The sequence below is a fragment of the Haliotis cracherodii genome, unplaced genomic scaffold, assembly GCF_022045235.1.
Source record: "Haliotis cracherodii isolate W230 unplaced genomic scaffold, xgHalCrac1.p SCAF_7, whole genome shotgun sequence".
NCBI lineage: Eukaryota > Metazoa > Mollusca > Gastropoda > Lepetellida > Haliotidae > Haliotis > Haliotis cracherodii.
The window spans coordinates 52,293,268-52,419,383 of record NW_027266330.1 but is presented as its reverse complement, the minus strand read 5'-3'; the positions used below and the strand labels follow the sequence as shown (position 1 = coordinate 52,419,383).

General features: G+C 41.2%; 1 protein-coding gene across 1 annotated transcript; it reads right to left on the bottom strand.

Annotated features, from left to right (window-relative positions):
- Positions 1-17,805: 17,805 nt before the first annotated feature.
- LOC139447409 (protein Wnt-11b-2-like) lies at positions 17,806-120,676 on the bottom strand. The gene is made up of 5 exons (XM_071228742.1): positions 120,040-120,676; positions 81,607-81,839; positions 49,793-50,076; positions 22,028-22,320; positions 17,806-18,157 (listed from the first exon to the last, which is right to left on the bottom strand). The coding sequence occupies exons 1-5, from the start codon at positions 120,123-120,125 to the stop codon at positions 17,983-17,985; spliced, it is 1,071 nt and encodes a 356-aa protein (XP_071084843.1). The 5' UTR covers positions 120,126-120,676; the 3' UTR covers positions 17,806-17,982.
- Between the last annotated feature and the right edge of the window lie 5,440 nt (positions 120,677-126,116).

The window sequence follows — 126,116 nt, the reverse complement described above, 5'->3', positions numbered from 1 at the left end:
TTCAGGATCAAGGTATGGTTGTATCGGGGCACGGGTGGCCCAGTCGTCTAAGGCGCCGCGATTAACTGTGCAGAGTTGCGTCCCTTGGGCACGCCAGAAACCTATGACTGTGTGTTCGAATCCCGGTTCGCCCCGATTACGTTTCTAGGTTTGTCAGCCCCATACCCGTGCACGTGGATTTCACCGAAGTGGTAAACATCTGAGACCTGCATCACTTCGGGCTTTCCTCCCACATTAAGCTGACACGCTGCAATATAACTGGAATACTGTTAAAAGCCGCGTTAAACCCAACTCACTCACTCACTCTGGTTGTATCATTATAATGTGTTAACTGTGTTTACTGCGACGGTATTTGTGCATACCCTACATGTTTACTCACGTGCTATGTTTTGTTTTTGGTATTGATAGTTTACTGTGGGTACTTATTTTTGTCCCCTGAAGATCCGAGGTAGAATTGGTCTTCAGCAACCCACGCGTGCCGTAAAAGGTGACTATGCTTGTCGTAAAAGGCGACTAACGGTATCGGGTGGTCAGGCTCGCTGACTTGGTTGATGCATGTCATCGATCCAAATTGCGTGAATCGATGTTCATGATGTCACTCACTGGATTGCCTTGTCCAGACTCGATTATTTACAGACCGCCGTCATATAGCTGGAATATTGCTGATTGCGGCGTTCAACAACAAACAGCAAACAAACGTTACGTCATAATGGAAAGCTACGTAAAGACATACATGTACGTGTATGTAATTTGTAAAGGATAAAATTGGTAGTTACGCGCCTTTTTATTATACAATTTTGTTGTTGTTGTTGTTGTTTGTTTTATGTTGGTTCGTGTGCGTGTGCATGTAGGCAATTCCAATTAATTTGGTGATATATTTTATGTATTTTACGCAGCTGATCTGGAGCTCTGCAGGTCGATTGGTTTGTTTCAATAACCCAGGCACAGGTTCACCTACCTGAGGCAAGGGAGTTAACTCATTAATTCCATAGCCTCAGGAAGATGGAGTTTACCGTGACTGCACATTTATAAACCCACTCGTATTTAGCCCACAGGCTTAAAAGAGCTTTATTTTTCCGTTTTTTTAAGCCCGTGTTAATCTTTTTCAATTTGAAAATTATGAGCCAAGAACAGTTGAATATTGAAATGACAGCTTTCAAAGAAGTAACAGCAAACGTTAAAAGATGGTACTTGTTGTTACCCTGTCTGGCGCTCGGCATTAATTACAAGGACTGGTCGGGGTATTCATGTTAAACTGCGGCATGGTATCTCAGTGAGCTAGCACTATAAATCGGCATCAGTCCGGACTAGTACAAGCAGCCACACACACACACACACGCGTACATGCACGTCGTTATATAAGTGCAATCTTGGACGCGACGTTAAACCCAATTCCACCTCACTTCTATTTGTGAATATCGTTTCATTAGAACTTGGATATTCATTCTTCCTATCACGACTTGTCCCTTTTCGTTTATAAGCCATTGGCTTAAATCTTTATCACCAAAATAGGCAAAATCCACAATAAAAGACGTGCATTCCAGGTCCTGTTTTATCAAATACCTGTATGTATGTAAATGCTTCTACAAATTTGAATGATTCGTTTAAATTATTTACATTCAAGTTGTGGAGAACCATATGCCAGTTCTGGTAAGCACAATTCCAGCTGTATCGCGCCATTCTGTAAATAATCGAGTCAAGGCCTTACAAGCGAGTAAACCCGTGAAGATCCAGGGTAGAATAGGTCTTCAGCAACCCATGCTTGCCCTAAAAGGTGACTACGCTTGTAAGAGGCGACTAACGGGATCGCTGACTTGATTGATGCAGGTCAACGTATCCATATTGCGTAGATCGATCTCAATCACTGGATTGTCTGGTCCAGACTCGATTATTTACAGATCGCTGGAATATTGCTAAGTGCGGCGTTAAACAACAAACAATCAAACAAACAAACAAATAAACGAGTGATTGGTAACATTGTGAGCAATTTCCCCGACGGAATATACATATTTTACGTGCACTTCTAAAGATCTCCCGCGTGCTCTATTTGTAATGCCTTTCTGAAAAGGCCATGGAGTTACGTGTGATTGGAAATATACATGGATTGTGGTGTGGGTTTTGTCATTTTAAAAGAACTCGTTTCTGAAAAAAGCTGGAAAATATTTGTGCAGTGTCAGGGAACTAACAAACATTTACTTTTATTCAAAATTGTGTGGCGCGTGTAGCGTCTCACGTTTTCCTCACATACAACTAGACCTCCGTCATACAGCTGGACTAAATTGCTGAGTTGGTTGGTTGGTTTGTTGTTTAACGCCGCACTCAGCAATATTCCAGCTATATGACGGCGGTCTGTAAATAATCGAGTCTGGACCAGACAATCCAGTGATGGATATCATGAGCATCGATCCACGCAATTGGGATTGATGACATGCATCAACCAAGTCAGCGAGCCTGACCACCCGATCCCATTAGTTGCCTTTTACGACAAGCATAGTCACCTTTTGCGGCAAGCATGGGTTGTTGAAGACCTATTCTACCCCGGAATCTTCACGGGTCAAAATTGCTGAGTGCGGCGTTAAACAACAAACAAACAAATCACATACAACTCCGATGTTTGTGGCAGGCGTACAGTATCGATTTCTTGATGTAGGAAAATCACTACCAAAACGTATTGTTGTCAAAGGCTGAAGGAGCTTCTTATTGTCTGTAAATATGAAATAAAAAAAGTAAACAATGTTTACAAACAATATAAAAAAACCATGTTGTATTGGCGGTAGTCTTATACAGGTATTCTGTGGTGTGGTTGTAGTGCCAATTGTGTCCGATCTGTTCTTCAATACATATCAGTTGTGTACTAGACGGTAATAAGTGCTGCACTTGTGCCAAATCCCTTTGTCTTTTTGGACAATAAAATATGTTTAATAAATAATCAGTTGTGTGTCAGGTTTTCCCGTTCGTTCGTGAGAGTCGTTCGGTCGTTCAAGGGATCAGGTTTGGTGGTTGGTTTTACGTTGCTTTAAGCAATATCCCCGAGTGGGAAGCCAGAAATAGTTTTCACACAATTTGCGGGGAATCGAACCCAGGCCTTCGGCGTGACGAGCGAACGCTGTAACCACTAGACTACCCCACCGCCTCCTTCACTAGTCAGATGCATAGTGCCAAGTCATGTAACATTATTTCATGGGTCTTTTTCCGTTATGTCGTAAAGATACAATCGAAACTAACGTACTTTCTGAGCGTGTTCAGACGCAAAACAAAATACGGAATAAACATTTCAAACTAATCGTCGTTAAACCTTTTTCTAAATATATAGACATGTGCCACACATAAAAGAAACATGTCTTTGGATGTTTTTGAAAATGTTACTCTTGCCCAGAAAAAAAGCGTCGTAACAGTTCACGGGAAATAACTCCACCTGTCTTATTGCAAATCGAACTTGTTCGCACACACCAGACGTAGATCTGGACGTTGCATGCTCAGTGGTTACATACGTCATGAAGGGTGTGTGTGTGTGTGTGTGTGTGTGTGTGTGTGTGTGTGTGTGTGTGTGTGTGTGTGTGTGTGTGTGTGTGTGTGTGTGTGTGTGTGTGTGTGTGTGCGTGCGTGCCTGTATGTCTGTATGCATGCGTGTCTGTCGGTCTGTGTGTCTGCCTCTAAGTGTGTATGTGTGTGTCTGCGTCTGAAGAACGCACGCCATGAAGAATGTGTGTGTGTCTGTCTGTCTGACTGTGTGTATGTCTGCCTCTGTGTGCCTGACTGCCTGTGTGTGTGTATGTGTGTCTGCCTCTGTATGTGTCTGTCTGTGTGTCTGCCTCTATGTGTGTCTCTGTCTGAGTGTGTGTCTGTCTGTCTGCCTCTATATGCATGCCTGTCTGCCTCTGTGTGTCTGTCTCTCTGACTCCGAGTGTGTGTCTGTCTGACTGTGTGTGTGTCTGTGTCTGTGTCTGTCTGTCTGCCTGCCTCTGAGTGTGTGTGTGTGTCTGTCTGCGTGTGTGTGTGTGTGTCTGTCTGCCTCTGAGTGTGTGTCTGTCTGTGTGTGTGTGTGTCTGCCTCTGAGTGTGTGTGTATCTGTCTGCCTCTGAGTGTGTGTGTGTCTGTCTGACTGTGTGTCTGCCTGCGTGTGTCTGTCTTTCTGACTGTGTGTATGTATGTCTGCCTCTTTTTGTCTGTGTGTCTGACTGTGTGTGTGTTTGTTTGTCTGCCCCTGTGTATGTGTGTCTGCCTATGTGTGTAAGTGTGGGTCTGTGTCTGTCTGTCTGCCTCTGTGTGTCTGTCTGCCTCTGTATGTGTGTCTGTCTGTGTGTGTATCTGTCTGCCTCTGAGTTAGTGTGTCTTTATGTGTGTCTGTCTCTGTGTGTGAATGTCTGTCTATGTGTCTGTCTGTCTGCCTCCGACTGTGTGTCTGTCTGACTGTGTGTCTGTCTGTCTGTATGTGTGTCTGCCTCCGACTGTGTGTCTGTCTGTGTATGTGTGTCTGTCTGCCTCTGTCTGTCTGTGTTTGTGTCTGTCTGTCTGCCTGCCTCTGAGTGTGTGTGTGTCTGTCTGCGTGTGTGTGTGTCTGTCTGCCTCTGTCTGTCTGTGTTTGTGTCTGTCTGTCTGCCTGCCCCTGAGTGTGTGTGTGTGTGTCTGTCTGCGCGTGTGTGTGTGTGTGTCTTTCTGCCTCTGTCTGTCTGTGTTTGTGTCTGTCTGTCTGCCTGCCTCTTAATGTGTGTGTGTCTGTCTGCGCGCGTGTGTGTGTGTCTGTCTGCCTCTGTCTGTCTGTGTTTGTGTCTGTCTGTCTGCCTGCCTCTGAGTGTGTGTGTGTCTGTCTGCGTGTGTGTGTGTCTGTCTGCCTCTGTCTGTCTGTGTTTGTGTCTGTCTGTCTGCCTGCCTCTGAGTGTGTGTGTGTCTGTCTGCGTGTGTGTGTGTGTGTCTGCCTCTGTGTGTGTATCTGTCTACCTGTGTGTGTGTATCTGTCTGCCTCTGAGTGAGTGTGTGTCTGTTTGACTGTGTGTGTCTGCCTCTGTGTGCCTGACTGCCTGTGTGTGTGTGTATGTGTGTCTGCCTCTGTGTGTTTCTGTCTGAGTGTGTGTCTGTCTGTCTGCCTCTATATGTATGCCTGTCTGCCTCTGTGTGTCTGTCTCTCTGACTCCGAGTGTGTGTCTGTCTGACTGTGTGTGTGTCTGTGTCTGTGTCTGTCTGTCTGCCTGCCTCTGAGTGTGTGTGTGTGTCTGTCTGCGTGTGTGTGTGTCTGTCTGCCTCTGAGTTAGTGTGTCTGTCTGACTGTGTGTCTGTCTATCTGCCTCTGAGTGTGTCTGCGTTTGAAGAACAAACGTCTGTGTCTGCGTGTGTGTGTATGTCTGTCTGTCTATCTGCCTCTGTGTGTGTATGTGTGTGTGTCTGCCTCTGTGTGTGTATGTGTGTGTTTTTCTGTCTGCTTCTGTGTGTGTGTGATATTGTATGTGTGCCTGTCTGCCTGTCTTCCTCTGTGTGAATGTTTGTCTGTGTGTCTGTCCGTCTGCCTGTTTCCATCTGCCTCTGTGTGTGTGTCTGTTTATCTGTATGTGTATCTGTCTGTCTGTCTTTATGTGTGTCTGTCTCTGTGTGTGAGTGTCTGTCTATGTGTCTGTCTGTCTGCCTCCGACTGTGTGTCTGTCTGTCTGTCTGTGTGTCTGCCTCCGACTGTGTGTCTGTCTGTGTATGTGTGTCTGTCTGCCTCTGTCTGTCTGTGTTTGTGTCTGTCTGTCTGCCTGCCTCTGAGTGTGTGTGTGTCTGTCTGCGTGTGTGTGTGTCTGTCTGCCTCTGTCTGTCTGTGTTTGTGTCTGTCTGTCTGCCTGCCCCTGAGTGTGTGTGTGTGTGTCTGTCTGCGCGTGTGTGTGTGTGTGTCTTTCTGCCTCTGTCTGTCTGTGTTTGTGTCTGTCTGTCTGCCTGCCTCTGAGTGTGTGTGTCTGTCTGCGTGTGTGTGTGTGTCTGTCTGCCTCTGTCTGTCTGTGTTTGTGTCTGTCTGTCTGCCTGCCTCTGAGTGTGTGTGTGTGTGTCTGTCTGCGCGCGTGTGTGTGTGTCTGTCTGCCTCTGTCTGTCTGTGTTTGTGTCTGTCTGTCTGCCTGCCTCTGAGGGTGTGTGTGTCTGTCTGCGTGTGTGTGTGTCTGTCTGCCTCTGTCTGTCTGTGTTTGTGTCTGTCTGTCTGCCTGCCTCTGAGTGTGTGTGTGTCTGTCTGCGTGTGTGTGTGTGTGTCTGCCTCGGTGTGTGTATCTGTCTACCTGTGTGTGTGTATCTGTCTGCCTCTGAGTGAGTGTGTGTCTGTCTGACTGTGTGTGTCTGCCTCTGTGTGCCTGACTGCCTGTGTGTGTGTGTATGTGTGTCTGCCTCTGTGTGTTTCTGTCTGAGTGTGTGTCTGTCTGTCTGCCTCTATATGTATGCCTGTCTGCCTCTGTGTGTCTGTCTCTCTGACTCCGAGTGTGTGTCTGTCTGACTGTGTGTGTGTCTGTGTATGTGTCTGTCTGTCTGCCTGCCTCTGAGTGTGTGTGTGTGTCTGTCTGCGTGTGTGTGTGTCTGTCTGCCTCTGAGTGTGTGTCTGTCTGTGTGTGTGTGTGTCTGTCTCCGAGTGTGTGTGTATCTGTCTGCCTCTGAGTGTGTGTGTGTCTGTCTGACTGTGTGTCTGCCTGCGTGTGTCTGTCTTTCTGACTGTGTGTATGTATGTCTGCCTCTTTTTGTCTGTGTGTCTGACTGTGTGTGTGTCTGTTTGTCTGCCCCTGTGTATGTGTGTCTGCCTATGTGTGTAAGTGTGGGTCTGTGTCTGTCTGTCTGCCTCTGTGTGTCTGTCTGCCTCTGTATGTGTGTCTGTCTGTGTGAATCTGTCTGTCTGCCTCTGTGTGCGCCTGTCTGTGTGTGTATCTGTCTGCCTCTGAGTTAGTGTGTCTGTCTGACTGTGTGTCTGTCTATCTGCCTCTGAGTGTGTCTGCGTTTGAAGAACAAACGTCTGTGTCTGCGTGTGTGTGTCTGTCTGTCTGTCTATCTGCCTCTGTGTGTGTATGTGTGTGTGTCTGCCTCTGTGTGTGTATGTGTGTGTTTTTCTGTCTGCTTCTGTGTGTGTGTGATACTGTATGTGTGCCTGTCTGCCTGTCTTCCTCTGTGTGAATGTCTGTCTGTGTGTCTGTCCGTCTGCCTGTTTCCATCTGCCTCTGTGTGTGTGTCTGTTTATCTGTATGTGTATCTGTCTGTCTGTCTTTATGTGTGTCTGTCTCTGTGTGTGAGTGTCTGTCTATGTGTCTGTCTGTCTGCCTCCGACTGTGTGTCTGTCTGACTGTGTGTCTGTCTGTCTGTATGTGTGTCTGCCTCCGACTGTGTGTCTGTCTGTGTATGTGTGTCTGTCTGCCTCTATCTGTCTGTGTTTGTGTCTGTCTGTCTGCCTGCCTCTGAGTGTGTGTGTGTCTGTCTGCGTGTGTGTGTGTCTGTCTGCCTCTGTCTGTCTGTGTTTGTGTCTGTCTGTCTGCCTGCCCCTGAGTGTGTGTGTGTGTGTCTGTCTGCGCGTGTGTGTGTGTCTTTCTGCCTCTGTCTGTCTGTGTTTGTGTCTGTCTGTCTGCCTGCCTCTGAGTGTGTGTGTCTGTCTGCGTGTGTGTGTGTCTGTCTGCCTCTGTCTGTCTGTGTTTGTGTCTGTCTGTCTGCCTGCCTCTGAGTGTGTGTGTGTGTCTGTCTGCGCGCGTGTGTGTGTGTCTGTCTGCCTCTGTCTGTCTGTGTTTGTGTCTGTCTGTCTGCCTGCCTCTGAGGGTGTGTGTGTCTGTCTGCGTGTGTGTGTGTCTGTCTGCCTCTGTCTGTCTGTGTTTGTGTCTGTCTGTCTGCCTGCCTCTGAGTGTGTGTGTGTCTGTCTGCGTGTGTGTGTGTGTGTGTCTGCCTCGGTGTGTGTATCTGTCTACCTGTGTGTGTGTATCTGTCTGCCTCTGAGTGAGTGTGTGTCTGTCTGACTGTGTGTGCCTGCCTCTGTGTGCCTGTCTGCCTGCGTGTGTGTGTATGTGTGTCTGCCTCTGTGTGTTTCTGTCTGAGTGTGTGTCTGTCTGTCTGCCTCTATATGTATGCCTGTCTGCCTCTGTGTGTCTGTCTCTCTGACTCCGAGTGTGTGTCTGTCTGACTGTGTGTCTGTTTGCCTCTGTATGCGTCTGTCTGTCTGCCTCTGTGTGTGTATGTGTGTCTTCCTCTGTGTGTGTCTGTCTGTCTGCCTGTATGTGTGTATCTGTCTGCCTCTGAGTGTGTGTGTGTCTGTCTGACTGTGTGTGTCTGTCTGTCTGTCTTTGTGTGTGTCTGTCTGAGTGTGTGTGTCTGTCTGCCTCTGAGTGTGTGTGTGTCTGTCTGACTGTGTGTGTGTCTGTCTGCCTCTGTGTGTGTAACTGTCTGCCTCTGAGTGTGTCTGCGTCTGCGTCTGAAGAACACACGTCTGTGTCTGTCTGCGTGTGTGTGTCTGTCTGCGTGTGTGTGTCTGTCTGTGTGTCTGCCTCTGTGTGTGTATGTGTGTGTTTTTCTGTCTGCTTCTGTGTGCGTGTGACACTGTATGTGTGCCTGTCTGTCTGTCTTCCTCTGTGTGTCTGTCTGTCTGTCTGTCTGTCTGCCTCTGCGTGTGAGTCTGTCTGCCTCTGTGTGTGAGTATTGGTCTTCAGCAACCCATGCTTGGCGTAGGAGGCGACTAACGGGATCGGGTCGCCACGCTCGCTGGCTTAGTTGATACATGTCATCGTATCCCATTTGCGTAGATCAATGTTATTGATGGAGATCACTCGATTGTCTGGTCCAGACTCGAATATTTACAGACATCCGACATATAACTGGAATATTGTTGAGTGGGACGTTAAACAACAAACAAACATTCTCTGTGTACTAAGGATAATTAACAGATAAATTGATATAAGGATAATTAACAGATACATTGATATAAGGATAAATAACAGATACATTGACATAAGGGTAATTAACAGATAAACTGATATAAGGGTAAGTAACAGATAAATTGATGTAAGGGTAATTAACAGATAAATTGATATAAGAGTAATTAACAGATAAATTGATATAAGGGTAAGTAACAGATACATTGATATAAGGATAATTAACAGATAAATTGATATAAGGGTAATTAACAGATAAACTGATATAAGGATAATTAACAGAAAAATTGATATGAGGTTAATTAACAGATAAATTGATGTACATCATACAATTCGTGTTTTCAGTCTTTCAAATACTTGAATTAAATGGGTCAGATTGATATGTCCATGAACTAAATGCAACTTTGAGGGATGCGGTCGGGTAGCACAGTGGTTAAAGCGAGGTCGTCACGACGAATTGAAGTCCCAGGTTCTTCCTGTCATTTTCAAATGTCGCCAAGTCATATAACATTATTTCATGGGTCTTTTTCCGTAATGTCGTAAAGATACAATCCAAACTTACGTACTTTTCTGAGCGTGTTCAGACGCCAAAAATACGGAATAAATATTTCAAACTAATCGTCGTTAAACCTTTTTCACATATAGACATGTGCCACACATTAAAGAAACACGTCTTAGGATTTTCTGTTGCCCATTAAAAGCATCATAACAGTTCAAGGGAAATAACTCTACCTGTCTTATTGTAAATCGAACTTGTTCGCACACACCAGACGTAGATCTGGACGTTACATGCTCAGTGGTTACACACGTCATGAAGTGTGTGTGTGTGTGTGTGTGTGTGTGTGTGTGTGTGTGCGTGCGTGCGTGTGTGTCTGTCTGTCTGCGTCTAAAGAACACGTCATGAAAAATGTGTGTCTGTCTGTCTGTCTACCTCTGTGTGTGTGTCTGTCTGTCTGCCTCTGCGTGTGTGTGTGTGTGTGTCTGTGTGTGTGTGTGTGTGTCTGTGTGTGTGTGTCTGTCTGTCTTATGTGCCTGTCGGTCTTTGTGTCTGCCTGGGCGTGTGTGTCTGCTTCTAAAGAACACGTCATGAAAAATGTGTGTCTGTCTGTCTACCTCTGGGTGTGTGTGTCCCCCGTGAGGTTCCGGGTTAGAATTGGTCTTCAGCAACCAATGCTTGTCCCCCGAGAAGATCCGTGTTAGAATTGGTCATCGGCATCTAACTGGTGAGATCAGGCTCGATACTTTGTTGAAGCATGTCATTGTATCCCAATTTGCGTAGATCGATGTCGAAGGTGTCAATGACTGGATTGTCTAGTCCAGACTCATAGCCATCACATAGCTGGAACATTGCTGAGTGCAGCGTTAAACAACAAACAAACAAGCTCTGTGTACTAAGGGTAATTAACAGGTAGATTGCTGTACATCATACACAGTATGTTTGCAGTGCTTCAACGACTTTGAACAACCTCGGATTGTCATGCGATCGAGTTGGCTACGTGGTACTTTGAGGGTGGTGGTTTAGTAGTACAGTGGATAAAGCCACGCCGATGTCCCGGGTTCAGTTCTTCCTGTACCTTCCAGACCCCAGCTCATATAAAAAACAACGCAAAAAGTAACTACTAAACCTGCGCTTTAATTCCGTGAGATCTTGAAAGGTTATCAAAGCGTCGGTAAAATATTCCTAATTCTCATGTCATTCTCAGAGCCGTCTATTTTCGGACTTTTCATCATATGCGTGTCTTTCGTCAAAACACAATGGAAAAATGTAATGGGTGATTACGGTATAACGTCTACAGCATTGTCCCCAAATGAGGAGTCGAACCTTGGTTTCCGGTGTGACGAGGTAACGGTTGAACCACTGTATCACACAACCACCTACAGCGTTCTGTACCGAGTCTATCGTCAAGTACGCATCTCTTGTAGAGTTTAGGCCAAGAAACGTATTGTTGTAATTTGTCTTTCTTAAATAATTTTGCATAATTCACCAGCAATCTTCGTGGTTTGGAGGAAAACCGTATTTCTCTCCGGTATCAGAATACCGTATTCGCTGCGAATCATTAAGGTTCAGTACAGTGATTTGTCTGCCTGCACTTGACAAACCCCAAGGGCTTCAATCTCATTAAAATCAGATCTTAGTTTTCGCTACTGCTAACTAAAAATCTGAGGACATCCCATTACGGGTCATGTCACAACGACCTTTAGCGAACATTGACCGACCAATGAAATGACTGACAAGAAATCGACATAATCCAATTAGAAGGCAGCTTTCTCGAGCTTTACGGCACTAGTTTCAAACTGGCGACTACGCTTCGAAACATATTTTGACGTATTCTCGATTACAAAAGTTAAAACTGACCAAAACAACATTCAGGAATGACTTACAGATGGCCTAGATTGTATGGATATAATCATAAAACCCGTAACTGTCGTTCGGAATACCCTGTGTTAAATATTTCGAGGTTGCATGATTAGAAAACACATTCCGACTGTCACTTTCATGATCTGGTAAGCGACGGTCTGATTGGTTGGATGAAAGGTCGTTCTGACGTGACCCATAATGGGATGTCCTCAGATCTTTATTTAGCGGTAGCGAGAACTAAGATCTGATTTTCAGGGCTCCTCATACCACTGAAAACAATCACACGCACGCACACACAAACACACACACACACGAGGCCTACACAGATTTGACATGCATCGTGCAGTTTGTTCTTCCATTTTTGGGACAGCTGGTTAGAGTTACCTGTCCTTGATTAAAAATCTGGAAACTAGAAAGCCCGAAGTAGCGTGAGGTGAATGGAGCTGATCCCCCTCCCCTCCTTTGTTTATGCATATTCCTTTAAGCGGAGTATTTTCATCAGGTTTACTTATTTCTTGAATAGATTACATGTGAGTGAATCTGTCTGCATTATTCGAGTTCCATTTGGATAAATCCAGCACAGGTACATCTGTGGTTGTTTGGGGCGGTCGTGTAGCCTTATGGTAAAAGCGTTCGCTCGTCACGTCACGACCCGGGTTCGATTCCCGACATGGGTACAATGTGTGAAGCCCAATTCTGGTGTCCCCCGCCGTGATGTTGCTGGAATATTGCTAAAAGCGGCGTAAAACCATACTCACTCACTCACACACTCTCATCAGTGGTTGGCAGCATGAGCAACGACCCATGGCGTTGGGGTATAAAGTCACAATCCACGCTGTAACCACTCAATCCTCATTAGTGGGCTCTTACGGCAAGCACCCGGTACTGGGTACTCTACGGAATCCCCATGGGCCACAAGAACAAGACTTAAAACAGATATTTCTTATTTTATTATTTGTAGCAAAATGTACATACACGTTATTTGCAAAACAGTCACCATAGGTCTGACAAATTCAGTGAAGCGTCAAAACAATGTCTTGAAAATATATAACCGTCAATATACTTCATTGCTCAGAATTCAGTTTTTTCGAACAAAAACATTTTTTCAATTTAAATGCTAAAACCCTGTCTTGAACGTACACCTATGAAATAACATGATTAAAGCACGCACTGTAAACAGAGTGTGAGCTCAAACTCAAAACTTCCTACAATAGAATGAAACTAAATAATGGATAGTAGTAAATCCTATGATTGGTTTGAAAACATTTACAAAATAATAGACATACGTTACTATCAATGCAATCTTTCTTCAATACACATTTTTCAGGCGGGGGCTACCTACAACAGTATCACATTAATATATCTTGAAACAATGGTGTATAAATCCATAGTTTGACACAGCAACAGACAGTTTGATTACCAATTATACTACTCCACTTTGATATGAATAATCATATCTTTCCATAACATATAAAACTGATTCTCATAATATGTCAAGTGTATGTTTAAACAGAACGACATATCTGATTACCCCTAACAAAAGTTGAGTAGTACATCTGCATCTATTGCATCCGCTGTTTTTGTCAGTGCGGTACATCATCGCCATGGTACCTGCTAGACCTTTGTACACAATACACATCTGGTTGAAGTGATATACGAATACATGTATAGTCAACAAATGTGTCGCCTTGAAGAACTGTTTTGCTCTTGATGCCTAAGCATTAACGAATTTGAAAAGACAATTAAATTCAATTTAATAAAACATTAAAATAAATTTGATAAAACATTAAATCAATTTGATAAAACATTAAAACCATTTTGATCAAACATAAAAATCAATTTGGAAACAAAATTAAAATCAATTCGATAAAACATTAAAACCAATTAGATAAAACATTAAAATCAATTTGGAAACAAAATTAAAATCAATTTGGAAACAAAATTAAAATTAATTTGATAAAACATTAAAATCTATTTGAAAACCACATTGAAATCAATTTGATTATGAATACTTTTACAAATCACCTTAAAATGATATTTTCGATGCAGTATCACGATTCAAGATGTTTATTCACCTCTTTGCACAATTATCATTTGTGAGTCATAAGAAACGTACAATCTATCTAAAGATATTTTGATATTTTAAAAATTACCATAAATATTTGCTTAACTTTGATTTTTAACTTTAGCTGTGACAGTTTCTAACGTCTTCCTTGTATTATCTCAATCGGCACACCTCGGTACCAGGTTACAGAAAGAGCCGAGTCGATACGAATGCGTGTTACCTCATTTGCATGGCCACGGTGATGCTGAAAGTTCCACCCTGTGTGGTTATAAATAGAACATACACGACACATTATACATACATACGGTCAAAACACGTACAGATGTGGTAATCAAGATACCGTCTTACATAGAATGTTTAACACATAAAACTAAGGACCATTAGTCATTTATATCATACGGAATATATACATAATCTTAAAGAAGACGCACAAATATGACTTCTATTTTTGAAATATATTCTCCTTTGGTCTTAGATTGTTGTGTTATTATTGGCTAATATACGCCAAGGCAAGAGTACTTGGGATGATTTTAATTTATTCATTATTGAAAATGCATAATCACGAAGATGGAGCCTACTACGGAAGCCAAATGTTTTTGGGTTGTTTTTTTCTTGAAATTTCAAGATACATACCAAATAAAATTTTCAGGAAAATAACCTTGAAATATCAAGATAATAAGTTGAAATTACAAGTTAATATCTTGAAATTCTAGTTAGCATCTTGAAATTTCAAAATTGCATCTAGAAATTTCAAGGGGGAAAATGGCCCTAAATGGCTTCCGTAATCTAAGCTGCTAGTGGTTATCTACGGAAACCTTTTAGGGCCATTTGTTTTTAAAAAAAAATTTCGATAGTATCTTAAAATTTCAAGATACTAAGTTGAAATTTCAAGATATTTTCTTGAAATTTCAACTTAGTATCTTGAAATTTCAAGATAGTATCGAAAGAAAATAAAAAAACAAATGGCCCTAAAAGGCTTCCGTAGTTATTCGAAGGCGTTGTATTTGACACGGGTATCATAGTTGTGTTTGCAGTGTTTCGCAAACTGTTTTCAGCCAACTTACGTTTTGATAATATTTGTAATTTTTTTTGTCAAATCCAAGTTTCAAGTACATACAATTTTGGAAACACAAAACAGTTGTCGTGCAAGACCTCTGTAGCTTAATATATTAAGGTAAAAATAATATGCATTTAATTTTTTCTCTCCTTCAAACCGTTGACGAATGACAATAACCACATGTTCCAACCTGCTTTCACGGCAGATTATGCATGTTTCATTTATCTATAATGAATAACTGCATTCATAATTCTTTGATAACTCTTTTCACTACATAACAGAAAAAAATCTTCCAGATCAAAGAGAGGATGTGCTTCTTACACAATCACAGTATCATGAATAACAGCTACATCAGAAATGCATTTGCCTTCGAGTATATTAAAAACCGCTAGGCAATAGAGAGTATACATTTAAAAACTGGATTTGATAAAAAATACAAACGTGTATACTTCCTTTTGCCAGCAGTATATTTTTTCCTACAAAACCACGTTTAAAGGTAAATCATTAAATATTTACATAGGTGAGAGAGCTGTTTTGAAATATATTTAAGTTATTTTTTTTCAACAAAATATTTCATTTTTCATGCTAACTTCTTGCTCCAAAAATGAAATGTTCTTGTACGTTTCAAATACATGTTATAATAAAAGCACAGATAGTCATTGAGAGTGCGATGTTAAATGACATAATGTATTCTTTGTACGAAATGGTTCCTTGTTCACATTCGTGGGGAGTAACTTTGGCAGTGATAGCATAATCGATCAATGATTTTAAAGGATTTAATACAACACTATTCTATATGGTATAAGACATCATTATATCATGTATAATAATGCTATTGATAATAATAATAAACATAATGTCTTATGATGCATCTGTTGCTAACAAACCTACATCAAACGTTTTGTTCATAATTCGTAAATATAAAACTGAGCCATATTAGTACTGATTGTAAAAACGATTGATTTTTCAACAAGCACCCGTCGTATTTAAGATTTTTCTCACATGATTTGTTGTTGTTCAGCTTAATTAGGATAAAAAGGTCGAGTACAGTTAAACACATTAATTAAACCAATTATTACGCATCTTAGGATAGTAAGTGACACTAAATTATCGACATAAATATATTTTCTGAAATATCCGTTAGATCTTGTTATTCCATAGCAAGTGGTTCTGTTAAATTCTGTACAACTGAGGTAAATTTGCCTGAACTGTCACGGGTTCTATTTCAGTTTGTACATGAGGTAAAATATGCGAGATAACGCCTTTTCTGTGGGACACGTTTCACAAATACCATATTTGTCAACACAACACGCGCTTTCAATTTATATGGAAAAAGGTCAATTTGGAAGAAAATTCGAGAAAGCCATCGAGCGACAGCCAAAGACTGGAACACCTAAAATAACACGTGACATAAATACTTTACAACGGATTACCCGTCTTGCACAGGACAACGATGTTCTTACAATCACTACAGCATCTTCACTGACCTAGGGGTCGATCCGATGACGCTAAAAAAGCACAATAATGTAAGCCTCGTCTCAAGATTAAGCAGCGTTTGGAATGAGCACTCGATAGTTTCCTTTAAGGGAATAATTGTTTAAAATATAGCTACTAGATGAGCGATGGTCAATATTTTATTTCGGCGCAATACATTTGTATCCCGATAATAGATACTACTCAAAAGAAGTTAAAGATCGCGAGTCTTTCATATTTCAAGTAAATATGTCATACCATGACAGCGTAACTACAGCAATATTAACGAATCGGATGTTCCTTAACATCTTTTGAGTAGTATACTCTCATGATATTTTTCATCTTACAGCCAATATCACATTTTGCATCAAAGTCCCTTTCAGCGCATACCGATGTAACGTACAGTATGTGCAGTACATTCATCAGGATATAAATGCATTGCATTGCAAGATGTTTCACGATCCCAGAGCATTCAACTGTTCTTTAACCACCGTCACTGAGACAAACATACTTCTCCTCTGATGCTAAAATATATATGCAACCCGGTGTATAAAAGATATATAGTCTGGTAGTCGTGTATATTACAACAGCTTAAATGTTAATAAATGCATTTGGATACATATTCGATGTCTGCATTGCTGACCCGACGCTGGATCAACAATATGTCATGGTGGCCATATTGAACTTCAGATGTGAACAATGTTATTTCTTGAAAATACGACAGACATTTCATCACGGTAAGAGTCCTGTTAAAGTGTAAGACGGTTCGTGTACTTAAACATATGATCGTGATATATATGATTTGACAAAAATGCTCAGCAGAAAAAAGTGACTATTACACGCAATTTGATCACAGCGCTTATAGCTGATGAATTTGGTGATCGGATCGTTTTGTCAGCGGTACAAACGTTCAGTCTGAACCCACAGTACTGCCACAGCCATGCCACAACACTGTGCTCGCAAACTGGTTGTAACAGACCCTGAAATTTCATATACTTATGTTTGCATTGAATTCAGGTTGGGTGGCAAAGTTGCATTGGATGGTACTGTATTGCCGACGTATTTCACGCAGGAAAGCACATACAACCTGTCGCGTGTCTCCTGATATGCCATGCTAGTCTCTCCCAAGATGACCAAATCTTCTAAAACTTCTAATACATGACATGGTCGGTCCCTAATCAGAGTTCTAAAGTCACGCTTCAGACGCAGATGACATCAACATTTTCCTGACATGAAGTATATAAATTATCATTTCAAATCGGCATTCCATCACAATGTAAACATGTTAGAAATGTTTATACAGCGCGCAATATTGTATTTGATATAGATCAGTGTAATTTAGGGTTTGTTGTCAACTACCCTTCTGTCAACTGACATGACGGGTGTTATACGGGACGAGAACCAGTTGACACCCATTTGATCACCTGAAGATCCCGAGGTAACACACGTTTCCTCCTTATATATAGAACTAGTAATATACAATTAGAAACGCTTCAACCAATATACATTCATATAAACATCTTTGTTAACACACTATATATTTTGAAAAATGTACAAGTTCCTTTGATCGCCTGCTCAGAAAGCGCCGACGCAAATAAAAGTTTATTAGAGGTTTTTTTCCAAAATGGAATATCCTTCAAACGGCATCACTGATACATGTTAACGGGGAGGACGTGCCAAATGCGAACATTATACCACGCGTATCCATTTGCAAGGTATAGTTTATGCGAGTCGTGGTGTTGGCAGGTACACATGACGCATGACGCGTCCATGTTTGGCTTACGTCTTTGATAAGTTTGGTATCCACGATGCGATAGTTGAAGAGTCTCCGTTTCTTCCAGACACGAGCGTGTGGTACAGGGCGTGGTACACTCTCCTTGGATGCGTTTCAATAAGAAATGGAAAGATCTGGTATAGAACTCCACAGAATTCAAGGTACAATTAAAGTTGCACTATCAATAGTCAACACACAATATGCATATTTGGACATAGTAGCAACTCCATTGTAAATAGTCCGCCTCGCACTGAACACGAACTATGTGTGTTCCGTTACTTCCAGGACACTCACAGTTTGGAGGAAAGGTTCCAGGTCCTTGATACGAACAGTGTACTCATCCTTGTTTCCGGAAGGACTTGGAAGAGTCTTGTGAAAACAAAATTCTGGTTTTCACATTGGTCTCTACCTGCATCTGCTCAGTTCCAGAGTCTTGTGGCACGTTTTGCATTTGACATAGCAACACCAGTAGTACTTGCACTCACACCTCTCCACTACCTCCATGGTGAAGCTGTGGAAGCCACGCCCACAGCACATAGAGTCGCAGCCGCCGGATTCATAGCTCCTCTCGTCACAGAACCTGAAATACAAATAATTCAACATTAGTTTTGCCGTGAAATGTGAGGAGATTAAGCAATCATCTGATGGCGGTAGAATGAGGCTGGGGGCACAGTGTCCGTGGAGACGTACCTTGCAACAGACACCTTAGAGAATCCTAGGGAACTATGGCACAGAGAGTAATCTGTGTTTGGTGATTTAGATAATCTTGGAGTCAGATGCTACAGATAAACCAAGGGAAATATAGTACAAGATTTTATTGTTTGGTTTGTTGTGTAACGCCGCACTCAGCAATATTCCAGCTATATGACGGCGGTCTGTAAAAAATCGAGTTTGGACCAGACGATCCAGAGATTGACATCATGAGCATCAATCCACGCAATTGGGAAACAATGACATGCATCAACCAAGTCAGCGAGCCTGACCTCCCGATCTCGTTAGTCGCCTATTACGACAAGCGCAGTCGCCTTTTACGGCAAGCATGGGCCGCTAAAGACCTATTAAATCCCGGATCTTCACGGGTCTGGTATAAATGAGAGTCAGATGGTTAGGAGAATCTGCGGAACAGATGATATGGTGCAGAGACTACTAGGTTCAGATGGAACAAAGAATCCCAGGGTCATATTGTAGAGGGAATCCTAGGGAAATATGGTACATATAATCTTTGGGTCGGATGGTCCAGAGAATCCAACGGTCAGAAGGTGAAGAGACAAATGACTCACTCTAACAAATTCGATATTTTCCTCTCAGGAAGACAAGGAATTAAAACTATTTGAACTTGACCTGAAGCATGCTGCCCTAACTGAGACGAGACAACAACAGGCGGGGCGATAGTAGCTACCCCTGTGTGTTTCCTATCGACGTGTCAAGTACACATTAAACTGTCGGTAGTATCATGTTATAAGATACCAAAGGGCGGACCAACTCTTTGACAGCAAACAAGGAGTTAAAATATTTAGTAGATAATTCTTTCAGGCCGGAAATGCAACTTCATGTTTTCCAACCTTACTATGAAAATATTAGATAGTAGTTGCCACACCTAGGCTAGCTATGACAGATGTCAATTACATTCAAAATATTAGGACATATTGCATATCTACCAGATCGTAGACAACATAGAAGGCAGACCCTCAGTAAGAGCTGAAGGAGTACCTTGAAGTGGAAGCTCATTAAACAAAAATGGCGTTGACGCGATAGATTATTCGGATTCTGAAAGTACTGTATCTTATCTGGTATTGATAGTGTAATACGAAGGCACGAAGATCTCTTCCGTATCAAACATGACTGTCACTTTGGACATCCAGTCAGTTCGACTGAGGCTGAAGAACGCATCCTGTCAAGGAACATACACCACCTGCCTTCACTCAAACATTTCAACCAGGTATACTGCATCACTACCTCCATGCTGGACCCTTGAAGATCCGGCGTAGAATAGGACTTCAGCAATTGGGTGAGGTGAGGTGAAATGGGGTTTAACGTCGCGTCCAAGATTATTGCACTTATATAGCCAAGTGCATGTACGTGTGTGTGTGTGTGTGTGTGTGTGTGTGTGTGTGTGTGTGTGTGTGTGTGTGTGGCTGCTTGTAATAGTCCGGACTGATGCCGATTTATAGTGCTAGCTCACTGATCGAGATACCATGCCACAGTTTAACATGAATACCCCCCTCAGACACAGTATACTGACTCCGAGCCGACCAGTCCTTGTTTTAGCCCCTTAATGCCGAGCGCCAGACAGGGTAACAACAAGTACCATCTTTTAACGTCTTTTGGTATGATGCGGCCGGGGATCGAACCCTGGACCTTCCGCTCTCTGGGCGGACGCTCAACCAATTAGGATACGAGGACATGCATCGGCCAAGTCAGCGAGCCTGACCACCCACTCGAAAAAACAAATTGTCCCAGAATTGTTTTGAAAACAATAATTATTCAGACTTTTGATAAATCTTTTTGTCTGTCACGAAATATACATTGTTATATGCGGTTTTTTCAAAAACAAACAAAAAAACATTAAGGCTCAAAATATTAATTAAAAAGATATTTCTGGTTTTGCATCTGGACCTAGAAAAATATCCGGTCTCCATACAAAGTCCCTGTCGCCCCCGCAATGCATGCAATGGAAGTTGAGACACATGCCTCGTCATGTGTATTTCCTCGGAGGGATTCTGGGTTAGAATTGGCCCCAGCAACCTATTCTTGTCGTAGGAGGCGACTCAATAGATCGGGTGATCAGGCTCGCTTTCTTGGTTGATTGCGTGTCATCGTAAGAGCGTGGGACCTTATGATATCAGTTACTGCTTTATCTGGTCCAATCTTGATTATTTTGTTTCTCAAAAGAAAACGGAGGGGATTTACTGTATTTTTATGTGTAATAATTTCGTCTTCTCCAAGATTCTTCAGGTTGATTTGTGCACTAATTGGTTAGAAGATCTATAACATGTGCACATGGTGTCACTGCTGATTTTAAAAGGACCAACGTTGGTTGAAGTTCTGAGCAAGATGGACCAAACAGATTAGATATTCAGGCCCATTGTCAGTGCAAGGGGGCGGTTGGTTAGCCTTGTGGTTAAAGTGCTTGCCGGTCTCGCCGAAGGCCCGGGTTTCAGTTGCTACAAAGTCCATTTCTGGTGTCCCGGACGTGACTTTGCTGGAATATTGCTAAAAGAGTCGTAAAACCATATTTACTCACTGGAGTTCAGACAGCTAGCACTGCAAAAGTATTATGCTAAAATTATATTTAGGACCTCGATATTTCCAATCAAAATAGTACACCGGGTTTACTGGAGGTCGTAAAACAATAATCTTTTCATTGTTTTCCCATCGCGATGTAATAATAAAACCAATTAGAATACATTTGAACACACCGCTGTTTCGTAATAGTATTGAAAATACAGTTTCCAAGCAATAAAAGGAAGAAATTCTCTGAAGTGTTCTTTCGCCTTCGCCTTTATTTATTAGTACAAGGGAGGCCAGAGCGAATCTCCTCGTAGCATAAATGATCTACGATGACGCACATTTGCAGAAAATGAGTCTTGTTTCCGTCACTTCGACAATTTATGACTGGCTCTATCACATGTTTACGACACCGGCATATGTTGTGTCTGGCAAAGCAATAAGACTGCACACAGTCTAGAAGGTCTAAGGAATACATCGGTGCGCGCATTTCTCTTGTGCTGGAGCTGTTTATTGTATTAAAAGTTTGATAGTATTATAAATCGAACAGAGCGTGATTATGAATAGAATACATTACTCGATCATCACCATTGTAACCTCTTGAGGGAATAGCATAAAAAACTTGTGTTTTTATGCCACAATACCAGATTCGATATATAGGCAATATATGTGATACGGGGTGAATGACAAATTGAGAGAGAGAGAGAGAGAGAGAGAGAGAGAGAGAGAGAGAGAGAGAGAGAGAGAGAGAGAGAGAGAGAGAGAGAGAGAGAGAGAGAGATATCATATATTTGGTGTAGACAAGACTGCACATACAACGCTTTCACCATACGTTCTCCATGAGGCACGGCAAACACGCCGATGTCAAATATTCATAATAGGTATCACACATTATTTTAGGATAAATTTGTACACCCTGACGCATGAAAAGGAAGGTGGGGTTAAAAGGGGATTAGCGGCGCGTCCAAGATTATCGACTAAAACCGATTTTACAGAGCTAGTCCAGTGAGATACCTTGCCTCAATTTAACATGAATACCCCACGCAGACACAGTATACTAACTCCGAGCCGACCAGTCCTTGTTTTAACTCCTTAACGTCTCTAGGTATGACGCGATCGGGGATCGAATCCCGGACGTTCCGCTCTCGGGGCGGACGCTCTACCACTAGACCACGGAGGCGGTCCTGGAAAGGAAGGAAGAAAACAGAGAGGGGTCACTGACCTTCCGTGTGTCCCTATTGAGCCTGTCTTCTCATCCGGACTGCAATAGTCTGGAGACTTTGTATAATATATGAGTTGATCGTCCCGAATGTCTCTGATGTTTTTCCTTATAGGAACTAGCACTTTCATTTTCTTTTTTCTTTTCCTTCTGACTTCCACTGCAAGAGCATAACGGTCTTTCAAAGATGCCCCAATTGTCTCGAAATCTGGCAGTGCTTTCCAGCAAGTCTTTATAGAACACGACCCGGACACGCCATGACACTTGCAGGCCGTCGTCAGACTCTCCGTCACCACCTGGAACACAATACACGTATTACATACACCAGATCAAGTAGATCTACATAACCTATACTGGGAGACCTACATAACTACACTAGGTAGTCTACATAAACTACAGGCCCTTGATAGGTCTTCAGCAACCCATGCCCGTCGTAAAAGGCGACTATGCTTGTAATAGTTGGTTGTTTTGTTGTTTAACGCCGCACTCAGCTATATTCCAGCTATATGACGGCGGTCTGTAAATAATCGAGTCTGGACCAGGCAATCCAGTGATTAATATCATGATCATCGATCCACGCAATTGGGATGATGACATGCATCAACCAAGTCAGCGAGCCTGACCACCCGATCCCGTTAGTCTCCTTTTACGACAAGCATGCATGTAAGAGACGTCTTACGGGATCGGTTGGTCAGGCTTGCTGACTTGGTTGATGCATGTCATCGTATCCCAATTACGTGGATCAATGCTCATGATGTCAATCACTACACTGACTGGTCCAGACTCGATTATTTACAGACCGCCCTCATAAAGCTTGAATATCGTTCCGTGTGGCGTTAAGCAACAAACAAAACAAAACAAACATAAACTACACAAGGTAGTCAAATATAAACTACACTACGTAGACCTACATATACTACATCAGGTAGTCAAAAATATTTTATGGTTGTACATAACCATCTGACAACCATTCTTGACATACCTATGATAATCGTACATCACGCTAAGTATTGGAGACACATCGACGGCATTCCTACTAAAAGAGAACACATATATCTTCCTAACAATGACAGTGAACCTTTAAGGAAGGAATATTTGCTTCAAAGTTCTGACGCCAGATCTGAAATGAGTGCACGTCAGTTTCGTGGCAAACATCCCCCGCATCAAAGTTATCTCTGGTATAATCAAACGAGCTGAAAAAGCTCACAAAATATTTCTGTCTACTGTGCCTATCTTCGTGATGAGCGTTCTAACTGAAATCGCAAATTTCTTATCAGCCAATCGCACTTCTTGTTCCCATTCTCTGCGGAACACTTAAGTGTTTCCGCCATTTTGTCCGTGAGTAGACGAACATTTGTCGAACATAATTTATCGCTGAATTTCAAGACTCCTTGATACGACACAGGGCCATGACTGGCTTTGAAATCTTACGAAGTCAGAAAGAGACATAAGCAGTCAAGATAAAGGAGAGCTAATCAGGCAGTCAGAATGTGTTGAATTGTGTTGCCAAGATTTTAACAACTGTAGCATGCCAAAATGTTTAACAGACAAACCAAAACTGAATTGCAGGAGCTCGTATTCATAAACCATGAGGGCATTACGGGGTAGAATAGGTCTTCAGCAACCCATGCTTGCCGTAAAAGGCGACTATGTTTGTCATAAAAGGCGACTAACGGGATCGGGTGGTCAGGCTCGCTGACTTGGTTGATACATGTCATCGATCCCAATTGCGTGGATCGATGTTCATGATATCAATCATTGGATTGTATGGTCCAGACTCGATTATTTTACAGACCGCCGTTATATAGCTGGAATATTGCCGAGTGCGGCGTTAAACAACAAACCAACCAACCAACCAACCAACTTAAACACAATACGAGAGATACTAATATGAAGAATGTTGGCATTATATCTAAAATATTATTTTGTATCCACTACGGACGACTACACAAGTACACACACAGGATTGACTAATGGATAATTCAGACGAATGAAAGAGTGTATGTTGCTTGACGCCGCAGTCGTCAATATTCCCAAAAGATCAAGACAGCCTGTACGTAATCGACTCTGGACCATGCAAACCGGTGACTGAGAACAGATACACCTATCCACGCCATCGCGCCACGTCACTAAACCTGAACACGTGGTCGACCTTAGTGGAGAGGGTACAAGTGTGGTGGACTAGCATTGTGGCTAGAGTGGTCGCTAGTCGCGATGGAGGCCGGGGTTCGATTATCCACATAGATAAAATGTATTAACCTCACTTCTAGTGGGGGCGGTCGGGTAGCCTAGTGGTTAAAGCTTTCGCTCATCACACCGAAGGCGTTCGATTCCCCTCTTGGGCACAATGTGTGAAGCCCATTTCTGGTGTCCCCCGACGTGATATTGCTTTAATATTTCTAACAAAACAGCCTGAAACCATACTCACTCGACCTTAAAACCAAAGGGGCGGTCGCGTAGCCTAGTGGTTAAAGCGTTCGCTCGTTACACCGAAGACCCGGGTTCGATTCCCGACATGGGTACAATGTGTGAAGCCCATTTCTGGTGTCCCCCGCCGTGATATTGCTGATATATTGCTAAAAGCGGCGTAAAACCATACTCACTCACTCACTCACTACTCCAACAGCATTGTTTGTATGTTTGTTGTTTAACGCCTCACTCAACAATATTCCACTTATATGACGGCGATATATAACTAAATAGGGACCAGACAATCCTGTGATTGACATCACGCGCATAGACCCTCGCAATTGGGAAACGATGACATGCATCAACTAAGTCAGCGAGCCTGGCCAGTCGCCTCTTACGGCCAGCATGGGTTGTTGAAGACCAATTCTAACCAAATCCACACGGGGTCCAACAACTTTGACTGATTCGGGAGCGGGAGGGTGGCCTCCTGGGTGGCCAGGAGCCTGGTTCGATTCTCAACAAAGGTAAAATATGTGGCGCAATATTTCTTTGTCTCCCCCGTCGTGATTTGAATGGAATATTCCAAACAGAGCGTAAAATCCAACCCAGTCACTACGAACACACCTCAAATGGGTCCGTTTTTAGAGCCTCTACTACCATGCAAAGAGACGCCTCAGAACTTGTTTTATTACATAATTTATAAGCATCTTAAATAAAAACATCCGGAAGTAGAAACTACAGGTGTAGCGACGATACAGGTAGAGACGCGAGTCAACACCACAGTACATAGCAAACACGAGTGTGTACACGGAGGTGGGGCCATTGGAGCCTAATGAACTAGGCCACCGTAAATAATTCCCTTTTTCGTTTGATACGTTGATCGAATCTTGACAGATGTCCCTGAGGAGACGCTGTGATTTATGCGCATCTACTTGAGCGCGTGGTCAGTAGAGTATAGTCCCTTTGATATGACGCATATACGGCGTGCTATATATCAAGGGAGCGAGGAGCTAAATAGCTAGCAAAACAAGCATTGTTGATATTGTCGATCTTAATAAAGGCACCGGAGCTGAATAAAGGACTAACTGCACTTGCGTTCACGATCAACTTCAAAACGTAGGTAGGGAGAAATCGGATATTCTTTCAAGCCAATCTAACCTTATAAACCATTACCATACATCTGATAGACATGTTTAAAATTATTTATATATTTTTTAAGATTATTGTGAAAGTGCTTTGCCTTAAGAACTGTAGTTCACAAAGTTTATTTTCGGTTTCCTCCTTGGATGAATTACGGGCAGCCAGGCCTGCAAATTTGATGAAGTCCTCCACTTACTCAAATGATTCACGTATGTCGTTCTATAAAATACATTAAGTTTAAAAGAAAATCATTCCACCGCCACGTCCGAATTCAACCTAAACATTACCGACTTCCATAATCACACAGAGACATCGTCTCAGGTTTGACACAACGTACTTAGATATATCTCGCACAGCTCCTCTACAACATGTATTTATAATTCAATTAGATTCAAGCAGATATTTGAAAGTGAGAAGGTTGACTTTCCTGTAGAAAATGGATTGAATAAGTGTGTTGGGTTTTACGCAATCTCAGGATCATTCAGTCATATCACGGAATATATCATGTTATAATTCATTCAGATTCGGAAAAAAATATATTTAAAAAAAAATAATCTACCATGTAATGAAGCAAATATCTGAATGTGAAAATGTTGACTTTCATACAGAAAATAGATTAAGTGAGTGAGCTGGGTTTTAGGCAGTTTTAGTTTCATTTAGCTGGAGTGAGTGAGTTGGGTTTAACGCCGCTTTTAACAGTATAACAGTATTCCAGTTATATCGCGGCGTGTCAGCTTCATGTGGGAGGAAAGCCCGAAGTGATGCAGGTCTCAGACGTTTACCACTTCAGTGAAACCCACGAGCACGGGTATGGTGCTGACAAACCTAGAAACATAATCGGGGCGAACCGTGATTCGAACCCACAATCATAGGTTTCTGGCGTGTCCAAGGGACGCAACTCTGGACAGCGAATCGCGGCGCCTTAGACAACTGGGCCACCCGTGCCCCTATTTAGCTGGAGACGCCAAGAATAGAATTCACTCATTGCTGTTTTTAGGGAATGGAACCTGTTGACGTCGACATGAAGTCACCACTTTAACCACTGCGCTACCTAACCATCCCTACAGTGGATTATGCAAAGTTAGAGATTATATTATTCCATTAAATTTGGAAACAATCAATGTCTCATATTTTGAACTGGGGGGAGACAAGGTGAAACTTCACGTCCCCCGTAAAAGATTATTAGCATTAAAACATATTTTATGGTAACGTTAGATATCAAAATATTTAAAACATGGACGAATGTTTCAACCCTTAAATTGTTGTTACCCATCACATAGTGTGCTGTGATGAGACAAGTGACCAAAATCAAAGTATATTTGACTGCTTTAGAAAAGATACTGTTTCAAGGATCGACTTTCACATATAAAAAATGTTTTACTGCGTCAAAAGACAGTTTGTCTCACGCCAAAAAATGCGTCTCCTAACAAATAATTATGGCAAGGATATTGAGAAATAAGTCTTTGATAAAACTGTCCGAATGGTTAAAAACAAACGTTTTTATTCATTAAAGCGTTTGGTGTCACCAGGTAATATCCTAAGCCGTTCCTGAAAAGCGCCTTGGGGTTAAAACTGACATATTTATAAAGTAATCCTGTCTCCTTGAATGAACCCACCTCCCGTCGTACACACCTGTGGCGGCAAATCAACGAGATCAAAGAAATTCAGGTGGGGCATTGTTTCTCGCATGTATACTACCTGTCTACATTTTAGACACACGTTTGAAACAGACATGGAAATATAAAGCTTGGTGTCAGACACCGAACGATATCGATTAATTGCTGTAGAAAGAAAATGAATTTAATGTTGTCTTAGTCATTCTTTTAAGAAAAGAAAAAAGAAAAGACACAATACGTGTTTCTGCATGAGTTGCGAATGGGAGCGTTTCTCACCATAAAATACCCTTTGGATTGAGAGCAGAAAATAAACGTGGTTTGCACCGTTTGACCACTGATGAAAATACCTCAAGGATCATATAACATTGTTAGTGTTTCTCAGAAGCCAGCAAAAGCAAAATAGCCGTTCATCTTACACAATCGTCAGAAATACATTGGACTTTCTAATTTGTTGGTCAGATGGTCAAAGGTTAGAATAAAATCGCCACACTGATTTGCTTGCCATATCTGACATGGCGAATTGATCGTAAATCAGAAGATGTTGACGGGGAATGAGAGTGAACATACAGCGTTTAATTAACGTATAGTTAAGCGATTAGGTGATGTAGTGATTATCTTAAACGAACAATCAAGAAGGGGTATCATTAGTGGGTGGAAAATAATCAGTGCAAATTCTAACACCTCGTTCTACGTCGATTGGCTGTCATCACTATTTGATAGTGATTCATAAACACATGCTCATGATACAGTCGGAATCGGACAGTCGTAAGCAGATATTGCTTATGATTATGGAAAGGGATTTTGCTGTTTTATAATAATATGAAGAAGAAGAAGGAGGAGAAGAGAATGAGAAGAAGGAGAATAATAATAAGAAGAATAAGGAGGAGGAGAAGGAGAAGGAGGAGAAGAAGAGAAGAAGAAGGAGGAGAAGAAGAAGATGAAGAAGAAGAAATAAAATAATAATACTGGTAGGCTTTGGATACACCATCGTCCTCGTCAGACCCGCAGCCCCTAGACTGAGACAAGCATGGGGTACTGGGGGCCTAATTAAGTACCACACCCTAATTAAGGATCACTCTTTTGATATTTTTTTATTCATATATTTTTTTAAAAATTTATTTATTTGGTTAGTTTTCCCCTTTTGGGGGTGGGGTGGGGTGGGGTGGGGTGGGGTGGGGTGCTGTGGGATGGGGGTGTTGTTGTTACATTGCTGTCCAGCAATTTCCAGGATTGGCTATTTACAAATAATCCAAACAGAAAGTTTTATTCTATTCACATTTTCTTACATCGAGGCCAACAGGACAAGAATAATTTTTACAAGTAGTGTCAATGGGGCCTGGTATGTTTCAAATCAATAACTTCTAGTTACTTTCTAATAATAAAAAGTCTATCAACAGAAACAGCTGAACATAGAATTACGTTTGTATTTTGGGTATTCATAAGATGTACCAACTTTTGGTCATCTCGGTAATTCACCGAGAAATAACGTATATCTTTAGTTCTTTCTACAGCATATAAAGGACATTCAAACACGCTGTAAGTTTCGGCAATGGGGATAAACTACTATGCATGCATGTATGTCAATGTCCCTATCTTTGGTTAGCTGGTTGGTTTGTTGTTTAACGCCGCGCCCAGCAATATCCCAGCTATATGACGACGGTATGTTAATAATCGAGCCTGGACCAGACAATCCAGGGATTGATATTATGAGCATCGATCCCCGCAATTGGGATCGATGACATGTATCAACCAAGTCAGCGAGCCTGACCACCCGATCCCGTTAGTCGCCTTTTACGACAAGCATAGTCGCCTTTTACGGCAAACATGGGTTGCTCAAGACCTATCTTTGGATCTATAAATGTGAACATTGTGGTCGTTAAGACCACATCTAAAAACACACTCTTGCTCATTTTTTTTCTGGACTTTCCACAAAGTGATCGTTGCGCTGCGATGATCGTAACCCCCATACTTTAACATACACTTACGACCGTCGTAGTGTTAAGGTGATCGTAACTCTCATACTTAAACATAGACTTACGACTGTCATAGTGTTAAGATGATCGTAACTCCCATACTTTAACATAGACTTACGACAGTCGTAGTGCTACAATCGCTTTGTGGAACGGGGCCCTGGTATGTACAAACTTTGTTCGTTCGATGACAAAGTACGATTGTCCATAGAGTGTACAACTAACAGACAACACAGGAGTGAGTGAGTATGGTTTTACGCCGCTTTTAGCAATATTCCAGCAATATCACGGCGGGTGACACCAGAAATGGGCTTCACACATTGTACCCATGTCGGGATTCGAACCCGAGTCTTCGGCGTGACGAGTGAACGCTTTAACCACTAGGCTACCCGACCGCCCCACCAACACAGGAGCTACCGTCACCTCATTATCGGTTCACTGCCTCCAGCCCTCCAAGAATGGCTGCAGCCGTTTCCCTATTACTGTCTAATTGAACAGATACATTATTTGCACTATTCATTACCTCCGCTACATGCTACCCTATAATAACTATTGTCAATCACCGTTATCACCATTCGTAAGCGAGGCACAGAGGGGCTTCCGTCCTTACCATCAACCTATCCTTAGTGAACTCTTGGGGGCCCACCTTTATCTATGGAAGACCAGTAGCGACATATATGCCAAGGCGTTACTGGTAATTAAATGAATTTGGCTGCGTACATTACTTTAATTAATGAATTTTCCCTCATGTTAAGAGGGTGCTTAACTACACGAGAAGGTGAAAGTGGTGCTAAAGAGGCATTAGGCCACGAAAAATGGATGACCGTTGACATTCGTTGATCACTTTATCATAATTAGGGAGTACACATTTTATTTTTAATTATCCGATGATCAATAGGGACCAAACATTTGATATTCTATGAACTATTTGTTCACTGCGAATGCTGAATGGTGTCGAATGAGTTATTAATGGAGATATGCCACTGGACAAATGGGGATGGCGTAACAGTTACAGTTAATCGTATTATTATTTGGTTGGTTTGGTTGGTTTGTTGTTTAACGCCGCACTCAGCAATATTCCAGCTATATGACGTCGGTCTGTAAATAATCGAGTCTGGACCAGACAATCCAGTGATTAATATCATGAGCATCGATCCCCGCAATTGGGATCGATGACATGCATCAACCAAGTCAGCGAGCCTGACCACCCAATCCCGTTAGTCGCCTTTTACGACAAGCATGGTCACCTTTTACGGCAAGCATGGGTTGCTGAAGACCTATTCCACCCCGAATCTTCACGGGTCTAATCGTATCAAGAGACTAAACGGATTAATACTACTTGTCACGGTACCTCATGAATTAAGCAAGTATGTCAAGTATATCCTATAAAAAATACGGCAACACAATTCATAGAATTACGATTAAGGGTTAGTTTGACATTACCATAAAACTTGAAATAAACAAGCGTCGGCGGCAAGCACGTGATAAGCCTGGACCACCAACATAGCAAATAAAACAGAATAGCTCCGAGATATCTATCTCCAAGTTTAAAGGTCTCTAAGAGGGTCTTCGTGTCAGTTCAAGGCAGTAACCTTCTGACTTATCCCCCTCATCTCCGCTTCCGACAGGACCAATATTATCCCCCATGATAACACGGACGCGCTAGTGCCGGGATATCTAGCTACCCTCAAGGTGCTTGCTACTATGGCTAGAATGTACCAAAATCGTCGTACGAATTTATTAAGAAAACAAAATCAGTTCGGTGTGGACGATATAAAGTCAAATTGCAAAACAAACAAATATATTTAAGAATTTTTTTACAGGTGTAGTAAAGGCAAACTGTTGGAAAAACGAAAACTAAACCACATGTTTTATTAATTAAGTAAATTTTCTACACACCAAGAAAAATAATGTCAAATCATTCGGAAAACCCCCGACTAGAAATGTATATATCTAATTAAAATGTATATGGGGAAACAGACAGATTCCAGTCTAGACTGATATATCGACATTGCCCTTCAGTACACCATACACCTTTTCACAGGTGTGTGGGATGGACGCGGTAGCATTTATCTATTTCCGGCTGAATAAATACAATTGTATTTTACATTAATATTTATGGGAAAGGACTTTTAACATGAGCATCAACGATTGCCCCTAGGCCTAACATTGTGCGTCAAATAATAGTCTCGTGTGTATGATAGGATCTTACATTGCCAACAATTGCCGCCTCACACCACCTGAGCCGATCACAGTGGAAAAAAGACTCTGAGAGATGCCCTTTGCTATATCGTGGATGGTACAGGGTGGGTGTGCAGTCATTACACTCAATCTGTACTTTGAGTTCACATATGTCCCAAAGAAAAGGATTGCCTTAATAGTTTATCCATATTCTGTCCGGACAATCAACGGAGCTATCATAACACAAAGGCTGAAGCGATGAATCTCAATTTTGATTGATGGACAACACAACGAATGAACTATATCTTAGTAAGTAAGGATAAGAATTTAGGGATGACCAACATCTTTATTACAATTACGCTCGACATTTCGGTGTACACCGTTATCAAAGAAGTTATAACTTAGGAGACGGGCAATTTGATATTCGGGGTGGGGTGGGGGATGTTTTTTTCTGCTACAGCTGCAGAACCAGATATTTGTTGTTAATAAAAACAATGTAATTTTCGCGGAAGACCTTTTTCAACAGTCTGAAGCATAAGTATCATTTTTTAACATTTTCTGGGACAATATATTTTTGTCGAACCTGGGACTTCCAAGCCCCAAGAACACCAAGTTGATGGACTCTGTCCATCTCCGCCATGTCCTATGGGTAACTCATCGGCAAGACAACAGAAGGTCTGTGGGAGACTTCATACTCATATCCGTCGAATTAAAACTGACAGAGGAGAAGCTGTTTCTTCCCATGGCTTAATATCTACCTGTGTAGGTAAAGTGAACACGGTGACTGGGGGATACCCATCAGGGATGACGGATGATCTCCTCCCCCCTCATAGACACCTCATTACCCAGGATGATGGAAGGGGGCCCCTCCCCGCCCTGACACTCAGACGCTGGGGACGGGAGGGTGTTTGTAAGGCGTAAGGGTACAAATTACAAAGGGGAGATAATGTATTTATGTTATTAGGAATTTGTGGGTGGGGATCGGGATAGGGGTGGGTTATGAGGGTAGGTGCGGTGTTAACTGTAAGGAAATAGGAACCCATTTTCCTGTTTTACACAGATTTCGTATCGCTACGACTGTCGACGTGAGAGTTACGACAATCGCAGCGCTGCGATCGATTGATATATATTCTGGACCATGTTCAACAAAGCGATCGTATCGCTACTGCTATCGTAAGTCTATATTAAAGTATAAGCGTTCAATCGTCTTGGCGCTACGCTCGATTTGTGCAGCGGGGCCCCTGTTTGTAAAGGGTTATCAGCGTTACGACTATAGGCAGGACGTTGTTAAAATGAACTTTTCTAAACGGTACCCTGGTATCATGCAACCAAAGAGTTCAGCTTATCCGACACCGGAACAACAGAAATTATTTTCTTCTTCTTGGCAATGAAAGTTTGAAAAGGACGTAGTCTATCACGCAAAACAACCGAACTCTGTAATACACCTAATACCCATTCCTTTATAATCTAAAGGTGGGGTGGTCCAAACTGCCTAAACTAAAGAAACTTGCCAAGGAAATCACGGCGTTTCTTGGTACCGTCCGGGATTTTAAAGTACTGTGCTATTCAGAAGTTATTTTATTTTATTATCATCTGACTCGGTTGATCAAGACTGTTTTCACAGTTGGCACGAGACAATAGAATGTATAATCTTTTACAATTTGGTTACCAAAGGGGCGGGCAGGAATGTGTAATTATTTTCCCCACCCAGCACTTCCCTTGAAACACTGAATCGTAACTAATCAACTGATATGCGGGACAGCGATTTACAAGTAATCACGAATTCACTGCGTGGGTCGAGATGGCGTTTCATAACTGCACGCATTATCATAACAAAAAAAACTATTTCAATCTAATATATACTCGTTTCTATGCTGAAATATTGCACAAGCTTCATAGTTGAATTACAAAAGCCAGCATGAATAATTATTATCACAGGAAATCGTTTTATCACAAACAACGAAATAAAAACATAAATTGTGGCTGCAGGGAAACGCCAGTAGCCATCTTAACTACTTCTATGTGGAATATACATCGATTTATCACTCAGCCCAGCAGTCTCTACAAAAATCATTTTCTACCAATTTTCTTAGTAAATGACAACCGCTGTGTTATCCTTTCTTCTCGTGATTTGTTTAACTTCCAGGGGGCAAAAGTTGTCTCCCCTTAGTAGACAGATGGCGCCAAAAAGTTGCATTGTGCGATAAGATATGTAAAAATATTTTGATAAAACATATATCTGCCATAAAGCAGTTATTTCATGGACGACAATTCGCGTGAAGTCAGGACCACAAAAATAGAACACACTTGTGAGCCAGTATGAAAATGCCACCTGTCTTCCGTTGAACACTGTCCAACGAGGCGATCTTTGAGCATATCACAACCCCTAAGTCTGTGTTAAAGCATGGACGTTGTGACAGTCGCAGCAGTAAGATGGGTCTCCCGACGCTGACCCCATACGATCGTAACGCGAAGACTATCCGTAAGTTTATGTTAGAGAATGGGATCTACGACAGAAAGTTCAGAACGTTTTGAGCACTAAGACTAACCAATCGTGGATGTTATAAATGATTATTTGTTTGTTTGTGTGTTTGTTGTTTAACACCGCACTCAGCAATATTCAAGCTATATGACGGCGGTCTGTAATTAATCTAGTCTTATCCAGACAATCCAGTGATTGACATCATGAGCATGGATCCACGCAATTGGGATACGATGACATACATCATCAACCAAATCAGTGAGCCTGCCCACCCGATACCCTTAGTCGCCTCTTACGACAAGCATAGTCTCTTTTTACGGAAAGCATGGGATGCTGAAGACCTATTCTACCCCGGAATCTTCACGGGTTCGACAGTCGAGGTGCTAATATCGTTTTGACACGGCACCACAATCGATCTGTGAGCTGAATCTCTCCATTTGTCGATGTTAAGATCGTCTTGTGCAATGGATCCCTCGACACCTCGAATGCGAAACTAGCGCGAAGACTACACGTAAATTTATGTCAGAGAATAGGATGTACGACAGTCCTAGCGCTTCGATCGTATTCGAGAACGGGTCCACCGCTCTTCAATTCGATCTTAGTGCTAAGACTCTCCATAAATCTAATTATAAGTTAAATAATGGAAGTAACGACAGTAACCCACTCCCTGATCAGTCCCTAATTGTTGACTGCGGTTATCTTGAACTTCGACTAAAGCAATCTCAACTTCGATATAACCGAATCCATCAATGTTAATCCGGGCCGTAGCGTTCCAAGTAACATCAAAATGGGACCGCCACCGTGGTCTAGTGGTGGTGGTGGTGGTCTCCGGCCGGAGAGCGGAAGCTCCGGGGTTCGATCCCCGACCGCGTCATACCAAAAGACGTTAAAAGATGGTACTTGTTGTTACCCTGTCTGGTGCTCGACATTAAGGGGCTAAAACAAGGACTGGTCGGCTCGGAGTCAGTATACTGTGTCTGAGTGGGGTATTCATTTTAAACTGCGGCATGGTATCTCAGTGAGCTAGCACTATAAATCGGCATCACTCCGGACTAGTACAAGCAGCCACACAAACACACACACGTACATGCACGTCACTATATAAGTGGAATAATCTTGGACGCGACGTTAAACCCCATTTCACCTCACCTCACCTCAAAATGGACAAGTATCCAAATTAACGATGAATGTCTTTTGGTAAATGTTGACGTTCAAGGGTTGTTGCGTTAAAGGTAAGGCCGTCACAGACATGTTTTAAACAGCCATTAAATTTCCGGCGAAAAGAAAGCACATTTGAAAAAAAGTGACCAATAACTTACAAACGTTATCAAAACGTTACTAGACTGAAAACATTCTCCGAAATACCGCAAACTTGAGGTTAAATACACAACTATGATATCCGTATCAAATACATCACCATAGTAAAAAACATTGCTTGTTTGTTTCAGTTTAGCCACCATCAAATCAAACATGGTGTGTGTTTTCTTTTCCCCGGCAGTTTATATACTAAATTGGTTTGCAAATGTATAAAGCCTTACATAAAGTGCGATATCTGATAGTGCTGTGTCCAACCCATGATAATACATCACACGAAACAAACCTACCACACTTATAGCGAAACACGAGACCCTCACAGTAAACGAAATTTAAGAGACAAACAGGATGGTTGAGTCGTTTACACATCAAGCTAAGCACACCTATCGTTGCTGCCATACATTGTATGAGACAGTGGCATACGGCTACGACAATTGTATAAAGCTATCTAGTTACTGTAAAGCAGGGTGGATTTGGAAGGCCATATATTAAACAGGCGGGTGGCATAGGCTTCGTCCTGTATAGCTGGTTATCGTGTGTCTCCCAGATCCCGAGGAATAAATTGACCTGTGAAGATCAGGGTTGGAATTGATCTTTAGCTTTGTGTGTTTGTTTGTTGTTTAACGCAGCATTCAGCCATATTCCAGCTAAATGAGGGCGGTCTGTAAATAATCGAGTCTGGATTGTGTAGCTCAATGGATTGTCTGGTCCAGATTCGATTACTTACAGACCGCCGTCATATAGCTGGACTATTGCTGAGCGCGGCGTTAATCAAAACAACAACTAAAGAATGAATTAAAAACGAATTCAAGTTAAGTGTAGAAATATTTGGCAAGTATAGATTGCCTCAGCTCTTGTCTGCACTGTTCTGGTCTCCATTTGAATACTATTTGTTATTTTGAAGATATATATTCTTAAATAAGATAACTTTATTCCTGGGACTAAATGTTAAGTCTAAGGTGGTTACAGTGGTGGGTTGTATTGACACTCGACTTAACAGGGTTTTGGTGTAGCAGCATTTTGTGCCAATCTTGCTTCGGTATATCCGTAGTATGAAGTAACAGATAACAGAAAACGTGAAAAGATGCGCCTAGGGAAACCTGTTGTCCCATATTCAAACAATAACACCTTGACAACCAGATTGGTCTGTAAAGGTAAGCATTGTTTTTTGTTGTTGGTTTTTTTTAACGCAGCAGTCAGAAATAACCATATGACGGCGGCCTGTAAATGATACAGCCTGGTCCACGGAATCTAGTGACTGACATCATGAGCTACTTTCCACGTCTTTCGGATATGAATAAATAAACGCTACAAAACCCTTTCCATATCCATAAGAAAACTGCAGAAGGAAGAGACGATTGTACGGTTACCATGACTACAACCATCAGCATGTGTTTCTGAATCACTATCAAATAGTGATGATAGGTGTTCGCGAAGAGGTGAGTGTATCCTGCCCCACGGCACCCATCACAAACACATGCAAAGGCAAGTCAATTACTCACCTGACAAAACACAGGAACATGTACATGTCAATCAAGTCACAGAGCATTGCCAGTCGTCCCATGCATGGGAATCTATTCTAACCCTGAATCCCTATCCACGGGTGCGCGTTATTTCACACTGCAAAAGGCCCCATGCCCACCGCGTTGTCACCCAAAAATCAACAAACACCATTACATTGAGGGAGAGGGCATGAGGCGACTGTTATAATGTGTATGTATTCAGGAAAATGTGCAATAAGAAATACGAATGAATAAAGCGGTTTTATCAGTCCACAGCCACTCACGGTGTGGGAAGCCTGTCGCTTGACTGGTCTCTATCGCCCAGACAAGATACGCCTTTAACAGCCAGCTTGGGTTAATGCGACATTAAAATGTCAAGATATAGATGCTCCGAATGCTCGTGGGATCATTAAATCTCCCCGGCAATAGAGCCCCATATTAAAGGTTTTATCACGGGACTAACCACTCATGCTTGGATAGGGCTTCAGACTTCTCACCCTCACCGTCGGTTACCGCGGACGCCAAATACAGGCGAATAGTATCCTAGACGTCAGTAAGTCAAGCTTTTAGGATACCTCCTTGCAACAGACCAATATTACACAAATCCCAATCGCCCTTATTCGTTCATTTTTATAAAGCTTTCAGGATACGTCCTTGCAACAGACCAATATTACAAAAATCCCTAACTCCCTTATTCGTTCATTTTTATAAAGCCTCTGCTCAGTTCCTTGTGTGAGTTGAATTCATATAAGTTCTCTTTGGTTCTCTTTGAGGGGCGGCGAGGTAGCCTCGTGGTTAAAGCGTTCGCTCGTCACGGTGACGAACATGGTTCAATTCCCCACATGGGTACAATGTGTGAAGCCCAATTCCTGGGTCCTCCGCCTTGACATTGCTGGGATATTGATGAAGGCCGCGTAGAGTAAACGCCACTCCCTCACTTCTCTTTGAGGATACTATTGTGATTGATTGTGCTTAGTTTGACGCCGCTATGAACAGCATTTCGGTTATAGCAGAGAATTGCGGTGCCTTGGAATTAATAAGATCATCGTCGACTGTGCCTATATGTTCATTGGGTACTCGATAGGGTGACATGGCAATTGGGACTGTAAACCTAGCGCCTCATAAGGCATGAGGGTTGTATAATCAATCCTCTTGGAGCTCTGGGGGCACGGGAGGCCCAGTCGTCTGAGGCGCCGCGATTCGCTGTGCAGAGTTGCGTCCCTTGGGCACGCCAGAAACCTATGATTGTGGGTTTGAATCTCGGTTCGCCCCGATTATGTTTCTAGGTTTGTCAGCACCATACCCGTGCTCGTGGGTTTCACTGAAGTGGTAAACGTCTGAGACCTGCGTCACTTCGGGCTTTCCCCAACTCACTCACTCACTCACTCTTGGAGCCCTTATGAATTTCGCATCCATAACGATCCAGTTACAGGGTTAATACTAACGTAGCGCTATTATTATTATTATTATTATTATTATTATTATCATGATTGCCGCTGAAACATATGGAATGTCTAAACGAACTTAATCTGGAATGTTCAAATAAACCCCAGCCCATGAGATGTACGAGACGTCACGGTATCAAAAACAAACGAAATTAAGGATTAGAGATCTGTCAGCATGCTAGGAAACTCCTTTGAGCTCTCTAACGATGGTAATCAGAAAGCATGTAAGAGTTAATCCCCCTTTTAAAGAACTCTCCTGTTACATTCATGGAAGAGAAATAGTTACATGTTTATAAGGGATCGTCTCAAAAGAGATTTCAATTCCTTGTATACACATATATCTTATCAAAACAGTTACTTATACCCCGTTCACATGCACAACATTTACTCACGTGAGTAATTTAACACATGTGTAACTATATATGTAAATCTACTATGCTTTCACATGAAGAGCATCTTAGGTGTGTAAATAAAGTATGTAAATTGTGTGAGGCACACATATTCGTCAGTCTGTTCACGACTTTCAACACAAAACAGGTTGTTTTCTAATCAAAAGTTGAATTAGAATAGAGTTACTGCACCGAAAATTTTCGAGTGAAGCAACATGTGTTTGACTTAATTTGTACACAAAGTTTTGACTCCTTGAAACCAAAAGAAAACACCGTCCGCTCGACTCTGTATATACGCACAAAAGTTGGCAACTGTTGACAATTTGTTTGGTGTTGGCAAACGAACAGATATTAATTAGATCATCCTCTTACGTTGACATGAACGTTCACATTGCAACATATACACTCAGTGCAAATTTACATTTACATTTGCACCTGATCCAGACATGATGCAAATTTGCTCCTGGTGTAAATATACACACATGAGTAAACGCGTTCACATGACGAGTATACTTTCGTATGTATTTCTACACACGTATGCACGTGTATACAAACGTTTCGAGGCGCATGTGGACGGGGTATTAGAGAAGTAACACAATAACCACCACCCCACCCCTAGTCCGGACGATACCATCTCTTGAGAAATCATCTGGATTCACACATTTACGCATAGACGAATAATTTGCAATATTTCTTTGATCAGTGGGGATTTCGGGTAAGAATATCGGTTCCCAGGAGCCCATGCTGGTCGTAAGTGGCAACAAAAAAGGATCTGGCTGTCAGGCATGTCATCGTATTTCAATAGCGTGGATTGAAGCTCATTGTCTTAGTGACTGGATTATTACAGACCACCGTCACACAGTGAGTGAGTGAGTGAGTTGGGTTTAACGCCGCTTTTAACAGTATTCCAGTTATATCGCGGCGTGTCAGCTTAATGTGGGAGGAAAGCCCGAAGTGATGGAGGTCTCAGACGTTTACCACTTCGGTGAAACCCACGAGCACGGGTATGGTGCTGTCAAACCTAGAAACATAATCGGGGCGAACAGGGATTCGAACCCACAATCAGAGGTTTCTGACGTGCCCAAGGGACGTAACTCTGCACTGCGAATCGCGGCGTCTTAGACGGCTGGGCCACCCGTGCCCCCACCGTCATACAGCTGGAATATTGCTGAGTGCGGCGTGAAACAAACAAAACTATTTCAAAACCATAACAAAATGTAATGCCTCTTTTGGGGTTTCCTAATTAACACAGACTGGACTCACGGGGATTTTGGATTAACACAGTCCGCACTAATGGGGTTTCCGGATTAACATAATCCGTATTAACAGGGTTTCCGAATTAACACAGTCCGCACTAACGGGGATTCCGGATTAACTCAGTTCAGGTTAACAGGGTTCCCGGATTAACACAGTCCGTACTAACAGGGTTTCCAGATTAACACAGTCTGGTGTAACAGGTTTCCGCATTAACGCAGTCCGCACTAATTGTCCAGATTAACTCAGTCCGTACTAAAAGGGTTTCCAGATTAGAACAGTGCGGGCTAACGGGTTTTTTGGAATTAACACAGTCCAGATTAACGGGGTTGTGCTGCATTGGGTGTCCCATCCGTTCATTCATATCGCTATCTGCAAATATTACATCTCATTATATCAAAATGAAGTGATTGTAAATTATATAATTTAATACCCATTTATAAATAACAAATTCTGTTAACATTGACGAGGTCGCTGTTTTTTTTAATCAAAGTGAAGTTCACCTACAAGCAAGATGGCACGTACTTTGACAACGAAACATACCACCTGGTTGTAAATAATGAACAATTTCACTTTGGAGATGGCCCCTGAATCACCAGGAAAGAAAACGACTACGGGAAAGAATTACATCGCGGAATGCAGATCGAGTTTCACCTCCACGCACTGTATCAACACAAGCAAGAAAAATAAATTTGGTATTGTAAACAATGTGCTGACTTTTAGCCATCGCCACTTGATTTTGTTTGTGTAAATAGGCATTGGAGCATACGGACACGACATACTACCCACGTCGGGCATAGTGGTGTCAGGGGGACTATCTTAGCTATACATCTCAATACAAACACACATACTTGAGATGTAATAAAATTCTTCAAGGCTCATTAGCTATGAAAAAAATTATGTATTCTAATGCGATAGATTTTATTCATTTATCAGGATCTGTGAAAATGTATATAAGTTTCATTCTTTAACAATTCTGAAATGTATGATATTAATAATAATAACAAGACCAATTATGGCTAAGGGTCTGAGGTTACCGTCATGTGTGAATGGGGACAAATAAACAACCAATTCATTCATGTGAAAACATATAATTTATCCTTTTCGGACCCCCTGCGTTACGTGCTCTGAATAAATGAGATAATTTATTTTCATTTTATTTTTGCCACGAACAGATTATTTTTTTTACCTAAAAAGTGACAAGTGCTACGGCAGGCTGTAAAAAGTTTGGTGTTTGGTAAAGAAAGATTTACGTTCGTTCCGTGACACTAAAATATTTACTTAGGCCGAACTGGCAAGAGCAATTATCAGCAACACAAACATACACCCAAACCTCAATGATTTGTCAAACCGCTGACACGTGAGCTAATCCGCGAACATAATTTGTCCACCAACCAATTGTAGGCACATTCCCACCCATACCACAGCAATCATTAGAAACAGATATCGCAAAGTTCACTTCGTAACTCCACTGACAAAACGTCTTGAAAGTCCTTATTCCTCACACAGACCAAAACGGCGGGGAGCAGTTTATTCAACTGTCCACGCATTTATAGCAACATACACTTCAAGAAGTTTGTTTTCTGGATCTGCAATAAAATAATCAATTCCCAAAGTAACAAATATACAATAAATATTTATACAATGAGAGGAATTCATAAGAGTTGTTTGGATGAACTCTCGATAAACCGACAACCCAAGCTTGTGGATTGCAGGACTGCGTCCCACAAAGGGATCGTAGTATGGCAAGCCGTTTTCACATTTATTACGGAATTGCAGATTTCTTCAATTGTTTTAAAGATATCGGTATTTCATTTAGAGATATCAATAATGTTTTTAAGATATCAAAAAATAATTAATGATATCTTAAATTCATTTCTGATATCCATAATCAAATTACTGATATCTTAAAATGTTACGGTGATATCAACAAATTAGTTTGTGATATCTCTAAATGTATTTAAGATATCATTAAACAATTACCATCCTACTGTACAGAGATATATTAGAAATAAATTCAAGATATCTTAAATTCAATTCAAGATATCTTGAAATAAGTTATACATATCCACAAATAAATTACATATATCTTAAATTCAATTATAGATATCTTTAATTCAATTCAATATATCATTAATTCTGACTGTTACTGATATCAAAAATCCCAAAAATATATCATTAATTCTTTTGATATCTTTATATCAATTATTGATATCAGTTATCTAATTGAAGTAACAATATTAATGTAACGTCTTTAATAATGGTAACAAATTAAAGATATCAATTATTGATATCTGTATTTAGTTTCAATATATCAGGAATTGAATTATTGACATCATAACAAAACATGACATTTTGATATCTTTAAATCATATTTTGATACCAATAATCAAATTTAAGATATCAGCAATTCTTTTCAAGATATCAGTAATGCACTTCACCATATCCTTAATTCATTTCGTGATATCTTAAATTTTATTGCAGATATCTACAATTATCTGTATTTAAGATTTCTTCAATTCCATTCAAGATATCTTTAAAACAATTGAAGATATCTGTTATTCCGTAATAAATGTGAAAACGGCTTGCCATATCGTAGCACTACGACTGTTGTGCTGTTAAAGTATGGGAGTTACGATCGTCTTAGAGGTAAGATCGCTTTGTAGAATCGGGCCGAGATTTGCGCAAGAATCTTTTACATTGTAAAATCGGCTCTTTTTTTAGCAGAGATTTCACATGATTAACAGATTAACTTTGTCGCTTTTATTTACGATTTGTTGATCCATCGTTTTGTGATTGCACAGGGATCGATATCGATGACGAGTTAAAATAGCAATAGTTACCACTGATATCGCTCCAGAATCAAGTTTTTTGTTTGTTTGTTGTTTAACGCCGTTACTCAACAATTCCAGCTGTATGGAGGCGGTCTGTAAATAATCTAGTCTTGTCCAGACAATCAAGTGATTGACATCATAAGCATCGATCCACGCAATTGGAATCGATGACATGCATCAACCAAGTCAGCGAGCCTGACCACCCGATCCCGTTTGTCGCCTCTTACGACAAGATAAGTCGCCTTATTACGACAAGCATGGGTTGCTGAAGACCTATTCTCCCCGGAATCTTCATAGGTCCAGAATAAAGGTAGTTTTCATTGTCGGAAACAAGCTTCATGTAGCATTATCATTTGTAATTGAATCAGAAAATATCTGTAACTGTACATACATATCAGAATTAAAAAAATGCAAGTGAGTTCTTGACTGCTGTTTCCCGATTGGTTGAAAATAGAATGGGCGGGGCTAGTGGGTACTAAGTCACTGATTGGTATAGCAGTCTAAAGTTAGGGTGTTAATGATTAAATAAGTAGTAATATTTTTCACATTTCCCGCATCATAGACTGTTATCCGTACTTAAAACTGACATTGTAATAAAGAACAGAGATCAATGTGTGACAAGTTGTGTTTGTTGGTATTATAGGTGGAAAAAATATATGTGTTGAAAGACACCTTTGAGAAAAAATAACCCGAGACACTTTCCATTTTTTATGCAGCCTTTCTCTGTATATATAGTGATAAAAAACAGTTTATATTAAAAGGTGCGTTTGAAAAGAAATATTTTCAGAAGTAAGTGTGAATACTTTAGCCCTGATGCGAAGATAGATTGGACTCATTGCACGCACCTGTTTACTTTCCGCAGATTCATGTTGTTGTGTTTACTCGTGAGTATTTGGACTCGCATTCGAGAGATCGCAGTGTAAATACAATGTCGACATGCTTTCATTATCTGCTCTTAATGTCTAATACTGCGGTGTGGAATCTGAAGCTTTACACTTTAACATCGCTATCTCGTCTTGAAAATGCCTTCCTTAGTGTTTCTCTTTTGCTGGAGAAGTTATCTGAAGGGTGTCAAAAAGCGATGGACCCCCTCTCCGGTGCAATCATCACAGGTGACCTGGCGTGGGCTCAGGGGAAATAAACATAGCTCAATCACATTTCACTCTCATGGGGGCACTTTGTTGATTCCGAACTGTATCTGGTTAGAGTGCACTTAAAACGGAACGTGTTTTTACCTGTAACACACGTACGGGAATATTATTTTTGGATGTTGTCAAAGCAGTCTTTGCGTGAAGATGTTCTGCCTTTATGATAAGTTTATCTGTGGTTGTTTCCAAAACTAACACATCCACATTGATGAGAAGGGAGGTTAGCATCTCTGTGTATCAACAACCATCACTACAGACACAGAAGTAAATATAAGAAAGACATGAGAACACATAAAACGAGCGAAACTTTGAAGTGTACAAGCGTATCTCTGGACCCGTACAGAGCTCCAGAGAAGCTGCGTATCTGCGTAAAATACGCATCAGAAATGCAGAAATATGCAGTAAAATAAAATCCAAGCGGATCAAATACGCAACGAACATTACAGATGCGCTACAAAAATATCACTTGTGCGTATCATCAAAATATTGTGAAGTAACCCTGCGTATTCAATTAGCAAATCAGCAACTTATTTTTAAATTATAAACGGGCATTCCGTCAACCTTGCCAAACTCCACGATGACAGTTACATCATTTGCCATCACACTTTCTTGTGGAAGTATCGTGGTATCGTCCTATAAAGCTCTCGAACCCACACGACACCACTTTGTAGGGACTAGATGAATAGTGTTTTAAAATATTTAACTTAAATACCCACATGTGTAAAAACTAGTGGATAACAGAAATTTGAATATCCAAATAGAATTACTGATACCCAATGATTTTAAAATGCATGGGTAAAATACCCACAACACCAAAAGCTTATCTGGAGCTCTGGCCGTTAAACAAAGCGATTTTGGCGCAGAGATGAAGTGACACCTATACTTTAACATTGGCTTATGGTAGTGGTAGCGCAAATGCCGCTTTGTGGGACGGGACCCAGCACTAGGGTGGCCTTGTACAAAGAGGCCTTAGCGCTAAGGTGGTCTTAACTCCCATACATTAACACAGGCTTGGGGTTATACCCATACTCTCCATTGGCATACGACGGTGGTAACGCTACGACCGATTTGTCACGCGGGTCCAGAGCATTCTATGTTCTCAGGACCCAGTGCGTGTCACACGAACTCAATAAAATTATCACAGTCCCTTTCCACCAAGCTGTCGTACAAAAAGGGTTGTAGTCTAGTTGTGAAAACGTCGGCTCGTCACGAATAAGATTTGGGTTCGATTCCCCACAAACTACTTTTAGCAAGCGTAATATCGTTACGGAGTGAATCAAAATACTTTTAGCAAGCGTAATATCGTTACGGAGTGAATAAAAATACTTTTAGTAAGCGTAATATGGTTACGGAGTGAATCAAGCTACTTTTAGCAAGCGTAATATTGTTACGGAGTGAATCAAGCTCCTTTTAGCAAGCGTTATATCGTTACGGAGTGAGTCAAGCTACTTTTAGCAAGCGTAATATGGTTACGGAGTGAATCAAGCTATTTTTAGCAAGCGTAATATGGTTACGGAGTGAATCACTCTACTTTTAGCAAGCGTAATATGGTTACGGAGTGAATCAAGCTACTTTTAGCAAGCGTTATATGTTTACAGAGTGAATCTTATAGCACAGAAGGGTACACCAAACACTAGGCTTCATATATTGTACCCTGGCAGACTGAGATCGAACTCGTATCAGGATCATCGAACACTGCACCCACTGGGCTACCCGCCCTTCAAGTTATACCGAACTATCAAAAAGACCATGTAAAAAGATATCTTCATAGAAATATATTTGGTCATTCAAAACAATCTTTTGAGTATATATACACTTAAAAAATAAAATAAGTCAATTTCTTGCGGAGTCTAAAATCAAGGTTTGACACGGCCATCTGCACACTTAAGTCAATAGTAAACAGGGAAGCACTGATTTTTTTCTTCAAACCATAAAGTCATGTTTCACACACCATTGTCTACCCCCTGAAGACTAAAACCCCAGAAACTAGCCCGATCCAAAATATACTACCCAAAAACAGTTAAAGAACACCCGATTAGTTTATATGACTACAGATAACATAAAAAAAACAATCGGGTTTTCTTTAACGTTTATTCTGGGTCGGGCTAGTTTCACTTTAGACTTTGAGTATATTATTTTCGCTTTCTTGAACGTCGACAGAAACGAGCTGTATGTCAGTGTTTGTTTTCATCTCGTTCTAGACATACCATTCTTTGGTAAGCAAGGCGAGACGTCGTGTTGCTCACGAAAACCGATCCGTTATCTTCGGTGAACTTCGGGCAGTCAGTCGGCATGTCGGAAACTATACATCATACAGAGAGGGAAGCTATTCCCTTTCAAATGTAATAAAACGTGTCCTATTTGGGCGCTTATACACAGATATGGTTGAAAGACCGCTACATATCGCTTTGTACGGAAAAGGCACTGATCTAATCTCTTCGTCAGGCTCACAGATCACTGGGAAATGTGAAGCATAATTTTCTCGACGCCATCACCCGACTGTGGTCAGAATGGTTTGGGAGAACGTTAGGTCAACTTCTAATTATAGAATGACAGCCGACGTGTTAAATGGTGTGATTATTGCTGACTTATTATTCAAGTCAAGACCCGGTTTTACGGTACAATAAAGAGACCCGGATGATATTGTTGATATTATGTGTTGGTGCAGGGACCTTATTATTCAACAGTCTTAATCAGAACTAATGATGTAGTTAAAGATATTGAACGTCTTTCCCCCTGACCTCCAAATCAGGTTTTACATGCACGTGTAATTTTAAAAAGTACAAGTTTAGCTAAATTTAAGACCACCAGCAATGAGCTTAACTTATTGTAGCCATGTGGGGAATCGAACCCGGGCCTTCAGTGCGACGAGCGAGGGCATATACCATTTGGCTACAACATCACCTCTTTATTGTGTTTCTCAGACTCGAAGTCGAGGATATTAAACTTAAGCAAGTCAATGAAAAGAGTAAATTGGAAAAGTAGAAAAGCTTTTTTTTTTAGAAGTTTAGAATAGGCCTTACCACCCCGCTCAAAGAAAACCACAAAAACAGCATAACATCTAGTCCTGCACCATGACCGTGGAATATATTTATTTTATTAAAAACATAATCTAGAAATGCATACAAAAGCAAGTCTAGCCAGCTCAAGCTACCTCTATTCCACCTCTGAAATCAGCATAGGGATTTTTTAAAAATCAAAAAGGATATTGTGTAATATAAGATTTCAGAGACTAAATGTTAGTCTACATCGCATCCAAACACAGACATTTATCTTCGATCTAACATTTACCTTTGTCTGTTTCCTTATTCTACCCTTTCAAGCTTAATTCTACCCCATTTCATTCACGACCATGAACTACAGTTCGTAACGTGTTCCGACTTAACGCTGCCCCGCGAAGGTAACGTCAACTGACGCCTATTCCAGTCCACGTCAACCGTTACAAGGAACGCCAGTGCTGGGACTGAATTGCGTCGTTTAGCGGCAAAAACAAAGACCATATAACATAAGGTAAATTCGTTGAAGAGCTCTGTCGGCTTACAATACAAGTCCATGTCGTAACCTTCACCAATTTATCTGCCAAGCAACCCGTTCTCCGCGCGCGTTGAACGTAACCTTAACATTGATTAATCTTTCCACAAAAACAGAAGCGAAAGCGGTTCTCTATCCACATTAATCTTACGCGCGAAAGGCAGCAATTAATACCAGAGGCACGTGGCGAAGTGTACAACTGTACACAGGCGTTTACTGAGTGAAGCGATTTCCCAGTATTATTAATGGGTCTGAGACGGACAGCTTATAGCCCGTTTCCAGATTGTGTGGAAGTTCATTGAAGCAAAGAATGTCTGTGGTTTTGCGTGACAACCTTCCCTGTAGTTCATTCTGGGTGTTTATGCGCTGTCTGTTTGTTTTTCGCTGCACTCAGCAATACTCCGCCTACACGATTCGGCATGCAAATAATCAAGTATTGACCAGACAATCCAGTGATAGATATTATGGGCAACAATGCAGGCCGTCGTGCCATCAACAGACTTCTCAATGAGTGAGTGAGTGAGTTGGGTTTTGCACAGCTTTTAACAGTATTCATGTTATATCACGGCGACTCAGTTTTATGTGGGGGGTAAGCCCGAAGTGATGCAGGTCTCAGACGTTTACCACTTCGGTGAAACCCACGAGCACGGGTATGGTGCTGACAAACCTTGAAACATAAACGAAGCGAACCGGGATTCGTACCCACGATCATAGGTTTCTGGTGTGCCTAAGGGACGTAATTATAAATCTGCACAACGGTGCCTTAGACGACTGGCCCACCCGTGCCCCCAAGCCGCCAAATTTAGTAATATCACACTGTGTCAGTTTAAAGTTGGAGCAGTGAGATTATACAGCTTTACGCCGCTTTTTAGCAATACTCCAGCAATACCACGACCAGGGACTCCAGACATGGGCTTCACGCATTATACCCATGTGAAGGAATCGAACCCGGACCTTCGGAGTGATCAGCGAACGCTTCTACGACCAGATTAGCCCACTGCCCCTGCAGATCGTTAACCAGTTTGGTGGAAACAGATTGCCAGCAGACCAAGAAGCATAATCGAGACGATTCGCGGCCTCTCATCCGTTAGTCCGAGACTAGTAACAATTTAGGCGGACTAGTTCACAACCGCGTGATGTTAGAGAACTACCTACATGTTGTCGTTGCTCTAAATATATGATTATCTCGAAGATGAATATATGAAACGCAGCTACTCCGAAAAACTTGGCTGCCGCGAATTTTGCAAAGTCCTAGAACAATTATGATGTAACGGGGTTAAATGCGTTCACCTGGAACGGAAAGTTGAACTGGGAATACAGCCAATTGACGTACTAGCGTCATCACTATACAATATATATTTGCAATTGTAATTTAAAAAAAAAATAGTTTGACAATCTGTTTAAATATTCGAAAAGAAAAAGAAAAACAAGCCGTCTCAATTTTCCCCCGAGGATCTGTAGCTCACCTGCGTTTTATGGAACGTTTTCAATATTATCGAAAAACTGTCTGATTCACGATCAAAAATAGACATGTCTGAGTAGAATGTAACGCATGTGTTTACATAGCAGACATACCGTCTGTATGTTTACGCATTCATAAAGGAAACTGTCTAAGTTGCTCAACGTGTTCAACATAGTTGTCATGGTAATGATGGCAGCTTACTCCGGTTCGGAATTCTCATAGCAATTGTGATATTAACTTTGCTGAGACCCCCCACACAGATTTATAAACATTTTGGTTTTAAGGTCGAGTGAGTATGGTTTCAGTCTGTTTTGTTAGAAATATTAAAGCAATATCACGTCGGGGGACACCAGAAATGGGCTTCACACATTGTACCCATGTCGGGAATCGAACCCGGGTCTTCGGTGTAACGAGCGGACGCTTTAACCACTAAGCTACCCAACAACCCCACACTCTGGTTTTTGGGACGAGTGAGTGAGTATGGTTTTACGCCGCTTGAAACATACTAGGCGTTTCACACATTGTGCCAATATGGAACGTCGAACTTCGGCGTGACAAGACAACGTTTTGACCTTAAGACCTCCCCACCGCCTCTCTCGGGAAGATGAAAATTGCGGTTTTGATAGATTGTCACAGGCGAAAGTAATGTCAAAAGATGTGTTGGGTTAACTGTCTATACAGAAACAACATACTACAGTAAACTACGGTTATAACGAACTCAAAGGGACTACTAATTTTAGTTCGTCATAACCGTAGGTCGTTATAGCATTATATACAGCATAACTACAGCAAATATTCGGGACCAAAAACGTAAGTTCGTAATATCCATCAGTTCGTTATAAGCGTGTTCGTTATAACCGTAGTTTGCTGTCATTTAAATCAATACACATTGTGCACGATATAGTGAGTTTATTAATTAGCCAAAAACAGGAACAAGGATTGTTTTAATGTTGTGCAGTGTTCTGGTGAACTGATAAATGTCATATTCACATGTCATTAAAATTGGTTCGGAACTCACAAATGTAACAAGTTTTAAACCTTATCCAATGAAATGATCAATCAAAAACGCATGCGCACTGAAGTTTCCTTACCTTTCTTCCGGCTGCGAAATTATGTTTATTCATCATGGCTTTTTTCGAGGTCTTAATATTGCCTTTCTTAGATCTCAAACCAGAGTTCGTAAATGCCTCAGCAAAATGTAGTCCGAAATTGACGTCATCTCCACATCCGCCCCATTTGAACGATCCCGCTGTGTGACTGTTGGGCAAGGCCCCACAACTGCACTTGGTGGTCACCCCGATACTACACGCCCTCGCTATAGCGTGGACCAGAGCGGCGGAGGCTATGCCGTACACATAGGCCTGTTCTCTTGTACCTGGAACATAGGAGGCATCTTTTATTCGTCATGATAGTTATGGGGGAGGTTAAAGATCAAGTGGGGGTGAGTGGGTTGGGTTTAACGCCGCTTTGAACAGTATTCCAGCTACATCACGGCGAGTCAGTGTACTGTGGGTGTAAAGCCCAAAGCTTGCAATCTTAGTCGTTTACCACTTCGGTTAAATCTGCCTGCACGGGCATGGTGCTGACAAACCTGGAAACACACCATTGAGGAACCTGGTTAACAGTGGAAGAGAACGGTTGGTTGGTTGGTTGGTTTGTTGTTTAACGCCGCACTCAGCAATATTCCAGCTATATGACGGCGGTCTGTATATAATCGAGTCGAGACCAGACAATCCAGTGATTAATATCATGAGCATCGATCCACGCAATTGGGATCGATGACATGTATCAACCAAGTCAGCGAGCCTGACCATCCGATCCCGTTAGTCGCCTTTTACGACAAGCATAGTCACCTTTTACGGCAAGCATGGGTTGCAGAAGACCTATTCTACCCCGGAATCTTCTCCGGTCTCTTAAGAGAATGAATAAAGTCAGTTTAACACAGTTTTGAATAGTATACTACTCCCTTTTGATAGGGATATTTTAGCTCATATCTGATTATCCGTATCAAATGGTGAGTAGCATATTTCGGTACCATTAAGCCCCGGAGCGATTTTTGTCGCAGAAGTTTACCACTTAATGGAATTCACACGATGACATCGCACCAGAATTGTCAGTTATAAGCGTACTGGAGTCTGATCTGTGATAACCCTAACCCTAACGCTAACCCAAGTTCAGACATTCAGTCATGAAAAATGCTAATCTGGAATTCGCGGATCCTGGTACGGATCAAAATACTAACAGGCTTATTACATTAGTGTGTTCATCCTATCGATTATACGAAACACATATCTGAATTCGTGCATAATACAATATTCTGACACGTAGTTGGTAAAATTCACTCGTATCAAACCCTCCCCCGACCATAATACTTTCTCCTCCAGCTTCCATAAGCATAAAACGCCCCAGTTTGACATGTAACGGGTTTGGGTTGGAAACCAAATAAAGATTTAGTCAAACATTTATGGGGACCACCCAATGAAACCGAACCGGTGAAATTCATTTTATTTCCAATTTCACGTAAAACGTTGATAAAATCAGCGGGGAAGAGGATGTCCCGGCAATCACACGACGACATCGCACCAGGTTTGTCAGTTACTAGTATACTGGAGTCTGATCTGTGATAACCGTCTCTGTTCCTCTCGGTGATGTGTTTTCTTGACTTGGAATTATACAAAGGAAAAGACTGGCTGGAAATTGCTTTTCCACATAAACCATGTTTCTTTAAAGAATCTGCACACTATAACTTCAAGTGTGTTCCTGCGATTCTATTGAAGTGACGTTCGCGGGCTCTATGCATGTTGATACAAATGCAAGCATGGTATTCCAGTTTAGAAATAATGGTAACATTTCCTTGCGAATGGTGCTATTGTGATTCACATCTTGAACCATAACAATTTCTTTGAAGCCGGCTGTTCATAATTCCAAGATTATTTCCAAGGCATAAAGTTAAATACGTTGCGACAGAGCTATTGGAAAGATGGAAACGGGATTCCACGACCTTGGAAAGATTGTATGAAATTATTGCTCCTTGACAAAAACAGGAAAAACCGTTTGCTTGTGCGCAGTCAATTAGGAAAACAAATAAAGAGCAGGGTATCAAAACAACACAGAATTTTGTTAATGTTATCCACAGATGTTTTATGAATAAACTTGGCTGAGCATGCCAATATGTACAACAAATTTAGCTAGCGCAATTTATGACCCGTGTGGAGGAGAGCCCAAGCTTATTTACGCAGACATTTAATGGCAGCCAGATTTGAATCATACCAAATTTATTTGTGATGGGTGTCATATGTTATCAAGAAAATCACACTTCTGAAACCAGAAGTAATTGAGTTTGCTTACATTATCCTGCTTCAGGCGAACTGAAATGTTTGTTTTATCATGTTGATTATTGATAAAATGTGATTCCAGATTGCTCACCAGGACCAGAAACCATGGTGAGGCGTTCAGAACCTCTCTGCATCTTTCAAGTTTCAGTTTGGGTATATTTGAAAGTATCACGTTTCAATGAATCTAAGTGTTAAAAAATACTGACAAGCTATGTTATTGTTAAGTCCATGTACCTAATTGTTGTGACAATGATGGGATCTGACATATTTAAATGCATAATTTACTAACTTTACTCATTTCCTAAATGCGCCCTAACCCACAATTTCCGATTTTTCGTCTCAATGACCACACCCAATTCTTGCAAGGAGTTCGCAATTGTTGCAGGGACTGTAATAACGAGCTGAATCGTTGGGCAATTTATTATACTCCTTGAGAAAGTTATCAACAAAACCATCCCTCAAACCTAACAATAATCATCGTTTGTGTCAGCCACGCTGTTACAGTGGTCGACGTGGTCTCCCCGACCTGTCAGTATCGGAATGAGTGAAGACTGTGATTGACAATTAAAGATAATAAACGGTTTATCGACAGGAACGATCATAAAAGAATGAATGTCTCGATCCGAGATGATTAAGCGAAGCCGAGAAAAACCTTTCTTAACGTTGACGGAAGAATAGGCCTGTTGTAGCACCAGTGAAGCCGATTAGCGCTATGATGAATTCTAATAGCACGGTAGTTGAATGGAGTAAATAGCTAAAGAATTACCCCAAAGAGTGGGGTGAGGCGAATTATTTCGGAAGAATAGCGGTAGTTGGAGAGGCTCTCCTTGCGGTAGTCCTGTAATTACAGCGTTATTAATTCTTGATGCAGTGAATACAACACGGTCTCTACATCGCTGGGCGAATTATATGGCAGCTTACAAGGAGAAAATGATAGACCCATTGTTGGCATATAGAAACGATGGGGGAACAGACAGATGCTCATGAAATGAACTCTACTATTTTGCACATTCCAGAAAATTGGCCAAGTGTGACTGATTGGAGGGGAGGTTCAAATGAGATGCTTTCCATGACAAGAGATGCGGATATAGCTGATACAAATTGACATGCGTGACAAAGAATGGACCTTAATTTTCGCATTCACAAGCAGCCACGCCAAACACCTGCATTCGCACCTTACCACCAGTTTTTAATTGTTTACGAAATATAGTTGAGGGTGCAATAAGCCGTCATACATACATCTCGGAGTAGACCGCCTCTGTCAATAGAGGCTCAAAGAAACACCTTCGGAGAATAGGTGTCCTGTTTCCCCTGACTGTCGCAAGGAGAATGGGCAAGAGAGCGAAAGACGCCGCAGTCAACGTTATTTGAGCAACATCACGTCTACCTGTTAATAATTAAATCCGGCCAGGTACACCACAGATTTATAGCACGACGCACGCCGTCTGGGTAGGATGACATACTACCAAACTAGGTCACACATTGTATTCACTCAATCCTCGTTTTCACATTCGCTGCCTTGCAAGTTCCACTTGGAGGGAAATATGGTAAGGTGTGTGTGTGTGTGTGTGTGTGTGTGTGTGTGTGTGGTTACCCCACTCAGACGCAGAGTTAGTATTTGTTAGATCCTCAATATCATCTGATAAGGGAACCCGTTCCATTTCGGGTTACAAACAACGGTCTGTCTACTCCGCCAAACAACGGTCTGTCTACTCCGCCGAACGACGGTCTGTCTACTCCGCCAAACAACGGCCTATCTATCAGCCAAACAACAGTCTATCTACTCCGCCAAACGACGGTCTACCTACTCCGCCAAACAAGGGTCTTCCTACTCCGCCAAAAACCGGTCTATCTATCAGTCAAACAAGGGTCTACCTACTCCGCCAAACGACGGTCTATCTATCAACCAAACGAGGGTCTACCTACTCCGCCAAACGACGGTCTATCTATCAGCCAAACAAGGGTCTACCTACTCCGCCCAACAAGGGTCTACCTACTCAGCTCCCCATCGCTCGTTATTAAGGGCGTTTACAGGTATTTTGGTTGGTAGGACCACTGCTCGATCAATACCATCCCTTGGTTTGTCGTAAAAGGCGGCTAGTTTGAGTCAGGTAGAAATAATCGGCAACTTGATTCATATAGCTCATAATATCCACCGCTGGTGTGCCTGGCCCAGACTCAACCATTAAGAGGCAGCCGTGATATATTTATTTCAGCGAAACACAAACTGAGCATTTATATAACCCAAATATTCTACCTGCTAAATGTAGACTTGAATATTGGAATGCAAACAAACACAGAAAACAAGTGTCCTTTGTAATGACATGGCGCTGATGTCACCATGATGTGGACATGTGATGTCCTTTGGCGAATGCGAGCACATCACCAGAAATAAATTCTTCGTAGTCTACGAACAATTCCCTGTGCATTAAAGTATAGGTTTGGGGGGCAAATTGACAGCACTTGATAACTTACTTAAAACGTTATCCCCTGTTACGAAAGTTATGGTCCATAATGACGGTATTTACGAACACGTTATTACAGCCTCTGCAACAATATCCCGTCACACAAACGTTTACGGTAAAAAGTAGTCCGGAAAACAGAACCCAGGAGTGGCTACGTGTGACTTCTAAGCCACGCTTTGTGTGGCCTAATAGTTGATGAAATAGAGGTTGTTATTAAGCAGCGGTCTAGGGTCCTGCCTGTAAAGGCCAACTGTACATTACCCTGTTACACACTACCGTCAGTGGTGTGGATATCACTATTAGAGCTGCTGTTACGGAAAGGTACAATTTAGGCCGTGATGTATATTGTCTTGTCACGCTCAGTTGGAAAGTAGTTCCCGCGCGTCAGAATGGTGTTACACAGTGTACTCGAGTGAGTGAGATGAGGTTAACGCCGCTTTCAACAATATTTCAGTTATATCAGGGCGTGTCACCTAAATGCGAGCATAGATCGAAATGAAGCAGATGTTAGACGTATACCACTTTTGTGACCCCCATAGCATATATATATATATATATCAATAGTGCTGGCGAATTAAGAATGATTAATCAGACTTAATCTGATATTCGAACCAACGATCATAGGACTTGCAGGCTTTAGGAATGCAACCGCAATACCTGTTTGTTTTTTGTTTGTTTGTTGTTTTGTTTTGTTTTTGTTTTTGTTTTTGTTTTTTTGTTTGTTTGTTGGGGGCGGCTGTTATAACCCAGGATTTGACTGGCCACAAAATAGTCCTACAGGCATGATAATTACGAATGGATGCTAATATCATCATATCATCCACTGCGAGTCCCATTGTACCTCGGACCGCACACATTCATTATCGAGAGTTCCAGAGCTCGCAAAATCACTGCCGGGCAAAAGAAAGCATACACTTGAAAACTGAATTTGACCAAAACAGACGTCCGGCGTACTCAGTTGAGCATCGACCCGTGAAAATCCGGGGTAGAATAGGTCTTCAGCAACCCATGCATGCTTGCCGTAAAAGGCGACTATGCTTGTCGTAAAAGGTGACTATGCTTGTCGTAAGAGGCAACTAACGGCATCGGGTGATCAGGCTCGCTGACTTGGTTGATGATGCATGTCGTCGTATCCCTATTGCGTGGACCGAAGCTCATGATGTCAATCACTAGATTGTCTTGACCAGACTCGATTATTTACAGACCGCCGTAATATATGGAATATTGCTGAAGGCAGCGTTAAACAACAAACAAACAAACAAACGAGTAACACATCTAGGCTTGGGAATCGAACCCCGGAATTTGGTGCGTCGTGAAAACACCGCAACCAATAGGCTGCAGCCCACAAAGCGTATCTGATCAAAAGATCCCTTCAACATGCTTAAGACATAGCACTTTTCTCCACCTCGATTAAGCTGGATTTCCCGAACTCTGCTTAGGGCAGCATTTGATGTTAATCTTTGTGTCAGATAGGTAACATTCACACCTCTCGCACAATTCAACCTACTCTAGAGTACATTAATACATGTCTTAAGGTGCAGATACCAGCCCAGATTAACACCTGTCTGAATACACATCCCGTCTTTGTCATTGCTAAGCAGCTTACAGCCACACCACCACAGGCGGGTTACTTAATTGTCCGTGTTCGAGCTAAACACTCCCTGTGGGAAGGAGTACATTTGCGTACAAAAACACGCGAGCAAAGTGATTTGTCCACATTTAGTGTCAACCTATTTAACCAAACATACGAATATATTAATCCCGACCCACTACAGTGTTTTACCTTCGCTTTGTAGGCAACAGGGAAGACATTTTTTGTCACTGCTCGACTCTAAAATCATTATCGTTCCTTCTGCATGCTGACATCTCTTACAATGTTTGCAGACCCATGAAGATCCGGGGTGGAATGGGTCTTCAGGAACACATGCTTGCCGTAAAAGGAGACTATGCTTGTTGTGAGAGGCGTCTAACGGGATCGGGTGGTCAGGCTCGCTGACTTGGTTGATGCATGTCATCGAATCCAAATTGCGTGGATCGATGCTCATGATATTAATCACTGGATTGTCTGGTCCAGACTCGATTATTTACAGACCGCCGTCATGTAGCTGGAATATTGCTGAGTGTGGCGTTAAACAACATATAACCTAACCTTCAATGCTTGCGAAAGAAATAAGGGATGATAATAATAATAATCATCATCATAATAAAAATAATAATTGTAGAACAATTACTACTAATCACCATCATCATCATCATCGAACTCAATATCGTAAATCGTGTAGTAACTCTCAGTATACATTGTATATAGCTTTTGAAACAATTTTCTACATGATCTTGTTTAGAAATATCTATTTCATAAATTTGCTCGTTCTATTTACAAGATCAGGAGGTGTGTGTGTGTGTGTGTGTGTGGGGGGGGGGGGGGGGGGGGGGCATACCTGACATGTACAATCTTAGGCATACGTGACACACAGAATCATTCCGTACGTTTATAGGTGATCGGGAATATTAGAAGTAAACATCAAGAAACACTGTTTGATTATATATTTTCACGACATTTTCACGCTTACTTCACCCCTCCTGAAAACAAATTACATAAATAAAAAGCAACAACTAAAAAAACCTATCCGCGTTTGTATCACTGTTGTCGCGTTATACAAAGCCCTCATTTCTTTGCCAGTGTCTTCACAAGGACCATTGTGTTTTACTCTCACGCAACACACGCACACAAAACCCGCATTGTAAAGTATAACAACAGTTCCATATTCCAAAATCGCAACTTGCCACGGGTAACAATCTCAGTTCAACCCCAACCCATTACCGACAGACACTAAACCAACAAACACCCTATTTCCTCCCTCGAGCGGGGCGTTGAGCAGCCAGTAGTTAAACGGGTGTAGTGACCATGTAATCCTACTTAAAACAATGTGCGCTTTATTTTTATCTCCTCAATGGATCCTTGGACAAAGGGGGAAATCTGATGAGTGATCTCCCTTAAAAATCGGGCTCATTTAAACACAGAATGTCTTTTAAGAAGCGTCACCAAGTGCAGGTACATATGGCCTGTTGACTTTGAGGCGTGTTGTGACTTAAGTCAATCGTACATACGTAGGTATTTGGTGTGGATCTCTTTAGATACGAAAATATCGCATTGGTCATCAATGCTTCATACGGCGAGTGTTTGTTGTAGTATACCCTCCTTAGGGACATAATAGTCTGCCGCCTTGTCATTCGGGGGGTGGGGGGGGGGGGTGGGGTGGGGGGGGGGGGGGGGTGGGGTGAGAGAGAGAGAGAGAGAGAGAGAGAGAGAGAGAGAGAGAGAGAGAGAGAGTTTCCGGCAAGCATTGGTTGCTGAAGACCGGATCTTCACTGGCATCGGACGACGATGTAACATTAGCCGAATTCATCCGATTAGGTTTGTTTGTTTGTTGTTTAACACCACACTCAGCAATATTCCGAATTAACGAGGTTTCACTGTTTAAAAGCCCTAATCACACACATGTATATTGGAATCTATTACTCAGCATGATGTGAGTAGGTCTCACTAACTTCATCCCCTAGCGATACTGACATATCCAGTTTCATTTGTGTTATCCCTCCCTCCCTGCTTCCGTCAATGATTTACTGTATTCCTGTAGACAAAACACACAGATATGGTGTACGATGTTGATCCACACATCATAGCATGACAACGTTAAATAACCAAATTATCTTGTTTAACTTCGACCTTGATTCGGAACATTAAAAGGTTTGTTGTCGATGATATCAGCTTTTGATAGTACAGTAACGTATATGCTAGAGTATGGAATTAACTGATAAATAACTATAAGATATCTTGATAACAAACAGATATCACCCACCCTTTGCCAGATGCCCACGTTTATATCTCAGTCTTGGGCTAAACCGTGACAGAGCTGAAGATTGTGCGTCCCAGTAACTCCGACAAGCATTAAGATAAAATTTATCACCTTGGAATTTATGTCTGCCTTCTTCAGCGAGCTTAATTCATGGATTGAGAAAATTTAAATCAACGTTAACTACCGATGCGGGTGTCCCGATTAAGTTTAAGGCTGGAGGGAGTTATGTAATAAGGAAAACGTCTTTCATCGAGCCCTTGTTTGTTGCTTGTTTTATTTTCTTTCTATTAACTTCATCAAGATTGAATGCAGCAGTGAAAAACATCAAAGACTTTATGTCCCTGCGTTTGCAGGCGAGTCATATTCCATGTCACTGTAATAGTCATCACGGAGGTTTTACTGCCCGGTCTTGTAGGGAGGCGATATTATCAGCGTTTTTGTAATGGCGTTTTTCTACAGATTGCACCACAATCGTCTACAGACGTGCAAGGGGCTATGCAGAAGGGGTATATTAGTCGCAATCTAGCACAGGCTGGTAACGTTTTGTGCAGCACTGAACACTAAAAAGCGTCGTTAAACTAGTTCCAGTTATCGAAATGTGGTCTATTCGGTGAGGGTGGAACAACCTCAAAACGTTAGTGAATTGAAGGGAGTTGACGTCAGTGACGTCGAACTGACCCACATAGTGTCATCATGATGCTATCACAACGTTATAAGACCTGTGAAGTTTCGGTTGTTAGAATTGGTCTTCAACAGCCCGTGCATGCCTTAAGAGGCGACTAACGTGAACGGGTGGTCAGGCGCGCTGACTTGGTTGATGCATGTCATCGTATTCCAACTGCGTGAATCGACGCTCATGTTGTCAATCACCATATTGTCTGGTCCAGACACGATTATTTACAGACCACCGTCATATAGCACGAATATTGCTGATTGTGGCGTTAAACACCCAACAAATAAACACACATTACGTTATAAAGATAGTCATAGCGTCATAATGTCATCACTACGTTACAAAGATAGGCATAGCGTCATAATGTCATCACTACGTTATAAAGATAGTCATAGCGTCATAACGTCATCACTACGTTGTAAAGATAGTCATAGCGTCATAACGTCATCACTACGTTATAAAGATAGCCATAGTGTCATAATGTCATCACTACGTTATAAAAAGTCATAGCATCATGATGTCATCACTAAGTTATAAATATAGTCACAGCGTCATAACGTCATCACTACGTTATAAAGATAGTCACAGCGTCATAACGTCATCACTACGTTATAAAGATAGTCACAGCGTCATAATGTCATCGCTACGTCATAAAGATAGTCAAAGCGTCATAACGTCATCACTACGTTATAAAGACAGTCAAAGCGTCACAACGTCATCACTACGTTATAAAGATAGCCATAGTGTCATAATGTCATCACTACGTTATAAAGAGTCACAGCGTCATAACGTCATCATTACGTTATAAAGATAGTCAAAGCGTCATAACGTCATCACTACGTTATAAAGAGTCATAGCGTCATAATGTCATCACAACGCTATAAAAAGTCACAGCGTCATAACGTCATCATTACGTTATAAAGATAGTAATAGTGTCATAATGGCGTCGTTAGCCCCACAACCGTAAAGAGGCTCATTCAGTCTCCATTATCCGCCAAAATAGATTTCACTGAGCGTAAAAGGCAAAAGAGCGGTGAAAGTAATATGAATGGATCACTAAAATCAGCGATGACACCAGGTGTTCGCGAAAAGGGTAGGCATGAATTACCGGCAGCACCCGCCACTCACACAATACGCATAAAAAAGTATGTTTGTTGTCTGACAACACACAGCAGCAAAGTAACGTCTATATTTTAGAATACGTTGAACCCCAACGACAACCCAGCTTGGGGTTTGACCATTCCTTAACATTTACCTATATGATATGATTATTATGATTATTAGTGTTCGATATTAGTAGAATATAATAGATTAATAATCTTCTTTCTAGATGAACATGCATTTAACGTTGTGGATATGTGTTCTGAAACACGCATTATTCTTACATACTAATTAGCATAGGAATAATGTATTACCTTCATAAAGCATGTTTTATTTTCAGATATACATTTACCGACACTAAAACTGACAAGCTGCCATAATTAATCGTAAAAAATATATATTGGTAATATATACATGTCCCAACCCTCTGTATCCGTGTGCGTTTAGTTCCGCGCCTAATTTGATGCGCATGAAATGTTACAATTATTACACTTGTGCTTCAGAAACGATGAAACATAGTTTCACAAAAATTATCTTTAAGTGGATCTGTACACCCGAGGAGTGAAACACTGGTTTCTAACGAGCAGCCGCAGATTACAAAAACGTTTCTCTCGTAAAATACACTGTTTCACTAAAATAAATAATTAAAATAATCCCTTCCACAGAATACCAATTAGAGACCATATGGTTTAAGATCGCAGTTTGCAAACATGGCTGAGAGAGATAGAGAGGTGTTTTAAACTGGCGTTCGTCGAAACTCGTGATGTGTTAGAAGGAGAACTATAAGAGCCCGTTCTAAACAGGAATATATTTAAGAAACTGCAGGGCAATAGAAAATAAACTCCCATATTTGTTGGTGGCTTAAAATGAAACAAACAAGAAATGTTTGTTTTTTGATAGTTATGTACACTGTACCGGTATCATAGGCGATATTACATGCATCATATCAATGAATATCTTACAATAGGTGGTGGGGGTACGGGTGGCCCAGTCGTCTAAGGCGCCGTGATTCGCTGTGCAGAGTTGCGTCCCTTGGGCACGCCAGAAACCTATGATTGTGGGTTCGAATCCCGGTTCGCCCCGATTATGTTTCTAGGTTTGTCAGCACTATAGCCGTGCTCGTGGGTTTCACCGAAGTGGTAAACGTCTTGAATAGTGTTAAAAGCGGCGTTAAACCCAGCTCACTCACTCACTCACTCACTCACAACAGGTGGCGTGCCCATGACGCCGAAAGAAACATGGGGTCGCAATTTCGCAGTACACAGTAATAAGCAGAACACTTTCAAGCACACACACACACACACACACACACACACACACCAGCAGTATTAAGCACGAAAGAGTCAGGCGAAGATTGTGCGGGTTGAAACAAATCGGAAACGCAGACCTCTCTTCCTAACCTGTCCAGTTTGTCAGTCGTAAACATGGTACTAGGCATGATGAACTGGCAGCTCTGATTTCCTTCAACCAAATGACACGTTCATGTTCGTTAGTTCAAACTGTACCAAGCGTACCCGATAATTTTGTTTGTTTGTTGTTTAACGCAGCACTCAGCAATATTCCAGCTATATGACGGCGGTCTGTAAATAATCGAATCTAGACCAGACAATCCAGTGATTGACATCATGAGCACCAATCCACGCAATTAGGATACGACCTCATGCATCAACCAATCAACGAGCCTGACCACCTGATCCTGAAAACCCTCATCACACAGTCCATGGCTCACGTATGGTGGGTCTCCTACTTGTTCGTCTGGGTGTGGGACCTGATAATGTGTCACACAAACAGTATCCCTTATTGCCAAGTAACTGAAGCATGTTAGGAAAACGCCTTGCAACAATATATTTTGGGTTGCAGACAAGTTTCTTTTTACAAGAAGATCTGAAGCATAATTCATTATTATTGTAGCATAATTAATTTTTTTCCAAGGATTTTCAGGGATAATTTAATTTTTCGATAACACCCCCCCCCCCCCCCCCCAAAAAAAAACCAACAACAAAAAACAACTAAAAAATAAATAAACAAACCAACAACCCCCCCTCAAATTGTTTTTTTGGGGAAACATGTTTTTGTACATATATATTAATTTTCCATTGTCATAATTTACTCAATCACTTAATGCCAGTCATAATCATTCCACCTAATCCAAGACAAAACGCTTCAGAAGTTAGTTTATTCCAAACGTTTCCGTTCCACAAAGCGATCTCAGGGCTAAGACGATCGTAATTCACTGAGTATGCGGTCTTATTTAGTCTTGTTACGATCTGCCGCTCGTTCCACAAATCAACCTTAACTGAGAGAGTCGTAAGTTAAAATCAAAATGCTAAAGCGGCCCCAGACCAACTTAGAATCTCTAAAATTGATCTCAAATTGTACCATAACAACAGAGATCGCGACTTTTCAGTTCGATCTTGGCGCTACGGCTGTCTGAAGTATATATTAAAGGGTAGGAGTTCTGATCGTTTTAGCGCTAACATCGCTTTGTGGGACGGTACCTAGACGTAAGTCTCAGGTTATGAGTGAACCCCTATTAGCCAGATTCTATTGTAAACGCAAGTAAGAGGGAACGCGGTTTGTTACCAATCCACATCCTCTCGCATCATCACCGCCATTCCCTAAACTAAAAAAAATGCATGAGCGCTTCCGCATTGCTGCGATCTGACAGCAGCTGCTTCCGCATCTCGGGATACGAAAAGCTGCCGCGATAACACACGATAAGGGCAAGAAGAAGGTATTGTTTGAGTGGCAGTCAACAAAACAAGGTGAATCTGTCATCCGGGCATTCAGATCCCTCCTCAAAGGGACATTGTCGAATCCAGTACAAGAAATACAAACAGACATATGTAACTGAACCATCTGACGAAGGAACTGGCCTTGTGTTGGACTAGAACCGTATTGATATTATACGGCGTTACTTATTCACTTATCTCGTAAAAGACTACAAAGCATTTGCATGTTTCTGACGGACGCGGAGAACAGAGGGTCAAATGGCGCCTCAACCTCTGACGGGAAGACGTAATTGGGTAATGTTTGTCTCGCTGAAGCCGGAACGAAAACTTCTAAAGCATTCTTCGGAAGTCGATGCAAGTCATACATAAAACAAATCTCCTCCTGCAAAGTGTGTTCACAATAAGTTGCACAGATGATAGTATCTAGACAGAGGTTGTGTCATGCATCCCTCCTCGTATTGTACTGCTGGCAAACAAATTGCCATAATTTGTACCACATTCCGTCAAGGAAAACTTCAAAAGAAACCCGAATTAGGCCCACATGACCAGTTAGTTTATGATAAATAGGTGTTTTTCACGATCCTTCCGCTAGCGCACCTGCCGAAAGGGACTTGCTTGACACGTCGCTTTCCTTGTTTAGGAATGGATAATATAGTTTCACATTACTGCCGATGTGCACGTGGGTTATGAGACTAACCAGCTAAAAAATAGGTTAATTTTTAAAGGGCCTAAATATAAAAGCTCAATTAAATATTATAAAGGGCTTAAATTATAAAAGCATATGTACCATTTGAGTCGTCTGACAAATACCGTTTTAATGACCCCGTCAATATCACAGCATCACTTATACATACTGAGGTCCTGCATGAACTTCGTTTTTATGTATATAAGTAAAGTTCTTTGGCATTTTGTCTTTTTTAGGGCGGGTCATGGACATAATAGCACTAGGACATGGGGAGGGTTATCCCAAAATAAATGACCTGTCCCTAAATGGCAAAACGTACCTATTTCTACCTTCACGACTTTTCTCCAGAACCCAAAGGATTCAGGGACAGAACATGGTGCTGTTGTAGCGCTAAGCTTGTTTTCTACAACGGCACTGTATCTGAACCATATTAATTTCCCCTCCGCCCACCCCCATTGTAAAGCTAAGCCTAGATTTGCCCCAGGTCTGAATCTACCATCTCCGTGGGGCTCATTTTCATTTTCAATTTATACGTAGTTGTTTGTTTAAATCAAAATTATATATTTTCAAAGACCAAGTGTCAGGTTTCCTAGTCCCCTGCTTCTCCTGTGCTTATCGCCACGGCTTCTAATACCAGGATCGGGTTGTTCCCCGTCTGACCTGGATGACTGCGTTCTCGAGTCCTCTCGCTTTGGACATTTAATTTAAGAAATGCATTTTCGATCCTCATTCTACATGCCTGATCGATCATGGATCTTTTTCGCACTAGTATCATGTCTCATCAGTAGGGTATATACATGCTTAATTGTTTATCGTCTGCTTGTTGTTTAACGCCGCAATATGCCAGCTGTATCGGCGGTCTGTAAATAATCGAGTCTTGACCAGACAGCCCAGGGATTGACATCATGTGCATCGATTCACAGTAACATAGTTTGGCTATTGCTCAGTGCGACGTTAAATATGAACAACACTCCAACTCTGTCTGTCTGTCTATCTATTTATTAATTTGTTTGCATGCTGACGTAAATTGCTGATGTTCGTAAATAATCGAGCCTGGACCAGATAGTCCAGAGATTGACATCATGAGCATCGATCCACGCAGTTGGGATACGATGACATGCATCAACCAAGTCAACGAGCCCGACCACCCGATCCCGTTAGTCGCCTCTTACAATCATATAATTGTTTATCGACATATCGAATGTCAATAGATGAATAATAAATGAACGAACAGTAAACAAGCAGTAAACAACACTGTTAATGTCTACATGCATAATAACAAGAAAAAAGAAACGTGTATATATACATTTTGGGGGGTTTACATTTATACAAACTTTATATATACAAAGTGGGAGATGTAAATACAAAAAAAGCCAACACCAGAGAGTAACCAGTCTCGGCGATCCGCTGAAACAGATCCTACTGGGCGCAAAAGACAAAACAGCTGTGAGAATGATACGAATGGAACCCTGAAAACCAGCGACGACACCAGGCGGCCGCTAAAAAATCAGTTTTCAAGTAAACACAATTTAAAGTCTTGATATATACACGCGTTTCAAATAGATTGTAATGATAAAGTACTTCTGTACACATACGTTTTAAATAGAAAGCGATATGATCTCAACATATACACACGGTTGGGGCAGGACACGCTCGCTCCTTCATGAACATGTGGCATCGTCTCTATGTTAGAGTGATTCGTGGATATATATATGCTTATGGCAGTCAGAATCGTACAATGGACGATTAGTAGAGATTTATCCAGATTATGTCATTTGTCGCTTTTTGTGACTTTTCGGAACGTCTATGGCTAAACGGAAACTACAACCTATCAACGCTTCATTAATCAAGGATTGGTTGGTTGGTTGATTTGTTGTTTAATGCCGCACTCAGCAATATTCCAGCTATATGACGGCGGTCTGTAAATAATCGAGTCTGGACCAGACAATCCAGTGATTGACATCATGATCATCGATCCACGCAATTGGGATCGATGACATGCATCAACCAAGTCAGCGAGCCTGATCACCCGATCCCGTTAGTCGCCTTTTACGACAGTGATGACACCAGGTGTTCACGAATACCAACCACCGCAGCGATCGTAGCGCTACTGTCGTAAGTCTAGGTCGAAGTGTAGGCGTTACAGCAGCTACGACCACTTTGTGAATGAGGGCGTAATATAATTTGAATATTCATAGATTGCACCCTATAACACCCATATTGCGTACAGGTCCAGTTTCAACTTTCTTTTACTCGAAATCTAAAGAATATCGAGTTATCTTTCGTTCGAGACCAGAAAAGGGTTGCTATTATTCTGTTCTATCTATAAGGTTTCCACGGGCATTCTAAATATATAAATTTAGGTTTATCATAACAAGAATTATTTTTCATTCATCTCCCCGATCCCGTTAGTCGCCTTTTACGACAAGCATGGTCACCTTTTACGGCAAGCATGGGTTGCTGAAGACCTATTAGAATTGACCGCCACCGTGGTCACGTGATAGAGCGTGTGGCCGGAGAACGAAAGGTTTGGGCTTCGATTCCCGGTTGCGTCATACCAAAAGACTGGCGCTCGGCATTAAGGGGATGAAACAAGGGTTGGTCGCCTCGGAGTCAGTATACTGTTCCTGAGTGGGGTATTCATGTTACACTGCCTCAGCTGGCTAGAACTATATAATCGTCTTGTCTTGTACAAGCCGACACAAACACGCGCACGTACGCACGCACGCACACACACGTAATTGTCAACGCTAAACGTTCAACCCCATTTCGCTTTCACCTCATGCATGTCTTCAGCAGCCCGTGCTTGTCGAAAGACGCGACTGAGGGGATCTGGTGTTCAGACTCGCAGGTTGATGGATGTCCTCGTATCCCATTTGTGTAGATCGATGCTCACGAAGTTAATCACAACTAGATTATTTACAACTAGATTATTTACGCACCGCCGTCATATAGCTGGAAAATTGCTGAGAGCGGCGTGGAACAACAAACAAACAAATAATAATCGTTTCCTAAATTAAAGAACTTCTCTATGTTACGTCCCAGTTTCCTATATGAATATACCCTACAGGACTCGTGGTCCAAAACATGATACAAGTCGGTGAAGAGATTTATTGTCGACTTGGCACGCTTCGCTCAGACATGTGATACTGGTAACATTTCACATGGCTAACGTGGCTGTGATGGCCAACATGGGCAGTGTTTTATAGCCCACCAGAGATCATTACCAGGGCACATAGCCGACCAGGCTCGTAAGTGATGGAAGCAAGGGGAAACCACTCATAGACTAGCGCAGACTTCGTAATAACGGAAGCCGCACGTTCATGGCAACCTTGGATGCTCAAACATGAACAGAGGGTGTTTTATTCCACTTCGCCAAATGTAAATTGTTAAGATGCTTGTATCTCGTGGAAGAAAGGAACCAACCTCATTGGTGGTTAACATCGAGTACAAGGGAACATCTGTTATCGCTGTTCTGAATTATGTAAGGAAACACTTTTATAGAAAAAGGAAGATTACCAACACAATACAGGAAAGGAATAGGAACAAATGCAGAACCTTGCTGCAGAACTTAACTCGAACGAAGCCGACATTACAGACGTAGCCATCAGAAAGTACATCTCTATGATCATGCACATAAATATAACACGTCAACGCCACAGATTTGCCAGTCTCAATTTTCCGACGAAACAGATTCAATTTGGCGAAAAAGGCACAGTAGCGGTACTTTGATTGTTTTGGGAACTTGTATCGATAACCGGTGTTTTCCTTCAGCTACCGCTACAAAACCAGATATTTTCTTAATTTAAACTATGAGTTTGATTTTTTTAAAAAGAAAAAAAACAAACTTTGAAGAATGCAATTTTAGTGTCAGTTCTTTTACGGGTTTTATCAGCAGAAAATGCACGTACAGTGTCAACTATATGTTGGGTGTATTTTAGAGGTAATACCTTCTGAAAAATGAATTCGTTAATGTATTCTTAAAACGGCGTGAAAATGTTTTTCAAGGTACGGGAGTGTTGGTACAATCATACTGCACAGAGCTCACTGCAGTTAAAAGTAAGATGCCTGTTATTGCCGCGATACAGACTGGGTGGAGGGGATTCACAGCACCATCAACCAACCATCAACATTTATGGGTTTGCACCCCCGAGCCACACCTGTGGGTCATATAAATCTATCCAGAGGGTCTATTGCTGAATCATTAAGGTAGGGAACTCACAAAGGCTACACGGAGACAATGGATTCTGCTGGCGGTGATGGAGACGCCATAGTGGCACTGTTTCAGTGGGTCTTTGATTGAGAAAGGAACGTTTAGCCATGATATATCATTGGCAGTACTGGGGGTCTATGAGAATTATGGGAAGGTCGTTCTTCACGGAGATGATGATGATGATGATGAAGTACGGTAATAGAAGCATTGAGCGAGGTTAGAGGAGGTCGGCACTTTGATTACCGCATACCTGAAGCCGCTAACAGGCACACATGTTAACATTGACTGGGGCCAGGCAGATGTTTTATATCAGCCTTAGTTTCACTGGGCTCTACCATGAGGTATTATTTGGCGACATGAGCCCCGTGGGGATTCAAGGGCAGAATGTGGCCCAGAGTCCAGTGCTTGTAGTAAGTGCATGCTAGTTGCGGGACCGACTTATAGTTGCCAATACTCGAGTGAGTGTGTGAGTTTGTAAGTTGGGTTTAACGCTTCTTTTAACAGTAGTCCAGTTATATCACGGCGTGTCAGCTTAATGTGTGAGGAAAGCCCGAAGTGATGCATGTCTCAGACGTTTACCACTTCGGTGAACCCCACGAGCACGGGTATGTTGCTGACAAACCTAGAAACATAATCGGGGCGAACCGGGATTCAAACCCACAATCTTAGGTTTCTGGCGTGCCCAAGGGACGCAACTCTGCACAACGAATCGCGGCGTTTTAGACGACTGAGCCACCCGTGCCCCCAGTGAGTGTGTGAGGGAATGTTGTTATAGAAAATACAAAACGTCAAAGTCAGAGAATAACCAGTCTCGATTATCCTCCGAAACAATTTCCACTGAGCGTAAAAGGCAAAATAGAGGTGAACATTATATGAATGGATCACTGAACACTGAACATTCATTCGGGAAATATCGCGGCGGCAGCTTGTAAATTATCGGGACCGGGTCAGGCAACCCAGTGATTGATAGCATGAGCACAGTCCCAAGCCACCAGGGTACAATGAACCCTATTCAGCCCGAAAACCAGGTATTCAGGCAAACCATTTGTTTGACAGCATGAGCACAGTTAAAAGCCGTCTGGGTACAATGGGTCACATCCAGCCTGGTCGCAGAGCGTGACAACCAGGAATCCGGTTAAGTCGTCTTTCACTACAGACATGAGGTACATAACTTTTTATGAAGTACATTAAGACGATGCTGATTATAGCGTTAAAGGAACCTGCGGGAAACCACTGGGTAGCTATGCTTTAGACAACTAGTTCCTTTCGAGGTCGGGCGGTCGGGTAGTCTGGTGGTTAAAGCGTTCGCTCGTCACGCCGAAGACCCGGGTTCGATTCCCGACATGGGTACAATGTGTGAAGCCAATTTCTGGTGTCCCCCGTCGTGATATTGCTGGAATATTGCTAAAAGCGGCGTAAAACCATACTCACTCACTCACTCACTCCTTTCGAGGTTTTGCAAGAACTGCGTGAAAATATCTCAACGCGACGTACCTATCACACGAAAACTATATTTTCTTACACGAAGCATGAATTAAAAATAACATAAATACACCAGTTATCAAGAATCCAATATGAACATCGTGAAAAATGAGTGAGCAAGGGAGGGTAGAGACGGACATATATGAAGTCGTTGATTAGAAAACTGAAATCTGGAAGTTATCATGTATTGTGACCAGCTGTATAATGATGAACTGGTCAGCTGTTGATTTGCAATGTCACGCTATCATTTGACCGCTCGACAATATTTTCCAACTGACTGAAACCCACTTTTGATACCTGTCTGATTGAGACCCACTTAAAACAACTCACTGACTGAAACCCTCTATTGATAAATGTCTTACTGAAACTCCACTATTGATAACATACTGAATTAAACCCCACTATTGATAACTGTCTGAATTAAAACCCCACTATTGATAACTGTCTGATTGAAACCCCACTATTAATAACTGTCTGACTGAAACCCCCACTGTCTCACTGAAACTCCACAATTGATAACTGTCTGAATTAAACCCCACTATTGATAACTGTCTGATTAAAAACCCACTATTGATAAGTGTCTGAATAAAACCCCACTATTCATAATTCTCTGAATTAAACCCCACTATTGATAACTGTCCGATTGAAACCTCACTATTGATAACTATCCGATTGAAACCCCACTTTAGATAACTGTCTGACCGAAACTCCAATATTGATAACCGTCTGAATTAAACCCACTATTTAAAACCGTCTGATTGAAACCCTGTGTGGTTAAATGTCTGAGTATGAAAGTCAAAAGCAAGTAACTGTGCATGTTGTTTTCACATAAAACACAGCGTTCGTATAATTTCCTTGCAGGTAACTGTCCAAATGAGGTCAAAGAACGATTGTTCCGGGCTGAAAGTTTTGATACCCCCATCTTCGGTTACCGACCATTGTACTGGAAGCTCTTAACACTGGGTTACTGTTTGGATAAAACCGATATTTAACAATAAAACATACATGGGGTACTGTTGCATAAAACCCAAATCTGGGTCCTCTATTCAAACTTAACCGTTATTCGGCGTGTACATGTATACATCTAGGTTGCTGAACGCATAACTCCCACAGCTCGTGCCACCCACAAAGAAACGCCGTCTTTCCATGTCAGACTTTCCCCATTTTAGTATTCGGAGGGCGGATAGGACTTTGTCTGGCAACTAGATATTTTCTTTTAGCTACAGCTGCAAAAGCAGATATTTATTTCATTATAACTATTAGCCTAAATATCTTTTACTAAACCCCCCCAACACTTTCAGGCCTCAAAGTTTAATTTTTTACCAAGTAGTCATATGGCTAAAAGTATTTTTTTCCAGGTAGCCAGTGGTAAGTCAAGCCAATATTGTTGGTAGCCAAAAGCATTTGAAATTATCTTCATCAAATAACTATTACAATATGTACAAGTTACAGCACTAGTCTTGAAATTGTATCTTAATGGCAACTGTACTTGAATTTTGTGACTTGTGACTTGAACAATGATGCAATTTTTTTTTTAAACTATTTTTTTTATTCAATTCAGTATATGATATTACAGAGTTATACATTGAGTAGCATGTCTTGTGGTATACTTATTAGGTATAGGTTACATACCTATACAGCAGACAGCAAGTCAGCAAGTTTAAGTTGGCTACAGGTGTACAGCAATGTTTACAAATGGTGAAACGGGTAAGTTACATTTGCCATGTTCAACTAAGTGTGAAGCTAAATCCTTACAGCACATGAGTGGAAATTGTTTATGTTAAAAAAATAGAAAAAATAGTGACATATTAACTGATGATGCAATGTGTGTTACCACATTATGTAGGTATATCCTTGCTTATCCAATGAGCATTGTCATATAAATAAAGCATAAAATAAAGTACTAATTACATTAATTTTTATGTATTTTGGTTCATTGTCGACATTAGAAGGAATTATTTGCGAGTACAATTATTAGCAGACGTGTTTTCCAATATCAGCTGTTATTTATTTTTGTGTCTACAGATGTGTAGCAATAGAATTTAGTCGCCACAAGATATTTTTCTGGGTAGTAATTTGGCTACCTCTGAATTTTAGACAGTAGACAAACTGAAATTTTGGTCGCACTGGCGACCGTTTTAGTCGAAACTTTGAGGTCTGCTTTTCTATTTCGTTTTTATCGATTAAATCCAAGTCCCCTACTGTCCTCTTTCGAATAGCAGATGATCGGTCTCTAACATGCTAGCTGTACCTAACGCATATCGGTTACAGCTTGCATGCCAAGTATGTGATATCTTATCATAAAGAAACGCATATCTATTAAGTTCCAAACGCAATGTCAGTGGTTCAATGACATAAAACAAAATTTAAACTATACCATTGTCCTATAAGTCTACCCATCTTTTTTTGCACGTCTCATGATAGAACGTAGATGTCAATAAAAGCATAATACGTTTCGGAAAATGTGCCAACTTCATTGTGTGAAATATCTTGTACAAACTAGATTTTCTGCTACAAAGGCTGAGGGATCTTTATATGATATTTTGTTGAGAAACTTAATAAAAATTTCACTGCCAGAATTAAATTTACTTTTCTCATATAATGTTTAATGAGAGGAAATTTCGCATGAGTGATTTCATAAACGTTATCCGGTGTGCACGATGTTTCTCAATCAGAGTGTCCCAAGCCTCAGACGGTATTAAAGTTTCACAAAAGCATAAAACTTTATGAAGCAAACAAACGCGGTAATAAAAGTTTATTTACTCGAATTTTATCTTCGCATAGGCTCCATCAAACTAGCTCTCAATTATAACGTTAACAACAATTGAGAAACATGTTTCAGGATATTGCTTTGAACACAATTACGTGACGTGACAAGCATTTGAACTATGCGTCTTGCAGCACACCAGTCAACCAAGCGTTCAAAGTTACTCAATTTTACTGTGTGCTTAAATAGAACAAAGCGGAAAAACAAAAATCGCAGGCTTACACAGGGGTAGAAACGACAGGATAGTTGATCCCCTGTAAGAGGTTTGAACTGTCTTCGGTAATGTAATAAAATCTAAAAATAAACACATGGAACATTCAATTTAGCACATATTTCTCCGTGAAGATCCGGTTTAGAATTGGTCTCCAGAAACCCATGCATGTCGCAACAGGCGCTGACTTCGTTGATGCATGTCATCGTATCCCAATGGGTACCCGGTAGGCTGAGATGGTAAAGTGGCTGTAAACCTTCTAGCGCCTCACAGGCAGCTTGTGTTGTATACTCCCCAGGGAGCTGAGAATGAAAATCGAGTGCTCACTGATCCATTGACTGGGGTAATAATAGTGTAGCGCTATGATCATTCACTTGGTGAATGGAATCTGGTGCATTGTAAATGCACTTATTATTATTATTATTATTATTATTATAACCACTGGATTGTCTGGTCTACCTCGGTTATTTACAGACCGCCGTCATATAGTGTTGCTGGGTGTGGCGTTAAACAACAAACAAGGAATACACATTTACCAAAGAAGTGAGGTGAAATGGGGTTTGATGTCGCGTCCAAGATTATTGCACTTATATAGCGACGTGCATGCACGTGTGTGTGTGTTTGGCTGCTTGTACTAGTCCGGACTGATGCCGATATATAGTGCTAGCTCACTGAGATACCATGCCGCAGTTTAACATGAATACCCCACTCAGACACTGTATACTGACTCCGAGCCGACCAGTCCTTGTTTTAGCCCCTTAATGCCGAGCGCCAGACAGGGTAACAACAAGTACCATCTTTTAACGTCTTTTGGTATGACGCGGCCGGGGATCGAACCCCGGACCTTCCGCTCTCCGGGCGGACGCTCTACCTCTAGACCACGGAGGCGGTCCAAGAAGTGTGTACGTTGTTTATGGATGTTGTCCGGGGCATAATTAATATTCTTGAAATATTGTCTTGGAAATGGACACTGTAACAATGAAAAGTTGAAAACAGTCGCGTGTCACGGTGATCCTGCTTGAGAAAACAGTCTTTGTCACTAGTTGAGTAGCACACTATTGACTTTACCATAGGCATTGAGGCTGTGAAAACACAACTTGTAGCCATTGAGCATTGTAACAGGGCCCGATACAGCTTAAGTAGCTACACATTTATACAGTTCACTCAATACCAGGAACCTTGTTCGAGCATTCATAATAGTCCCACTTACACATGAAAGAGAAAGTGGCCATTGCCGACAAAAACCTTCCCATACAAAACGACTAAATAAATATTCCCTGCAACAATGGCCTCAAGGGTTCACATACGTTAGATATAATATTTACCTCACCACTGTCGTTCACCTTTCACCAGACGTCGTCGCACGTGGTGGGGATTAGCCATCAATGAAATACACCATCTCCACGTGCTCGTTTTCTTTTGTTTTCGTTTGAAGGCCAAGCCCGAGTCTAATTTGAAATTGAAACTAAACAATTTGTATTCCCTCGGGGGGTTCGGGGCAAGGGATGGGGATTTGATTATGATTAAGGACGGGCGGTGCTGTGCAGTTTGTTCTATCTGCAACTTACATATGCTTACTTGAGGGAAAATTGGCATTTGAGAGCATGATGCGACGAGATGGTTTCTTGAAAAGCCAAAAGTGACCTATAGAGTTGGAATCTTACAAAGCCCAGGGGAATATGGTTATAAATGGCAGGCATGTTGTCATGTAAACGAAATTGTATTGTAATGTATAACGTCTGTTTCTCATGTACCCCCTGCAGTGTACGAGCATTGTTTAACGTGCATTGAACGTTACAGGAACGGTAAATATGCGCACATGAAATATTCCTTCCCACATAGGGGATATGTTTAGTGGTCAACATTATTTTATTTATTTCAGATATATTCTACCCTGTAAAAACGTTAGACTAACATATGCCCCCTGAAATAGAATACATTTTAAAATTGAATTTGTCCAAAACAGTACAAACGTATCAAAACATTACTACGCCTAAAACAGTCGCCGAAACACTTCCAAAACTCAACTATGGTACCCTGATCAGAAAGCCCTCAAGGTGCCGTTGTACAAAACAACCTTATGGCTACGACTGTCGTAAGTCTATGTTAAGGTATGGGAGTTACGATCACCTTAGCACTAAGATCGCTTTGTACAACGGTACCCAGGTCTCTTACCTTACCTTCAGGCCAAGAGCTGAGAATGTGATGCTAGAGACTGATGGGATTAGAATTGGGGTGAGAAGTGGCATGGGATGAGTACAGACTGATAGAGCTGGGGAGGGGGTGGGTACAGACTGCTAGAGCTGGGGAGGGGTGGGTACAGACTGCTAGAGCTGGGGAGGGGGTGGGTAGAGGTTTCTAGAACTGAGAATGGGATGAGGGACGGAACGGAATGAGTACGGACTGCTCGAGCTGAGGAAGAATGGAATGGGGGATGGTTGTTACATTAAATATATTCTCAAGGGTCTGTATAAGGAAGTATACTTAGGTCATTCAGATATTAATCATGTTGAATGTAAAGATATTAAAGTTTAACGATAACAGGTCGACTCGTCAATACACCCGGTTGAATTTTCAAGATTACACCAAAACATCCAGAAAATCAACTATTCTACTCAAAGGAAGGTAAATGAAACCGTATTCTTTCATGTTACTATAGTTTCTCAGTCATGCCATGAGGTACGACAGATTAACTATAGTAATCTGAAAGAATCGGGTGTTCTTAAACTTCTTTTGAGTAGCATATCTCGAAGTTATATTTTAATATGGACCAACAAGGCTTCTTCATTCTGAGACTATTTTTAAAAATAGTTTTTTCCCAATATAAATATGACAAGAACTTGAATTTTTCTCACACACGGAAAGGGCTGTGGGTTCCTCAAAGTGCCTGTTCATCCCTCGCTGAACGAGGTGACGTATCAGTGTTAACCAGACTACTTCAACAAAAGGAGCCTCGGGTGAGGCCTTATCAGCGAGCAATGAAGAATTCGCGAGATTCTTCAAACCGACATCAAAGCGACTGGTTATCAAAGTGACCACCGGACATCCTGGCTTGAGTAGCCAGTCGGGAAGTGCACGTGGTCAACTGGTCAGTCACGTGGTCAACTGGTCAGTCACGTGGTTCAGGGCGGTCAACCGTTTGAGACGAGAACATTAAAGACGTCCAGTTCTGAGCTGTCGAGTCAATCAAGTTATTGTTATTCATGGGACAAGGTCTGCAAATAAACCAAGCAATATTATGTAATACAGGCCCGAACATTTGTCATGGGCTTTGATTGCCGCGCCTCGTAGAGAATCCATGATCAAAGCGTTGTATGTGCAGTCTGTCTACATCAAATATAGGTATGATGCTGACTATTACGTCATAAAATGGTCATCCTCTTGTTCCTCATCCTCTCCCTCCTTTTCACTCTCACTCTCCCCCTCCCTTTCTTCACTATCACTCCACCCCTGCTCCCCCTCTCTCTCTTCACTATCAACCACCCATCCCTCCTCGACCCCTCTCTCACATATCTCAAAGGGGACACGGGTAGCCCAGTCGTCTAAGGCGCCGCGATTCGCTGTGCAGAGCTACGTCCCTTGGGCACGCCAGATTGTATAACGATTGTTGTGTGTTCGATTGTGGGTTCGAATCCCAGTTCGCCCCGTTCGCCCCGATTATGTTTCTAGGTTTGTCAGCACCATACCCGTGCTCGTGGGTTTCACCGAAGTGGTAAACGTCTGAGACCTGCATCACTTCGGGCTTTCCTCCCACATTAAGCTGACACGCCGTGATATAACTGGAATAATGTTAAAAGCGGCGTTAAAACCCAACCCACTCACTCACATATCTCAAGGTGGACACACAAAAATTAAAAACTTCACAGTCTCTCCGTTTGGGGAATCAAACCCAGGGTTTTGGCGTGACGAGTGAACGCTTTGACCACTAAGCTTCCAACCGGCCGCTATTTCAACAGCAAAAGCGTCGACAAACTCAATTCCAGAGATAGCCATTTCAATAAATGCCACGAAAACTACCACCCCAACTAACAGTACATAACACATATACTGTTCATTAAGCCATGCAAACACGTTCCGATGTGACACTGACAGGAGTTTATAGCCCTACTACAAATACAAAATATACATCCACGCCACAAAAAGAAGCCACAGACATTTGTCTGAGTACTTACCTATTATACACGCATTTATAACGGAATACCCTACTCCATCGTAACCCGTTGCCGACTCCATTTAAACGGCTGACTTTCAGCAGGTGCGTGCATTAGGTGCAAACAAATGTTTTGACGCGTTCTAAATGTCAAAACATCCATTTAAAGTCCAATATGAAATACAGATTTTCTAATACCACCTGTTAAATTCTTGCTTTCGACAAAACATGCCTCGACAAACACGACCCTGCTGCTGAAGCGAAAACCATCCTAACCCTACTCCCACAAGCCAACACAAACAACGGTTACAGGATGACGTTTCGAGTAATGTTATATGTAATTGAACAAGGTCTCAATTACGACAACGGGGCATTGGCTGGGAATGAAGTCAGTTCTTACAGAATGTAGAAATGTATATAGTTCAAATAAGATCGGAATACGCGTCTACGCCGTCACCTGCTTTCGTTACCACTCTCGTGTTCAGCCCCTGGTTTATCGTTTACTGATGTCCTATGTTAATTGGCAATATGGATGACAGTAGTATTGCTTTGTTTATTCGTCCAAAATATTGACGATTACCAAATTAATGTGTATCCGTTATATCTCGCATTCCAATCTGGAATTTGTGCGTTAAAGATTAACGCGCTTTTCACCGCAAATAAGAATACCTGTGTTCGGGAAGAAGACTTAGAATATATTGAATGCAATATGTCGGTGTATACACATGATCTGAAGCACTTGTTTCAAATGTTTGTTTATTTGTTTGTTTGTTCTTTAACGCCGCGCTCAGCAATATTCCATCTTAATGACGGCGGTCAACAAATTATCGAGTCTGGACCAGACAATCCAGTGATTGACATCATGAGCATCTATCCGTGCAATTGGGATACGATGACAAGTATCAATCAAGTCAGCAAACCCGACCTCTTACGGCAAGCAGTGTCGCCTCTTGAGACAAGCATTCTAACCCCGATCTTCATGGGTATGTTTCAAATAAATGTACTATTGCTGGCTGCGGCGTTAGGCGACAAAGACTTTGTAAATGCAGTAGTTTGAACGGAGGGTGCTACAGGTAGAGCAGAACATGTTTAAACTTTTATGAACAGCAGGTGTCAATACGTATTTGCCCTATACGCCCTATGGAATTGTTTCGGCAGATAATTGAGATTGATTATTCTCTGGCCTTGTTGTTATGAACTTGTCATACCAAAGTTTACTCAAAATATATAAACTTGGGTCACTGGTGTTTCCCTATGATGAGAGACAAGAAATCAAAGGGAGCCGTCTTCGTCAGTGTGGCAGTCCTTGCAAATTTGGTGCCAATCGTTCAAATACTACTTTGGCCCAAAGCTGAATCAAATCTCATAGCTCCATGTCAATCAGTGAGTTGGTCGTATGGCAGGAGCACGGGGCTAGGCAACAAACACTTCTTTATGCAAATTGTGCGAGTCGAGGGTGCTCCCGGTATGGGGGGGGGACATGCTTGCCTCTTTCGCGAACTCCCCGTGAAGATTCCGGGGTAGAATAGATCTTCAGCAACCCATGCTTGCCGTAAAAGGCGACTATGCTTGTCGTAAGAGGCGACTAACGGGATCGGGTGGTCAGGCTCGCTGACTTGGTTGATACATGCCATCGATCCCAATTGGGTGGGTCGATACTCATGATATTTATGGATTGTCTGCTCCAGACTCGATTATTTTACAGACCGCCGTCATATAGCTGGAATATTGCTGAGTGCGGCGTTAAACAACAAACCAACCAACAAACGTTCGCGAACACCTGGTGTCATCCCTGCTTGTCAGTGATCCATTCATGTAACCTTAATCGCTATTTTGCCTTTTCCGCCCAATGGAATCTGTTCGGCAGATCTGTCTGGAGATGACGTACTATAGTTACACATTACATCTATACAGTGTCTTAGTAACGGAGACCGCCTCCGTGGTCTAATGGTAGAGCATCCGCCCGGAGAGCGGAAGGTCCGGGGTTCGATCCCCAGCCGCGTCATACCAAAAGACGTTAAAAGATGGTACTTGTTACCCTGACTGGCGCTCGACATTTAGGGGCTAAAACAAGGACTGGTCGGCTCGGAGTCAGTATACTGTGTCTGAGTGGGGTATTCATGTTAAACTGCGGCATGGTATCTCAGTGTGCTAGCACTATAAATTAGCATCAGTCCGGACTAGTACAAGCAGCCACACACACACACACGTGCATGCACGTCGCTTTATAAGTGCAATAATCTTGGACGCGACGTTAAACCCCCTTTCACCTCCCCTCACCTCACCTTAGTAACGGCGTCTACAACGTCTAAACCTAGACTGAAACTGTTCAAAAGCCATGGAGTAGAGTAACACTGTAAAATGCCAACTACCGAATTCACGTAATCGTGAATCGTATCGCGGCCACAGATAAATATTGTACTGCGACACATCATATAAATCTAATACAAATATTGCTAAAAGCGGCGTAAAACCATACTCACTCACTAATACGATGATGCTCTGAACTGGGCATTTTCTACGTATTGCAACTTTTCCTGATTTCTATCATCGGATATAAAACGTTAGACTAATATCTAGACTCTGAAATCAACATTTTGCAAAGAAAAAAAGTTGTTAAAATATCTTAATAAAAATATAATAATTAGGAGCCCAGAGACTCTCGTCATCCTGATACTGCAGTATCCTAGACTTGCCAAACATTATAGACTTGCATGAGCTGTATTGGATATATTTGTATCAGGGTCTGTATGACGGACTAATAAAACGCATATCAATTAACATACACTACCGGGCAAAAGACAATACACTTGCAAATTGGATTTGACCAACATATTACAAAGTAATCCAAACGTTACTAGGCAGGAAACAGTCGCCAAAACGTTGCAAACCTAAGATCTAAAACACAACAATGACAACATGTTTCGTCCATAAGTCCTTCTGATGATAACATATAGCAAACTCTTTAAAATGGCAATTTTCTACTAGTCCTTGTGCCAATTTCTATCGCTGGGTATAGAATACATCATCCTAGAAAAAAAGTATTTGTTTCATTTTAAGCCACCATCAAACATAGTGGATACTTTCTTTTGCCCGGCCGTTTAAAAAACTTTACATTATAGATTGTGCAAGAACGAGTGAATATCTTTATAACTATAGACATCGAATTAATATTTTTGACTCGGATAAATGAATCTGACAACTACATAGGAATGGTCGTTGATTAAGGGTATAAACCGAAGTGGAGAACATATTCCCAATTCGCCGGACACTCTCCTGTCGCTACAGGTCAACCTCACGGGTCAACTGAAGCCTGAGAACGTTCAAGCCTCAAACAATCAGTAGTTGTTACGGAGCATGTATGATTGACGAGCCATGTACGCATGCTCGAAACATGCACGTGCTCAGAGCTCGTTTATCACAAATCTATGCTCTCATCACTCATTCCGATACATGCTACCGTAAAACTATCAACAGGTTATCGGGGCAGGTCTCGGAAACCTTTTGGAAATTTAAAACTTTTAAGTCACGCCTTCGTAAATGAGCTGCACGGAATATCAATATTTTGAAGGCGGGTTCAATTTTTGAAACATATCCATATATATAACATGTATACAAAAATATATATTTTATGATATTTGTGTTTCTTTTCCATAAATGTTTAAAGCTATTGCGATACATAGTGGACAGGTTTTACTTTCGTTATTTCGCGAATACAGCGATATACGCACATATATATATGTTGTCACGCACGAGTCTGTCTGTATAACTGACCGCCGCCAGAAGCACAGAATATATCCGGACCTAACCATCAATGACTGTATGACATCTAACCTGAGATTGAAACACGCAGATTGCATTCTTGGAAGTCAGCAGCCAATCTGACACGATAATCAACGCTTCTGACATTCATGGACGCCTTAGCCTAAGGTTAAGACAAATAGTATGGAAGCACAGTCGTGCTCAACGACGTCGTGTCATTCCGCCCCTGTCATGTCCCCGACTCCTTGTTTACAAGCATGGTCACGTGACGTGCTGTTTACGTCACGTGGTTATATCCGAGGTGACGTGTCAAGTGTCATCGTCGAGGTTGACGTCTGATGTACAAAGATAATTGATAACCTTGCACACGTTATTCGCCTCTGTGGGGGCGTCGTTGATTCGTCTGCATGTCATGTAACCCGTATGTAGGTCATGTGACACAAACCTGTCAGCCATTGACATCCAGTGATCGTCCGATCGTCACACGGATGTGCACGTCAAGGAAGGGCGGGGTACTTTGCAACTGACCCTAACAAAACCCGGCGCAACTGATATGTAAAGTGTTTGGAAAGTGATGGAGTATAATATGAATACATAAATAAATATAATATAAAATTCTTCAGAAAAAGCAAGTTATGTACAGAAGAAGTCCGCTCAAGCCAACATGCACCTAGACGGCAGGTCAATCCCATATTGAAAGAATAGACGCCTGGTCTATGTGAAAATTAATAATGATAAATACAATGTGAATATTAATAATGCGCCAAACCCATGCCCTAGAGCCTGTTCAATGCGATACGTTATTACCCCGGCCAATGATTTGTTTGTTTGTTGTTTAACGCCGCACTCAGCAATATTCCAGCTATATGACCGCCGTCTGTAAATAATCGAGTTTGGACCAGTCAATCCAGTGATTAATATCATGAGCATCGATCCACACAATTGGGATCGATGACTTGCATCAACCAAGTCAGCGAGCCTGACCACCCGATCCCGCTAGTCGCCTCTTACGACAAGCATGGACGCCTTTTACGGCAAGCATGGGTTGCTGAAGACCTATTCTACCCCGGAATCTTCAAGGGTCCCCGGCCAATGGATCAGTGTCTTCTCGGTTTTTATGCTCTGCCCCTTGGGGAGTATACACCTCAAACTGCCAGTGTGGCACTAGAAAGTTAATAGCCACATTACAATCTCATCCTACCGGGTACCCACTCACTGCTGGGTGAACAGAGGCATTTATCGAACAAAGTCACTTGCCTAAGGAGACACCATGCGTGCCACATGTGCTATATCAACTATACAATCAAAGGTCTCACAGTACCCCTTTTTGGGAATAAAACGTTAGTTCTCGTTATGCGAGCCAACGCTACGCTCACGTCCATCATCTGAAGAAAGAAATGACTTTTTTCAAAAACCATTTCAGAAGTCAAATTATATTATAACTATATCATCACTCTATAAATGCAACTTACCTCTGACAAGATCTCGGGACATACTGGGAACATTCTGTATTGACGAACAGTTCCACCGTCGGTCGGCAAACTGACTTTGACACGTCTCCACCGACACAGACGTTGCGAGCGCCACAGTTTCCATTAAATCCAAATTTTCTTTGCACATTTTCACTTGTCGTGGTACAAGTCCTATTGATTTTGAACAGTTTTTGGAAGTATCCCATGACTTGTGTTTGATTTTATACAGTGCCCTGAAAACAAACAGAACATCGATTATCATATGATGCACCTTTGAAGCATTATTTGTTTGTTTGTTTGTTTAACGCCGAACTCAGCATTATTCCAGCCATATGACGGCGGTCTGTAAATAATCGAGTCTGGACCAGACAATCCACTGAGTGACATCATGAGCATCGATCTAGTCGGATCTACGCAATTGGGATCGATGACATGCATCAACCAAGTCAGTGAGCCTGACCACCCGATCCCGCTAGTCGCCGCTTACGACAAGCATGGACGCCTTTTACGGCAAGCATGGGTTGCTGAAGACCTATTCTACCCGCTATGCGCGTAAGTGAATGTGGTTTTACGAATAATGCTATTCCGCAAATCGCGGAAATATTTGCGGAATATGTAGCTTACCGTAGACTCGCCAAATTTTGCTCTTTTTTTATCAACCAGTAAACTAATGTTAATTACTTTTCGGCTTTTAAATCGAATTGTGCACTCGAAAGATACCCATACATTTAACATGCGATTCAAACATACAAAATGTGTATCCTGCAAAACTTTCACTTTTAAACTTCTTGTGGTATTTCGACTAGATAAACTAAGTTTACACCTAACCATAAATAAGTATCTGTGACACTATGCATATTTATTTGCATAATATTATGTCTTGCAACGTCTTAATGCAAGAGAATAATTTTTGTAAAGGAATACTGTGAGTTTGTACAACGTTCGAGGAAAAATAATTCCCACAGAATTGAGTAAGTTTATCCATAGATGTTTGGTAATTGTGTCGCAGAAAATTGATAATATTTCCGCAGAAATAATATAAATGATAATATTACGAGGGCCTCAAAATTATCGAGTCTGGGTCAGGCAAATCTGAGGTTGATAGCATGACCAACGCCCCAAGACTTTCGGATAACTTTACACCAAATCACACTGTAAGCGCCCAATCCCCGTTTTACAGTTGGCGTGTACGGTAAGTATGAGGTACTGGGAACCTATTCGTTACTCAAAAATACACATGGCGGCTGTATGGTGTATACTGAGGCGAAATTGATTTGTTTCAATCCACAGACAGTTAAATATAAATACATTCAGCTTTACAGCATCTGCTTACAGTCTAATGAATCGGGTGGTCAGGTTCTGTGACAACGTAACCCAATAACGTGGATAGTTGCGCATAATATCAATCACTGGATTGTCTGGCCCAGTCTCGATTATTTATAGGCCACAGTAACACAGCTTGGCTATCGCTCAGTGCGACGATAACACCAACACTCACATCCTGTCTGTCTATCTTTATATTATTTTGTTTGCATACTGATGTTACTTGCTTGCGCCTGGGCCAGACGATCCAGTGATTAACATCACGAGCATCGATCCACGCAATTGGGATACGATGACATGCATCAACCAAGTCAGCTGACCACCCGATCCCGTTAGTCGCCTCTTACGGGTCATTTACAATCCAACCTTAATAGTATGTCATTCAGCACAACGCCCGTTATGTTACCAAATCAGTCTACTGCCTGCGTCACTTTAGACAAAAACAAGCCGAGATGTAATACAAAGAAATATCGTTCAAAGTGGGGGCGAAACCCAACTCACTCACTCTTCATCGCTTCGATAACAAATCTCCGATAACCGATTTTCTCTCAATGATGCACCCTGTATAGAACACCGCACGTGCTGCGCATGGCAAAAAACGGGCATGCACTTGTGAGTGTCACGAGGAACTCAGATGCATTTCTCTTCAAATCATTACTCAATAAATGTGCAATAAAATCTCAGAAAGGGTCTGCTTCTATTCTCTGCAAATATTTGCAGCCAAATAGGAATACGAAAAAACACTAAACTATCAAGAACATTTTTCCAGCATGTTTACCAAAATAACAGTTATGGCGCCCAAAAAAATCATTCCGGATGAACTTGAACAAGAACATTGGCCTATAGAGGCGGTTTCCCGCCAAAATAAGAAGCACTGGTTTCCATGGCAACTGTGAAAGCTAATGAAGGCGACGCGCAATTAGAAGTCATCACGCCCAATAAATAAAGACAACACCAAAGTCATTAGCTCAAGGACGTGCACATTGGAACCTTTTATTACTTCAAAGAATGGCTTTATCATAGCCAGGAGTAAACAATTATGTGTTTTGGGTATGGCGTAATGCTTCGTCAAGGTTTATTATACGTGGAATATCATATCCACACACACCACAAATTGTGTAAGAGGATTAAAATACACAAATGCAGTTTGTTGAACAAGCTGCCAATGGCGTCCCCATGCTTACTGGTGAGCCAAGCCAACAGATCAGCAGAAGCGAGGAATGAAAATTGACGACCTGCATAAATATTTGGAAAATAGGTCAGTTTTTGCTTCATCTGAAATCCATTTTCAATTAAATTAACGGCATTTGTATACCTTCGTAAACGATTGTAAAACAATAGTTGATGGTGTTTATTCCTGTAACCGAAAGACTTATAAACCATTCCAGACACGTCTTCCGTATATTGACGATGTTGGAAGGAGATTACGGTCGCTGTCTTAACCATTATTTCTAAATGCGTCAGGAATTTAAACCCATGGCTTCAAAATAAAAAGAGAACAGACATAAAGCCACTACTTCCAAAACAGACCAAGAACATTAAACCTTTTGCCACGAACACAGACAAAATGGGTACAGGTTCTGGAAAGGTATTAACGAACATTTGGCCTTTAAATATCAAGCATTTCAAGACTCCAGGAAATATTATATATGATAACGTCTTGTCGTTCAACTCAAAATACCAGGTTCAAGTGTTATGCGTACAAGGTATTACTTAGCATGTGCTCCCATTAACGTCACGCTACGTCTCCCGGGTCTGTGTTGTCCAATAATCTTTCATTAACTACCGCTTAACCTGTGCCATTATGACGATATCATGACCTGGCACCAGAGCTACAGGGATTGGAGAGCTGCGAGTAGTCACTTTCTGACTATCGCATAGCCAATTACCACAAGTAAATCGCATCCTAAAGATGGACCTTCTGTGCTAGAGTGTACCCAATTAGACGCAACCGTGCTTAAGGCTCTGTGATGGCTAGCACGCCGGTTGTATGGCGACTCGTGTAGGCACTTATATTACCGCGCTATCTCTGACTTCGGACCACCAAAGTATTCATATCTGAAGAACCCCGATACAGACATGATTAATTATTATTGTTTTATTTTTATTATTTATTATCAAACTGCCGGCGAAAGAACGTATACACTTGAAAACTGGATTTGACCAAAACATTTAAACATTATCAAAACGTTACTGGGCTGAAACCAATCCCCGAAACACTGCCAACCTAAGGTCCAAAACACACCTGTGATACACACCCATATCACATATACTACTCAAAAGAAGTTAAGGATCACCCGATTCTTTCATATTACTACAGGTAATCTCTCATTTCAGGGCAGATTAACAATTATAATATGAAAGAATAGATGATCCTTAACTTCTTTTGAGTAGTATATACAACGGTAAACTACGGTTATAACGAACTCAAATGGACCTCTAATTTCAGTTCGTTATAACCGTAGTTCGTTGTAAGCATAGATACAACAATATATATTGTCCGGGACCAAACATTAAGTCAGTAATATCCATGAGTTTGTAATAAGCGTGTTCGTTATAAACGTACTTTACTTGTATTTATCACCATCGAATAACCATTTTTTGTTCGCTTCAGTTTTAGTCACCATCAAGCAGTGACGTATACTTCCTTTTTCCCGGCAGTTTTATTATTTATAAGTTTAGTTATTCGTAAATGGACGTTCGAAATTAAACAAGACAGTCTACTTGTCCCCCATTAAAAAAAAGTTAACACGAATTTGATACAAACATGTCTAGTTATCCGGTCACAATTGGGAGGTGGGTCTAATGTCATTGAATGTGTAAATGGAACTCCAATACAGTAAACTACGGTTATAACGGACTCAAATGGACCTCTAACTTTAGTTAGTTATAACCGTAATTCGTGATAAGCATATATACAGCATAACTATAGCAAATAGTCGGGACAAAAAAAACAGTTCGTTATATCCGTCAGTTCGTTATAAGCGTGTTCGTTATAAACGTACTTTACTGTAGTACTTTACTCATGTTTTTCAGCGTTCATTTCTTGTTGGAATCAGAGCTCCAGATAAGCTGCGTATCTGCGTAAAATACGCACCAGAAATGCAGAAATACGCAGTAAAATCAAATCCAAGGGTATAAGATACGCAACGAACATTACAGATACGTTACAAAAATAAAACTTGTGCGTATCATCAAAATATTGTGAAGTAACCCTGCGTATTCAATTAGCAAATCAGCAACTTATTTTGATATTATAAACGGACATTCCGTCAACCTTGCCAAACTCCATGATCATTTGCCATCACACTTTCTTGTTGAAGTATCGTGGTATTTTTGAGTCCTATAAAGCTCTCGAACCCACACGACACCAGTTTGCAGGGACTAGATGAATAGTGTTTTTAAATATTTAACTTAAATACCCAAATGTGTAAAACCTAGTGGGTAACACAAATTTGAATACCCAGATAGAATTACTGATACCCAATGATTTTAAAATGCATGGGTAAAATACCCACAACACCAAAAGCTTCTCTGGACCTCTGTGGAATCACCGTCATTATCATTATTGCAGCTTATCTGTGCAAGACATTACTTCGGTAACCAGATCAGTTAACACCATATGACAAAAGCCATAATCCCGCGATAATGATTATCAATACTATAACGGCACTGACAGAAGTATTGTCATGGGTGAACATAAAATCGTATAATGTACATAAATCGTAGCATGATCATCACCCTTATGTGGCCAGATAGCCAACCCACTGTTACGGTCTGCCAGACAATGGTTAAACAATGACAGGATCACTACTGGCCGTGTATCCCACTCGCACTGGTATGACATCAAAGTTGGATGCTCAAACCCGCTAAAAAGTACAAGGTTTTGAATTTCAAGGCATTAGCAATTGGAATGTGGAACAAACAAGAGTATAACGCGAGCCTCGACGACGCGGTGCCCTGTCCCCACAAAGAACCCCAATTTAAAACCACAGGGGATACGAATCTGGATGTGAACCTTCTAGGAAATGCAGCCCCACTTTTCTGCCAAACATTCAACTTGACCCGAAATTCCCCTGGATGTGGCCTCCTTTGACAGAATTTAGCGTTAATCCGGGGGTTAAGAGGGTGTTTTAACATGGTCCTGTTATCTTTTTGTAGCAGTCAAGGGTTAAAACGTGTGGGATAGAGCCTTAATCCGCTGCAGCGCGAATTCCTAAAGATATCACCAACATGAATTGGAAACTACAACCAACTTTATTTAAATATCAACGTATCGACTGCTGGGTGTTACTTTCCCCTGTTGCAATGAACCACCCGAATTGTTCCTCGGCTTCGGTAACTGTAAGAACACACTGTAATCAACAGTTAGCGGTTTTAAAGGTCACAGGTCAAATGTCTAATGTCGGGGGGAGTTGTCGACACAGGAGAATGGTAAAGAACATGACACCGAATAAAAACGCACACGCGGGGCTCTATGGCGTAATAGAACAAACCTTAATGAGGTTTACTTAAGATGTTGAATGGACGATAACGCATATTTTATCAGCTGAACCGGTGCGGTAGGTTTTTCAGTTTAGTCATCGTGTTTATTACCCTTTTATACTGAATCAGACCTAATGGATATAACACTTATCTTTTATAACAAATATCACTATTTGTGACGCACATACAAAGGAGATAAGATAATAAAATATAGATAATGTTTAGCGAGGGAGTGAATTTTGCAGCTGTTCGTGGCAAATATTTGTGTAAACCTCTCTCTCTCTCTTTCTCTCAACAAAATAACTACGATTATCTCGATATAAAAATGCCCGATATCTTCAGTGCTTCGAGTTAACCAGGTTTTACTGTTCACAATATTAGAGGTGATAAATCTATTGGGCTTTTAATTCCTGTCTTCACGTTCTGTTCATTGCTTGATCTGAGTGAAAACATAAAGAACCCTATAGTAAAGTCCAGCTCATTTCATTGTTCCCAGTGTGAAGACGTAGCGTGTACAAGTCACGTCTGTAGACAGAAATATGCCATGTGGAAGTTGTAAAATGTGGCCACGCTGTTTGCTCTCGTCCGTGCCTCCTGTTTAGTGGCTAGTCTCAGACTTATAGCTTCACATTAACCATCGGTAAACGATCTTGATGAAATCTCTTGACACCTTTTCGGACCCTTGCGCTCAAAAGAGAATTGTCTGTGTAGGTATGTAGGTTGAAACAACCGTCCATAGTGTTATACGAAAACCACGTGAGATTTTGTACGCTAGGCTCTACCCAGGTGCGGGAATCTGACTTGACCCTCAAACGTCACAGGAGTCAGATTAGAACACAACTCTAGCAGTTTCTCCCTGTGTTCGCACTTGTTCCCAAAATCTTTCACAAACAGAACAGAAGGCATGCAAATAAACACGCTCCAGTGTCAAAGAATACATGCAACTGTATCTCTCCGTCGTTTTTTGTCCGGGAGGAGATATTAGGAAGCCAGCTAGGCAGGACAGTCGATGGGGAGAGGGAAGCAGACGGGAGGCTGGAGTAGCAGACGATAGTCAGGAGAAGCAGACGAGAGCTTAAATGTGGCGGAAGAATGTGTTGAGGGAGATGCAGGGGATGTGTTCTCTCTCCAGCTGTTTGCCGATGAAATGAAGCAGTTATGAATGTGATTTAGGTGTATGTCAGCGCTTTGACACGGATGGGGGTATGCTTACAATGTTATCATTGAAATAGAGGGGAACTATGTACTGAATAACTCACTGAGTTGCTATACTGGTATAAGTGGTAACAAGTATACACTAGGTCAGGGGAAAACAGGGCGAGATACACCATACTACATGTAAGACATTGTGAGTCGGACATTACAGACAATACAAATTACTATGCCTGTGTATTGCGACATATGACTGGATTGTATGTTTGTTTGTTGTTTAACGCCGCACTCAAGCAATATGGCGGCGGTCTGTATATAATCGAGTCTGGGCCAGACAAGCTACTGATTGATATCATGATCATCGATCCACGCTATTGGGATCGATGACATGCATCAACCAAGTCAGCGAGCCTGACCACTCGGTCCCGTTAGTCGCCTCTTACGGCAGGCATAGTCGCATTTTAGGGCAAGCATGGGTTGCTGAAGATCTATTATACTCCTGATCTAAACGGGTCTTTTTCTATTTCATCAGGTATCTAAACAGTGAGTGAGTGAGTATGGTTTTACGCCGCTATTAGCAATTTTCCAGCAATATCACGGCGGGGGACACCAGAAATGGGCTTCACACATTGTACCCATGTCGGGATTCGAACTGGGGTTTTCGGCGTAACGAGCGAACGCTTTAACCACTCGGCTACCCGACCGCTCGGTATCTAAACAGACTGCTATTGGTATATAATAAACTTTCTACCAAAGAGAAAGTAAACACATAGATTTGATCAAAAGATTGCACACGGTATTAAAATGTTGACGAAAGATAGCAAACTTTGGATCCTCAACACTACTATGTCACCCGCATCAGTTAGGACAATATTAGTTCACCCTGGTCACAATACTACCTTTCGTCCAGTGGAAAATGCGGCATAATAACAAGGGTGGCATTATAATCAGGCCTAACTGACGTGCCAATGTATTAAAGCTTGTAAAAAAATATGATCATTGACATGAAACTAATTTGGTTGTTATGTTAAGAAATAATTTCTGTGTGAGCTGTGAAAACTGAGATCAATGTGATAAGTCTGTTGACTAAGAGGAGAAAAAAATTCAAAATATAAACAGCAATGCCATTTTTTCAAAATCTGAAATAAATGGCATCAAAACCAAGGAATTGGAACGTTATAGATGAAAAACACTGACATTGGTATTATAATCAAGGCGGCATTATAACTAACGAATGAAAGATTATACAGCAGAAATCTGCTCTGAAGGATACATGGCATAAAAACCAGGGGCGACTGTAATATGACATGTCCAAGATTTATCCTGATTATGACCAAACGGTCGTCAGTTCAATACTCGTGGGTTTCACCAAAGTGGTAAACGTCTACGACTTCATCGAGCTGGCTCCTCGGTTCACTATAACGGAACTACACGTATTGTTCAAATCTCAATCCCTCTCCGTGTTTATTGAACAGAACTGTTTTGTAGTAACCTTTGTGACACTGTTCTTATGTTTATGTGAAGAATTTAAAGGCGGAGTATATTAAGGGCCCAATTGAGACCCACGAGATTTGCATTATTTTTTATAATGGGGAAAACGTTTGTAAATCATTATGAAAGTTATCACATGAGTTCATATAATAAAAAATAGACTTTCTCCATTGCAACAATTGCATGTTTGGGACTTACACACGTATCACACACGTATATGTACGGCAATGTGTGGAATATACTTGGGACGAGAGTAGGTCTTTGACCCAGACATTCTTGGGACATGAAGATCCGGGTTAGAACAGGTCTTCAGCAATCCATGCTGGCCGTTAAAGGCGACTATGCTTGTCGCAAGAGGCGACTAACGGATCGGGTGGTCTGGCTCGATAACTTGGTTGATGTATGTCATCTTATCCTAATTGCGTGGATCAATGCTCATGATGTCAATCATTGGATTGTCTGGTCCAGACTCGATTATTTACAGACCGCCGTCATATAGCTGGAGTATTGCTGAATGCGGCGTTAAATTACAAACAAATTGTTGGCAAAAAATCTCAGGAGAGACATGGTAAAACTAGCTTCCGTCATGGACTTGCTGTATTTTGTTTCTTGAAATTCACATATGTTAGCCCTATAAATAATAAGTATGTATTCGATTACTTCGTAAATCCAAAAGTTCCAGGCGCAATTAAGAAACGTGTATTGTCAACCATTTGGACATGTCTGATAACTGCCATACTGATATTTCAAAGGTTTCTACACCTTTGACATTGGACATTTCCAGATGGCAAAATCGGCCCTTGTGCTCCCTCGTCCCCACCAAACCCACACACGGTAGATTGGTTGGTTGGTTGTTTTACGCCGCATTCAGCAATATTCCAGCTATATGACGGCGGTCTGTAAATAATCGCGTCTGGACCAGACAATCCAGTGATTGATATCATCAGCATCGATCCACGCAATTGGGCTCGATGACAACCAAGTCAGCGAGCCTGACCACCCGATCCAGTTAGTCGCCTTTTACGGCAAGCATGGGTTGCTGAAGACCTATTCTACCCCGGATCTTCACGGGTCCACAGTAGATTGAGCCCCAAGAATTAGGAATAAGAGTTAACAACAACAACACGATGTGTGTGTTGTTGAACCTCGCATGTCAACAAACCAGTCGGCCGCTATTGTATCAACAATAGTAATGATGACGACGAGGCCTGACCTCCGTCTATAAATGCTCTCATTAAACGAGAAAGAGACCTCGTGCTGTCTTTTTATTGGAGGCGCTAAAAGTTAACTCGTATGTACCGACAGTACCGCACCTCCGAGAACAATGGAATTATGACTGCTCAACCAGTGGGATCTGCACGGCTATTTCGTCTTGATATATCCCAGTCTTTCTATTACCAACTGTTTTTGTATATTATGGAAAGGCGAGGTTTTTGAGCAGACAATGAAATATTTGCTAATGGGTGATCAAATCCTGATGATAAGCACTTAAATTCCAGATACGAGTTAGATCATTTATCCAATTGTTCTTGACATTAGTGGGACCGTTTATCAAAAGGTTATTAACACGAGTTTGACCACTTATCTATAGATACTTCATACGAGTTTATCAACTTATCCATGGGTTTCTGAAACGTGTTTAATCACTTATCCATAGGTCCCTGAGGCGGGTTTAACGTCTTATCCATAGGGTTTTGACACGGGTTTAACATCTTATTCATAGATTCTTGACACGGGTTTAAAATCTTATCCATAGGTTCTTGACGAGTTAAACATCCATAGATTCTTGATACGAGTTTAGCATCTTATCCACATGTTCTTGACACGGGTTTAACATCTTATCCATAGATTCTTGATACGAGTTTAGCATCACATCCACAGGTTCTTGATACGGGTTTAACATCTTATGCATAGATTCTTGACACGGGTTTAAACATCTTATCCATAGGTTCTTGACGAGTTAAACATCTTATCCATAGATTCTTGATACGACTTTAGCATCTTATCCACAGGTTGATATGCCACACTGTATGCGTTGACAACCCTGCGCCGTAGGTGCTGGCAACGCCTGCCGTGTCCCCTGGCAGAGATACAGTCTTAGCATTGTATTACATTGGTGCCATCTTGGATACTCGAGTTCGCGTCCCTGCCTTTCTTTATGGGAATTCTTCCTATCCTATCTCTAGTTGCCTAAGCTGAAAATTCTATAGCCTGTCGCTGTTCGTTTATTGTCCAATTATGCGTAATCCACTGATGACTTTCCAGATTTCACAGGGAACAGATCTTCACAAATGGTAATTGATATGGAGGTTTTTGCCGGGAGAAATCATTACGACCGAATCCACAGAATTGATGGCATCTCCCCAAGGCTTTAATTCACCCTGACGCGTTTACGACCAATAATGACACTTTATTAGGACAAGACTCTAGTTTAGAGAACGCGTAAACGGCTCTAATAAAACCACAATGAGCATAGGAGGATCCTGAAGACTATCCTCTAACATCCTCTCTTAAAATCCGCTAGGGAGGCCAACGGTGGCTCAATCTACAATTCATTCACTTTGCTTCAAAAACATATTCACGGTCTATGGTTTAGAATAAAGGGGCTTTTGTGACGGGAACGGCCTCCGCGGATTGTAAGGGCCCCCCCTTGTATGTTTTTCGTGGGCTAGGAAGATTTATTGATGGCGTTACTTACACTACACGTTTACTAGGTGCAACACATGGCGAGATCTGTGAGACACCATTCTCCTACAATTAAATAGTTCAGTTTCTCCATAGATAAAGGGAGTTCAATTGACATTCACATTATTATTTATTTCGCAATGTAATATAATCGCCAGCCAGATCCGTGTGTGTCTGTGTTAGGCATGGTCATAATGCGTAGATTAGAGGATGATCACGAAGACTAGAAATTGAGTTTCAACTCTTTTTATAGCAGCGACGGTGTCTTAAATTTCACCATATTGCCTTCTGTGTCGTGTGTGGCTGCATAACACAACACACAGAAAACATAATTTGAAAGATGAAAGAGAAACGACTGGGCATCAAATAGAACCATGATCCTGCAAGTTGAGCCATAAACGGGTTTTATATGTTAAAACTCTGATTTTAGTTTTAGATCTGCATGAGATATGTCTTTGATAGATCTGATCTTGCTTTGTGATAGCCTAATATTCAGTCTAACACCATTGATAGCAGTCACTGAATTGTTAGAACTGAAGGCCCATGTGAGATTGGCAAGGTCGTTATATGCAGCTATTACATCGTTACGGAATAAGTAGGGACATTACTTGGGGATTGCTTATCACACGTAGGGGCGGTAAGGGAGCCTAGTGACTGAAGCGTTCGCACATCACGCGAAGGCCCGGGTTCGATTCCCAATAGGGTATAATGTGTGAAGCCAATTTCTTGTGGTGTTCACCGCCGTGATATTGCTAGAACAAAACTAAAAGCGGTGTAATACCATACTTACAAACACTCCACAAAAGCAACATCAATGATCCAAGATATATGTTTTCCTGAAGACGCGAGACCCACCATGGGGTGGTGTGGGTGCGTGCGTCTGTGCGCAGGAGGAGGGGGGGGGGGGGGGGGGGGGAAGCATTTTGATGGCCTTCAATAATAGTGCTGCATTTTTTAAAGCCGCATAGTCAATAGGGGCGGTGTGGTAGCCTAGTGGTAGTTAGAGTGTTCGCTCGTCACGCTGTAGGCAGGGTTCGATTCCCATGTATGCAGCCCATTCTCGTGCCGCTCGCCGTGTTATTGCTAGAATATTGCAAAAGGCTGCACAAAGCCCCTCCCACTAAGTGAGTGAGTGAGTGAGTATGGTTTTTCGCCGCTTTTAGCAATATTCCAGCAATATCACGGCGGGGGACACCAAAAAAAGACTTCGGACATTGTACCCATGTCGGGAATCGAACCCGGGTCTTCGGCATGACGAGTGAACGCTTTAACCACTAGGCTACCCGCCGCCCCCCTCCCACTGAGTTCGCTTAGTAACCAAACCCGTGAAGACATGGGGCATTCAAAATGTTTCTGTTAATAAAACGCCTTAAAGATATTAAACAACGCCCTTGTGATTCCTCCACAACTGAAGATGTACCTGTGTCGCTGCTTGTCAATAGATCATTCTTGAATCAGGTGATTGTTTATGTTTCCTGTTTTTTCATCAATGCAAATCTAAGTCTGCAAACGTATTTATTTCAATGTTTGTTTTTCATAAATGTACGAGCGGCCGGCGTCTATATGGACAAACACATTCTCAGACGGCACTCGCATTTACCGTGTGTATTAAAATAGGCCTTCAAGCACTCTTCATAATAATATCCCCACCTCTCAGCCCTTCAACACGACAAGAACGCTACACCTTGCCTGATAATCCAAACTGACACACAATCAACAAAATAAACACAACGACGGGATAAAAGAGATTACAAATATCTTAATCTGAAGATACGGCCTACTTTTTTTAAGAGGACGATTTAAAGAGGTGAGCTAACATACACACTTTTGTATCCATCCGCCCGCCCACTGATAGCGAAAAGAAGTGTTCCGTGTGCGTGTTTGCATAAGACGACCTTATGCCAAATTACATGGGTTCTAAGAGCGCCAAATGTTCATTGAAGAAATTCATAATAGAGCCTGCGTCTTACAAAGGAGGGATAAAGGTTTCAATACAGCGTGTTATTAAACTACACTCTATAGCAGTAGGTCGAGTTAATAATATCCCGTGCCACGACGCTGACGCAAGGGCACCCGCAGCAGAATTAACATCTCGGCATACACAATGATGTAAGACAGTGTAAATAACTTGTACAGATGTATCATGCGGTTGACACTAGTCTGACACAAAGACCTTCAGCTCCCTGCAGTATAAAGCCTGTCGCGTAACGCCAAAGTATTACCCGTGAATGGTTATCCGTCTGTTGCTAATATATTGCGTTCATACATTTTATCAAGCGCATGTAGTTATATCTTCGCTTTTTAAAGTCGCTGTGAAATAGCAATAACTGTATGAGAATCGTTTTGCATCGCTTTTTGAAATATGTAGCAATGTGGTGACGTCCACCAACGTGGGGCATCGAACCCGCGAGAAAACGCATAGACTGCTGGACTATTTAACAGACAGTTTAATAACAGTTTGCTGATATATTTGGTTGGTTGGTTTGTTGTTTAACGCCGCACACAGCAATATTCCAGCTATATGACGGCGGTCTGTAAATAATCGCGTCTGGACCAGACAATCCAGTGATTGATATCATCAGCATCGATCCACGCAATTGGGCTCGATGACAACCAAGTCAGCGAGCCTGACCACCCGATCCAGTTAGTCGCCTTTTACGGCAAGCATGGGTTGCTGAAGACCTATTCTACCCCGGATCTTCACGGGTCCACAGTAGATTGAGCCCCAAGAATTAGGAATAAGAGTTAACAACAACAACACGATGTGTGTGTTGTTGAACCTCGCATGTCAACAAACCAGTCGGCCGCTATTGTATCAACAATAGTAATGATGACGACGAGGCCTGACCTCCGTCTATAAATGCTCTCATTAAACGAGAAAGAGACCTCGTGCTGTCTTTTTATTGGAGGCGCTAAAAGTTAACTCGTATGTACCGACAGTACCGCACCTCCGAGAACAATGGAATTATGACTGCTCAACCAGTGGGATCTGCACGGCTATTTCGTCTTGATATATCCCAGTCTTTCTATTACCAACTGTTTTTGTATATTATGGAAAGGCGAGGTTTTTGAGCAGACAATGAAATATTTGCTAATGGGTGATCAAATCCTGATGATAAGCACTTAAATTCCAGATACGAGTTAGATCATTTATCCAATTGTTCTTGACATTAGTGGGACCGTTTATCAAAAGGTTATTAACACGAGTTTGACCACTTATCTATAGATACTTCATACGAGTTTATCAACTTATCCATGGGTTTCTGAAACGTGTTTAATCACTTATCCATAGGTCCCTGAGGCGGGTTTAACGTCTTATCCATAGGGTTTTGACACGGGTTTAACATCTTATTCATAGATTCTTGACACGGGTTTAAAATCTTATCCATAGGTTCTTGACGAGTTAAACATCCATAGATTCTTGATACGAGTTTAGCATCTTATCCACATGTTCTTGACACGGGTTTAACATCTTATCCATAGATTCTTGATACGAGTTTAGCATCACATCCACAGGTTCTTGATACGGGTTTAACATCTTATGCATAGATTCTTGACACGGGTTTAAACATCTTATCCATAGGTTCTTGACGAGTTAAACATCTTATCCATAGATTCTTGATACGACTTTAGCATCTTATCCACAGGTTGATATGCCACACTGTATGCGTTGACAACCCTGCGCCGTAGGTGCTGGCAACGCCTGCCGTGTCCCCTGGCAGAGATACAGTCTTAGCATTGTATTACATTGGTGCCATCTTGGATACTCGAGTTCGCGTCCCTGCCTTTCTTTATGGGAATTCTTCCTATCCTATCTCTAGTTGCCTAAGCTGAAAATTCTATAGCCTGTCGCTGTTCGTTTATTGTCCAATTATGCGTAATCCACTGATGACTTTCCAGATTTCACAGGGAACAGATCTTCACAAATGGTAATTGATATGGAGGTTTTTGCCGGGAGAAATCATTACGACCGAATCCACAGAATTGATGGCATCTCCCCAAGGCTTTAATTCACCCTGACGCGTTTACGACCAATAATGACACTTTATTAGGACAAGACTCTAGTTTAGAGAACGCGTAAACGGCTCTAATAAAACCACAATGAGCATAGGAGGATCCTGAAGACTATCCTCTAACATCCTCTCTTAAAATCCGCTAGGGAGGCCAACGGTGGCTCAATCTACAATTCATTCACTTTGCTTCAAAAACATATTCACGGTCTATGGTTTAGAATAAAGGGGCTTTTGTGACGGGAACGGCCTCCGCGGATTGTAAGGGCCCCCCCTTGTATGTTTTTCGTGGGCTAGGAAGATTTATTGATGGCGTTACTTACACTACACGTTTACTAGGTGCAACACATGGCGAGATCTGTGAGACACCATTCTCCTACAATTAAATAGTTCAGTTTCTCCATAGATAAAGGGAGTTCAATTGACATTCACATTATTATTTATTTCGCAATGTAATATAATCGCCAGCCAGATCCGTGTGTGTCTGTGTTAGGCATGGTCATAATGCGTAGATTAGAGGATGATCACGAAGACTAGAAATTGAGTTTCAACTCTTTTTATAGCAGCGACGGTGTCTTAAATTTCACCATATTGCCTTCTGTGTCGTGTGTGGCTGCATAACACAACACACAGAAAACATAATTTGAAAGATGAAAGAGAAACGACTGGGCATCAAATAGAACCATGATCCTGCAAGTTGAGCCATAAACGGGTTTTATATGTTAAAACTCTGATTTTAGTTTTAGATCTGCATGAGATATGTCTTTGATAGATCTGATCTTGCTTTGTGATAGCCTAATATTCAGTCTAACACCATTGATAGCAGTCACTGAATTGTTAGAACTGAAGGCCCATGTGAGATTGGCAAGGTCGTTATATGCAGCTATTACATCGTTACGGAATAAGTAGGGACATTACTTGGGGATTGCTTATCACACGTAGGGGCGGTAAGGGAGCCTAGTGACTGAAGCGTTCGCACATCACGCGAAGGCCCGGGTTCGATTCCCAATAGGGTATAATGTGTGAAGCCAATTTCTTGTGGTGTTCACCGCCGTGATATTGCTAGAACAAAACTAAAAGCGGTGTAATACCATACTTACAAACACTCCACAAAAGCAACATCAATGATCCAAGATATATGTTTTCCTGAAGACGCGAGACCCACCATGGGGTGGTGTGGGTGCGTGCGTCTGTGCGCAGGAGGAGGGGGGGGGGGGGGGGGGGGGGGGGAAGCATTTTGATGGCCTTCAATAATAGTGCTGCATTTTTTAAAGCCGCATAGTCAATAGGGGCGGTGTGGTAGCCTAGTGGTAGTTAGAGTGTTCGCTCGTCACGCTGTAGGCAGGGTTCGATTCCCATGTATGCAGCCCATTCTCGTGCCGCTCGCCGTGTTATTGCTAGAATATTGCAAAAGGCTGCACAAAGCCCCTCCCACTAAGTGAGTGAGTGAGTGAGTATGGTTTTTCGCCGCTTTTAGCAATATTCCAGCAATATCACGGCGGGGGACACCAAAAAAAGACTTCGGACATTGTACCCATGTCGGGAATCGAACCCGGGTCTTCGGCATGACGAGTGAACGCTTTAACCACTAGGCTACCCGCCGCCCCCCTCCCACTGAGTTCGCTTAGTAACCAAACCCGTGAAGACATGGGGCATTCAAAATGTTTCTGTTAATAAAACGCCTTAAAGATATTAAACAACGCCCTTGTGATTCCTCCACAACTGAAGATGTACCTGTGTCGCTGCTTGTCAATAGATCATTCTTGAATCAGGTGATTGTTTATGTTTCCTGTTTTTTCATCAATGCAAATCTAAGTCTGCAAACGTATTTATTTCAATGTTTGTTTTTCATAAATGTACGAGCGGCCGGCGTCTATATGGACAAACACATTCTCAGACGGCACTCGCATTTACCGTGTGTATTAAAATAGGCCTTCAAGCACTCTTCATAATAATATCCCCACCTCTCAGCCCTTCAACACGACAAGAACGCTACACCTTGCCTGATAATCCAAACTGACACACAATCAACAAAATAAACACAACGACGGGATAAAAGAGATTACAAATATCTTAATCTGAAGATACGGCCTACTTTTTTTAAGAGGACGATTTAAAGAGGTGAGCTAACATACACACTTTTGTATCCATCCGCCCGCCCACTGATAGCGAAAAGAAGTGTTCCGTGTGCGTGTTTGCATAAGACGACCTTATGCCAAATTACATGGGTTCTAAGAGCGCCAAATGTTCATTGAAGAAATTCATAATAGAGCCTGCGTCTTACAAAGGAGGGATAAAGGTTTCAATACAGCGTGTTATTAAACTACACTCTATAGCAGTAGGTCGAGTTAATAATATCCCGTGCCACGACGCTGACGCAAGGGCACCCGCAGCAGAATTAACATCTCGGCATACACAATGATGTAAGACAGTGTAAATAACTTGTACAGATGTATCATGCGGTTGACACTAGTCTGACACAAAGACCTTCAGCTCCCTGCAGTATAAAGCCTGTCGCGTAACGCCAAAGTATTACCCGTGAATGGTTATCCGTCTGTTGCTAATATATTGCGTTCATACATTTTATCAAGCGCATGTAGTTATATCTTCGCTTTTTAAAGTCGCTGTGAAATAGCAATAACTGTATGAGAATCGTTTTGCATCGCTTTTTGAAATATGTAGCAATGTGGTGACGTCCACCAACGTGGGGCATCGAACCCGCGAGAAAACGCATAGACTGCTGGACTATTTAACAGACAGTTTAATAACAGTTTGCTGATATATTTGGTTGGTTGGTTTGTTGTTTAACGCCGCACACAGCAATATTCCAGCTATATGACGGCGGTCTGTAAATAATCGAGTCTGGACCAGACAATCCAGTGATTAATATCATGAGCTTCGATCCACGCTATTGGGATCGATGACATGCATAAACCAAGTTAGCGAGCCTGACCACCCGATCCCGTTAGTCGCCTTTTACGACAAGCATAGTCATCTTTTACGGCAAGCATGGGTTGCTGAAGACCTAGTCTAGCCCGGATCTTCACGGGTCTGCTGATATATAAGCCAATTATGATTATCAAAGTGAGGACGGTTTAAAATTGAGACTTTTTAGCATTATTCTAGCAATACAAAGTCGGGGACTATTATAAAAATAGTATCATAAATGCGGATTTAATTAAATAAGAAATGTTAACATTTTACCCTTCCAGCATGTTGATATTACTTGAATGTTGTTTCAATATTTCAGCTATATTAAGGATTCGAGTCTTGACAAGTCAAACAGTGGTTGATAGCAAGAAAAACGACAATTGAATCTGCCAGATTATACAAAATATTAAACCTAAACGCGAGAAAATCACCAATCTCGATTATCCGCAGGAACAGATTCTAGTAACTGTAAAAGGCAAAAATAGCGGTGAAAACTATATGAATGGATAACCCGTTGTTTTATTTGTTTGTTTGTTTGTTGTTTAACGCCGCACTCAGCAATATTCCAGCTATATGACGGCGGTCTGTAAAATAATCGAGTCTGGACCAGACAATCCAGTGATTGTTATCATGAGCATCGATCCACACAATTGGGATCGAGGACATGTATTAACCAAGTTAGCGAGCCTGACCACCCGATCCCGTTAGTCGCCTTTTACGACAGTGATGACACCAGGTGTTCACGAATACCAACCACCGCAGCGATCGTAGCGCTACTGTAAGTCTAGGTCGAAGTGTAGGAGTTAAAGCAGCTACGACCACTTTGTGAAACAGGGCGTAATATAATTTGAATATTTATCGATTGCACCCTATAACACCCATATTGCGTACAGGTCCAGTTTCAACCTTCTTTTACTCCAAGTCTAATGAATATCGAGTTATTCGTCGTTCGAGACTAGAAAAGGGTTGATATTATTCTGTTCTATCTATGAGGTTTCCACCGGCATTCTCAATATATAAATTTAGGTTTATCATAATAAGAATTATTTTTCATTCATCTCCCAACGGTTTTTATATATGTTTATTAGTTTGCAAATGTAAGATGAGGGGCTAGTAGCTAGAGTCTTTACAAATATACTTCTGTTCTGTTCAATAAATCATTACCCGTGAAGATCCGGGTTGTAATAGGTCTTCAGCAACCCATGCTTGCCATAAAAGGAGACTAGGCTTGTCGTAAGAGGCGATTAACAGGATCGGGTGGTCAGATTCACAGACCCAATTGAGCATGTCATCGTATCCCAATTGCGTAGATCGATGTTCATAATGTCAATCACTGGAATATCTGGACAAATTCGAGTACGTGCAGACCACCGTCATATAGCTGAGCGCTGCGTTAAACAACACACAAAACAAACGTGAAGTTAGACCGTCTAGAACAACTATGGAGTAAGAGAGTTCAACAGAACGAGTCTCCTCTGTATATCCTCGTAAGCTTACTACTATCAGTATAAAAAGACACATTTCACTTTTCTACTCAGTGCTTGAGACATGGTACACAAGTTAACGTAATTATATTATTTACATTTTTGTCTGGGCTGTGTACGAGCATCTTCGCTGTGGACCTAGCCCTGGCTCCATGGGGTACACAAAGTTATCTAACTAATTAATCAGGGTCAGATACCTGGGATGAGGCGATATGCTGGAACTATACTTATTTATTACAGAAACTAATGTATACCCCGTCTTCGTGTTGTTTTATCCCTACTAATGACGGGAATACTGATATTTGCATTTCTTTCATTTAACACATTTCAAAGTATTAATTCGATGTAGTTTTTGCAAGAAGGTTAAAAGGCTGGGGTAAAGAGTAACGTCGTGTTAGGAAATGTTTTTTCGTTTAACGCCGCACTCAGCAATATTCCAGCTATATGACGGCGGTCTTTAAATAATCGACTTTGGACCAGACAGTCCAGCGATTAATATCATGAGCATCGATCCACGCAATTGGAATCGATGACATGTATCAACCAAGTGTAGCGAGCCTGACAACCCGATCCCGTTAGTCGCCTCTTACGACAAGCATAGTCACCTTTTACGGCAAGTATGGGTTGCTGAAGACCTATTCTACCCAGGAATCTTCACGGGTCGTGTTAGGAAATGAGTTAGGTGGGCTCTCTGACGTTCAAGGAACAATATTTCAGTAATATAACCGTCGTTGAGAACCCGATTGTTTACCACTTTGGTAACAACCACGATCACAGGCATGGTGCCGATGTTCATATTCGGAATTCGAACCGTGATCTGCGGATCCTGGTACTTCCAAGTAACGAAACCAGTGGACCACCAGTGAAACCTCGTTAATCCTCCGGACCCCGTTATTCCAGCAACCCCATCTGCCGGACGAATAGAGCAAGGAACGCTTAAAAATGAAATTACCCCATACCCATAATTTGTTCATCCGGACATTTGTAAATGCAGACGAATTCAATTGGAAAGATACCGTGCGGATAAACGGGTTTTCATTTTATTTAGGTTAGCTCATTACATGCGCTTTGTTTATGAGTAGACTCGTCATCACACAGAGTGAGTGAGTTTGGTTTTACGCCGCTTTTAGCAATATTCCAGCAATATCACGGCGGGAGACACCAGAAATGGGCTTCACACATTGTACCCATGTCGGGAATCGAACCCGGGTCTTCGGCCCATCACACAGAAGATACTTAAATTATTCACACTACACTCATGTGAAGCAGAGCGTATAAAGTATCCCACAAATCTATAAACAAATAAGAATTATAAGACTAAGGTGTATCTTAATATCCTGTATTGCAAAATTCGATATTTACTGCAGTGAATTACAGACAGAAACCACATTCCCCACTAATTAAATGAATTCTATACAGAAAAAAAGTAGAGACATTAGTTCTGTTCCAAAACAAGATTAGGCAAAACATGCACATCGTTACGCAAATAACACTTGTATTAAGATACGCAGCTTTCACTATCGCTTTAATTTCACTTTCCTTCCTCTTCAACGCAAGAATTCTTTTTTCCGCCCTCCATTACCTAACGGACGTATTCAGCCTTCGCCTATTCATTCCCAGTACCGACATATCAGGGTGTCAGTTTTAACAAACACTGGCTTAAAATTGGTGTCCCTATCTTTCACTCAAACCCAATATTCGATAATGGATAACCCAGGTAGTCCTTCTTTTGTGCAAAACGTAATAAACGACTGTCCATTATGCTTTACCTAAATTCCTTCTAAGTCATGTAGGTATGTACCTGCTTAAAAGGAAAAAAAACATGCAATTCATTGTGACTGAAATTATTCTTAACCAGACAACAGATTTGGGTCTAGATTCCTAAACGTCAAAACAACGTTTTATCACGCAAAGCATGATAAACCTGGAGTTGACAAGCAAAATTAATAGTTTCAAGACCAATTAATCTTTCTTCTCTTGATAATTCCGCCCTGGCAACCTTTTTATGCCACTGAACTATTTAATAGTGTACGTTTACGAAGTGCATTGCATATTGGCGAGCTATATCTGCGTTTCAACGACAGCTGGTAATGCCACATAAAGTTTCTAAAGTTTCTTGTCGGTGGCAAAAATAGAGTATTTAAACAGGGTTTTTAAAAAAAGTTTTGTTTGTTTGTTGTTTAACGTTGTGCTCAGCAGTAGGCTAATTATGTGATGGCAGTCTAAATAATCGAGTCTGAATCAGACAGTCTAGTGATTGACATCATAAACATTGATCTACGCAATTGGGATGTGGTAACATACATCAACCAAGTCAGCGAGCCTTACCACCCGATCCCGTAAGTCGACGGGAGAAACAGGTTTTTTTTCCCCGTTGTTATAATAGTACATGTATTAAAGTTTTTATTATAGGCTCTAATAATTCCGTAAGGTATGGCCTATGTATAAAATCCATAGATGTGTTTTTTAATGCAAAAATGGTGTACATCTGGCTGAGACAAAATAAAAAAAACGTCTTTCTGTCACACTACGTTAATGGTCCAGCACGACAAAACAAACGAACAATGGATGAAGGCTCTGTTTGGAGCGTATCGTGAACAAATTACCTGCCAACGAGTATTATTGAAAGGATTAATTCGTTGAGCCGACAGTTATTTTTTTTACAACCTTTTCCTCACAAGAACTTCAAAACAACCGCATACACGGCGCTGAATTAAGTTTTATCTTATTATAAAACACCTGGGTCAAATAAGAAGACTTAAGGCGATGCCTTGTTATTGTCAACAACACAGAAAGTCACTTTGAGGCGAAGCTGATTAAACTATTCCCCTTATCGTATGAAAACGTCCGCACGTGTGCCATTAGCTGACGGTATGCAGTCTCCGTAGTGAGCTCAGCTGGAGGTAGACGTGGAGTCGGAAGACGTTCCGTGTCTTAGGAGACGTGGTTGTTCGCTTCGGTTTACGGCAAAAGTACAACATACAACTACAAATATCCTGTAATATTAAACACACAAAAATATTATTACTTAAAAACGATCGATAAAATGCATTGTATATAATATTTGACCACTGCAAATCTCCCACTGAGAGAACAAAACCTTTAAAGGGACCGATCATTTGATATTCTAGGGGTGGGGGGTTGGAACCTGGGATTTTATCTAAAAGAATGTTGACGCCAAATATTCTTGAAAAAAAATAATAACCCCAGGCTCTTGAAATTAGAGCAATTATCCTTCACAAATATATTGTTGCATTTTTTTGTACAACAATATTTAGGTACATAGATCAAATGATCGGTCCTTAAGTAACCACATACACACGTACGTTACTAACGTACTAAACATCCTGCGATTTCAACCGTATTATAATATATCTTTTCTCAATATAACAGCCGGTGAAAATAACTTCATACCTATAAAATATTAAGCTAAACTTTAATTTATGTTTCGACCGACCCAAATCCGATAACCATGAACTGGTGTAGCCTTGGCCGAAAACGATTATGACCAGACCAGAAATATTATATCGTTTACGCTCTTGTCGGAGTAGAAACGTTATACATCGAAACTAACTGATCAATACGGACAGTTATTCATTTCACTACATACCGGCGTTTGAATCGGAGATCGATACAGCATATCACATACAGAGTGGTTTGATGACCCTGATGTTGTCCTTTCTGGGTAATGTTCGGTGTGTGTGTGTGTGTGTGTGTTTAGAATATGTTGGGGGTGACATGACATACCCTGGCTCCCTCACAGACGTGTGACTGAAAGGCAACACTTTAGACGGCTATTACGACAAGCGTGGACTTTTTTTCGGGGTTTGGTTTGTTGTTTAACGCCGCACTCAGCAATATTCCAGCTATATGAGGGCGGTCTGTAAATAATCGAGTGTGGACCAGACAATCCAGTGATTAATATCATGAGCATCGATCTACGCAATCGAGATGGATGACTTGCATCACCCAAGTCAGCTAGTCTGACCACCCGATCCCGTTAGTCGCCTCTTACGACAAGCATAGTCACCTTTTACGGCAAGCATGGGTTGCTGATGGAAGATCTGGGACTTTCTAGGCGGACGTCATGGTGTCATTTGAAGAACACGAAACAGCCAAGAATGAGCGGACGGAATCCTGCGTGTCGCCGTGAAACATTTGTCATTGGAGTGTTTCGCTGGCGACTCTATCAAACAAGGATTACACAAAAGGCAGATAATTTTGTAGATCTTGTTGTTTTCCGCCGCACTCCAGACTTTTGTTCAAGACATCGTGCCAGCATTGCCAATGAGTAATTTATTTGTGGGGGCAACTTATTTTTTCCTTCCATTTCCTGGAACAAAAACTTTTTTTTTCAACTTTGAAAATGTACTGAACACTCCTTGAGTTATATTGTTGACATGACGTATTATAATTAATATACCCAGTAAACGACTTCGGAATTGTTTCTTCATTCTGTCCATGATATATGTTCTTTAGATCTACATTATGGGCGACGAGTGGTTCTAGCGTTCGCTCGCCACACTGAACACCCGGATACTATTCCATTTGGGTACAAGATGTTAAGCGCTTTCTTAGACCCCAGTGTGAGCCAGACAAAAGAAAGGATAAACTTGAAAAATCGATTTGACCAAAAAAATTACAAACATTATCAAAAAGTTACTAGGCTGAAAACAGTCGCCGAAACACTTAAAACCTAAGGTCCAAAACGCATCTATGATACTCGTATCAAAGACATCACCATCGAATAACCATTCTTATTTCTTTCATTTTAAGCCACCATCAAACAAGGGTGAATACCTTCCTTTGTCTGGCAGTTTACAATATTGATAGAAAGGCATTAAACCATCCTCTCACAAGATATATATGTTTACAAGGCAAACGTAGTATCTGTAAACTGTTGGCCACGTAGACAACAATCATACCCCCAATCAGCTCTCACTACACCCATTCACAGTCACACTCTAATATACCCATGTGGTACCAGTTATAAATTCATTTATCTAATAGATATGATGTGTATCAAATAAATATACCCATATCCCACGGTGTCACTTAAACCTCTTACTCGCATGGTCCAATGTCATAAATTTTCAGAAGCTATAAAAAAATCGACCCGTGTCGTGCCAGTGTACGTGATCAGTCATCCCTAAAATAACACCATTTCACCAACAGCTTTCACGCCAAGGAACACGGGAGTCTAACAACACCCAGGTCCACTTAATGGTCATTTTTTGGTCAGGTATGTCAAGCCGCCCAGTGTACGCGTTTCGCGTTTCTAGTCCATGTCATTAAACAGGCTTTTACCCTCTCATGACGAGCTGGATCGCCATGATAAAAATATTGGAAATTGGTCCGGGGATTAAGGAGTCTGACAAGTGTTTGAATGTCCCGTGGTGGGAGGTCACAGGCGGTCGCGGTAACTAGAGGACATTATTAACCCAACACTCGCATGATTAAGGTGTCATTATGCCTAACTGGATCTAAAGATCCAAGGAACCTCGCCGAGCTTCTGCGATGCCAGATGATAACAATTCAAAAATAGTTTACCGAATCTTTAAACATTTTAACCGAAATCTTTAAATGAGGTTCATTTGAAAGGAATTTCGTTGAAAAATGTTTCTAAATCATATATGAAAAGTAAAAGAAAAAGAAAAAGAAAAAGAGAACGTCATTTTAAAGACATGCTACACTATGAAAGTGGTACTCGCTTAGCGTTTCTACTTACGTTTAAGCGTTATTTTTAATTAACTACGTACACATATGATCCCCACTGCTTCTTTCGATACGGATTTCTTGAACATTGTTACAAGTATACAATTCCCTCTACCTAGTCAACAAAAACAACAACAAACTCATTTGCAAGATTCCCTTTCAACGCTCAACAAAAACACGCTTGTTTCCCATACCTGAAGCCACGCTCGAGACTCTGTCTACAGCTACTTTTTATTTGTGGAATATTTTCAGCGGAAGGTAGTTGGAGAGAGGAGCCTTCAGCTAGCAAATAGCCCGTCCATGTGCTGTTCGTCTTCTCGCGAACCGCAGTAATAGGGAAACTTGTCTCTGAAATCCAGACGCTCAAAAAACGTGTTGCCAGCGGCCGCCATTGTTATGCTTCTGATGTTAGAGAGCCGTGGTTCGCAGAGACAAGTGGTTTCTACTGGCCACGAGGCTGTAACGTGGGTACGGCGTTCTGTGTTTCAGCACATGATACAACTTTCTGTATACACGGGAACACGTTATATGTGGACACACGAACGATTCGTGTTGGGTATGACAGAAACAGAGGTCTTAGTATTTACAATTTCGATATGACTTGAGTTGGCTATTTTCTGGCATTTATCGTGTAACATTCTTTTCATCTGATAACTGTCTGTTCTTATCAGTTTTAACACACGATGCGACGTAAATTGTATTGATGTTTTGACAAAACATTTATAAGAGGTATCAGATCCCCCTTTTATGAATAACCATGCATATCTGTTACATAACGGTACTAGAAATAACTTTGCTATTTTTAATGCTTTGTCACTTTAACCTTGGATATAAAAACGTTTAGGAGGCTAATAAATGGCGTACGCTGCTTTTAGTAATAACCTAGTCGTATGGTGGGGGATACCAAGAACGGGCCTCAAACACTATACCGTAGGGGAATCGAACCCGGGTTTATGGCTTGACGGCCAACACTCTAACCACTGGGCTAGCTGTCTGATCGATTATGGTTCCACGAAGGAGACAATCATTATATCATTAGGTTCGCGAGAAATCACGATAATCTGTTGACCAATAGATTCGAATGCTTTCTCTGACTGAAATATTATTGCTCTATTATTTTGACCTGTAATTGCGTCAGTTCTACTCGTTTAAATGCACGTTCAGAACGGCCTGGCTCAGAATCAACGGCAAAAATAACGTCGTCAAAATGGTTTAAATTACATTGTGGGTCCGATTCAAGCTGGAGATGAAATAAGGACTACCTGACCACTGTTATATATACCGTGAAGATCCGGGGTAGAACAGGTCTTCAGCAACCCATGTTTTCCCGTAAAAGGCGACTGTGCTTGTCGTAAAAGGCGACTAACGGAATCGGGTGGTCAGGCTCGCTGACTTGATTAATGCATGTCATCGATCCCAATTGCGTGGATCGATGCTCATGATATAAAATCACTGGATTGTCTGGTCCAGACTCGATTACTTTACAGACCGCCGTCATATAGCTGGAATACTGCTGAGTGCGGCGTTAAACAACAAAAAAAAAGGACAAAGGATCGATGCTCATGACACCAACCACTGGATTGTCTGGTCCAGACTCGATTATTTACAGACTGACGTCATATAGCTGGAATATTGCTGAGTGCGGTGTTAAACAACAAAGAAAGAGCAAGATCCGACAATATACACATGCTTCAACTTCGAATAACATTTCTAGAATAAGAATGCATGTTGTTTGTTTTACGCCGCGACGACAATGTTACTGCTACGTCAAGGCCCGCGGTAAAGATATTGTCCCCCTGTGACACGTAATCCTATCATAATCAATGTATCTATCATCAACCAGTGTTTTTAAGCCAACTCATTAATGAGTATTTTTAAATATTGGCTAGTATTGTGCACAACCACCAGTGGCTAAAGTGATGACGTAAATCCTGCTGGGGTATCATGCAGGAAGCAGAGGTACTGTAAGTCCCCATGATCCCCAGCGAGGTGGCCTAGCTTTGGTTACTGGTGGCCTACAGCCCGTGTTTTAAAACTGTATATATAATATTGTTATGCTCAAATATGTTTCATGAATTGTTTCTAAATATAGCATGCTCAAATATGTTTTACAACTTGCTTTTAAACAAAACTTTGCATTAATGACTAAATTGTAAAATATATTAACTCGTCGCTATATGGCTGAGATAATGCCGATGCGACGTTAAATTTTAACTCACTCACTCACTCAAGGTCCGTTGTAAATGTGTCTAGGCCGACAAACCAGTAGTTGATATTATGAACCGTGACATGGATTAAGAGGGATCTGTTTAACGCAGCGCTCAGCAGTATGCACGTCGTATGACGGCGGTCTGTAAATAATCGACTCTTGACGAGACAACCCAGTGATTGACATCACAAACATCGATCCACGCAATTGGGATACGATGAGATGAAACAACCAAGCCTGACAATCCGATCCAAATTGGTCGCTTCATGTTGGTTGGTTTGTTGTTTAACGCCGCACGCGACAATATTCCAGCTATATGACGGCGGTCTGTAAATAATCGAGTGTGGACCAGACAATCCAGTGATTGATATCATGAGCATCAATCCACGCATTTGGGATCGATGACATGCATCAACCAAGTCAGCGAGCCTGACCACCCGATCCCGTTAGTCGCCTTTTACGACAAGCATAGTCGCCTTTTACGGCAAGCATGCATGGGTTGTTGAAGACCTATTCTACCCGGAATCTTCACGGGTCGGTCGCTTCTTGTAGACTATTGACTCGTATTGAGTGCTGTGGAACTTCTCCAACACGGTCCCTTAGGTAAGAATCAGAATGTACACTAGAACAATGGCATGTAGATATGAATTGTCTAGATAGCAGACACATATCTCTGTGAGACTTCGACGTTATGGCATAATATTGGCCGAAATAAAATTCCTGTTCCTTGTTCAATTCTCTCGGTGGCCCCGCTGCACTACAACTTGACTACACCATACATTACAACCATACACGCCAGACAGCTCACCTTTTGAATTATAGTCAAGAATGCAGACCGATATCACAAAATATGTCTCTCGATCGTGCAAAGCTCGACCCGGTCTTGCCGACACAGGGAACAGGGGGAGGAATGTTTTTAGGTTCACAATGTCTAGGCTACATTCAACCCCTATAGGTATTGTGGATATGATTAGCGAGAAATTCTCTTCCATAGGTATACAGCCTTCACATATGTCTAACTATTCTTTAAGTTGTACGATTGGAACCAGATGTCTAATCTAGCCATATTGAAGGCATCCAGCGAAGACGTGGGTCCCAGGCCGTTTCTGTACAGTTTACCCTGAACAGGTAGCCTTTCATATTAATAGGACGGTTGAAAGTGATAGTCTTCATGGATCCTGCTTGGAATGTTCCTCTTAATGGTAAACCACGTCACAAATGTCGATGACAAGGATAATTATGATATTCACTGGTTTCGCCGTTCATCTCATACAACAGAAAAACATTAAACATCTACGGAATTTAAATATATGCTGAGTTTGAAATTAATCTGAGAAGCTAGTGAGTATGGTTTTACGCCGCTTTTAGCAATATTCCAGCAATATCACGGCGGGGGACACCAGAAATGGGCTTCACACATTGTACCCATGTCGGGAATCGAACCCGGGTCTTCGGCGTGACGATCGAACGCTCTAACCACTAGGCTACCCGACCGCCCCCAAACTGAGAAGTTACAAGTAGAACAGTGATAGTAAAATGCCGGACAAAAACAAGTACACGTCCATGTTTGGTTGGTGGCTAAAAATGTAGAAAAGAAATGGTTATTCGTTGTTGATGTATTTGATGAGGTTATCATCAGCGATATCTAATGCATCATATCAATGCGTATCTCACAACAAGCAGCTGTTTTTTTAGCCTTGTAACGTTTTAAAGTTTTTGGTCAAATCCATTTACTAAGTGTCAACTTTCTTTTGCCCGGCAAATGTGAGGACAGCCCTTAAAAAGCCGCATATTAGAGTCAAACGATTAATCGAATTATCGATGCATCGCATCTGTCTAAGTCCTGCACCATGAATGGAATATATTTATTTTATGAAAACAAAACCAATCTAGATATGTACATAAAAGCAAGTGTAGCCAGCTCAAGCTAGCTCTGTTCGACAGCATCGGGGAAATTATTTGTTTTAATTTTAGAGGAGAAAAGTGTATTGTGTAATATAAGATTTCATAGATTATATGTTAGTCGACATCTGTCTATACCCGTGGCAATAAATCGATACAAGCTAAAATATAAATAGTTAACATCGATTTCTTCGTATATTATCAATACTATCAATAGACGTAATAAAAAGAAAAAAATAATGTTAATTATTTATTGGAATCGAACATGCAACTTTCTTGAAAGATAGATGGGTGTCCATTCAGGAAACGTCCGTATTTGAAAGAGACAGAAATCAATTTTTAGTTAGATGTAATGGTAATCTGGACATTTCTAGCTTACCTTAACCATACGTAACATTGTAGAGAGTTATAATAGTCCAGGAGTTATAATAGTTAAAAGACACAAAAGTTATCCAACCAGGTGTCTCTGTCCCAAATGTCTAACGAAAGGCTAAGATATATTTCAGCTAAGTTCAGTAGCCATAGTGTCTATATTTCGTTGAAGCAAAGTTAGGGGGCGGTCGGGTAGCCTAGTGGTTAAAGCGTTCGCTCGTCACGCCGAAGACCCGGGTTAGATTCCCGACATGGGTACAATGTGTGAAGCCCATTTCGCCGTGATATTGCTGGAATATTGCTAAAAGCGGCGTAAAACCATATTCACTTGAAGCAAAGTTCCTTCCTTACACATATCTACTTCAATGATTTCTTATTTAGTTCTTATTCATTTGATCCCTCGAAAAACTACATTTCCCCACAAATAAACGACTTCTAATTCACCATTAAGTAGGTGTGCTTACATCTAAGTAAGCAGATTCTATATCAATTCCTTTCCAAGCAAACGGTGTACATCACAACCAATCCGCTAATCGTCCCATGGTACATACACACCTGCATATTAATAATCTCAGCTAAGTCTGTAATGATCCCAAATCCATTCCGTTAACACTCGGGCCATTCAACAAGCTCCGGAGGCAAATACATTACAAGTGATATCTTTCAGCTGACTTGCCACCCACAATAGACTGACCAGAGTTTAACGTTAAGCAGGGATAATGAAGCCGACCCAGCGAACAGCGACACCTTCTGGAGGCTTACACAGGGAGTCTTTGTGTCTACTTCATTCACGAATTGTCGACAATGCACGGACGGCCACCAGCGCAAAGACCTTCAGTTCGCGACGACGCACCAACGCAAATATTTTTGTTCATGGTCTTGCAAGACTGTCATCCTTTGTCTCTTAACAGCCATGGTGAAGTTGAGGAGAAGTGAAAACCTAATTTGTTTTCGTGCTTAAAGGTATTCGCGACCCCGCTAGGTATTTCGTGTTCCGGATTTTTCTACTTTCTCAGGGTGCGTTTACTCTCCGAAGTTTGATCGTACGTGACACAGTTGTTCTAGTCAGGCGGTATCAGCTGTAGCGTGACAGCGTGGCTAGCTCGTCACATATGCTACACATGGCGATAGAGATAATTATTATCTTCATTATCTCCTTAGTGTACACCAACTCGCAACTTTTTTGAATTGAGCTCATTCATAAAGCGTTAAATTAGGGTTGGGTGCTGGCTCTGCTTCCTGTTTTGACAAATGGTCCTTGCTTGCAGGTATTGCTGCAGTCGTTCGTTCCACTTGCTGTGCTTCCTAAGTGGGATTAGTTGAATAATGGGTGAGAATTTTCCGCTTTTTGGGATATCACAATACCATTGAACCATTCTGAAACATTACTGTCAGCAGGTTATATCAAATGGGTATGACAGGACAAATGTTAGTACACAGGATACGTCGATGGCGATATGAACTAATCGTAGCGTGGTCAATGCCATCTTGAGAAAGAGTATGGTTTGACGCCGCTTTTACGCACGGCGGAGGACACATGAAATGGGCTTCCCACAAAGTTCCCATGTCTTAAAAAGAAGTCTTTAAACTAGATGAATACATCACTGTTAGAAGGATCGCAACTACGATTTGTGTGGATTTGTTGATCTATATACAGTGGATCCCTGAAGATCCAGGGTAGGATAGATCTTAAACACCCCATGCTTGCCGTCAACAGGGTCGGGTGGTCAGGCTCGCTGACTTGGTTGATACATTTCATCGATCCCAATTGCGTGGATCGATGCTCATGATGTCCATCACTGAATTGTCTGGTCCAGACTCGATTATTTACAGACCACCGTCATATAGCTGGAATATTGCTGTGTGCGGCGTTAAATAACAAACCAACCAACCAACCAACTTTATACAGTGGAACCCCGTTGGTCCGAACCCCGTTGATAAAGGAACCACTCCCTCCGTATGGTTGGAGTTCGATAGTACAAACATAGTAAGGATATGAGTACGTATATATGATAGTTAATCCAGATATGTGTTGATCCGGACGATTGTTGCACTGTCCGGATAATCGGGATTTCACTGTATAATTGATGTATCTGTAAGCCAGATGTAAGTGGGCCCAAGTTGTTTGACGTCGCAGTCAGCAGTATTCTAAAATGTACACTTCTCTGGATTTGATGGACTGATGTGAGCATACACTATTCGGGTTAATCTCCAGTTATCCGTAGGTCGAGACAAGGGGAGTAACGACATAAAAAAGCATCTGTGGGACCTTACAAATACATCATCTAAAGAACACACTATCATTAGGGTCAAGAAATGAAGGAAAAGAAACGTTTCTCGTCGCCGTACGGGCCATTTCAAACCTAACGAGTCAATGCTTATTTCCGGTTCCGAATTCAGCTATTCCTGATATTCCGCAAATCAGATTTCAGCCTTCAATTAGAGTTATCTGCCCTTTGCTGTGTTGTAGCAGGAATCATGTACCTTTTGATATACTGGAAAAGTGGCCATATTCACGACAATGCTTGTCAAACAAAAACGTGGATAAAAAATAACAAGCCTGGTCACCTTGCACTTTAAAAAAAAATGGAATTGACGAGAAACATATTTTTTTTAGGGACTTAGTATCATACCTGAATTTTACTATCATCAAAGACTTAGGTGGATCATCTTTTAACATCAACTTTAGTCCAATGTATTGTAGTTTACTTGTTCGATATTACGAGTATTGCAAAATACCAGATAGATGTTACTAGTATAGACTGTATCATCCCAAACAGATATTACTAGAGTATTATACCAGGCAGCTTTCATTATAAATAGTCAGATATCACTAGAATTGTACAATGCCTTTTATAAGTGTGTCTTTACTCGTATTACAATACATCAGTCAGATGCTGGCACAGCATAATACCAGATATCGTTACTAGTAGTGCGAGATACGAGATTGATATTACTAATACTCTTGTACTGTGTTATACCCGAGAGGTATTACTAGTCCTGTAGTTTTCTAGATATAAATACTACTAATAATACTGTATATAAAGTATTGGTATTGTAATATACTGTTTATATACCACTGGTATTGTATTATACTGTTTATAAAATACTGGTATTGTATATACCGTTTATTCAGGAGTGGCCTTGTATAATGCTGTTTCTATTTACTAGTATCGTATTATACTGCTTTAATATCGCTTGTATTGTACAATACTATTTGTTATATTACTAGTATTGTATTACACTGGTGTTGTACTATACTGTTTAAATATTACTGATCATGTATTATTGTGTGTATTTTTATGTTACTGGTATTGTAATTTATTGGGTTTTTTATATATTACCGGTATTGTATTATATTGTTTTATATATATATTACTGGTATTGTACCATATTGTATTTTAGTACTGGTATTCTACTATACTGGTTATGTATTAATGGTATTGTATTATTGTGGTTTTTTTTATATTACTGGTATTGTATTATTGTGGTTTTTTTTGTACCGGTGTTGTATTATTGTGTTTTTTTATATTACTGGTGTTGTACTTTTTTCTTTTTTGGTATATTACCGGTATTGAATTATATTGTTTTTATATTACCGATATTGTATTACAGTGTTTTTCTATTACCGGTATTTTATTAAGCTCGTTAGACATTTGCAAACGTCGCTCACACTGACATTAACTACTAAACACACAAAGTCACCGACACATCAGCAGAGAGACGCGATTATAAGCATTACTCAACCCTCTACATTAACAAGACATCTTGTTGATTGCTCCGACGCCAAACAACGCTAGCATTTGACATACTCGTCAGTAAAACATAAAACGTCATCCCCCTGTCATAGCACACAATAACCCGGTATTATATATCAATAAAACAAATCCTACCTGGATACGTCACATTTCAACAGGAAGACGACCAAATTGCCAAACAGCCTACGTTTATTGCAACACACAATCACACCCTGGAACGTATTACCAAAACAGAAGTGAAAGTATATAGCAACATTTCCAACTAATTCCAATTTAGATTTCAAATTTCAAATTTCAACCTCCTCGTCGTTCTAATAGGACTTGCACGTGCAATTGAAACGAACTATTTTTGTGAAATGGTTCCACGCAGTTGTAAAACTGACGGCGAAAGTTGATGTATTTCACGGCCGGCCGATGCCAGCTGCCAAGGAGAAGTGTGAACATTCCTTCTTAAAGCCCTGAGTCAATTCATGCACTTTTTTACACGTCGGGACTCATAAATCAAGACTGTCCTTTCTCCCAAGACAACTCGAAGACGTTAAACTGACTGGCATTGGATTTTTTTTCAATCCATGCGATGGAATGTCTTATGTCCGTGGAGGTCGTTCTCTTGTGTCTGACAATGATAGTAACATTTTTTTTCGTTATTTGTTTTCAGTGCGTGTTGGCGTTGGGTTAAAAAGCCGGAAAAGTGTATTTGGGATATCAGTACGATTGTATAGAATCTAAGCATAAAGTTTACATATGCTATTATGAATATTTATTGTAGTTTTTAATTGCTCTTATACGCAAAGAAATCCGTTCTTAAAATCACCTACCACCATTACATTTTTTAAATTTTGTTTTACTACGTGTAAGACACATTTGATGTCATATAGGGGTTATTCGATCACACGTCGAAACAACAGACTACGCTTTTAGTCTCAATGATAATTTGAAAAAAACTAAATCTTATAAATGAAAGTGTTTTCGTGTAAATCAATATCTGGCATGCTTGAATTTTGACTCAATATTCTAGAAAAGGAAAGTCAACGTGGAAAAAAACAGATAACATTCAATTCAACTTACATTTGTTCCTAATTGTCATTTGGAAGTCCAGAATATAAATGTCACCTATCGAGCACGTTCCTTTCAATTTCAAAAACTAATTCATCTATTTAATCGTCTCGTCCGGTATAAACGTCAATCAAGCATTGCCACTGAACGCGCACCTGTTGGCCCAGGATCGATTGACAGGCGTTGAAATGTACATGGCAATTGACACCGTATACGTTCCTATGCTTATCTCACAACGTTAAATGGAAATTGACAGCATGAAGTCAGAGTGTCACAGACACATACATATCCTGTAAATAATAGCCTGGCTTGATATTGACGATTGTCAATCAAGATATCCCCGTATATCATATCCTTGAAATTATTTGAAATGCCAATTACATTTGTGAAATATTTATGGTTTTAATCACGTTGCATATCGACGAACAAGCACGTTTCAAATCAAATAATACAAGATATTTGGAAATTATGCTATAGTGTGAACAATGTCCTATTCACATTTATTTTACACTTTCATTTTGAAAATGTCAGACGGTAAACGTGAAATATCCCATGACACAGAAACTGTTTGCCACAATATATTTCTCACATGCTGTAAAGTAAACACAGAGTCGGGTAAAGGTTTTATAAGCACCTTCACCTTCGGTTGAACTCTGTATAAATGCCGTATTTAATACGATTGTCGGAGATACGGGAGCGCAAGTCACAAATATAAAGTTTATTTATTTTGCCTCGGTTTTCTCAGTTTCGTCTTACAGTAAGCACGTGGCCACAAAGGAAACTGGGCTGTTTTAATTGGATTATTTAAGTTTCAAATAACAGAATCTGATCTTGAGTCAAGTGGATGAAACATGCGAGATATGTTGAAGACGTACCTATATATTAACACATACATGCGCACGGAATTCCCGGTAATAATGTTTCGGCCGTGTACACTTCTCGCAAACTCAATGTATTAAACTTCAATGGATAGACAAACTAACTCTAGGATTTCCCGTATGTAACAGGGTTCCACGGTATTGCCATGCGAGATTGGCGGGTGTTTGGCCTTGTGAAAACTTAAAGAGTTGTTATTTCGTAGTCCTCTGGCGATGATTTAGCGAGGCGCAATTGTTATAAAGTTTTAACCGAAAGGCCTGGTTTACAAAACGCTGAAATATTCAGGTTGCAATAAGATGTATCTACTTACTGATTGACATATAAGATAAGATATATAAGTAAGACACCTACATACGATAACACATTTGTAGATTAAAATTAGGATATATTTCACGTACCTCGTGAAAAAATAAATGTTTTTAACTGATCAGTTGTATGTAAATTACGTTATGCTCTAGAAACCCGATGACCATTAAAATATAATATACTTCCATAGTTTCTGTGGAATATTTTCTGAGTTGGCGTTTAGGGAAAATGGGGGTCCTTTATCAGAATTGATAATGAATTCGTTAGAGTTTTGGCATACTAACTGACATCACACTCAACAAAATAAAACAATAATATAACTTAGCTGTTTATACAGGTAATAATAGATACAGTGTATATGTACATGTATCTGTTTATATTTTAAGTTCATGATCAGACCGTTTCTTTCTACAACCAGTGTCGTTATTACCCTGAAGAGATTGATTGAGAAACTGAAACTTAACTCAAATACGACGTTTCTGTTTTGTAAGTGTTGTCAATTTAAAGAACGTGTTAATAAAACATTTCCTGAGATTATTTTGCTTCACACAAACGTTCTAAAAGCAGAATACAAGAACACGTCTTTCAGCGTAGTCAAAAACCATAAGGTATTCACTTAAACATGATTAGCAACAATTAGCCTTCAAGCACCTGTAAGGCCAAATGAGTATTTAATCACGTATTTCCCGAAATGAAGACACAAGCGGGTTGTCATTGAAGTGGTGACATGATGCGGATTTCTTCCATTAACACGTGTTGTGGACGTTGAATTGCGTCATAATTACGCTTTCATTTAGAACCAGACAATGACGAGAAATAGCACAGCCACGGGTGCACACTCCAGCATAATTGAACGATTTAGGATTTCGTCGCCTGAGGGAGCGACATTGTCACTGCTCTCTTAATGATTGAATGAGTTAGATATACAATCGTTGACGAAGTCACGGGCTATACAATGTTCTTGCTGTGCTCAATTTTGTCAATGAAACGGCTGACATTTTTCATACGAAAACATGTCAAGAAGAGGCCAACACTGGGATGACAATCTGATAAAATGTCACTTGGTGCTTTTTTCACCCGATGCTATACTATCATTAAGTAAATCTTGAATATGTTCCTTCTGGTGGACAATTTCTAGTGTGGTACGTGAATATAAGAGTATTTTGTAAGTAAAACGGGAAAGATTGATGTATTGGCTGACGGTCGTTAGAAATTTTGTATATATTCTGTTTCAAACACATCTCATGTGACATACATTTTAAACAAAATCCATCCTCCGTTGCCTGTTACCAGTACTTATATTACACCTACGTCAGTGAGTTTTGAATACCAGAGATACCGATTGGTCCAGTACGATTATCTCTCGTTATACATTCACGATATCCACTGAATATGTGATAACCGAATCTATTAAGTCTTTTCGATTTGTTAAAATGTTTATTACTTTTCTGTAATCATTTATGGTGAGGATTTTAACACATGGGTCATTTTAAGCAGCGTTTTTCCTGGCATAATAAATGAAATTCACCCTTTGAATTTGAAAAATAAACCAAAAATTCACGAATACTGTTAAAAATATCTTTTACATGCAAAACATAATTTTTTTAAAATATAGCAGAGTTTTTATTATAAAATTAGTAAAATCCCTTTTTATCATATCTGAAAAAAAACATTGCCTCAAATATTAAACCTCAATGTACTGACAAAGTATGTATGTAATATGTCCCACCGTATTGCCATGCGAGATTGGCTGGTGTTCGGCCTTATGCAAACTTAGACTTGTTATCTCTGTTCCTCTGGCGAAGATATGGCATAGCCCAAATGCTAATAATTTGTAATCATATGCGTTATTTCAAAAACAAAATGCATATGTTCCCTTCATAAGAAGATAAATAAATATATATTTTAGGCTATGAATTATGTATGAATAACTGTATTTATGTCTCGGAACGCCTGACTGTCATATTCCACCGTTAGAAACACTACATTTTAAACAAGCATTATTTCCACGGGTGATACAGATACCTGTCAGACAGCTGAATAATCACATGTTTTCATATTCCATTTAGTCGAAAAAAGATTCATGTTTACGAGGGCGGTAGTTGCTAGCAAGGTGACTAGCAGATATCTCCAGTTAGTTTAGAGAAATTCAAGAATCGGGTTGGACTGATAACTCCGAAATGGATAGTTTAGATTGTTGCCTTGTGTACGCTAACACCTGCATCAGACAATTTTCTGGATATTTATTTGTAGAACGTGTGTCTAAATAAAGTTGCCTTGTTTGATTTAAAACGTCCTTTGTCTGGTGTTAAACCGAGAGGGACATTTTTATAAATAAAAGATAGTTTGTATTCAACCTGGACAATAAATATCGAATGCAACTGAACATTTAAAGTATGTCGCAAAATAAAGGCATCACATTTGGATCACATAGAGGTTGGAATGTTGTTGACAGTGCCATTCTCCAGTAGCATAATGTCCGATAATGATGCAAAATAGAAAATGTAAGGGATGCTTGAATGGACGAATACAATCACTTGCACATTTACACAACAATGAAATTGAAAGGAAACTATATGCTTAAGATAATATATATTTATGAATCATAAACTGAATGTTTTTGAAGGTCGTCATCTTGAAATATCACAGATATAAAAAAAGAAGAAAGTACTTACAGCCATTTGATAGCGATTGAAGGGTCAAAACAGAGCAGTAGAATGAGCAGGAGTTTTACACTCAGATGAGCGTTCGGTATCAACATTGTTGTGTATAATCCGCACAAAAGCGTCAGCTGGAATTCCACACCAGTGTCGTACAATTCCAGCACCCCGGGAATTGAACAAGCAAATTCAGGTCTCAAGGATCCACTCCTGATTCTCGAGTTACTTTTCCCAATAAAAAAAACCCTAGCAAGTGTTGAAACTTGGAGGAAACACGACACGTTTTCTCATCTTAACATGCCACAATATACTGTGTCATTATATCCCTTGTTCTTCAGTGGTGTGAGCAATCCATTGTGGTAGAGCATTCGCCGAATAGAATTCTCGTTTCTTTCGTTGCTCAACCCTCCGAAGTTTCACAATGTTGCGATTAGGGGCACTGTGTTGTCATCCGAACAGAACCATGTCGCTGGAAAACAGAAAGACGAGATTTCATCTTCAGAAGCCAGCACTCGAGAACACAAAGCAGTCGGCAGTTGATTCACCGTCATAAAATATCCCACTGCCATAATTTATGAAGAAATTGTTCGAGAGAACCCGCCAAGCTCGGGATCATTCACACAGAGCTAGACCCCTCTACCGTTTAAACCTATTTGGCTCGCCGTTACCCTTGCTTGAAAGCGTGCGCTTAAAAGTATCGTCTGCTAGCAGGTCACCTGACAACTACGTCACAGTGCACGCGCTGCGGACCGGGGTTTACCTCTCAGTCGTTTACTCAAGCAGCAGATAACACGCACAACTGACCAGACAAGGATGATGTGTGATTGAATTTCAGATTTGATATTCTTCCAGGCAAGATGTACCGCTCAGGTGTATATTTCGCACAGAAAAATAATTTAGTTGTGGTTCATTGAAAAACAGCCATTGTAATTGATATACACACAGGTGAAGGATAAGTCGCGCCTTTGAGATATTATGTCACACTGTCCGTTCCGTTGAATGTAGCTATAACTAAGTGTTATTTACGCGCTGTCTTGAATAAGAACATAAGGCATTGTGGATGGCCTTTTTGCCTTGCCTGCCCGACGATTTCATTGAGACGGGACTCGCCCGGGCAAGGAGCGCTATGGGTGTTTAACACATAAACGCTTCACTAGACAAAACTCAGCGGCGACGAACAGCCCTGCATACAGTTCGACCCGTGTTAAACGCGACCTTGTACCATACCCATAACGCTTCGATTGAAGACCTGAGAAACAGGTTGGGGGATGCTAGGAGAGAGATACTTGGAGGTGGATTTCTACATAATCGCCAGTAAAGAAAGCAATAAATTTGCGACAAGTTTCATGAAGTTACATACAGCGTGAATTGCAGGAGACCAATTGGGGAGATTACATTATAAAATATTAGCTTAATCTTCAGCTGAAGTCGTTATAGTACTGTGGTTTAAAGTCTGCTTATCTGTGTGTTCTCTTTATCAAGGAAGAGCACTTGAAACGTTTTCATACTTTGTATTTTGTTCTTTGAGTATACTAACAAGGATAGCTTTTTCATCATCATCATCATCATCATCATCAATAATAATTTATGTTTTGTTTCAAATGTTTTGAAAGTGGCGAATACATATATATACATATGTTAACTATTAAAAGACAATGTATATTCTGATGGAAACGAATAAGGGGACAATGAAAATAGGGAAATAAGCTTTACTGTCAGTACATTTCAAAAAGCGTGCATATAAATTCAACACATGTCAGAATCAAATGTTGAGATGTGTTTGCATGCATTGATTCCAACGCGCATTTGGTAGACAAGGCTGAGAAGCCATGGTAGCATATCATTTTACTGTGTCTAAAACTAAATGTTCCCTTACTCATTTCCATCCGTATATTAGGGATAAGATGGACGTGTTAGTTCTTGAATGATTAAGATGAAAGTTGGAACATAATGCCAGTTACATCGTGATGCGGCAGCTTAATGACGGAGCCTAGCAAACATGAAAATGCTGTAAAAGCATCCCTAACACATTTCACAAAATCTTCCTGAATGTTTTCTTCACTTGAATTTGTATGGTTCCAGAAACGTTTCTTAAAAACCTTGGTTGTAACGTTTCAAATATCTTTTTGCGAAATATTCAGGAAATGTATTTGAAAGCGTTTAATTAACGTTATTTTGTATGGTTTCATCAACGTTGTCTGTACGCATTTGTTATAACGTTTCAAAAATGTTTTGAAAACCAATGCGTCGGAAAAGCTAGTGTTTTTTTGCTGCCAATGTACAACACCAACTAACTATTAACAAGATGCTCATGACCAATAGTCAGACACTAAAGCTCAAAGTGTCTTATCCTGTGAAGATCCGGGTAAGAATTGTTACCCATGATTGTCGCAAGAGGCGACTAACGGGTCGGGTGGTAAGGATCGCCGACTTAGTTGATGCACGTTATCGTATCCAAATTGCGTAGATCGATGCTCATGATGTTAATCACTCGATTGTCTGGTTCAGAGTCGATTATTTACAGACCGCCGTCATATAGCAGGAATAGTGCTGAGTGCGACGTTTAACTCCAAACAAACTGGCTCTAACTTTTTGGGTATAGCACAGACATACTAAGCACCACCATCAAGTCGTATCTGTGACTGGTAACACTTTTATGAAACCCAGGAGCTTAGTGCAAGCAAACCAAGAATAATCAGGTCGAATGTGAGATTTGAAGTCACTTTTAGCGGAAAACACGCTACACCTATCTTAATTCAATAGCCTGCAAAAGTCTCGTTCTAATACAACTGACTATATATAAGGCCATAGGGCTTATTCTGAAATACAAATATGAGCAGATGTTGGCACGACTATGGGGAGCAACTCTGCCAAGCAGTGTTCGAAATAAGCGCCTGCCAATAGGCCCGTATCAGGTAGATCTTGTGTCGGTCCTTCAGTTTCATATTTGTATGGGTCCTTATGGCCAGTAGTAAATATATGTGTGATAAATTTTGGTCACAATAAGCTGCAGTCACTTAAATGTTGTTGTTGGTTGTTGGTTTGTTGTTTAACGCCGCATTCAGCAATATTCCAGCTATATGACGGCGGTCTGTAAATAATCGAGTCTGGACCAGACAATCCAGTGATTAATATCATGAGCATCGATCCACGCAATTGGGATCGATGACATGCATCAACCAAGCCAGCGAGCCTGACCACCCGATCCCGTTAGTCGCCTTTTACGACAAGCATAGTCACCTTTTACGGCAAGCATGGGTTGCTGAAGACTTATTTTACCCCGGAATCTTCACGGGTCGTGACTTAAATGAGGGCCCGAAGAGTTTAGTCAGGGCCTACAGCTTCTAAATTGGCCCCAATGGATGGTAATTGTTTTAATTTCAAATACGGGTGCCCGACAATACCCACTCCCTTGTTGAAAACTACGAGCACAACTAAAACCAAGTCCAATCGGGTCGAATCTGAGATAAGAACCAATGAATAGCGGATCCTGGCACAAGTAAGGGAAGCAACCATTACAGCACTAGAACGCCCTGACCACCCTTCTCTGAAAAGGGGCGGTGAGGTAGCGTAACGCCGAAGACCCGGGTTCGATTCCCAACAATGTTTGAAGCCCATTCCTGGTCTCACCCTCCATGATATTGCTGATATTGTAAAAGCGTCGTAAAACAATACTCACTCCTCTGAGAACCAAAAGGAGAAACAAGAGAGTTGAACTTGAAACCACTTGATCTGGCACATGGTGATGTGACATTAGGATACAAGGCTGAATCACGTTGCTGGTGCGAGTAACTTACTCATGTCATTCTGTGATAACACGAACAGACTGAGATGAAAGATCAACTATGTCTTCAGGTAATTATAGCCCGTGTCCTTTAATGGAAGCAGATTCTTGTCTGGAAATGTGAGGTATTTTAATACACTGTCTTAAACAGGACTAGCGGTATATGCAGGTAATTATTCTTGATGAATCTTTAAGGAAATGAAAGTAGATAAGTAAGAGCGTCTTTGCGTCAATTCTGGCAACAGATGAGATCTGCTGGTAATTAAGTCTCCGAGGGAATTTTGTGGGTCCCAAAACGCTCAAAACGTTGTTTTTCGACAAGCAACGGACAATAAACCGAGCTAATTTGAACAGCTTACTTGTAATCTAGGACTATAAAACCCTCCGTCTTAGATCATCCTGAATCGAGTTCTGGGACTAATTTTGCCAACAGGTGGCGTAACGAAATATCGCCAGAGTTATCTCCCCATTGGGACCAATCAGGAAATGCATAAATGGATTAATAGTTAAACCATGCTATGCAACCCGTCCGGTAATTTATAGTAGAGGTTGTTTGTTTCGTTCATTCGTGTCGACACATCTGTGCATTGGCAAACGAAATCTCGTAAGTGACACCCACTTGCGCGAGACTTAATGTGCAAGTTGAATATATAGCCCTGCTTCGCCAGTATCTCAGGTTTGTCCTGTCATTTTAATGTGTACGGGGCACGGGTGGCCCAGTCGTCTAAGGCGCCACAATCCGTTGTGCGGAGTTGCGTCCCTTTGGTACGCTGGAACACATTGATCCTGGGTTCGAATCCCGGTTCGCCCCGGTTATGTTTCTAGGATTGTCAGCACCATACCCGTGCTCGTGGGTTTCTCCAAAGTGGTAAACGTCTGAGATCTGAGACCTGCATCACTTGGGGCTTTCCTCCCACATTAAGCTGACACGCCGTGATATAACTGGAATACATTTAAAGCGCGTTAAACCCAACTCACTCACTCACTCTTGCATCAAGCCTCTGGAATACAATCATGGACAGAGATAAGCTGTAGAGGAATGTTGTTCTAACACGATTGTCACCAGTGTTAACCAGGTTGGTTCTATAGAGAATTTAATAATTTCGACCAGGAATTTTCTTTCGCGGAAATAACATGCAAAGTAGGACTTGAAAACGACATGCACCGGAATCACCTGAAAGCAATCTTTCAAGAGTGTTGTTTATTCTGGAACATGTCAAAGTTAATTTACTTCAAAACAAGGACGGATTCAAAATAAACATGCTATTTCTTCAGACGAGATCCAACATGTCATGGATGTACTGTTTCACCTGGTGATAACTCTATACAACAATTTCCCATACACGCCATTGAGTCCAATAACTGCTCAATATGCCTGAGATTAAGTAGAAAACAAAGACGTCACTTCCAGTTGTTTCAAATTCAAGTACTCTTTTCCTGGAGTACGATAAGTTACGTCAAATTTCATTTCCAACTAACGCCGAGTAAAGCTGAGTGTTTGTAAAATATATAGGGAATAGAAATGGGCAAATGATACCCACGTTAGTGGCCTAGTGTTGACAGACAATCACTATAAAACGAGGCGATATATTACCATTGGATTGTTAAGAGTTCAGACATTCGTCATTATGGCGTGTGTGTGTTTTATTCCACGCTTATACCAGTCCATCTTCCCGGGGCAAGAGAGTTGGCTGACTTTAAAAGTCCAGTTCCCACCATTGCCGAACTAGGCTGGAATTCCTGGGCTCGATCGTAGCGCCACCAGTGGCTATTATGAGTTATGTCCCGTCTATGCCTCTCCTGTGGACCAATCAGATTCCACCCCTTGTATCACTTGCATTTGCTTCAAACAAAATGGCGGCGCCTAGTCAAGACGATCTGATTTGATAATCAAGATCTAAATTGAGATAGAACGGATCTTACATCGCGAAGAGCATCAAATCACGCGAGCACCTTGATTAAAAACATGAAAAGATTTGGAAAATATCTGTTGACACCGAGTTGGCGGTGCACATGCTTTGCAAATCCTGCAATCGACCGAAATCTGCATGACAGTTTACGAACCGGATTTCGATTTCATTGCTCGATTTTGATTGGACTATGCATAGACTCGTTAGTCCATCCAAAATCTAACTTTATAATACTAGCCTAGTTCGGCAAGAGTGGAAACTGGACTTTTATAGTCAGATAACTCCCTTGCCTCGGGAAGATGGTACTAGTCCGGACTGATGCCGATTTATAGTGCTAGCCCACTGACACACAATGCCACGGTTTAACATGAATACCCCACTCAGACACAGTATACTGA

Bases quoted from the DNA above. Each gene is read 5' to 3' on its own strand.
- LOC139447409 (XM_071228742.1), bottom strand. From the start codon at position 120,125: ATGTTGATACCGAACGCTCATCTGAGTGTAAAACTCCTGCTCATTCTA. The intron at 50,077-81,606 runs GTAAGTTGCATT...CCTATGTTCCAG, and splicing joins GTCCCGAGATCTTGTCAGAG to GTACAAGAGAACAGGCCTAT. The intron at 18,158-22,027 runs GTCAGTGACCCC...TTTGTATTTCAG, and splicing joins TCAATAGGGACACACGGAAG to GTTCTGTGACGAGAGGAGCT.